Raw genomic sequence first — 105,175 nt, 5'->3', positions numbered from 1 at the left:
CCCCTCTAGCTACTGCCCCCCGCTGTTGTTCCCAGAGTGGGTGGGCCCATGGATGCTTTAGGACCGTGGGGGCCCCCCAAACAAGCGGACTCTGCCAAGACCGGCAGTCTCCGCCCCCAACCCCACTCTCACCACTCTGCACAGGCAGAAGCAATGAGCCCCCATCCTCCCTGGTGCTAGGATTGCCACTACAAGGTCCGATAAGGAGCTGGAAATGCCCCCCAGGTGTCCCTCCTGACCCTTCAAAATGTATGACTGTGCTTTCTGCTGGCCCACCGCTGCCGGCTGCCGCCACCACACTGTGTCCTCTCCAACCCTCCCACCTGTCCGGATGAGCATCCTCCCTCCATATCTTTGTTTTCTGGACTTCCATGCAGTTCAATCCCCTGGAACTCCTGATTGTCTCTAGTCCCAAGGCAGTTGCACTCCCTCCCAGTTGTGGAGGGGGATGCAGCGTTTCTGTCCACGCCTCCATCTTGGCCGGAAGTTCTAAAACATATTTCTTATCTCACACAGGCCAGAAGTTCAAGGACAGTTTAGCTTGTTGCTCTGTTCAGGGTCTCACAAGGCTGCAATCAAGGTATAAGCCAAGCCATATTTTCATGTGGAGGCTTGACTGGGGGAAAGTCTATTTCTAAGTTCTCTCAGGTTTTTGGTAGAATTCATTTCCTTGTGGTTGTAGGACTGAGGGCACTGGCTTCTTACTGGCTACCACCTGGAGGCTTTACTTGGGTCCTAGTGGCCACCCACAGTTTTCTTCCATGTGACCCTCTCTTTAGGCAGTTCACATCATGGCAGCTCACTTCTTTAAGGCCAGCAAGAGAGTATCTAGCTCCAGGCTGCTAAGATACTTATATATGAAATGTGATCATGGGAATGACATCACATCAATAGAACTGTTGTCACATTCTATTGGCTAAAGTCAAAGGTTCTACCCACACTAGAGGGGTAGGGGTTATACACAGCAACACCAGGAGGACAAAGATCATGGGTCCACTTTAGAATTCTTCCTACCACATCAAGTAAAGTTACAGATGCAATGTCCTAAGATCTAGCGTTTCTTTGTATACAGGAAGATATGTACAAGAATATTCATATCAGCATTTATTGTAATAGCAGAACTATTGTTTTATATTTTTTAAATTTCTTAAAGTACAAAAATATATAGATAGAGAGACACTAATAAAACACCACGTATGTTAGGCAACATTTTTATGACAGCAACACCTATATAGGAATTATGTTTCAGTAATGGCCTACCGTTGTTTTGAACAAATCCTCCCACAATTGAAAACAACTGGACAAAATATAAAAAATATTAAGGCAATGAACTGCTACCACAACAGTGAGATCTGTGGGTCCAAGAAGTAGAAGGAAGAGGGGCTATAAGAGATGAGCCAGACATTTACCATCACTTTTCCACCTGAAGTGATCGCTAATTCTGAAAGCAGGGGCTGAATAAAGCTTTTGGCTGTCTCATCGGGCTTAAGAGGCCTTGCTGAGGAAGAGAGGCCCTAGTAAATACACCAGACTTTTGGTTGTGTTAACCTAAAAATAAAAGGCCTTTCAAAGTGAAAGGCAACAAGCATTTACTTGAGAACAAAGGATAGCTGATTCAGACAGAAATACAAATAGTGTTCCAATTAGAGACAAAGGCCAAGGATATTTAAAGTAAGGGGAACAACTACATCAGTAGAAGAAAGTCATTTCTATTGGTTCAGGTAATGTTACAGAACCCCTGGGCTGCTCCAAACCCACGGGCTCTTTAGTTAGGGGCCCGATTGCCCGCCGCCAAAATTATAACTCTCAATACCAGAGTTTAGCAAAAAGAAAAAGAATTGTTTATTTAACAGTTATATAGATTTAGTTATTTGCGGATTTCTGTTAAGTCTTATGCTCTTTAAAATACCCACAAACACATATCCTTGCCTCCCCCCTACCAAACCGAGCCAGTTTTTAGGAAGGTCAGAAACACAGTTTCCCTACTTTCCAAACACAGTTCAGCTTTACCAGCAGCTGCCAATCATTCAATCCTGATTGGGGAGGTCCTTTCTGTGCTGTGGTGCCCTCCAGCTCTCAGTGCAGAACCACCTGGATTCTCAGCCTCCTTGTAAACTGCCTCTTCCTGCAAACCGCATGGATCTCCTCTCCTTCTCAAAGCCGCATGGCGAGAGCCTCTTAAAGCAGCCTGGAGACCCCTTCTCCAAGCCACATGGAGAAGGCCCCTTCACCAAGCCACGTGGAGGGAGCACACGAGAGTGAGAGCGAGACCCCGAGAGCGAGCGTGCGAGAGAGAGAGAGTGCGCGAGCCAGAGCGAGAGCGCGAGTGAGAGCCCGAGTCAGAGAGCGAGAGTCTGAGCTAAAATGTCCGCAGCTGCCCATATATCCCTGACTGCGTCCTCTGACGCAGTGGGCGTTGCAAACAGTTCTGACCATTCACAGACCCTTACGTAGGCTCTGTGTGCTTTCCATACCGTCCCCTGGTTCAAGACTCCTCCCATCTGCCTGAGGCTTTGGATGCATTAAAGCCATTTTGCATAAGAAAGACAGTAGCCACCAGCCTCAGTAATGTGGAAGCATTTGAAAAGCTGCTTACTTCTCCCCATCCCCCAGCAGCAAACTCTGGGGATTTTTGGACTCCCCTGTTTCTGTAACAGTAACATAATAGTGATGCTGATTCCAAACAGTTTTTAAAATTTTCAGTCCCATAACCATCAGTCATCAGTCTGTTAGAAATACTATCTGCTTTCTTGTTATCTTTGCAAACAGTACTTTGGGACACAATGTTGCTTTAGGCCCAGTCCAAAGGTTATTTTGCCCTGTTTTGATATTCCATAGGTATGAGGCATATGATGCCTGTGAGATACAGCTCCAGCTCCATTTTAAAGTGACTCTGTTTATATTATTATTATTTTTACAGTTGAAATCCTCAAAGGATACCCTAGCTAGGAGTAAGGGTGAACTGGAAATAAACTAGTTTTCACTAAGACTAAAGTCCAGCTCTGAATAATCTTGTCTCCTAGTTGGAATAAAGTGATCTGTCCCCAGCTTTACTGTGCTCAGGCATATTTTCCTCGAAGTCTCTCAGAATACCTTTCCCTTTCCGTACCCCCTGCCCCCACTCCTTGCTCAAACTCAACTCTGATTGGGAATACTGATGATGCAGAGTCGTCGTCGTCGGCAGCCGTCCGTCTCGAGAGACGATGGCGTAGCTTCTTGAGAGTCTATCTGCACCGCCGAGAATGGCTGTGCAGTCCGACTCGGGAGTGACAATCCCTGCCACACTTGTTACAGGTGAAGGCAGATGGCCGTTGTTGCTGCTGTTGACGCTGCTCCCGCCTCGATCTTTTCTGGACCACCTCCTCGTTGCGCGCAGCCTCTGCACGTGACGTACCTTGCCTGACCGCGAGCCTCCAGGCTAGGCGGTCCTCTGCTTGAACTTCCCATGTGTTGAGATTGATGGAGCATTGTGTCATGTCCTTTTTGCAGATGTCTTTGAACCGCAGTTTTGGGCGCCCTCTCATCCTCTTACCTTCTGCTAGCTCGCCGTAGAGGAGGTCTTTTGGGATACGGCCTGCATCCATTCTTTTGACATGGCCGAGCCACCTGAGGCGTCTCTCGCTAAGAACTGCATGCAAACTGCTCATATTGGCTCGCTTCAGCACCTCGGTGTTGGGGACCTTATCCTGCCAGGCGACATGCAGGACGCGTCGCAGGCACCTCATGTGGAAGCTGTTGAGTTTCCTTTCGTGCCTTGCATAGGTGGTCCACGTCTCGCTGCCATAGAGGAGAGTGCTGAGTACGCAGGCTTGGTAGATGCGCAGTCTGGTTTTCTCAGTGAGGCTGGAATTGTTCCACGCTCGCCGGTTCAGTCTGGCCATAATGCCGAAGAGGTTGCACCACTCCAAGATGAAGGGTCGCCCACGCATCAACACCAGTTGTGCCAGCAACCCAGTTAAGACCCAGCAATTCAACAAGATGGAAGATGCACTCGGCGAGGGAGTGGCGGCAGATGACATTATCGAATCCAATTGGCCACGTCTCCGCGACGCCATATAAAACTCCGCCATTATTGCTTACGGGAAGAAAGAGCGGAAGAACGCTGACTGGTACGAGGCTCACTGGGAAGAAATGGAACCCGTGATCGAGGCTAAGAGGAAGGCCCTACTGGCTTACAAGGTCACGCCCACTCCCAGTACACTTCAAGCTCTACGGGCTGCCAGGAACAAAGTCCAGAAGACCGCCCGCCACTGTGCCAACACCTATTGGCTAAACCTGTGCAGAAGCATTCAGAAAGCCGCCGATATAGGCAACGCACGAGGAATGTATGAGGGTATCAAGAAGGCAACAGGCCCAATCCCCTCCAAGATCGCCCCCCTTAAGTCCAAGACAGGTGAGGTCATCACTGACCAGGAACAGCAAATGCGGCGGTGGACCGAGCACTACCTCGAGCTGTACGCAACGAAGAACACCGTAACAGACACTGCTCTTAACGCCATCCCAGACCTACCAGTCATGGAGGAGCTAGACACCCCACCTACTGCGGCAGAGCTCAGCAAAGCCATCGACCGCCTCGCTTGCGGGAAAGCACCAGGAAGCGACGGAATCCCTCCAGAAATCCTAAAGAGCGGGAAACCAGTCCTGCTACAGCCGCTCCACCATCTACTCTGTCGCTGCTGGAAGGAGGGTTACATCCCCCAGGATATGAGAGATGCCAACATTATCACCATGTACAAGAACAAAGGAGACCGCAGCGACTGCAACAACTACCGGGGCATCTCTCTCCTCAGCGTCGTCGGCAAAGTATTCGCCCGGGTCGCTCTTGCCCGCCTGCAGACCCTTGCTTCCCGCGTCTACCCAGAGTCCCAGTGTGGCTTCAGAGCTGGCCGATCAACAGTGGACATGATCTTCTCCCTACGCCAGCTGCAGGAGAAGTGTCACGAGCAGCATAAACCACTCTACCTCGCCTTTATCGACCTCACGAAGGCGTTTGATCTGGTCAGTCGAAGCGGTCTCTTCAGCTTGCTACGGAAGATTGGCTGTCCACCACATCTGCTTGCTGTGGTCATGTCCTTTCACGACAACATGCACAGCACGGTGTCCTACAACGGCGCAACCTCTGAGGCCTTCCCAGTCAGCAGCGGAGTAAAGCAGGGCTGCGTCCTCGCGCCTACGCTGTTCGGAATCTTCTTCTCCATGCTCCTCCAATACGCCTTTAAGGACTGCAGCGAGGGTGTCTTCATTCACACCAGATCCGATGGCAAGCTCTACAACCTGGCCCGTCTACGAGCCAAGAACAAAGTCAAAGAGGTGCTCATCCGTGAGATGCTCTTCGCCGACGACGCAGCTTTGACATCACACTCCGAAGAGGGACTCCAGCAGCTAGTCACTTGCCTTTCCCACGCATGCAAGGAGTTCGGACTAGCCATCAGCCTGATGAAGACGAATGTTATGGCTCAAGGTACGGGGACTCCCCCATGCATCACCATCGACGGGTACACCCTGGAGGTTGTCAACGACTTCACTTACCTCGGGTCCACCATCTCGAGCTCTCTGTCAGTCGACTTGGAGGTCAACCGGAGAATCGCCAGGGCAGCCACAGTTATGGCCAGACTGATGCAGAGTGAGATCCAAGAAAAATGAACATTGTATAGCCTAGGATTCATGTTGTGTGAGCCTCTCTCCCACACTAATAAATGTATTAAGGTACCCCATCTCTTTCACCTTGCTTCTTAGAGGGTGTTTTAAATTGAAATGATTAATCATGTTACATGTGAAACTTTCTTTTCCTTGACCTCTGCTTGCCTGGCTTCAGTCTGTATTCATTTGAAGCCACTGCTCAAGAAGAATTCACCAAAAAGAAAAAAAATTCCATCAAATTTAGCAGTAACAATTATTTGCCCCAAATTTTCGTTTGAGGACACTGATTGAAAGCAAGTACTTGTGTTTCATCTAATTTCTTAATGATTTTTGGTGCTCATACATTATCAGGCAAAGGGGATGGGAGAAAACTAAAAAAAGGAATAACCAGAAGCATCCTCAAACATGCTGCATGTGAACCCCCCTAGATATGAGACACTAACTTTTAACACTTTTGTCATACTCCCTCTGCTTTCATTCATCCTATCCTTCACTCAATAAACATGTATTTGGTACCATGGTGTTAGAGGTAAATACGGACAGAGGTGAGTGAGGATCGATAGTACTGGAAGAGCTTCGAAGAAAGGTGTGCAGACTTAACCTTGCAATTCAACCTAAGAAGTACAGTCTCATTATCGCTCCACCACGACTCTACAACTTTTGCCATTGACCGCGAACCTTCTCAGAGAGACCTTCTACCCCACCTCCGACTCTTCAACGGCTTCAGGGTTAATCACTAGTGCTTCCAGGGAAAGACCGTTGAAAGACTACATTTCCCGGCAGCCTCTGCAACAGGGCAGCGGAGGAACGTGCGCAGGCGCATGGCCCGGCTCCCGCGCGCAGACGCACTGTGAACGCCGGTTGAGCTGGGTCTCGCTGCTGGGTGCGCGGCTGTGGAGAGCGAGGCCTGTAGAGCACCGCTTAGGTGCAAGCCGACCCTTCGAGGTTGTGTACGCGACAGGTTTGGCGGCCCAGCGAGCGAGTGAGCGGTTTATCCCAACAGTGGCGCCGGGATCGGTTGCCTTAGCCTGGTGAGTGGGGGAGCCCCCGTAGTCTCGGCCCCTCCCCCTCCCCCGGCGGATCCGGCAGTTCGGCATGACCAGGGAGAAGAGGTCCCGGGGCGAGGGCGGGCGCCGGCCGTGCTCTGATTCGGGTTCAGGGCCCGGGCGCTCGTGGCGCGTCTATGCGTCACGGGCCCGCCTGGCCTAACGGCCGCGCAACCAGCGGAGCGGAGGGTGGGGGTGGGGAGCGCTGGTGTGATCGCCCTAGGGAACGCCGGTTGAGGCGGGGCGAGGCGGCGGGTCTGGGAGCCACGCCGGAGACTGCGGGCTGCCGAGGCAGCGGGGCGGAGAGGAGGCGAACGCGGATCCTGCGTTGCGGCCCGGCGCGAGCGAGTCGGGGGCGGGGGTAGGCAGCGCGGAGTGCTGACACTGAGGCAGGAAAGAGGGGGCGGGGTGGAGGGAATGTGTAAAGATCCTAACCTAGGCGGGAAGGGACTGTCTGTGGAATTCACAAGTTACAGCCCGAGCAGGAGCCCGTGGTTTGGAGGGAGGTGGCGGTGGGGGGCGGAGAGAAGGGGGGGTGGAGTCGGACGACAGCAGTTTACCGATGTCATAACAACATGGGCCTGAGGCTGCCGACAGGGGTGTGGTAATTATAGGAATGACAGAACTTCGTTTGCATACAGTGTGTTTAAGCGGTGATTCGAGGGAAACGGCAAAGTATTAGATTAAGCTTAAAGGGGGAGGAGAAAGCTGAATTAAGGGGAGTCGTCGTGAAGGAATAGTTTCGGTTTGAATGGAAGTATTTAATGTTCCACTTTTAAGTGGAAGATTTCACAGTAATTGATTTTTAAGGTTTAAATTCAGAATAAACAAACTTTTCTAAAACGTGCTATTACTAATAATATTACTGTTTTAAAATCTTTTTTTAAATAAACAGTTCCTTCAGAATCCCTATTAGAAGTAGATGATTAAGTGATTTTTTTCCTCCCTCTTGTTGCTTCAGGTCTCAGTCTTGACATTGTTTTTTCAAGCTTAACTTGTTCTTGCATTTGTAATATTTTGAAAGTAATTAAGTTATTTCTTCTCTTTTAAAAATTGAAGAGATGAAATCTTAACTTTCCAAAGCAAAGTGGTAATGAACTCTGTTGTATTTTTGCTGTAATAATTTATTCTTGGAAGGGGCTGTTCTGTGTGTAATACCTGATTTTAAGATTGAGGATGTGAGTGAAAGTGAAGGAACTAACATTTATTGAGGTCCTTTCCAGGTATTGTGCTACATACACCTTCTGTACATTAAAATATCTGCTCTGAAGTAGATATTTTTCCTGTTCTACAGATGAAAGTTTTGAAGGTCAGAGAAGTTAAGTAACTTAGGTAAGGTCATCCAGCTCCTATTGGAACCAGCCTTAGAACCTAAAGTTACTGCTATTTTAATTATTTCTCTTTTTTCATACTTGGTTATGTTTTCTTTATTTAATCCATTCATGCAGAGAATACGTATGGAATGATTATGTGCCGCAGGCTGGGGATATTAACATGATCATGATACTGTTTCCATATGGGATTTATAATGTTAGGGGGGAAGACTAACAATTATTGAATGTATTATAAATACTATGTGACATTTAATGTCATAATTAAGCAGAAAGTGTAAAGTACTCTACCAAATAGCAAAGGAAGTTCAAATAGAATAAAAAAACATAATCCTTGAATTTACGGTCTAGTAGAGAAACAAAATATTTTTTTAAAACCTAGAATAAACTAAATGACAAATAAATGCCTCGCCTGAAGTCAGTATACTTGCATTATGTTATTTTAAGTCCTCATGAAAGTTTCTTCGCAGAACTATGATTTAATATTATGCGCCTAGATTTTTATCTAGGATTGGTACGTAACAAAAGGCAACATGGAAGAAAAAACTTCATTGCTATAGAAGACACTATTTCTAATTTGTCAATTATTATAAAGCAGAGACCTCAGAGACAGTTTTTTAAAAACCCTGGTGATAGGCTTTTTTTTTTTTAAACAATTAACTACTTTTATTAGATCATTTGTTTTTTTTTAAATCCATTCTGTTTCTCTTTACACTTTGACTTCAGGAGGCTCAGAACTCAAGCCAGTTTTTTTGTAATTTTCCTTAATCTCAACTGTGTTATAAATTATACCAGATGTCTGAAATTGTTAATGGACTCCTTTACTATTTTTTCCCCATTCCTCTTGATTTTGTTTTTATTTTTTCCCTTTCCTTTAAAGTAAGGATTATATCTTATTCTTTTACTATATAGTGTTTCAGCATAGCGTTTGTCGAATTGATGATAAAGTCTTGATGATGTCTGATCTTTGTGTTTTTACATCTGTCAGACTGTTTTTAGATGTATGAATACTTTGTAGAAAATCAGTTAAGACTTGGCCATGCAAGTAAAGACGATTGACCCTAATGATAAAGATAATTCCCTACTGCTCTCTTTGTATTAAGATCTCTGTACTTCATCAAGTATTATGAATTCAACCATAATAATGGAAGAAATAATCAACAATTTCATGAGCTGACTGTAGCTAATTTCATTTTATTCTTGCTGCAATAAGCAGGAGGTTCCCCCAGGCCAAAGAGGGGCCAGATAGGGCCCGCATTAGGAAACTTTGAGGCTCTACAATTAAAGAACAGGAATAAAGACTGATGGAACTGTACAGTTGTTTCTTTGTTTGTTTGTTTTTTAAAGATGTTCCAACTCTACAAAACAGACCTAAAAGGTAAAATGGTTCTGACCTCGTGTAGACTAATTGGGACATGTCTTAAAAGCAGGCAATAATCCAGAATGTGGATAATGGGGATAATCTCCTCCATATAGCAAGAATAATGCTGTCATTCATATACAAAGATAAGTCAGCTTACTCATCATCATTGATTTTTCAGTGTGAGGAGGGATATGTGCTGTGTTGTCCTGGGTCTGTACAACAAAGCAGCATGGGGTCAGAATGTGGATTTGTAGCTAGGGAACCAGAGGGGAGCAGAAAGTTGTAACATCTATTGATGGGTCAAACACTACATCAGGTGCTTTCACTTAATTATCCTTGCAAAACCACTTGGAGGAGGTGGTATGTGTACCCAGGGTGGTTAGCTAACTTGCCCTACACAGAGCTATTTGGACTTTGTTCACATCAGTAATTAGAGCTTGATTTTGTTTTGGTTTGCAATTCAGTGTCTCTACCAGGACAAAGTAGACTAGTTTGTTTAGCATCACGAAATGATATTGTGAAGATTTAATTTACTGAAAGCTGAAAGACTGTTTATGTTCCTTTTTTTAAAATAATTTATTTATTTGTTTATTTATTTTATTTTTAGCGAGAGGGGAAAGGAGAAAGAGAGGGAGAGAAGCATCACTGTGTGGTTGCCTCTCACTCGCCCCCAACTGGGGACCTGACATGCAACCTAGTAATGTGCCCTGACTGGGAATCGAACCAGCGACACTTGGCTCGCAGGCCGATGGTTAGTCTACTGAGCCACAGCAGCCAGGGCTTATGTTCCTTTTTTTATTGCTGTTAAAAAATACAGTTGTAGAATTAGAATAAAAACTGAAAACAACTGTCCCCTGTCCCCAGCCTGTACACTCTGGAGGCTACTATTTTCTTTCTCTTATCTGTTCTCTCTTTCATATTTATAAAAAACTTGGTTCTATTGGTATTCTTTGATATAGCAATTTTGGACATTGACAATTGACTGACTTCTCTCCACACCTCCACACTGCCTATCCCATTCTCCCAATTTAGTTATCACAGGTGTTTATTAAGTTAATATTCATTGTTTTTACAGTATTTCAACTCTGAATATTAACAGCTGAATCATGTAATATATTACGATGTCATTTATTCACTTAACCAATTTTTGTTTTTCCAAGAGTTATTACTCCCCACCATCCCCTTTCATTTCCTGAGAGAGTTGTCCTGCAATCCTCTATTCTTTTAATGCTGTCTGGACTAGTTACTTTCTAGGCATACTTCATAGTTGTTACCCTGGAATTTCTCTTTATGTCACTCTTAAAATTCTCTTTGCCGCTCTCCTATATTGGATTTTTTATTTCCCACATATTTTTAAGCTTCCTGAGAAAGAATACCTGGGAAGTAAAGTAAAAACTTTCTGAGAGCTTGCAAATTGAAAAAGAATTTGGATAGGTATAAAATTCTAGGCTTAAAAATTTATGAGTCCTAGCTCTATTGTTTTCTGCATTCTAGTGTTACAGTTGAAGTTTGAAGCCATTCTGATTCTTCTTTTTTATATGATCTTTCCTGTCATTCCTTCAGTATCTAGAAGCTTTTAGGATATGATTTTTAACCCTTGAATTCTATAATGATGTGCCTAGATGTGGATATTTTTTCATGTAAGGCTACTTCAAGGACACTTATAAGCTGGGAATTCATGCCTGTTGTTTCTGGGAAATTCCTTCAGGTATTATTTTTTGACTTTTGGTAAAAGTTTTAGAAGTAATTATGCCTCTCAGTTCTTGACTCCTTGTGAACAGACCATACAAGCTCTTTTAAGTTTTTCTCTTTCGTTTCTGAGGCCTACTTCCATTACCCTTTCCAGCAAGCACTTACTCCATTATGGTTCATACACTCCTGGATTATATGTGAATCATTGTAACATATGTAGAGGGTTATGTGTGTGTATTGAGTTTATGTACAGTCATCATATGCCACTTAATGATACCACAGTCAATCGCAGACTGCATATACTACAGTGGACCCACGAGAGATAGTAGAGCTGAAAAATCTTGTTGACTAGTGACATCATGATATCTTAGCCCGTATGTTTGTGGAGATGATGGTATAAACAGACCTACTGTACTGCCAATCATATAAAAGTATAGAACGTGCAGTTAACAGTTGTAGGTTGTACCATCTAGGGTTTTTTTTTTAAGATTTATTCATTTTTAGAGAGAGGAAGAGAGGGAGAAAAAGAAGGAGAGAAACATCGGTGTGCAAGAGATAACATCAATTGGTTGCCTCTTATAGCACCCAGCTGGGGACCTGGCCCACAACTGTGGCGTGTGCCTTGATTGGGAATTGAACCAGCGTCCTTTTGGTTTGCAGGCCAGCACTCAATCCACTGAGCCACACCAGCCAGGGCCCATGTAGGTCTGTATAAATGGAGTCCATGATGTTTGCACAAGATGAATCATTTAACATCACATTTCTCAGAATATATCCCTCTTGTTAGATGGCACATGACTGTACATTGACTCTTGGAGCACCAACCACCGTGCAGTACAAAATCCAAGTACAACTTTTGACTCCCTTGGTATCCTTTGATGATTGGTTCTAGGGCCTTCTCCCTTCCCTGTGGATACCAAAATCCACAGATGCTGAAATTCCTTATATAAAGTGGCATAGATAAATGCATACAGTTGGTCTTCTGCATCCGCACACTCCCAGCCACGAATTGGGGGAAAAAAAAAAAGTATAATGGACTTGTGCATTTCAAACCTGTGTTGTTCAAAGGTCAATTGTATTGTGTTATAGCCCTTCCCTGTTTGTTTCTTTTCTTTTTTTTTTTCTAGAATTTATTTTCAGAGAGAGGAGAAGGGAGGGAGAAAGAGAGGGAGAGAAGCATGCAAGAGAAATACTTATCAGTTGCCTCTTACACACCCCCAACTGGGGACCTGGCCCACTACCCAGGCATATGCCCTGACTGGGAATCGAACCTGCTACCTTCCAGTTCACAGGTCAGCTCTCAGTCCACTGAGCCACACCAGCCAGGGCCTTACTCTTTAACAACATTGTTTTGTAGTCCTTTCTGTTTTTGTTGCATGTACATATAGTTATATATAATGTAGAATTCCATAGTGTACATCTGCTACCTTTTACTTTTTATTTCCTAGTAATTGAAACTTGAGTTGCCTTTCTGGTAAATATTCTCTTGCTTGTCATCCTTATGGACCTTTGTGAGAAGTTCTTTGGGATATACTATAGCCAGGAGTGGGATTCCTGGTTCGTGTATTAGAATTAGCTTATGTACCTACTACCAATGCAGGAGGGTTCTTGTTTGCCCACATTTTTCCAGTACTTGGTTTTATACAACTTTGTAATTTTTGACAAATCTGAGAGGTATAAAGTGCTATCTCATTGCTTCCACTTAACGTTGTCTGATTACTAAGGAGTTTGAACGACTTTTGGATCCGTTCAGGTTTTCCCTTTTGATAATGTCTGTTTTATCCTTTGTCTATCTTTCCTTTGGGTTTCCTGTCTTTGTTTTTAGTTGGTAGAAGTTCCTTGTGGAGATTTGGTTAGAATTGACTGTTGATTTTGGGCTTGGAAAGTATTTTCTCTAGGCCTGTCACTATTTGGTTAATTTTGTCCATGTTGTCTTTTATTGAATGGATATTCTAAATTTGATGCATTTATTCTTTGATAATTTCTTCCTCATCAATATTTTGTTTTCTCCGTTGAAATATGTATATTTGGGTATTGGGATTCTTAGGTTGTTCTTTTAATTTTCTTTTTCCTTTTTAAAAAAAATATTAATTACGCTGTTTCAGTTGTCCCAGCTTCTTTACCCTTTGATCCCCTCTGCCCAGTACCCCCTTCCCTCCAGCAATCCCACTCCCCTAAGTTTATGTCAATTGGTTGTGCACGTAAGTTCTTTGGCTTCACCCTTTCCTGTATTATTCTTAACTTCCCCCTGTCTATTTTGTACCTACCAATAATGCTTCTTAATCCCTGCACCATTTCTCCCTCTTTCCCCTCCCAGCTAATAACCTTCCAAATGATCCAAATACTTATGATTCTGTTCCTATTCTGGCTGTTTGCTTAGTTTTTGTTTTTATTTTTTAGATTCTTTTGTTGATAGTTATGAGTCTGTCATTTTAATATATGTAGTTTTGATTATCTTTTTCTTAAGTCCCTTTAACATCTCATATAATAATGGCTTGGTTATGATGAATTCCTTTAGCTTTACCTTGTCTGGAAAGCACTTCATCTGCTCTTCCATTCTAAAAGATAGCTTTGCTGGGTAGGGTAATCTTGGTTGTAGGTCCTAGCTTTTCATCACTTTGAATACTTCTTGCCAGTCCCTTCTTGCCTGCAAAGTTTCTTTTGGGAAATATCAGCTGATAGTCTTAAGGGGACTTATTTGTTGGTAACACTCTTCTTTTCTCTTGCTGCTTTTAAGATTCTCTTTTTCACCTTTTGCATTTTAATTATGATGGGTCTTTGTGTGGTACTCTTTGGGTCCAACTTGTTTGGGACTCTCTGTGCTTCCTGGACTTGTATGTTTATTTCCTTCATCAAATTTGGGAAGTTTTTCTTCATTATCTTTCACATAATTTTTCAATTTCTTGCTCTTCCTCTTCCCCTTCTGGCACACCTATAATTCGGATGTTGGTATGTTTAAAGTTGTCCCAGAGGTTCCTAAGCCTCTGCTCATTTTTTTTTGAATTCTTGCTTTCTCATTCTGTACTGGTTGTTTATTTCTTCCTTATGTTCCAAATCATTGATTTGAATCCTTGTTTTCTTCCCTTCACCATTGGTTTTGTGTGGATTTTCCTTTGTTTCACTTAGCCTAACTTTCACTTCTCTTCTGCATTTGCCGTACTCAAGCATATCTGTCAAGCCTGTGAGCATCTTTATCACCAGTGTTTTGAACTCTGTGTCTGTCAGGTTGGCTATCTTCTCATCACTTAGTTCTCCCACTGGAACCTTGAGCCATTCCCTCTTTTGGGCTGTACTTCTCTGTCTCATGTTGACAGGCTCCTGTGTTTGCCTCTGTGTCTTAGGTAGAGCTGTCACATCTGTTATGTTGTAAGGGGCGGAGCCTTTGGTATTCATCAGTACAGGGCGACCTGTCACCATGTTGTGGCACTGTATGTGGGGGAGGGGTCTGTGAGGGAGGAATGCCGCTTGCTCAGCACTCACGTTTTTTCCAGGCACTTCTCCCACTTCCTCTATGGGACTGGCGCCCCTCTAGCTATTGCCTTGGCTGTGATTCCCAGAGTGTGTGGGTCTGTGGACCTTCTAGGACCGGGAGTGCCTTCTGAAGAATCAGGCTCTGCTGAAAGTCTGGCAGTTATTTCCACCCACCCAACCTCCACTGGTTTGCACAGTCAGACACAGTGAGGCTTTATTTTCTCCGGTGCTGGACTCATAAGCTGTGCAGTCTGGTCTGGTGCTGGGAACACTCCCCAGGTGTCCCTCCCTACTCTTTAAATGTGTGATTGCGCGTTCTGCTGGCCACAGCCACTGCTGCTGCCACACCACTTCCTTTCCGCCCTGGCTCTGACCCTCTTGTCTGGTTAAGTATTTCTTCTTTATATATTTGTTTATTGGACTTCCATGCAGCAGGATGTCCTGGAACTTCTTGTTGTTTCCAGTTTTGAGATAGGTGTATTCCTTTTTAGTTGTGGAGGGAGACGAAGCATGTCTACCTACACCTCCATTTTGGCTGGAAGTTCTCTTTTCCTTTCTATTTTCTATGTCTTAGTCTTTTTGTTCTGTTTTCTGAAACATTTTTTCAGTGTTATTTTTCTACCCTTCTATTGAAATTTTAGTTTCTATATTTTAAATTTCTTGGAGACCATTCTTACATTTTAAATATAATGTTTTAAGAGTAGTTTTAGGTTTACAGTAAACTTGAATGGAAGGTGCAGAGTTGTCACCTATCCTTTACCCCCAAACATATAATCTCCCACTGCCAACATTTGTATCAGATTGGTACATTTGTAATAATTCAGTCACCACTGACATATCATTGTTACCCAAAGTCAATATTTTACCTTAGGGTTTATTATTAGTATTATATTCTGATGGTTTTGATAAATGTATAATGACATATATGTCATTATAATATCTTACAGTCATTATAGTATCTCATGACCATAAAAATCCTCTGTGCTCTGCTATTTATCCCTCCCATCCCTCAAACGTCTCACAAAGACCTGATCTTTTAACTGTCTTCAAAGCTTTGCTTCTTCTCAGAGTGTCATATAATTGGAATCATACCCATGTGTTTATTCAGAAAGCCCTCAATATGACAAATATAATACACCTGTCTCAAAGAGGAAGGGAGTGAAGGGTATTATATAAATAAACAATCTCACTTATGGATACTGGTGTAGAAATTTTTAAGGAAACATTAACAAATCTAATAGTTTGCCATATTTGGTATAATCTAGCACACATTTCAGGTTTTAAAAATTTCAGTAAAGTAGGTATGAATAGGTGGCACTAAGTACAATTTTTTAAAAATAGTATTTCAAAACATACTGTGACATAACTATAGATCTCATACATTTCTGCTAGTAATGCGTGATGGTACTTACCATAAGACCCAGCAGTCTCTCTCCTAGATCTTTACCCCAAAACATGAAAAGATTTGTTCACACAAAAAACATGTGAATGTTTATAGTGACTTACTCCTAATCACCAAAAACTGCAAACAAACTAAACATCTAACAACTGTTGAATAAACTAATTGTGGAAAATAATGGAATACAATTTATCGATAAAATCAGATACTGATAGATGCAACAACATGGATGAATCTTAAACTTAGTTAATACTGAGTGAAAGAAACCATACTCAAGCTACAGACTGTATAATCCCATTTATTTGACATTCTGGGAAACTCAAAACTGCTGGGGTTGGGAGGGGTAGATTTACAAGAAAGGGACCTGACAGAACTTTTTGTAGTGAAGAAAGTGTTCTTTATCATAATTGTGGTGGTGTTTACTTAAATGGTAAATTTTACTGTATGTGAATTATACCTCAGTAAACCAGACCTTTATTTTTTTAAGTGTATTTTATTGATTATGCTATTAGAGTTGTCCCAATTTCTCCCCCTTTGGCCCCCTCTGCCAAGTACCCCCGCTTCCCTCCAGCAGTCCCCTCTTAGTTCATGTCCATAGGTCATGCATGTAAGTTCTTTGGTTTCACCCTTTCCTATACTATTCTTACCATCCCCCTGTCTTATTTTGTACCTACCAATTATGCTTCTGAATCCCTGCACCTTTTCCCCCATTCTCCCCCTTCCCCCTCCCAGCTGATAACACTCCAAATGATCCCCATACCTGTGGTTCTGTTCCTATTCTGGTTTGCTTAGTTGGATATTTTTATTTTTTAGATTCAGTTGTTGATAGTTATGAGTTTGTTGTCATTTTAAATGTTCATAGTTTTGATCTTCTTTTTCTTAAATAAATCCCTTTAACATTTCATATAATAATGGCTTGGTGATGATGAACTCCTTTAGCTTTACCTTTTCTGGCAAGCACTTCATCTGCCCTTCCATTCTAAATGATAGCTTTGCTGGGTGGAGTAATCTTGGTTGTAGGTCTTTTCTTCTCATCACTCTGAATACTTCTTGCCAGTCCCTTATTGCCTGCAAAGTTCCTTTTTGAGAAATCAGCTGATAGTCTTATGGGAACTCCTCTGTAGGAACTCTCTACCTTTGTCTTGCTCCTTTTAAGATTTTCTTTATCTTTAAGCTTTGGCATTTTAATTATGATGTGTCTTGGTGTGGTCCTCTCTGAGTTTGACTTGTTTCGGACTCTTTGCTTTCTGAATTTGTACGTCTAGTTCCTTGGCCAAATTAGGGAAGTTTTGTTTCATTATTTTTTCAAGTAAGTTTTCAATTCCTTGCTCTTTCTCTTCTTCTGGCATCCGTGTGATACTGATGTTGGCACTTTTGGAGGTGTACCATGGTTTTCTTATTCTCTTGGTTTTTAAAAATTCTTGTTTCTTCATTTTGTTCCAGTTGAATGTTTATTTCTTCCTTATGTTCCAAATTGTTGATTTGAACTGCAGCTTCCTTCCCTTCATTGTTGGTTTCCTGTGGATTTTTATTTATTTCACTTACTATAGCCTTCACTTCTCCCCTTGTTTTTGCCATACTCTGTGAGTTTTCTCAGCATCCTTATCACTGGTGTTTTGAACTCTGTATCTGATAGGTTGTCTATCTCCGCTTTGCTTAGCTCTTTTTCTGGGGTTTTGATGTGTTCTTTCGTTTGGGGCATATTTCTTTGTCTCCTCAATTTGGCAGCCTCCCTGTGTTTGTTTCTGTGTATTAATTAGAGCTGCTTTGACTCCCTGTCTTAGTGCACCTGTTAAGTTGTATGGGGTGCAGCCTTAGGTATTCACAGCATCACTGCTTTGTGGTTCTGTATGTGAGGGTGGGGTCAGAGAGGAAACCATGCCACTCATGGCAGCTGTAGGCTTGCTCGGTACTTGCCCCATTTCTTCCCTTATGGGACTGGTGCCCTCCTAGCTTTTGACCCTGTCGTGGTTCCAAGAGGGGGTGGATTTGTGGTTTTTTTTTTTTGAACCATCTGGGCCTTTTAAATGGTCTCTGAGAGACCAGCAGTGTCTTTGTTGCCCCAGCCTCCACTGGTGTTTACAGCTAGAAGTTATGAGGCTTTATTTTCCTGTCGCTGGAATCCTGGATTGTGGGGTCTGGCCTGCGGCTGGCAACCCTTGCTCCCAAGGTGTCTCTCCTGATTTTTATCTACCACACGTGAATGTGGGACCTCCTGTTTCACCGGCTGCCACCACCTTGGAACCACTGCCTCGCCACTGCCACTGCCACACCATGTCCTTTCCTCCCCGGCTCCCCAGCTCTGCCCCTCCTTACTGTCTGGATGAATATGGCTTCTTTAAAACCTTGGTTGTCAGACTTCCATACAGTTTGATTTTCTGGCAATTTGGGTGTTTTTTTATTTTGAGATTAGTTGTGATCCTTTTGGTTGTGCAAGGATGTAGTGTTGTCTACTTACACCTCCATCTTGACTAACCTTTGTTTCTTAACATTGTTCCTGAACTACTAGTTAATATTTTAAGAAAAGATGTGAAATGGGATATAAACATTAAAATGGAGAGGGCACAAGTTATAATATTTTAGAGATATTAAATATTAATATCAGCTAAGGTATTAGAAACAATTCAGTGGCTTGCTTTTAAAAAATAATGTATAGTAATGAGTGGTTTTCCTTTATACAAACAGTAGCCAATTAGAATATAATTGAAGCAAACTTCACATTATTTGTAACCAAAAAGGTAAATGGAAATATTTAATTCTTGAATTAAATATTATAAACATGTTAAGTTTCCTTTTGAATGCTCTCTGAATATCAAAAGACTTTTCTTAACGAGAGGAAAGATTATACTAAGGATTATCATACTTTTTTGGTGTAAAACTTTTTTACACTTTTAACTTCTTGAAGATCCCGAAGAACCTTTGTGTTATTGTTTTGTGTCTGTTAATATTTACTGTATTAGAAATTAAAACAAGATTTTAAAACACGGGAACACATAGTACACATTCCATTAGGCATAAGAATGATGAAGCCATCATATATGAAGCCTCTGAAAAACTTATGAGTGAAAGTGAAAAAAAGCATGTAGCATTTTAGTATTATGAAAATAGTCATGAGATTCATTTTTTCACATGTATTGTCAAATGTGGAAAAGTTTAAATCATTCCTGGGTTATTGATGATGGTCACGGGGAACTGACTACTACTCTTGTATTTACTAGTGAATTTTTGCAGTACTAGGGGGTACTTTGACAGTATCAAAATTTTAAATGCACATATTTTGACTTTGAGGTTGTGTTGTTTAGACATAATTGCAAAATGTGTCCAAATACATGAAAGAATATTGGTTTGTGATAGAAAATTGGAAATAAGCTTAATTAATGTCTAGGGTCTGGTTATTGTATAAAATTAATTACTGTATTAGTTAAAAAATGATTCAGTTCTATAGGCATGGATGTGGAAAAGTTTGTCCAAAGTTGAAGAAAAGTGCAGAACTATTTACATAGTTATCCCATCAGCGTACCTTAAAAACCAAAAGAATATGTGTATACTTCTGTAACCAATTTTTGAAAGGATATGCAGAGAGCTTGATGGAGGCTTCCTTTAGAAACCAGGGGAGGTACACTGTAATTTTTTGTTTTATACCATTTCATATTTGGATTAAAAAAAAGAGCCTTTTTATAATTTAAAGGGAAGGACTATTTTAAAGGCAAAAGTGTATGGGTGGTAAAAAGTGTTAGATTATTGGAGTCTTTTGTGACACTTTGGATACCACAATTTTAACAAAAGAAAGAAAAAGAGAACCAAGAGGTCCTGTCATTTCTCATATTTTCCTACTCCTTTTGAAGAACAGTTACCCTACTCATGATATTTACAGCTTTATCTCTTCAGTTGTATTCTTTAACGTCTGTATCTTTATATTCCTCTCTCTGTTTTGTGGGTCTTCCTCTTTCAGCCTCAGTTGCTGAAATTCTCTCTATTCTCTCTGTATGGAACATTGTCTTCTCTATGAAGCCATCCTTGATCAGGTTAGCCTGAAGAGATTTTTTTTGAACCTTTAGAGCTGTTCATACCGTTTCCATGAAAGTAAGACCTAGTGCAATTATTTTCAAGCTTAGAAATATAAGGCCTCCTGTGAAAATAAGACCTAGCAGCAGTCATTGCTACAGCTCCCCACAAATTCTTGATGGAATTCAGAGTTTGGCTGCTTATGCTGATGTTTGTGATGACATGACTACAATATATTAATAAATGTTGATTTTTTGTTCAACAATAAATGTGAATTCCTGTTCATGGAAAAATAAGACATCCCTTGAAAATAAGACCTAGCGCATCTTTAGGAGCAAAAATTAATTAAGACACTTTTATTTTCGGGGAAACACAGTAGCTATTTCTACATTACACAAGTATCAGGTGTGAGCTATAAATGGGCCAGACAGTGGAATTATGCTTTCATATGTTACTTCTCTTTCCCTCATAAGGTATTATCTCCACTATGAAAATGAGGAAACCAAGATTCGAGAGGTTGAGTACTTTCCCTACATCATTGTGCTAAGAAATAAAATTGAAAAGGGAGCTTCAAGGACAGACAACTTCTCTGAACTTCCTTGTTATGTCCCTTTAATAAAAAGAAGCAAATGAAAATTAAAAAATTTTTGTGTGAACATTTCTCTCCTCTTAGACTTTTTTGTGTATTTTTTAAATTTTGAAATAATTTCAAGCTTACAGAAGTTTTAAGAAATGTACAAAGACCTCCTGTGTGAGTGTGTATGTCATGGCACGGAGCATCCAGGTGCATGCAGGAGGCAATGGATCCATGTTTCTCTCTCTCTCTAAAAGCAATTGTGGGGGAAAAAAGGCCCTCAGGTGAAGAAAAAAATTTTTAAAAAAGGCAATGTTGGGAACACAGTACACATATACAGAGAGAATACGTAATAAAACAAATGGAGTAAGTAAAATGACTAATTGGGGAATGTGAATGAAGGGTACACAGGAGGTCTTTGTACAGACCCTTGCTTTATCTTGTGTTAAGTGTGTAACCTTGGTAAAGTCACAAACTCTGTGAGCCTCCTGAAACCATATCTGTAAAGGATGACAATAGTAACTCTTGCCCTATAGGTGTATTAAAACATTCAGGTAAATTAGATGATGTGACACAGCACATTGTAGTTCAGTTATCCCCAACCCAGGTTGTGTGAAAATCATCTTAGTAACTCTTCCCTGCTACATCCAGCTTGATAGCATAAGGAGCTTTGCAGACCAGCTTCTAGCAAAACAACTAGTAAGACTAAAAAAACAACTATTTAAAGCCTCTGGAAATGGCCCTAGGGCATACAGTAAATGAAGAGTTTCCAGTTGGAGGGAAAGTGTTCTTCCCAGGAGGAGAAGGACATCAGGATTGCTTTATTTCTTCCTTTTTTTTTTTTTTTTTTTAAGATTTTTTTTATTTTTAGGGAAAAGGGAAGAGAGGGAGAGAACCATCAGTGTGTGGTTGCCTCTTGCACGCCCCCACCTGGGGACCTGGCCTGCAACCAAGGCATGTGCCCTGACTGGGAATCAGACTGGCCACTTTTTGGTTTGCAGGCTAGTGCTCAATCCACTGAGCCACACCAGCCAGAGCTGAACATCAGAATTTCTTATCTTGCCCCAGCTTACTGCTGATGAAGCTAATAAGTTCTGGGCCAGTGAAGTGGCTAGTTGGGGGACTACCTTCTGTCCAGTTCCCATTTCTGGAACATGGGCACAAAGCCACTGAGAGTACTAGAGAACAGATTTTTCCTATCTTAAAAGGTGGTGGACTTCCTGCCAAAATGGAGGCGTAGACAGACACGCTGCGTCTCCCTCCACAACTAAGAAGGAATACAGCTACCTCAAAACTAGAAACAACCATAAGTTCCAGAAAATCAAACTACATAGAAATCCAGCAAACAAAGATATAAAGAAGAAATACTCATCCAGATAGGTAGGAGGGGTGGAGCCGGAGTGGAGAGGACTTGATGTGGTGGCGGCGGCGGTGGCGGCAGCGGCGGCAGCAGCAGCAGCGGAGGGACACCAGGGGAGCATTCCCAGCGCCTCACCAGACCTCGAAGTTCAGGGTCCCAGCACTGGGGAAAATCAAGCCTCATTGCTTCTGACTGTGCAGACCAGTGGGGCTTGGGGTGGAGGCAGAAACTGCTGGTTTCAGCAGAGTATGCTTGTTTAAAGGGCCCCCGCGGTCCTAGAATGTCTGCAGACCCACTCACTTGGGAACTATGACCAAGGCAGCATCTAGAGGGGTGCCAGTCCGGTGCAGAAGTGGGAGAGGTGCTTGGGAAAAGGGCAAGTGCTGGGCTGGCAACATTGTTCCCTCTTGGACCCCTCCTCCACATAGAGCGCCAAAACGTGGTCAAACAGGTCACCCTGTACTGATGAATCCCTAAGTCTCTGCCCCTTACAACGTAACAGGAGCTACAGCTCTACCTGGGATGCAGAAGCAAACAAACACAGGAGCCTGTCAGAATGAGGAGACAGAGAAGTGTGGCCCACAAGGGGAAATGGATCAAGATTCCAGTGGGAGGACTAAGCGACAAGGAGATAGCCAGCCTCACAGATGAGGAGACAGACAACCTAACAGACACAGAATTTCAAAACACTGGTGATAAAGATGCTCACAGGCTTGACATATGCTTGAGTATTCCAAACGCATAAGAGAAGAAGTGAAGGCTATGCTAAGTGAAATGAAGAAAAATCCACACAAAACCAATGGTGAAGGGAAGGAAACCGGGGTTCAAATCAACGATTTGGAACATAAGGAAGAAAAAAACAGTCAACCAGTGCAGAATGAGGAAGCAAGAATGGAAAAAAAGGAGGAAAACTTCCCAAATTTTGTGAAGGAGATGGACATACAGGTCCGGGAAGCACAGGGTTCCGGGCGAGTTGGACCCAGAGGGGACCACACCAGGACGCATCATGACTGAGATGCCTAAGGTGAGAGATAAAGACAGTCCTGGGGGCAGCAAAAGAGAGGCAGAGAGTTGCCTACAGGGAGGTGCCTATAGGACTATCAGCTGATTTGTCAGAGGGCACTTTGCAGGCAGGAAGGGACTGGCAAGCAGTATTCAATGTGATGAAAGGCAACCTGCAATCAGGATTACTCCATCCAGCAGAGCTATCATTTGGAATTGAAGGGCAGATGAAGTGCTTCCCAGACAAGGGGAAGCTAAAGGAGCTCATCATCACCAAGCCATTATTTTATATGAAATGTCAAAGAGACTTATTTAAGAAAAAGAAGATCAAAACTATAAACACTAAGGGACGACAAACTCATTACCTCAACAACTGAATCTCAAAAACTAAAACAAAATCCAACTAAGCAAACCAGAATAGGAACAGAATCATAGGTATAGGGATTATTTGGAGGGTTATTAGCTGGGAGTGGGGAGGTGGAGAATGGGGATATGGTGCAGGGACTAAGAAGCATAATCAGTTGGTACAAAATAGACAGGGGGATGTTAATATAGGAATAGGTGAAGCCAAAAAACCTTTATGTACGACCCATGGCCATGAACTGAGGGGTGTGGGATTGCTGGAGGGAATGGGGGTACTGAGAGGAGAGGAAAAGGGGAAAAAATTGGAACTACTGTAACAATATAATCAATAAAATATACTTAAAAAAAAAAAAGTGGTGGTTCCATGTCAGGAGAGACAGACTGAGAAAAACCTCAGACTACTGACTACCTGTCCCCACCAAATATGCAGCTCCTAAAGCAGGTATCAGTCACAGACGTCTACTAGTGTCCACACCCCCAGCTTGAGAGCTCTGATTCAGAGATTTTGCTTAGGGGTACTGTGAAGAGAAAAAACAGGTCATAAAAAAGATAGTTCTGATATCAAGGACCTGACTTTATTTGAGCTGGAGAAGTTCAATCCTAAGGGTACTCTGAAAAACAGTGAGGGTTGGTTTTAAAGGCAGTATTAGATTTGTAGATTCTAGGAGATACAGGCTAAACGGAAAGCTAGGCTACTCTGCTGGAGAAAACTGGGATAAGAGATAGCTGGAGGAATCCATCCTGGGATCAAAGCAAGTGTCAAAAATTGACCTCTGGACTTACTCCTTCAAAGGAGTATGAATTTTATTGGATTTCTCTGTAGAGCAATTTACACTTGAGACTGTCGTTGAAAACAATATAGCAGTCAGCTGGCAATGATTAGTGGAGGTTAACAGCTGAGAGTTGTCAGGGAAAGCGACAGCCCTGCCTAACTATTGTCAAGGTAAGGTGACTATGGACATATGCAGGCTATGCTTCCTGAGGATCAACATCAGAGGCATAGCACTGCAGGGAGGGGTGTGAGGGTAAGAAAATACACTTTTTAAAAATAATCCAGAAAATTACTAAACAAATAAATAAATAAGAAAAAAACCTGTGTGGGGAACACCAGTAACCAGAATGGCCATAAAGCATTATATAAAATACTGAGTTTCCAGTAAAAAGTTACAAGACATGCAAAACAAACAGACCAAAAAGCCCAGGGAAGTATGGTTAATATACTGGGAAAAAAACAGCAGAAACTGCCTGTGAGAGTGGCCACATACTGGATTGAACTGAAATAGATTTTTGAAGTAGCTATTATAAATATGTTCAAAGCATCAAAGGAAATGTTGATTACAGAAGTAAATGAAATGGAACTGCCTTATGATCCGGCGATTCCACTGCTCGGATTATACCCTAAGCATCCTGAAAGAACTTATTCACCACTATGTTCATAGCAGTGTTATATACAATAGCCAAGTGCTGGGAACAGCTGAAGTGCTTATCAGTAAATGAGTGGATCAAAACAGTGGTACATTTACACAGTGGAATACTACACAGCAGAAAGAAGGAACCTCCTGCCTTTTATGACAGCATCGATGGAACTCTTATTTTCTATGCTGTACTGTACATTGTCATGACTATTCTGTAACCAATTTGTACTTCTTAATCTACTTTTTTTTTTGCCTATCTCCCTCAACCCTCATTCTATCTGGCAACCATCAAAATGTTCTCTATATTTATGAATCTGTTACTGTTCTGCCTGTACGTTTATTTTGTTTTTTAGATTCAATTATTGATAGGTATGTATTTATTACATTTTATTCATAGTTTTGATCATCTACTTAAAGACCCTTAAATATTTCATATAATAATGGTTTGGTGATGATGAAATAGTTCAGCTTTTTCTTGTTTGGGAAACTATTTATCTGTCCTTTGATTCTAAATGATAGCTTTGCTGTATAGAGTAATCTTGGTGTATTCACTTTGAATATTTCTTGCCCATACCTTCTAGCCTGCAAAGTTTCTTTTGAGAAATCAGCTGACAGTCTTATGAGAACTCCCTTGTAGGTAACTAACTGCTTTTCTCTTGCCATTTTAAGATTCTCTCTTTTTCTTTAATCTTTGGCATTTTAATTATGATATGTCTTGGTGTAGGCTTCTTTGGGTCCAGCTTGTTTTGGGACTATCTGTACTTTGTGGACTTGTATGTCTACTTCCTTCACCAAGTTGGAGAAGTTTTCTGTCATTATTTTTTCAAGTAGGCTTCCAGTTTTTTGCTTTCTCTCCTCGCACCCCCATCATGTGAATGTTGGTAGTTGAAGTTGTCCCAGAGGCTCCTTACACTCTACGCATTTTTTGGATTATTTTTTCTTCTTCTTTTTGGATTCTTGTTGGTTATTTTTTGCTCCCTTATATTCTAAATCACTGATTGGATTCCTGGCTCCATTCCCTCTACTGTTGATCCCTGTAAATTGTTTTTTATTTTAATTAGCATATTCCTTCATTTTTGACTGGTACTTTTAATGTATTCCATGCCCCTTTTTGTGCTGTTGAAGTTCTCACTAAGTTTACTGAGCATCTGTATAACCAGTGTTCTGCACTCTGTATCTAGCAAACCACTTGTCTCCTTTTTGTTTAGTTATCCCTCTGGAGTTTTACTCCGTTTCTTCATTCGGGCCATGTGTTTTTGTCTCCTCATTTTGGCAGCCTCCCTGTGATTGTTTCCCTGTATTAGGTAGAGTTGCTGTGACTTCCTGGCTTCATAGAGTGTCCTAATGTGGTAAGTGTCCCCAAGGGTCCAGTGTTACAGCCTCCCATATTACCCAAGCTCGTACTCAAGGTGCCCCCACTGGATGTGCTGTGTATACCCACCTCCTGTTGCTGAGCCTTGATTGCTGTGGCAGGTCAATGGGAGGGATTTACCCAGGCTAATCATCCGCAAGGACTGTCAGTGACTACTGACCACCAACCTCCAGCTGGGCTGGGGCCCACTCCACAGGGCAGGACTTACTTTAGCAGGGCTCTGGCAATCTTCTGAGTTCACCTCTTGAGTATGTTGCTTGTGGAGGTGGCTGGATGATAGTGTTCCAATGTGGTCTGTAGCTGTCCATTGGGTGTGCAGGTTCTGGGGCCTCTGGGAGGTGCAGGCCAAGGTCAGCCACCCTCTGTTCTGTCCAATAAGCTACAAAGAAATCTGCTGTTGGCTGCTGCTTGTACTGGGCTTAGAGGGTGCCCAGGTGGATCCAAGCTGTGAACCAAGGCCAGCTGCCTTGCTAGTAGTGCCAGGCCTGGGGCCACTTAGCAGTAGGCATGGGGAACACTGAGGCCAGATGCTGTTTGAGAGCATTTAGGAAAATCAGAAGCATGAGCCAAGATAAGCTATTTGTATGGAAAAGCCACTGGAAATAGCCTGGGTGGGCCTGAAGGTTGGGTGGTATGGAGTCTCTGGAAATCACCAGGGTGGGGCCAACTGTGAACCAGGTTGATGGAATCTGAGATATGGTGTCCACCTGCCAGCTCTGTGATTCTGTGGGAGCACTCATAAAAGGAACAATGGCCTCTGCCAGTACTTTTGTCTGAGAGAATGCTGCTGCCCAGTTCTTGCCCTGATGTTGGACAGTTCAGTTCCTCCCGTGTTTCTCTGATGCCTTTCAATCTGCTACCCCAGTGCTGAAGCTCAGAGGGAGTAACAGAGCTCAGACTGCATGAGTCCAAGTATTCTGTGTGCACATCCTTTAAGAGGAACTGCCTGAGACTCTTAGCAGTTTCTATCTTCTGTAGCCCCAATCCTTGCTGGCTTTTACAGCCAGAAGTTAAAGAGACTTACCTTTCTGGCACTAGAACCCTGGGCTGGAGGGCCCGGTGTGGGGCTGGGATCCCTTGCTCCTAAGATATCTCCCCCCTCACCCCTCCAGCCCCCACCCCCTGATTTTTTTCCCACCACACATGACTGTGGGACCAGCCCATTCTGTGTCTCCGCCCCTCCTACCAATCTGGATGTAGTTTCTTCTTTAATTCTCTAGTTGTAGGTCTTCCCATTCAACTCAATTTCTGACAGTTTTGAATGATGGTCCTGTGGGTTAGTTGTAATTTTTATGTGATTATACAAGGAGGCAAGCCATGTTTACCTATGCCAACATATTCTGTATTTCTGAAAACTTCTCAAATTTATTGAAAAATGCTTAGCTGTACAACCAGGGAGTCCAGTGACCTTTAAGATGATTGATGCAAGAAAGTCCACAAGTGGATACGTCACTGTAAAAATGTTGAAAATCAAAGACAAGGGGGAAATCCTTGAGTGCAGCAAGAGAAAAATGATTACTTATTTAAATGGGGACACTGATAAGAATAATAGTTGATTTCTCAGTAAAAACCATGGAAGCCAGAGAAGGCAGTGGAATAATACATAGTCGTGTTCCACTTAATGACAGATAAGTTCTGAGAAGTGCATCATTAGGCAGTTTTGTTGTGTGAGCATTATAGAGTGTACTTACACGAATGTAGATGGGATAGCCAACTACACACCCTAGGCTCTAGGGTATAGCCTGTTGTTCCTAGGCTACAAGACTGTATAGCATATTACTGTACAGACAACACAAGATTAGATCACAGGAGATTTATGGCAATCGCATAAATCAGTAACAGTCAATTTTTAAGTATTGTGTATGAGAGGGGACCCAAAAAACTGGAATTTATTTATAAAAAATTGTGTATTTATTCTTATATGCTTAAACTTCACTCACCTTCCAAGTACTCTTCACTTGATGCAATATACCTATTGAGATGTTTTCTCTGCTGCTCAAAACAGCAGAGAACTATTAGATTTTGATGTCTTTTAGTGTTAATGCCAGTTTTTGTTTCACCTCTTCTACATCAGCAAAATGTTTCTCTTTGAGGACTTTTTTCATCCAGGGAAACAAAAAAAAAGTGGCTTGGGAGAAATCAGTGAAAGTTGGGGAGGGGACAACGGGGGTCATGTCCTTTTTGGACAAAAACTGCTGAACACTTAGTGCGCTCATAAGTCACATCAGGAAATGGGAAAACGTATTGAAAAAGTCCTTTAAAAAATTCACTGAAGTTGAACACAGCCTCTCACAACGCCTGCTGGTACACTGACACAGATAGGTTCCTACAACACTCACCTAGGGAGGGAAGCCTTTGCTAGAAGGGGCCCGCCCTTCAGAATATAATTTTGTTTTTTTGGGAAGTCCCTCCCTTCGTACATAATTGTGTATGCTTTTATATAACTGACAGACCAGTAGGTTTATTTACACCAACATTACCACAAACACATGAGTAATGAGTTGCTCTGTGTCATGTTAGCTATGATGTTACTAGATAGGAATTTTTCAGCTCCACTCTAATGTTATGGGACAACTTATATATGTGGTATTTTGTTGACTGGAATGTCATTATGTGGTACATGACTATTTGAAGTACTCAGAGACAGACAATGTCAATCAAAGTTATCTTTTAAAAACGAAGGAGAGGTAAAGACTTTCCCAGATTAAAAAAAAACAATGTTACCATCACACCTGCCTCACACGAATGCTAAAGGAAGTTCTTTAGGCTGAAAACAAATGTCCCTAGATGGTAATTAGAATTCATATGAACAAGAATATGAGTAAAGGTAATTACTGTATATAATTTTATTTTGTTTATTGATTTTAGAGAGAGAAACATTGATTTTTGTTGTTCTGCTTATTTATGTATTCATTGGTTGTATCTTACATGTGCCCTGACTAGGGACCCAACCTGCAACTTTGGTGTATCAGGATTATACTAACCAGCTAAGCTACCCGGCCAGGGCCTACTGTATGTACTTTCAAAAGAGAGGATAACCACATATTTCTCTGTTTAAAAAAAAAAAAAATTTACAGAGCAATTGTGTAAAGTGATAGTATGTAATGTATTCTTGGGCATATAACATATGAAAATATAATGTATTAGTAATGTATTTGCCAATAACAGCACAGAAGAGGTGAGAGCAGAGCTATGTTAAGCTAAGGAAATGACTATAGATGATAAATAATTATAATTGTTTTAGGTTTGTAACAAGTGTAATATCAATAGGATCACGACCATAAAAGGGAACAGAATTACATAGCTCATTTATATATCTCACTGGCATTGAGATAATGTCTCAATAGTATAAGTCTGAAGTTGATTCTGATAAGTTAAAGTATATATGGTAAACCCTAGAGCAGTGATTTTCAATCTTTTTCGTCTCATGACACGCATAAACTAATTACTAAACTGCGGCACATCAAAAAATATTTTTACCAATCTGACAAAAAATAGGTATAATTTTTTATTCATTCACCCTGCATGGCTATTGTGTTGGCTGTTGTCCTTTTTTAATTTGACAATCTAAGGGAAAAGAAGTCAGTGTTCCTGGCTAAATAGTTAAGTACTACATACCTAAAAATTTGCTGCCCTAGAGCAACCAGTAGGGACAAAAACAAAATATATAGTGAAAAAATCACTAAGGAAATTTAAGTGATTCATTTGAAAATATTCTTGAAATGCGAAAGAAAGCAGTGAATGAGTACTAAAGGAAAAAAGATGAGGTGCATGGAGACAAAAAATGAAAAATCTGTCAAGTCCAATTATATCAATAATAACATTAAATATGAGTTGATTACACATTCTGATTTTAAAGAGCAGAGATTGTTACAAGAAATATTTTAAGGTTAAAGATAATATATTTAAAGTATAAGGATTGAAAAATAAATATGCAAACAAGAAAGCTGGAGTGGCTATACGAATATCAGAAAAAATAGACAAACAAAAATGTTACTAGTGATAAAGAGGGACATTAGATAACAACGAAAGGGTCACCCATTAGAAAGAGAAAACAGTTATATATATATATGTACCTAATAACAGCACCAAAATGCATGAAGCCAAAACTGACAAATGAAGGGAGAAATAGAGAATTCAACACTAATGGTTGGGAAACTTCAGTACTCCATTTTCAAAAATGAACGAAACAACTAGGCATAAGGAAACAATAGTGTAAACCAACTGCACCCGACAGACATCCATAAACCACACCACCACCTGGCAACAGCTGAATATACAGGGGTGGGCAGAGTAAGTTCAGAGTTGTAATATAAATAATGCAAGGATTAATAAGTAATACAAGAGTAAACTCTTTCATGTGCCTACAACTGTAAACCAACGTTTGCCCAGCCATATATTGTTAAGTGCACATGCGCCATTTTCGAGGATAGACCAGGTAGGTGCCAGGCCACAAAGCAAACCCAAATACATATAAAAGGATTAAAATAATAAAGTATGTTCTCTGGTCACAGTGTAAAGAAATTAGAAATCAACAGAAAATTTTGGGAAATCACAAATATATGAAAATCAAAAAGGGAGATCAGAAAATACTATTGAGATAAATTAAAATAAAGTTACCACCTAAAAAAACTTACAGGATGTAGATAAAGCAATGCTTAGAGGGAAACTGCTAGCAATAAATGCCTGTATTAAGAAAGTAGAAAGGCCTTGGCCAGGTAGCTTAGTTGATTGGAACATTGTCCTGATATGCCAAGTCTGGGTTTGATCTCTCGTCAGCGCACATATAAGAAGTAACTCGTCGGCAGCCGTCCGTCTCGAGAGACGATGGTGTAGCTTCTTAAGAGTCTATCTGCACCACCGAGAATGGCTGTGCAGTCCGACTCGGGAGTGACACGGTATCTGTCTCCTCCCGTGTTGAATCGACATCTTGCATGAAGCTACAGAGCCTGGGCAGGGTGATATGGAGGGTCTGCTGTTGCCCATGCAGCAGACCCCCCCTCTCTTCGCAGCTGAAGGATCCAAGGGAAAGACGGAGTCAATACAGCTTGGGTTCAGGTGCGCCGCAGGAGTTGCCGGTGTTGACTACAACGTCGAACCGCCTTAGGGACTCCGGCTCTGGATTTTCTGTCGGGGTTTACTCCCTTAGCCTTTCCCCTGAAGAGGTATGCCGCAAGGCAGCGGAGGTTTTTTGGAGTCAGAGTTTTCCTTCTCTGATGTGCCCTGACTGGAAGATCGAACCAGCGACACTTAGCTCGCAGGCTGACGCTCAATCCACTGAGCTAAACCAGCCAGTAAAGAACTCATACAACTCACTTGAAATGGGATCTTAACATACTTAGGTGTGAATGTAATACAACCTTTAGAAGCTCCTTTTATTTTACCAATATAAACAGAAGTAAATACAAAATCCAGTTGTAGATCCATCTCATTACTAGGTATTATACAGGAAACATTTTCCATAATAGGACATAATTCAGATGAAGCCTGTACTGATTCACACGTCATCAATGGGAGTTCTGGCAATGCTGACTCAGAAATATTTTCATTTTCATTAGTGATGCCATGGTCTTGCTTAGATTGTAATTTAAGAATTTCTGAACTTTTATGTTCAACGGGTCCTTCTTCATCACTGGAAACAACAATTGGTTCAGCTGAGATCAACGATTGGTTCCCTTCACTGTGTTCACTTAAAACATCCTCTGCAAAACCAGAGGATGTTCATGTTAAATCACCACTGTCCAAACTCAGAAGCTCAGAACGGTGGGATCTCCCTACACAGAGGTGGGAAAGAAGCCTAAGAAACAAGGTCCTTTCTCTAGATTATACAAGTAAAAAAGCTGTCCGTGGGCGTCCTGTCACTCCTAAGACATCATCAGAAAGGCAACTCAGAGTTATGTTGACGAATGTCCTATGGACGGATTTAGGACGAAAATTCAGAAAGACCCTACCTAGAAACGATGCTAATTTATGTGATGCCAACAAGGTGCATTCAGACTCATTGCCTTCGACATCTGTTGACAGCCTAGAGACATGTCAAACATTAGAACCTCTTCACCAAAGCCTTAATTTATCTGAAAGGATACCCAGAGTTATATTGACGAATGTCCTGGGAACGGAGTTAGGAAGAAAATACGTAAAGACCTCTCCTGTAACTGAGGCCAGTTTGGGTGACACAGACAACTTGCAATCAGAGCAGCTTTCTTCAGCATCTGATGGCAGCCTAGAATCTTGTGAAAATCTAAATCCTCACAAGAGCTTCTTTTTATCTGAAAGGGGTTCTCAACCAAGTAAGACAGTAGATAAGAATTATTCAAAGCGGGCTGCACATGCCAAAGAAAAGAGAAGAGGTGATGAAGGCATTTCTCTTGTAGTGTCTGATACTCAGTCTAAAGACCTTAATAGTGGAAGTAGAGGTTATGATCATCTTGAGGAGGGGAGCAGAAACAAGGATGGTACATATTCTGATTCAAAAATGGAACCCACTCTAATTTCCAAGAAGAGAAAGAAAAGGCTTAGAAGTAATCTACCTGATTCTCATAATTCTACTTCTTTATATAAATCATCAGAACAGACAAAAGAACAAGAGAATGACTCAAGCATATCCTCTGAGTTTGAAAAGTCAAGTGAAGACCATTATGAAGACCCAAAACTGCATGAAGAAATTACATCTGAACCTGTAGAAAGTGATTTCACTAAACTCTCTTCACTTAATAATCAGGAGTTGGCTTTGAGTGCTGCCCCCAAAAGCACCTCTGACTGTTCAGTCACTGAGACTTCTGAGAGCTCTATTTCCACTGATACTTTGGGGAAATCTACCCAGGTTGAGAAGGTTGAGAATAAGTTGAACACAATAGAAGAGTCTGTTTTAAGAAGTAACTAGTGAGTGCATAAATAGGTAGAAGGACAAATTGCTCGCTCTCTCTCTCCCCCCCCGCCCGACTTCCTGTTTCTCTCTAATAAAAAGATCTTAAATCAGTAACCTAACCTTCCACCTTAAGTCACTAAAAAAAGGAAAGCAATGTAAATTTAAAGCAACCAGAAGGAAGGATATAATGAAGTTTATAGTAGAAATTACTGAATTAGAGAATTGAAAAGCAGTAGAGAAGATTAAGGAAACCAGAAACTGGTACAGTTATACCTGGGTACTCGTCAGCTTCAGAACTCATCAAACCCTGTACTTGTGACATTCGATGACAAAAAAATGTTTCAGCACTTGGTGCTTGCTCAGGACTCCTTGCACTTGCTAGAACTTCAGTGAGTCATGATGCCGTCCTGCAAGAGAAAATGCTTCATTTGTTCAGTACTTGTTGGTTTTGACGATTGTCTCAAGTTCTGGAACAAATTAATGAGGAGTGCTGAGGAACCACTGTACTTGGAAAAGGTCAACAAAATTGGTAAAGCTTGAGATACATTGACATAGAAAAAAAAAGACGATTCAAATTATTAGAACAAAAAAAGGGCAAACATTACTACTGACCTTACGAAAGTTAAAAGGATTTTACAGAGGACTTCTGGCCATTATGGAGGCATAGGTAGACATGCTGCGTCTCCCTCCACAACTAAGAAGGAATACGTCTACTTCAAAACTGGAGACAACCAGAAGTTCCAGAAAATTGAGCTGCATCGAAGTCCAACAAACAAAGATATAAAAAAGAAATACTCATCCAGACAGGTAGGAGAGGTGGAATTGGGGCAGAGAGGATGTGGTGTGGTGGCTGTGGCAGGCTGGCAGAAAGCACAGTAATTCATTTTAAAAAGTAGGGAGGGACACCTGAGGAGCACTCCCAGCACCGACCAGACCACGCAGCTCACAGTTCCGGCACCGGAGAAAATAAAGCCTCATTGCTTCTGTATGTGAAAACCAGTGGGGATTGGGGCAGAGAAAGAAACTGCTGGTCTCTCAGCGGAGTCCACTTGCTTAAAGGGCCCCCATGGTCTTAAAACATCCACAGACCCACCCAGTCTGGGAACCACAAGCAGAACAACAGCTAGAGAGGCGCCAGTCCCATACAGGAAGTGGGAGAGGTGCCTAGAAAAGTGCTGGACAGGCAGCAGTGTTCCCTCTCAGACCCCTCCCTCACATACAGCACCACAATGAGGTGAACCAGGTCACCCCACACAGATGAATACCCAGGGCTCTGCCCCTTACATTGTGCATGGAGGCAAACACAGGAGCCTGTCAAGATGAGGAGACAGAGAAGTATGGCCTAAAAGGGAACAAATCGAGGTTCCAGTGATAGAACTAAGCGAGGAGGAGATAGCCAGCCTAACAGACGAGGAGATAGCTAACTTAACAGATGCAGAATCCAAAATACTGGTGATAAACATGCTCACATACTTGATAGATATGCTTAAGTACGGCAAACGCACAAGGGAAGAAGTGAAGGCTATGCTTAGTGAAATGAAGGAAAATCCACAAAAAGTCTGTGGTGAAAGGAAGGAAACGGGGGTTCAAATCAATAATTTGGAACATGAGGAAGAAAAAAACAGTCAACCGCTATAGACTGAGGAAACAAGAATTGAAAAAATCAAGGAAGGGCTTCGAAACCTATGGGACAACTTTAAACGTGTGAACATTAATATCATAGGGGTGCCAGACCCAAACAAGCTAGCCCCAAAGAGGACCACACCAAGATACATCATAATGAAACTGCCATAGGTGAAAGATAAAGGAAATCTTAAAAGCAGCAAGAGAAAAGAAGAGAGTTACCTACAAAGGGGTTCCTATAAGTCTGTCAACTGATTTCTTAAAAGAAACTTTGCAGGCAAGAAGGGACTGGCAAAAAGTATTCCAAGTGATGAAAAAGCAAGACCTACAACCTAAATTACTCTTATCTAGCAAAGCTATCATTTAGAATGGAAGGGCAGATAAAGTGCTTCCCAGACAAGGGAAAGCTAAAGGAGTTCATCATCACCAAGCCCTTCTTATATGACATGTTAAACGGACTTACTTAATAAAAAGAAGTTCAAAACTATGAACATTAAAATGACAACAAACTCAGAACTATCAACAACAGAATCTAAAAAACAAAAACCAGAATAGGAACAGGATCATAGGTATGGGGTTCATTTGGAGGGTTCTCAGCTGGGCGGGGGCAGGGGAAGAAGTGGTGCAGGGATTAAAAAGCATAATTGGTAGGTACAAAATAGACGGGGGGAGGTTAAGAATAATGCAGGAGAGGGTGAAGCCAAAGAACTTATCTGCATGACTCATGGAAATGAACTAAGAGCGGGGGGCATTGCTGGAGGGAAGGGGGTTACTATGGGAAGGGAGCAAAGGGAAATGAAATTGGGACGACTGTAACAACATAATCAATAAAATGTACTAAAAATATTTTACAGGAATACTTTGAACAACTAAATACCAATGAATTACATAGTTTAGATAAAATGGTTAATTTTTAGAACATAACATTACTGAAACTGACTTAAGAAATAGGCAATCTGAATAGACCTATAACAGGTGAAGAGATTAATCATAAAATTGCCTACAAAGAGATGCCCAGGCCCATATGACTTCACTGCTGAAATCTATCAGACATTTAAAGAATAAATAGTATTCACAAACTCTCCCCCAAAATTGAAAAGGGATCACGTTCTAATTTATGAAGCTAATATTATCCTAAAATCAAAGACATCACAAGAAAACTATAGACCAATATATTTTATGACTATGAACACAAAATCCTGAACAAATACAAACTAAATTCAACAGCATATCAAGATTGATACACCATGACAAAGTGCTATTTATTCCCAGAAATGCAAGTTTGGTGTAAAGTTCACCAACTACTTAATGCAGTAAATCAGTAAAATAAAAAACAGAAGTCACATTGTCATTGCAATAGATGCAGGCATGTTAAAATCACTCAAAAACTAGGAACAGAAGGGAGCTTTCTCAACATAATAAAGGACATCTTTGAAAAATCCAAAGGTAACATACCATCATACTTATTGATGAAAGACTTGAATACCCATAAAATTAGAGTTAATCCAAGATTGTCTATTGTCTTCACTTTTATTTGACATTGTATTGGAGACTCTTAACTTGGTAATGATGCAAGAAATAGACATAGGCATTAAGATTGGAAAGAAAGAAGCAAAAGTATATCTGGCACATGACATGAGTTTGTATGTGGAGAATCCTAAGGATTCTATTAAACAAGTATTAGAACTAATAAGCAAGTTTTGCAGTGTTGTAGGATACAAAATCAATATACAAAATTCAATTGTATTTGTATAGGCTTGTTGTGAACAATTCAAAACTGAAAATCAAGAAAAAAATTTCATTTACAATAGCATCAAAAAGATTAACATACCTAGGAATAAGTTTAATAAGAAATGTGAAACTCTGAAAACTGCAAAATATTGTTGAAAGAAATTTAAAAGATCTAAGTAAATAGAAAACATCCCATATTTCTGAGTTGGTAGATTTAACTTTTAGGTGACGATACTCCGCAAATTGATCTACAGATTCAGTGCAGCCATATCAGAATCCTAGCTGACTTCCTTCTAGAAATTGACAGATTGATTCTAAAATTCATATGGAATTATAAGGTATCCAAAAGAGCCAACACATTTGGAAAAGAACAAAATAGGAGTTACACTTTATGATTTCAAAATTTATTTCAAAAATAGTAATCAAGACTGTGAAATTGGCACAAGCATACACATGCAGATCAATGGAATAGAATTGAGAGTTGAGAAATAAAACTATGGTCAACTGATTTTCAGCAAGTGTTAAGGCCATTCAATAGAGAGTAGTCTTTTCAACAAATAATGATAGAACAACTAGGTAGCCATATGCAAAAGAATGAAGTTGGGCCCTTACCTCATGTCATACAAAAATTAACTCAGTGGATGACAGACATAAATGTAAGAGCTAAAACTTTAGAACTCTTAGAAGGAAACTTAGGGTAAGGAATCCCTAATTATGACAATAAAGTATGAGCAACAAAAGAGAAAATAGGTTAATTTAGACTTCATGAAAATTTAAAACTTTTGTGCTTCAAAGGACCCCATCAAGAAAGTGAAAAAGATAACCTATAGAATGGAAGAAAATATTTAAAAATTGTATTTGATAATGGTCTTCTATCTAGAATATATAAAGATCTCTTACAGCTCAATGATAAAAAAACAGCCCAACTTAAAAATGGTCAAAGAAATTTTTTTCTGGTCCTGGCCTCACGTATCACCCACAGAGAATCTGAATAGATATTTTTTTAATGAAGACATATAGTTAGGAAATAAATATGTGAAAAGACATTTAGCACACTAGGATGACTAGAAGCGAGTGTTGGCAAGGATGTGGAGAAATTGTCAACCCTTACATACTGCTAGTGGGAATATAAAATGGTGCAACCACTTTGGAAAATATAGTTTGGCAGTTTCCCAGCAGTTCCATTCCTAGGTATATATACCTAAGAGGAATGAAAACATGTCTATGCAAAAATGTGTCCACAAATCATTATAGAAGTGTTATTTATAGTAGTAAAAAAGTAGAAAGAACCCAAGTGTCCATCACCTAATAAGCAGATAAATATAATGGGGTATATTCATACAATGGGATATTCAGCCAAGAAAAGGAATAAAATGCTGACACATGTTGCAATATGGATGAACCTGGAAAATAACATGTTAAGTGAAAGAAGCCAGGCACAGATGATCACACATAAGGTTCATATAAAATGTCCAGAATAGGAGTGATAGCTAAATGCTACAGGGTTTCTTTTTGAAGTGATGAGAATGTATTTAAAAATTGACTCTGATGATGGTTGCACATTGCTGTGAATATACTAAAAACTATTGAACCGTATATTTTAATAAATCTGTTAAGAAAAGTAATAATTTCTGGTATCCCTGTGGGGGTGGACCCGGGCATGTATACATGTAAAAGACTGAGCTATTAGAACAACAGAGCTTTTTATGGTAAGCTAAGTTCACCTGTTGCTTTTTTCTCTCATTTTGTAGAAAACATGACTACCCCTGGAAAAGAGAACTTTCGCTTGAAAAGTTACAAAAATAAGTCCCTGAATCCTGATGAGATGCGCCGGAGGAGGGAAGAAGAAGGACTGCAGTTACGTAAGCAGAAAAGAGAAGAGCAGGTAAGTCCTTTACTATTATTTCTTTTAAAGAACTTAATGCTCCATTTTAAGCCTGAAACCACCTTCTCTTATTTTAATTTTAAAAGTGTTTACACACACACATACTCCACAGGTACTATAAAATCAACATATTTTGGGAGTGAGGAAAAAGAGAAAATGAGAAGTGGAATACAGTATTCCCTCACTTATCGAGGGTATTACGTTCTAGACCGCCCCTGCGATAGGTGAAAATCTGCAAAGTAGGAACCTCACATTTATTTTAGTATTTATATATATTTTAAGGCTTTATAAACCCTTCCCACACACTTATAAACTATTCCCAGTCCCTTATTAACCTTTTCTACACTTTATTTATAAACACTACTTACGTTCTTAAATATATTCTACACTCTTAAACCTACATAACTTTAACAACATATGTATACAATACCACAAAATCCCGCCACAAAATCTGCGATAAATAATTAAATATAATATTTTTAAAAATCCTACGATAGAGTGAGGCCACGATAAGTGAACTGCGATATAGAGAGGGACTACTGTAGAAGAATAAAGAAATCTCTCTGGTTCCCATTTCCCCACTATAACCACTGTTTAATACTTTAGCCTATTTGTTTTAGTGCTTTTCTTTTTTTTTAAGTTGTAACTTCCTTAAGATTCTATAGTATTTGTTAATGAATTCTCGAGTGGCCAAGAAAACATTGCCTTTCATTGTAAACTTTAATTTGAAACTTTGTAAACAGGTACAGAAATAAAGAACAGATAATTAACTTCATAAAACCATCCTCTGCATTCATCAGTTGTCAACGATTTGCCTTCATGTCTGTCTCCACATTTCTTTAATATTTTAAACAAAACCTTAAGGAATGTGTTTCAGGAGAGCAAAATGTTATTTTCATGTTTTTTATACCTTTTGCTTGAATTCTGTCATTTCCTGTAAGAAAACTCAAGGAATTTAATTTTTTTCTAAAGTCATTTTATATAAAGCTTTTTAAAACATTACTGTGGTGGGATGTGAAATGTCATATCCTTGTTCATAATGTACATTCTTTTCAAGTGTTTCCCAGTCATAATTTGTATTTCCAATAGTCCTTTAGTTCTTCAGGGTGGAAAAGAAAATTTCAATAATTTCTTTGTCACATACCTTGTAAAATCCTCTTTGAAAGTCTTCATAAACTGCCTGTAGAGAGATGTTGAAAATATAATCAGCACTTAGAAATAGTCTGTCTTATTAGTTTGGATGACAGTTATGCAACTTCCATTCATAATTAAGTCTATATCATTTTTTGTTCCAATGCACATTAAAATGGATAGAAAATACTCTCCGAAGTCAGCACTTTCATCATCCATAAGTGTTAGCAAACTTTCCCAAAACAGGACTGAGTTTTTTCAAGTCTTCCAATGATGGTGTCTAGTAGGACATTATTTTTAAAAATTATTTTAACCTGAGATCATCCATGAGTATCTGGGGCACACCCTCACTTTAACTTCCTCTATAAATATTTAGTCCATCACTCTGGTAAAGAAATTAAAAGATACTTCTGGCCAAAATGGAGGCATAGACAGACATGCCGTGTCTCCCTCCACAACTAAGAAGGAGTACAACTACCTCAAAACTAGAAACAACCAGAAGTTCCAGAAAATCAAAGTGCATGGAAGTCCAGCAAACAAAGATATACAGAAGAAATACTCATCCACACAGGTAGGAGGGGTGGAGCCCAGGTGGAGAGGACATGGTGTGGTCGAGGCAGCAGCAGCAGCAACAGCAGCAGGCCGGCGGAAAGTGCAGTCACACGTTTTAAAAGTCAGGAGGGACACCTGGGGAGCATTCCTAGCTCCTCACTGTCCCAGCTCCAGGGAAAATCAAGTCTCATTGCATTTGACTGTGCAAACCAGTGGGGGTTGAGACAGAGGCAGAAACTGCCAGTCTTTCAGCAGAGTCTGCTTGTTTAAATGGCCCCCACAGACCTAGAACGTCCGCAGACCCACCCACTCTGGGAACTATGGCCAGGGCAGCAGCTAGAGGGGCGCCAGTCTGGTTCGGAAGTGGGAGAAGTGCCTGGAAAAGGGGTGAGTGCTGGGCAAGTGGCATTGTTCCCTCTCAGACCCCTCCCCCACACACAGCGCCACAAGGTGGTGAAACAGGCCACCTGTTATGACGAATACCTAAGGCTCCGCCCCTTACAATGTAACAGGAGTGACAGCTCTACCTGGGATGCAGAGGCAAACAAACACACTAGATTTCCGGCCAAGATGGAGGCCTAGAATGACATTCTCCATCTCCCTCCACAACTAAGAAGGAATACAACTACCACAAAAACAGAAATAACCAGAAGTTCCAGAAAATAAATGGAAGTCCAACATATGAAGTTATAAAGAAGTGGTGCTCATCTGGACAGGTAGGAGGGGCGAAGCCAGGGAGGAGAGGTCAAGCTGTGCTGTCCATGGCAGCAGCAGTGACGATGGCAGGACAGCGGTAAGCACAGACACCTGTATTTAAGGGGAGGCGAGAAGTGCCTGGGGAGCACCCCCAGCTGCACACCAGACCTGTCAGCTTGTGATTCCAAAGCCAGGGAAGGCAGACCCCCATTGCCTTGGACTGTGAGGCCCGGTGGGGGCCGGGACAGAGGAGGAGGCTCAGTCTCTCAGCGGAGAGTGAACAGCAGGACTGCATCTTGGACCCCCACCTGTGCAGAAAATGCCACAGTGTAGTGAGACGGGTTGCCCGGTTGTGACGAGTGCATGGGGGTCCACCCTCCATAGCGTAGAAGGTGTGACAGCCCTGCCCAGGAAGCAGAGGTAAACACAAAACTGTTCAAGATGGCACAGATCATGATAGAGATCCCAGTGACGCAGCTGACCAGACAGCAAATTTCTAATCTAACGAAGCAGCAGATTGGATATCTTTCTTAGGCACAGTTCAGAGCTTTGGTTATCAAAGTGCTTACAGACCTAACAGCAGATCTTAAACAAGACAGGGAAGGAATGAAGGCTAGTCCTGATGAATGAACAAAAACACATGAAACTAGTGGTGAGGGCAAGAAAACCAGAGATCAAACCAACAAATTGGAACATAGGGAAGGAACAAACAGCCAACCAGTGCAGAAAGAGGGAACGAGAAGTGAGGAAAATGAGAAGAGGCTCAGAAACTTATCGGACAGCTATAAGCAGGCCAACATCCGAATCATAGGGTTGCCAGAAGATGAAGAAGAAGAACTAGAAATTGAAAAATTATGTGAAAAAATAATGAAGCAGAACTTCCCTAACTTGGGGAAGGAAATATTCTTACAGGTCCAGAAAGCACAGAGTTCCAAAACAACTGGACCCAGGGAGAACCACACCAAGACACATTATAATCAAAATGTCAAAAATTAAGGCTAAAGAGAGAATCTTAAAAGCAGCAAGAGAGAAGAGAATTATGTACAAAGGGGTCCCAATAAGACTGTCAGCTGATTTCTCAAAAGAAACTCTGCAGGCAAGAAGGGACTTGCAAGAAATATTCAAAGTAATGAAAAGCAAAAAACCTACAGCCACGATTACTCTATCCAGCAAAGCTGTTGTTCAGAATTGAAGGGCAGAGAAAGTGCTTCCAGGACAAAGTAAGACTGAAGGAGTTCATCAGATCTAAACCACTGTTATAAGAAATGTTAAAGGGACTTGTTTAGGAGAAAGAGGATCAAAACAATGAACATTGAAATGAAAACTGTATCGCAACAACCAACAACAGAAGCTAGGGAACCGAATCAAAGACAAAAGTAAGTAGATAATGAGAGTGTGAAAAGAATTATACGTATGAGGAATATTATGGGGGGAGGTCAGCAGGGAGGGGGAAGGGGGGAAAGGGAGGGAGATGGTACAGCAATTAAGCATAGTAGAAGGGAGTGCAGTAGACAGGAAGATGTTGAGAAGAACTATATGCACAACCAATGGGCATGGACCAAGGGCATGGGACAGCTGGAGGGAGTGATGTCACTGGGTGGAGGGGAGCAAAGGGAAAAGAAATTGGGACAACTGTAACAGCATAATCAATAAAGCATATTAAAAAATAAAGAAATTTAAAAGATCCACTTAGGTGACTTTTTTTTTTTTTTTTTTTTTTTTTTTTTTGGTAAGGAGAGACTTGTGAACTTGAAAGGACCATTTGACTCCCACACTACAAAAGCTTCATTCATAAAAGGCAAATGATCCCTGTCTGGTGTGGCTCAGCGGATTGAGTGCCAGCCTGTGAACCAAAGGGTCAGCAGTTTGATTCCCAGTCGGGGCACATGCCTGAGTTGCGGGCTAGGTCCCCAGTTGGGAGTGTGTTAGAGGCAACCACACGTTGATGATTCTCTCCCTTCCTTTATTTAAATAAATAAAATCTTTTAAAAAACGGCAAGTGAGTCAGAAACCTTCATACTTGAGAAATAAGGTAATCTGTCATAAATATTTTGCAGTTATATTTAGATATTCCCAACTCACAGGGTGTGGCAAAGTAGGTTTAAAATTGTGAGTACACGAAACAGTTTATTCTTGTATTATTATTATATTATTTTGCATATGAACAACTGCAAACCTACTTTTGTCCTACTCTGTGTACTATGCTTTTTGAGTAACGCTGTATTAAATATTCCAAATAGTTGAAGTCCAAGAGTACATCACAACCTGTTTAGTTGGGCTCTAGATGTTTGAATCAAACACTATTACTTTTATTGAGGGGGGGAGGCAAAAATAGTTTGTGATATAGCAGTAGAGTTTACATTAAGCACAGCAAATTAAGTTTGAATTCTTGAACACATTCTGCTTTCTTGTCTTTGAAAGTAACCACTTACTCATAAAAGGATGGGTTTCTCTTGGTTTCTTGTGGCTTTTTTTATTCATCTTTGTCTTAAAGTGGAATCTTCTCTTTGGATTAGCTTCTATATTTGAGGTAAATTTCAGAAATTACAACAGCATTGTTACATATTTATATTCACATCTGGAAATGTGAATATGTGTGTGTATGCATATGAGAAAAAGCGTAGGTCTGAATATAACCACCAGCCTACACATCATATTTGGCATTAAGCCATTTGAAGATGCAGTAAAATCACTCTGTCATAAACAGTGTTCATTTAAAATAAATTTTTCATATTCACTTTACTGCCTGAAGGCAAAATGCTTTATATTAATATACAAGTGGCAAATATGAACCCACATTTGAATAAAAACATTTTTAGTTGAAATTCTGTCATCTTCCTCATTGTATGAGACCTAAAAGTGTGCTTAGGCTTTAATAAATGTTTCTATGGTAAGTTTCTGAAATAGTACCCTATTTAAAATCTTAATTTTGTCATTTCATGTATGCCAACTTATGTAGGGAGAACTGGTAAAACTAATCAGGCTTCTTAATATCATAACAGTACTTGTTTCATGCCTGGTTTGTAAAAGAGTAAACATAAATAAAATCTACATTCATTAAGCTACTGTTTTATCTTTCCACAGTTGCTTTCTCATCTATCTGGGAAAGTCACAGGCCTTTAGGACAGCTGAACAGCTATATTTGAGGGTAGTGCTGGAATTGATGCTGCCAATTATGTACATAAAATGTAGCTGTTTCTTTTAGGGTTATCCTTTTAGCAGACAAACACTTACTATCTGTTTACCTAGGCAGCACTGTATAAATGATCTCTGTCCATTTGACACTGACAGACCAAACTAAAATTTATTTTTGGCAAAATTTATTAGTAATACTACTCTGATTGAGCCAGCACTTACAATTTTTCATGTATAAAAAGATGAACACTATATTTACTATTAAAATATTTTGAATTAAACAGACCCTTAACTCAGACTGAGTAAGTAATAGAGTGCTGTTTGAAAGTTGTAATAATAACAGTCATGAAGGATGGAGGCTTGCTTGTTGTTTTTAGTTATTAGAACTATCTTGTGAAGTGAGCAAGTTGATAAAGTTGTGGACAGCCAACTTTTCCCATTGATTAACTTGGCTGACAAGTTTGGCAACATGTAAATAAGGTCGTTGTCGGCAGCCGTCCGTCTCGAGAGACGATGGTGTAGCTTCTTAAGAGTCTATCTGCACTGCCGAGAATGGCTGTGCAGTCCGACTCGGGAGTGACATGGTATCTGTCTCCTCCCGTGTTGAATCGACATCTTGCGATGACGCTGAAGCTACAGAGCCTGGGCAGGGTGATATGGAGGGTCTGCTGTTGCCCATGCAGCAGACCCCCCCTCTCTTCGCAGCTGAAGGATCCAAGGGAAAGACGGAGTCAATACAGCTTGGGTTCAGGTGCGCCGCAGGAGTTGCCGGTGTTGACTACAACATCGAACCGCCTTAGGGACTCCGGCTCCGGATTTTCTGTCGGGGTTTACTCCCTTAGCCTTTCCCCTGAAGAGGTATGCCGCAAGGCAGCGGAGGTTTTTTGGAGTCAGAGTTTTCCTTCTCTGATGTACCCTGACTGGAAGATCGAACCAGCGACACTTAGCTCGCAGGCCGACGCTCAATCCACTGAGCTAAACCAGCCAGGGCAAATGTAAATAAGGTATACTTACAAATAAGATATACAAGTCATGATTGTTTCGGTAGTGTTTTTCTTTTTCAAAAATATTATTCTCTGAGTAATACATGTACATAGTTGAAAAAGTTAAATAGTGCCAAACCAGCAGTAGTCTCATCCCAAGTAGACTACTTTTTCGACCCTCTTAACTGTTCATTGTGGCTTATACTGCTAAATTTCTAAGTAATATGTGTATGTTTCTGTGTGTCTTTATCAATTTAAAATATTTTTCATAGATGTTCGTTATGAGACTTAATTGATAGATATAGAACCTTTCACCCCAAAGAAGCAAAATATACATTCTTTTCAAGTGCACATGGAACATTTTCAAAAATAGACCACATGGTAGGACACAAAATAAACCTCAACAAATTCAAGATAATTGAAATTATATCAAGCATCTTCTGAGATCACAATGACTTGAAACTGGAAATCAACCTCAAGGAAAAAACTCAAAAACATTCGAACTCATGGAGAATGAATAACATGCTATTAAATAATGAATGGGTTAACAATGACATCAAGAAAGAAATCAAAAGTTTCTGGAAACAAATGATAATGAACACACAACAGGCCAAGACCTATGGGACACAGCAAAAGCAATCCTGCGAGGGAAGTTCATAGCAATACAGGCCTACCTAAAAAGGATAGAAGAATCTCTAATAAAAAATCTAACCCTACGTCTACAAGAACTAGAGGAGCAACAACAAACAGTCCAGAGAGAGTAGAAGGAAGGAAATCATCAAGATCAGAGCAGAATTAAATGACATAGAGACTAAACAAACAATTCAAAAGATCAATAAAATACTTTTTATTGATGTTCATTATAAGAGTTGAAGATTTAAGCTCTTATACCACTTTTTCCCTTACATCCATCCTCATAGTATGGTTATATTGCAATATCTAAGTATTTATTACTGAGCTGAATAGTATTTTCTTATACTTTATTTTTTCTGGAATTAATTATCTGTCTGTCTCTTTTTTTTCTTTTTTACTTGCATGGCTTTCTTTGACATCCTGGCTGCCTTCTCATTCTCTCCTACAGCTCTTTTAAATTATTTTTGTCTCATTTTCTGCTTGGTTAAATTTCTCAGGTAATTTATCAGCTATAATTCCCACCCCGACTCCCACCCCTATCCCCGGAGACCTCTACCCTACATTTTCTGTTCTGGTGCTGTAGTCAGTATTGTTTATCCTGTGGGCTTGCTGTAGGATTAGGATTTACCTTTGTTGGGAATTTCTCATCTCTTTTCTTGTGTTGATACTTGTGATATAAATAGTATTGTGCTTCTAATTTGAGATTCCACTTGTTATTAGCAGTTCTGTGTTCCATGACCTATAGTAATTAAAGATCACTAACAGCATCCTGCCATACCATATTAAAAGTACTGATTGTGGATATAAATTTTGCAGAACAACAGATGTACTAGTGATTAAGTTTGATTTGGAATAATATAAATGTTTTAAATGATTGTTAAACAAAATTAAATCAGAATGAAAGAAATTCTTAAAAACAAACAACAGGAATTAAATGGCCCTGTGTGTCATGCTTGTGGCTAAACCATACAGAGAGTAATTATTTTAGTACATTTAAAATATGGCAATGTGATTAATTAATCTATTGGAATATATCTTAAGGATAAAAAGAAGTATAAACAAATCTTCAACTGCTTTTAGTAATCATAAGATTGATAATTATATGGATACAGCAAATAAGTGTTTGCTAATTTAGGAACCTGGATTTTTTACATTAAGAAAGTAAGGAAATACAAAAGCAAATAAGTTACATAAATTTGAATTGGTAATATCATTTGGGATTCACGATTTATTTATTTTTTAAACACACACACACACACAGCTCTGCCCTGGAAAGGTCTAGAAGTAGTGGAGTACAGGTATCCCCCATATAACATGGTAGTTCTATAACACGGTTTTGCTCTAACAAGGTTAGGGAATTGGGGAAAACTCCCATATAACATGAAATTAGGGAAATCCCCGTACAATACTGAACATGATACAATTTTGGGCTGTATTAATCTAATAAACTCATCCAGCAAAGAAATAAAACCAACGACATTAAATACTTGTTGGAAAAATATATGGCCGGAGTCCATTCAAAGTGAAAATCTAATCAAGCCAGCAGAAAACAGGATGGATGCAATAGTAGAACTTGCTAAATAAGTATTTAGGGGGGGAAGGTTTTGACGATATGACTGTAGAAGATATTCTAGAATTGCTGGTAGAAGAAGAAACTGATGAAGCAGTTTTGGTGGAAATGACATCTGGAATGTGCCAAGATAACTTAAGGGCGATAGCACTGATGAAAACGAAGAAGTTAAAACAGTTTACTCTAAAAAGCATAAAGAAAGGCCTAGACTTAGCTGAACAGTTAGTCATATTTCTTAAATGAAGATCCCTGCACTGAAAGGAGCACAAATTTTAAGAGGGAACTTCAAAAGTGCTTAGCTTCCTATAACAAAATTCATAAAGATCTCTCAGCTACCAGGCTGCTGTGGCTCAATGGATTGAGCGTTCGCCTGTGAACCAAGTGTCGTTGGTTCGATTCCCAGTGAGGACACATGTCTGCGTTGCACGCCAGGTCCCCAGTTGGGGGCACGTGAGAGGCAACCCACACATTGATGTTTCTCCCTCTCTTTCTCCTTTCCCCTCTCTCTAAAAGCAAGTAAATAAAATCTTAAAAAATAAAAATCTCTCAGCTAAAGGCAATCAATCTAAAATAACAGATTTTTTGCAAAAAGTAGAGCATAGAAATCAAGATAATGCTGAAAAAAGTTCAGAGAATGAGGATATCTCATCAAAAAGGAAACATATAGTTAATGGAGCTTAGTGATGACGAAGAAAACATTACTTAATTCATATTAATATGTAATACTTTTGATGAAAATTGCTTTGATAGAGGTATTTCTCTTAATTATACAAATATAATAGGTTTTTATTTTAATTTTTGGAACCTAATCCCCCTTTTTGTACTAGTTCTTTTGTTTTGTATATCATGGATTTGCATAACACGGCATTTGTTAGGAGCCTAACAACCGTGTAACAGGATTACCTGTACCTTGAAGTGTAGTGACTGCCCTAGCACCCTGAGATTGTGGTCCTTAGAATCTTGCTCTCACAGGATGAAGTCTCCTTGGAAGAATAGCTGATTCTTGATTAAAGATAGGGAATGTTCAAGGTGAACCTGTAATTTTTCATAACAGGAAGCAAAGAATCTGAGACCATGGAAATTATGTTGAAGACTCAGGAGGTGGCTTGAATAGGCTCCCATTAGTCAAAAGTAGGATATTTTGAATATCAGGAAGGGACTTCCGCTTCTTGGCCAAAGTAGAGTAGCAGAGCCCAGATTTATCCTATCTGAAACAACCAAGAATAACAGATAAAATACATTAAACAACTGTTCAAGGTATCAGATATCAAGCAGTGAAGGAAGTAATCTCTAGGGATGGGGAATGAGGTGAGCCCTATGATAGCCTCAGCTTACTGCCAGAGTTTTCAAGTTGCAACACAGGGAGAGGGAACTGTGGTATAAGGTAAGCCTCCCTGAGTTGAGCAAACACAGCTGAGAGTTCAGGAAGACCAGGCTAATTGAGTTCATGGGATGGAATACCAGAAAGGAGAGACCTATATATAGAGAGAGAAGCCTGAGCTCTGCAAAGGCTTTCCTTGAATATTTAGCAGAGTTCTGATCAGTACATGTGTTTGAGGAAACTACCCAAGGATACAGAAAATATTATCCAAAAGGATTAGAGGGCATAGTGCCTTGCACTTACTCAGGGCTGCAAATAGTGTCTGTGCCCCCCCTACCCAGACTGGAAAGACTCATAATTCATGGGGTATTATGTAGGGTATTCAGAAGAGACTTGCCCCATTAGTGGAGATTAATTAGCCATAGGCTTATTTCTGCTCCAGACCTACCTAACATATTGTAAAAGCAAGATCCAAGAGGATCAAACTGTTTCTGTATAACTTGGCTGCATACCAGAACAGTGCCAAGAAGATATACAGGAATACAAAAAAAAAACCCCAGTATTCAACAAAATCAAGTTGACTATGTCAGGCATACAAAGATTACCAGGTATACAGGAAGCAGGACAGGACCATTAATGAGAACAGTCCATTGAAACTGACACAGACTTAGAATTAGCAGATAATGACATTAAAACATTATTGTAACTGTATTCATATATTCAGAAGTAAGTAGAGACATGGAAGATGCACAAAAGACTCATATTGAACTTGTAGAGATGAAAACTACAATGTCTGAGAAGTACATAGATAGGATCAATGTCAAATTAGAAATTGCAGAAGAAAATATTAGTTAACTTCAAGGGATAGGAATAGAAACTATACAAAATTAAAAAGAGACGTGAAAGCCCTGGCTCAGTGGCTCAGTTGGTTGGAGCGTCATCCCATACACCAAAATGTAGCGGGTTCTATCCCTGCTCAGGGTAAGCATGGAAGGAAGCCAATTGCTATTTCTCTCTCCTCCCCCTCCCTAAAAATCAATAAATATACCATTGGATAAAGATTTTTTTTTAAGGTGAAAGAATATACACATGATGCACATGCATGGAAAAGAAGACATCAGTGAGCTATAGCAGGGGTCCCCAACCCCCAGGCCACTGACTGGTACCAGTCTGTGGCTTGTTAGGAACAGGGCTGCACAGTGGGAGGCAAGCGGCAGGCAAGTGAGGGTGCTTCATCTGTATTACAGCTGCTCTCCATTGTTCTCATTAGTGCCTGAGCTCCCCTCCTGTCAGATCGTCACAGGGCATTAGATTCTCATGGGAGCACAAACCCTATTGTGAACTGCTCATGCAAGGGATCTAGGTTGTGGGCTCCTTAGGAGAATCTAATGCCTCATGATCTGAGGTGGAGCTGAGGCGGTGATGCTAGTGCTGGGGAGCCACTACAAATGCAGATTATCATTAGCAGAGAGGCTTGACTGCACAGAGACCATAATAAGTCAGTTGCTTGCAGGTGCATATCAGACCCTGTCAGTGAGTGTGTAAGTGACAATTAAGCTGCATCTGGTGACAGGCTATAAAGCCATTCTCCCCACAACACCCCCAGTCTGTGGAAAAATTGTCTTCCACGAACCAATCCCTGGTGCCAAAAAGGTTGGAGACTGCCGAGCTGTGGGACAACGTTATAAGAAGCCTCATATGTAGACAATTGGAGGTACCTGAAGGAGAGAGAGGGTGGAAGAGAAAAAAATTATTGAAAGAAATATTGGCTGAAAACTTCATAATTATTGAAAACTCTAAACCCACTGATCCTAGAAACTCAATAAGTCCTAGACACAAAAACATGATGAAAACCACACCATGATACATTATAACTAAACTACTCAAAATCAGTTGTGAAGAGAAAAGTCTTAAAAACATCCACAGAAAACAGACATGTTACATACAATGGAACAAAGATAAAGGTGACTCTTAAATTTGTCAATGGCAACATATAGTAAAAGCTAGAGACATTGGAAAGACATTTTTAAAGTACTCAGAGAAACTGTTAACTTTGAATTCTTTACCTGGCAAAAATATTTTTCAAAACAGTGAAGAAATAAAGATGTGTTTCAGGCATACAAAAACTGAAAGAATTCATCACCGCCAGACCTGCACTACAAGTGTGTCCTTTAGACAGAAGTCGTCGGCAGCCGTCCGTCTCGAGAGACGATGGTGTAGCTTCTTAAGAGTCTATCTGCACCGCCGAGAATGGCTGTGCAGTCCGACTCGGGAGTGACATGGTATCTGTCTCCTCCCGTGTTGAATCGACATCTTACGATGACGCTGGAGTGTCCTCTCCAGTGAAGCTGAAGCTACAGAGCCTGGGCAGGGTGATATGGAGGGTCTGCTGTTGCCCATGCAGCAGACCCCCCCTCTCTTCGCAGCTGAAGGGTCCAAGGGAAAGACAGAGTCGATACAGCTTGGCTTCAGGTGCGCCGCAGGAGTTGCCGGTATTGACTACAACGTCAAACCGCCTTAGGGACTCCGGCTCCGGATTTTCTGTCGGGGTTTACTCCCTTAGCCTTTCCCCTGAAGAGTTATGCCGCAAGGCAGCGGAGGTTTTTTTTTTTTTTGGAGTCAGAGTTTTCCTTCTCTGATGTACCCTGACTGGAAGATCGAACCAGCGACACTTAGCTCGCAGGCCGACGCTCAATCCACTGAGCTAAACCAGCCAGGAGACAGAAGTAAAATATTGATAATACCCTGGGTTACTTTGAAGCAAATTCCAGATACCAAATTATTTCATTTGTAAATACTTCAGTAAGTATCTCTAAAAGATAAAGACGTTTAAACTTCAATTAGAGTAGTTATTGTACTTGAAAAAGTTAACAGTTCCGTAATATCAAGTATCTAAACAATATGTATCAGTTTTTACCTGAGGCTTTAGCAGTGTTTGATGTTCATTGTCTAGGTCCATTACTTGATCGTTAAATGACCATTGCAGTGATTATTCTGTCATTCCTTCTGCTTTTTTTGGCTGGTAGGTCAGTCTGAAGAAAAGCTTTTCCTCAATAAGTTTTTGATTTTCCTGAATTACTAATCATGTAGGAAAGAGAAATACTTGATCCTCTGCCTTTGTTTTCAAAATAGAGTTGGTTCCTTGACATCCACCAGAGGGACCAATAGTGTGAGGGTGTTTTAATGTTACTAGGACCTTAAAGTTTTTAACATAATATTTCAACTTATTTCAGCTATTACTCTCTTCTGTCTTAAAAAACAAACAAACAAAAACACAAAAATTTGGCTGTACAGATTACAATAAAGTGTACAATTTGGTATTTTGATATATTTTGTGAAACCACCACTGTAATTAAGATAATGAAGCTTCATTTATCTTTCCCAAAACTTTCTGGTATAACTTTGTGTAGTACCTTTTCCCCACCTCTTTGCTATCTCCATACAACTTATAATCTGTGTTCTGTCACTACTGATTAGTTTGCATAAATGGAATCATACAATATAATTTTTTGTCTGTCTTCTTTTAGTCAGCTTAATCATTTTGAGATTTACTTATGCTGTGGTAGGTATCAGTAGTTCATTTTATTTGAGTAGTAGTCTGTTGTATGGATAAATCACAATTAGTTTACAGACATTCACCTGCTGATAGTAATTTGGATTGTTTCCTGGTTTTAGTGATTGCAAATAAAGCTGCTGTGAACATTCATAGCTAGCTCTTATGGATACATGTATTCTTCTTCTGTGGGATAATCATCTATAGGAACAGAATACAATGGGTGGGTTGTTTAATAGTTGTATAGTTAAGAAGCTGTCAGCTGTTTGCCAAAGTGGGTCGTGCTGTTTGACCTTCCCATTAGCAGTGTATGGAGTTTCAGTTCCTCCACATCTTTGTCAACATTTGGTATGATCCGTCTTTTTCATTTTACCTAGTCTAAAGGTGTGTAATAGTATGCCATTATTTTAATTTGCATTTTTCTAATGACTAAAATTGCATCTTTTCACTGGTTTATATGCCATCTATATATCTACTGAAATGAAGTCTGTTTAAATATATTTCTTGCCCCACAGTCATATATTTATGTTTTATACATATTTTCTCAGCCTTTTTCTCTCTCTTTTATTTTGGAGTTTTTCTATGGCAATGTCCATGAATCTACTAATCTTTTTCTGTGATATCTAATCTACTGTTGTTAACCCCACCCAGCATATTTTTCATCTGAAAAATTGTATTTTTTTATCTGTAGCTCTTTGATTTTTTTCCCCATATTTTCTGGTTTCTCCTACTTGTGGTTATGCTTGACTTTTTGAACTTGTGTATATATTTATAACAACTATTTTAATGTCCTTGTTCAGTTTGCCATCTTTGTTATTTCTAGGTGATTTAATTGGTGTGATTGATTTTTCTTTTCCTCATGGGTAGTCTTTTTCTACTTTTTTTGTGTGCTTGGTGGTTACTAATTGAATGCCAGGCATTGTGAATTTTACCTCCTTTGATGTTGGAGTTTTTAATATATTTTTTTAATAAGTATAATTTTGAAGGCTCTGGTAGGGACTTCCGGCCAAGATGGAGGCTTAGATGGACACGCTCGGTCTCCCTCTACAACTAGAGAGGAATACAATTACTTCAAAACAAAAGATAACTAGAAATTCCAGAAAATAAAACTACACGGAAGCCCAACGTATGAAGTTATAAACCAGCGGCGCTCTTTGGGCAGGTAGGAAGAGCGAAAGTGGGTGGTGCTGTTTGCGGTCGCACCAGGGACAGCGGCAGGGAGAACAATCCCAGCAGCAGGGAGAACAATCCCGGCTGCAGTCGAACCCCGGCAGCTTGCAACCCCAGTGCTGGGGAAAGCAGCCACCACATCGTCTTGAACAGTGAGGCCCAGAGGGCGGGAGGACGGATCCCGGTCTCCTAGCGGAATAACTGTGTGAATCCATCTTGGACCCCCTCCCCCACACAAAGCACCACAGCGCTGCGAAATAGGTTGCGGATCGCCACCGGTTGATGGGCAGTGACTACAAAGTGCCATAGCGAGGCGAGAAAGGTTGCAGATCGCCACCGGTCGCTGGGTTGTGACGACAAAGGACCACAGTGCGGCGAAAAAGGTTGCGGATTGCCGCCGGTCGCTGGGTTGTGACGAGAACACAGGCACCGCCCCCTATAGCCGGTCCAAGAAAACAAAATGCATCTGTCAAAATGAGGCAGACAGCTATAGAAATCCTGGTGGCGCAGCTCACCAGGCAACAGATGAAGAATCTGACAGATGAACAAATAAGAAACCTGTCAGAGGCTCAGTTCAGGGCCACTGTTATCAGGTGGCTTACAGAATTAACAAAAGATCTGGAAAAAGATGAGAAAGAATTGAAAAACACTCATACTGAAAGGAACAAAACCACATACGAGACAGATGGTGAGGAAATAAAATCCAGAGTTCAAATCAACAAACCAGAACACAGAGAAGGAACAAACAATCAACCAGTGCAGAGAGAAAAAATGGGAAGCAAGGAAAATGATGAGAGGATCAGAAACCTCTGGGACAGCTATAAAAGGCCCAACATAAGAATCATTAGTTTGCCAGAGGGCGAAGAAGATGAACTAGAAATTGAAAAATTAAGTGAAAATATAATAAAGCAGAACTTCCCAAACTTGGGGAAGGAAATAGACTTACAGGTCCAGGAAGCACAGAAAGTTCCAAAAAAACTGGACCCAGGGAGAACCACTCCAAGACACATTATAATCAAAATGTCAAAAGTTAAAGATAAAGAATCTTAAAAGCAGCAAGAGAGAAGAAAAGAATCATGTACAAAGGGGTCCCAATTAGACTATCAGCTGACTTCTCAAGGGAGACCCTGCAGGCAAGAAGGGACTGGCAAGAAATATTCAAAGTAATGAAAAGCAAAAACCTACAACCACGAATACTCTATCCAGCGAAAATGTCATTCAGAATAGAAGGGCAGAGAGTGTCTCCAGGACAAAACAAAACTGAAAGAGTTCATTAGATCCAAACCACTGTTACATGAGATGTTAAAGGGACTGGTTTAGAAAAAGGAGGATCAAAACTATGAAATCTAAAATGAAAACTGCATCACAAGAAACAACAACAGAAGCTAGAGAATTGAAACAAAGGCAAACTAAACAGGCAACAAGAGTGGAAAAAGAACTATAGGTATGGGGAACATATTGGGAGGAGGTCAGCAGGGAGGGGGAAGCGGGAGAGGGAGGGAGATGATATAGGAATTAAGGATCATGGTAGGAGGGAATGGAATAGACAGAGAGAGGTTGAGAAGAACTATATGCACAACTAATGGACATGGTCTAAAAGGGGGGGACAGCTGGAGGGAGGGGGGCCACCGGGTGGAGGGGAGAAGAGGGAAGGGAAATTGGGACAAATGTAACATTATAATCAGTAAAACACATTAAAAAAAATAATTTTGTCTTTTACTGTATATAATTCTGACATTGTCATTGGATGTAGTTAAGCTACTTGGAACTAGTTTGTTTTTATATCTCATTGGCTGGACCAGAACAGCTTCTAATCCTGGACTAATTTAGCGTCACTACTGAGTCAGTACCCTTCTGAGTATTCTATTCAATGTCCCAGAGAAGTTTTTTTCTGTTATAGCTGGTTTTTAGGACTTTTTTTCTATTATAGCTGGTTAAAATATAAACTGTTGCTTGATCTCTGTGACCTCTAAAATTGTTCTGTATGCTCCTTGAAAGTGGTTCCTTTCCCAGCTTTGGATCTTTTCCTCACATGCCTGCAGTGATCAATACTAAGCTAAAGACTTAAGGAGGACCTTCTGCAGACTTGGAGTTCTCTCTATGTTGATTTCTCCTCTTTAGGACTCTTGTGCAGTCTGGGTGTCTTGGCCTCCAGGCCCTGTTAGGGTTCACCCTTCCTGTGCTGCAGATCAGAAACTCTGTCCAGAAACTGAGTCAATCATAGGACTTAATGTTTCTTTTCTTTTCTGAAGCATTGCCTGTACTACCTGTTGTTCAATGACTGAAACCATTATTTTATACATTTTGTCTCCTATCTTAGTCACTTAGGAGGAGAGGGTAAATTATTGTTACTCCGTTATGGCTTGATGAATAAGTGTCCAGTCTAGGATTCTTAAGGATGTAATGGGAGCCATCTTAGTAGACTGCCTTTGGAGAGAACTATTCTCCTTTGCCTGCACAGATAAGTGGATGCTTTAAAGGTGGTCAAACAGAAGTCATTTGTCATCATTGGTTGCTGGATAGATTGGGAAGGTCAGGAAGCCTAAATATACTATCTTGGAGGGTTAGGATGGAAGTATTAAGTCATCTTGGTATCATTTTTATTCTTATTTCCCCTGGTATATTGTGAGACTGTCCTATCACCTACTTTACAACGAGGGAAGAGGAAAATGGCCAAGCATGCCCCAACTCCATTTTCCAGTCTTACCTTTTTTATGTCATGCAATGTGAGGCCTCTCGGTAAGTTTTACCTAATCAAATGATAGTTAATTGCAGTAGACTATAAAGACTGGAGAATTCTGAAATAGTTCCTCATTAGGAAAGGTTGAAGGTGGCACACACTTTGGAATTTTTAAAAGGATTTTTCAAGAAGCTCCATCCTTGCCTTGGCTGGTGTGGCTCAGTGGATTGAGCACCGGCCTGTGAACCAAAAGGTCTCAGGTTTGATTCCCAGTCAGGGCACATGCCTGGGTTGCAGGTCAGGTCCCCAGCTGGGGGCATGCGAGAGGCAACTGATCAATGTACATCAATGTTTCTCTTCCTCTCTTTCTCCCTTTCTTCTCCTCTCTCTAAAAAATAAAAAATAAAATCTTTTTAAAAAAAAACTCCATCCTTATTACCTTTTAAATGAGGTTACTAGTGTTTGGTTTTTGAACTCCCTTGTATTAGAATTACTTTAGTAATAAGTCTTTTATTTTTCAGTTATTCAAGCGAAGAAATGTTGCTACAGCAGAAGAAGAAACAGAAGAGGAAGTTATGTCAGATGGAGGCTTCCATGAGGCTCAGATCAATAACATGGAAATGGCACCAGTAAGTAAAATAATGAAAAACACTTTTTAGTGTTTCTCTGATGAAGATATGAAGTTAGATGTCTTTTGTTTCTGAAAATAGCTTATATGGCAACCAAAAGTACTTGGAATTTCTTTTTTAAAAAGAAGCCATATACTTAATCTCATGATTTACTAAATGTTCATTATATTTTAAATAATAGGCAGTTAAACAGAAATAACTAAATTATGAAGATCAATCCAACTATTACAACTTACAAAGATAATTATAATAAAATTATTCCTTAAAAGTCAAATAACAAGGAATATGTTAAAGGAAATCCCAGTATGTTATTTTAGCTACAAAGTTGGATATGTTTATATGATTTTAAAAATTGGTTCCATATCACAACTATTGGAATTTTTTATTATAACCCATTTTGTAACTGTCTTGAGGTTACAAAAATAGATAAAAATTGCTTTGTATGGATCACACCTGTCTACATTTCCAGTTTATTTTAGTGAATTTGATAATATTTTAATAGAACATATATATATATACATGGTTTTCTTTCTTTTTTTTTTTTTTAAATGATTTAATGTGTTTTATTGATTAAATTATTACATTTGTGCCAATTTCCCTTCCCTCTGCTCCCCTCCACCCGGTGGCCCCCCTCCCTCCAGTTGTCCCCCCCTTTTAGATTATGTCCATTAGTTGTGCATACAGTTCCTCCCAACCTCTCTCCGTCTATTCCATTCCCTCCTACCTTGATCCCCAATTCCTATATCATCTCCCTCCCTTTCCCCATTCCCCCTCCCTGTTGACCTCCCCCCAATATGCTTCCCGTACCCACAGTTCCTCTTTCCCTCTCGTTGCCTATTTAGTTTGCCTTTGTTTCATCTCCCTAGCTTCTATTTTTTTTTAAACCAGTCCCTTTAACATCTCATATAACAGTGGTTTGGATCTAATGAACTCTTTCAGTTTTATTTTGTCCTGGAAACACTTTCTCTGTCCTTCTATTCTGAATGACAATTTCGCTGGATAGAGTATTCGTGGTTGTAGGTTTTGGATTTTCATTACTTTGAATATTTCTTGCCAGTCTCTTCTTGCCTGTAGGGTTTCCCTTGAGAAGTCAGCTGATAGTCTAATTGGGACCCCTTTGTACATAATTCTTTCCTTCTCTCTTGCTGCTTTTAAGATTCTCTCTTTATCTTTAATTTTTGACATTTTGATTATAATGTGTCTTGGAGTGGTTCTCCCTGGGTCCAGTCTCTTGGGAACTCTCCTTGCTTCCTGGACCTGCAGGTCTATTCCCTTTCCCAAGTCTGGGAAGTTCTCCTTTATTATATTTTCACTCAATTTTTCAAGTTCTAGTTCATCTTCCTCATTCTCTGGCAAACCAATGATTCTTATGTTGGGCCTTTTATAGCTGTCCCAGAGGTTTCTGATCCTTTCGTTGTTGCTTCCCATTTCCTCTCTCTGCATTGGTTGACTGCTTGTTCCTTCTCCATATTCCAGTTTGTTGAAATGAACTCTGGATTTTATTTCCTTTCCTTCTATCTCGTATGCGGTTTTGTTCCTTTCGTTATGAAAGTTTTTCGCTTCTTTCATATCTTTTTCCTGCTCTTTTGTGAATTCTGTAAGCCACCTGATAACAATGGCCCAGAACTGAGCCTCTGACAGGTTTCTTATCTGTTCATCTGTCAGGTTCTCTATCTGCTGCCTGGTGAGTTGTGTTACCGGTATTTCTAAAGTTGCCTGCCTCATTTTGACAGATGCTTTTTGTTTTCTTGGGCTGGCTGTGGGGGCAGTGCCTGTGTACGCGTCACAAATTAGCGACCGGTGCCTGCTTGTCCGCGACCTATTTCGCAGCCCTGTGGTGCTTTCTTTGGGGGCGGGGGTCCAAGATGGATTCACACAGTTATTCAGCTAGGAGACCGGCATCCGTCCTCCCGCCCCCCTGGGCCTCACTGTTCAAGGCGATGCAGCGGCCGCTCTCCCCAGCTCCGGAGTCGCGCACCGCCAGGGGCTTGGCCACCGGGACTCCTCGCCGGGGTCGTGCACCGCCAGGGACTTGGCCACCGGGACTCCTCGCCGGAGTCGCGCACTGCCAGGGGCTTGGCCACCGGGACTGCCCACTTTAACTCTTACCTGCCCAAATGGCACCGTTGGTTTATAACTTAATATGTTGGACTTCCGTGTAGTTTTACTTTCTGGAATTTCTAGTTATCCTTTGTTTTGAAGTAGTTGTATTCCTCTATAGTTGTAGAGGGAGACCTAGCGTGTCCGTCTAAGCCTCCATCTTGGCCGGAAGTCCTATACATGGTTTTCAAAAAAAGAAAAATCTCTCTTCATTTTCTTTAGTCACTCATTGTCTTTAGTGATAACCACTGTTATTACATTATTATTCCTTAAAAAAAAAAAAAGTTTCTCTCCCCCTTCTTTTTTTTTCATGGTGGCATATTATGTACCATTGTAGATTTTTCCTTTTTTTCCACTTCATAGGTCTACAGTTCTTATAGACCAGTTTTCTTTTGGAATTAGGGAAGCAGTTTAAAATCCTTAAGTGGGTGTTAAATGAATATGAAGTATTTTGTAGACTGTATTGGAGTTCTACAGATGAAATAACCAATAGGCGAGAGAGAGAGTGAGTGATTGATTGATTGATTGATTTTAAGGAAGTGGCACATGCAGTTATTAGAGTTGATAAGTCCAAAATCTATAGGGCAGACTAGTAGGCTGGAAATTTAGGTAAGATTTATTGTAGTTTTGAGGCTGAATTCTTTCTTTAGGATACCTCAGTCTTTGCTCGACAGATTGAATGAAGCCCACCCACATTTTGGAGGGTAGTCTACTTTCCTCAAAGTGTACTGATTTAAAATGTTAGATCACATCTAAAAAAATACTTTCACAGCAACATTTAGACTAGTGTTTGTCCAGTAGTGTATCTTAATGTAAGTTGACACATAAAATTAGCCATCCTAGTCTACTGTTTGTCAATTTGACATCCACATATATAGCTCCTTAAACTATACTGAGTCTCAGATCCTCCAGTCAACTGAGCCACCAGCCAAGGCTGTAGTGAGCTTTTTAATGAAAGACAAAGAGCTTAGCTTCATCACATTATTAATCATCTCATACATTTCTACATGTAAAGGTTGCCCTCTCTTTGTGGTACTCTTCTAGATAAATATGATTAACTTAATAATCTGGCCACAATTTTTACTGTCTTTGTTTTCCTTTGACTTAAAGTTAAAATTCCTTATATTTATTTTTTGTTTCTGATCCCAGGGTGGTGTTATTACTTCAGACATGATCGAAATGATATTTTCTAATAGCCCAGAGCAGCAGCTTTCAGCAACACAGAAATTCAGAAAACTGCTTTCAAAAGGTGAGTTCTGAATATGTATAATATTTATTTATAAAGTATTACTTTTCCATAGCCCATTGTTCATAACACAAATAACTTGCTTTGGAGTTTGTCTATCAACACAATAAAAGGATGCATACATATACATAATTATGAGCCATAGCCAACTTTTGGATTTCCTTATTTGTGTGATTTGACCAGGATCAGAAAGCAGTATTATTTTTATTTCTGAGCTTTCTTATAAAAGACCTTAAAGTGATAAGAACAGTAAGCAATATTTTGTGTTTATTCATACTGAGAAATTCCACTCTTTAAAGAAAAACTTAAAAAATATCACTTGAAAGAGCAACGATTGTTGATTTTAATGTTAGTTTATCACTGAAATTAATTACAGATTGATTGGTGGGCAGGGTAACTACCTTTTGTATAATTAAGGTAGAATGGAATATAATACTTCTTGTCATGGAATATAATACTTCTTGTCATCTAGGCAAGTGAAAAGAACTCTGGAACTCAGAGTTACATTAAAATGTCAATAGTAAATACTTAGAATTGGTCCAACAGTAATAAGTTATGGTTGTTTGGAGTTATTGGTGATAAGTTAACACACTCCTTGAGGTTAACGGGAATGAAAATCTACCACCATAACAAAAAATTTGTTCTTTTATATGACAGATTGTTAAATATTTGAAGGTCATTATTATGTACACCTACCCCACCCCTCTAAAAATGTCTCTTTTTGGCATGCTGAGCCTAATGGGTTTCTCACATGATGTGGCTTTTTAAGGCCTTTCACCACTAATACTTTCCTGTATGTATTGTAGTTTGCCATCCTCCTTTCTTTGAAATGTAACTAGAACGCAGTGCTGCCAATGTGTACTACTCTTATCAGTGGTGAGAGATTGCCTTCCTGAGACTATACATTCCAATAGTAACGTATTTCAAGATAGTGTCAGTTATTTCAAGAGTCGTGGCATAGTAATGTTATGCTGTACTTGCAGCAGTCTAAACTCTCTTTAACACTTTTCTTCATGAACTGTTTTTAAATTTTGTCTGTGAAGTCATAGAATTGTTTTTTAATTTTTAACCCTTTGAGTGCCAACGTTGCTGTGAGTGACGCTGACAGATTTTCCCGAAAGTGCCAGCATTGCTCCCAGCAACTCTTTTCAATGGCTATAAATGTAAATACAATGGAATAATTCATATTTTATGTTTTGGTCTGTTTTTTCGTACCCCAGGTTATATATTGATATAACTTTTCCTCATGTTGATCCCAATTTCAAATTACGCTTGGCACTCAAAGGGTTAAAAAATTCAGTTGCTGCGTCTTGCTTTACCCCTGTTGTTTTATTGCCAGCTTTGACTTATTGTTGGTCTTCCTGTATGTTGTTCTGTAATCTAGCATATAGCATATTAACTACTTTATCTCTATTATAATATCATTTATTTGTTATGAATTTGAATGGTTGGTAAAAAGGTTGGACCAGGCAAAGAACATGTTATTAGAGCTCTTTCCAAACTGACATTGAACCATTAGTCATCTCTTTCAGTAAAGCTATTGACTTGGCTAAGAATTCCTAGTACTGTAGTCCATCTGCTGTTTTTCTTGCATTACTACATGAATGTTATCAAAAATTTTGTCAGATCTCTTGCTGAAATTATTATGCTAATTGGTTAGGATCTTAACTGTTAATTCACCCAACAAATTTTTACTGACTGCATTTATACGATGCTCTTTTGTTATAAATGAAAATGAGATAAATTTGGCAAGTCATCCTTGGTGAATTCTTGCTCTGGCTTCTACTTAACACTGTGGCTGCAAAATTAAATCCTGCATGCACATTCAGAATCTTATAATCCAGGTTCTTTCTTTTTTTTCTTCCTTCCTTCCTTCCTTTCTTCCTTTTTTTTTTTTTCAATTTTTATAAGAGTTTGAGCTAAACTATCAAACATGTGCTGGGAAGCAAGATCTCAAATGCTCCCCTAATCTAGTTTCTATAGACAGTTTATGCTAAACAAAAAAGATGAACAATAAACCCATACACAGAAAAAGGGCTATAAGGAATTACACTAAAATAATAACAGTGGTTGTCTTTGGGTGGTTTTCCTTCTACTTTCTAGTTTCCTAAAATAATAGAGGTAGTAATTTTAATTTTTATGAATTCTGCCCATCATTGCCACATTAAGGCTTACCTTATTGTGAAATCTTTCAAGCTACCATAGTGTCAAAGTGACCAAACTCAACTTTATTATTTTTTTTCTTGTTTTAGGTTTCCAGTGTGAAAGAAATGCTAAAATGGAGGGAGGGATAATATGAAGTAATTTTGAGCTATAAAGTCTTTGTATTGAAATCAAAAGATTGTTTTTCTTCTTTCCTTTTATGGGGAGACAGAACCTAATCCTCCTATTGACGAAGTCATCAGCACACCAGGAGTAGTGGCCAGGTTTGTGGAGTTCCTCAAACGAAAAGAGAATTGTACACTGCAGGTGCGAACCTTTTCATTTCTCGCCTCATAACTTAATTCTCTTGGCAAGCTACATTTCGTTACTTATTTTAATCTACATGAAGAGTTTTTTATAGTGATGTTCTCAGCAACTACGTGGCAAGTTTCTTTGATAGTTTTGTTAATATCCAGACCCTTGGTTTTACTTCTTAGAATTTTTGTCATTTTTAGTCATGTAAAAGATTATTTTATGATTGTGGATAATATTTCTTAATAGGGAATTGTTGCAGTAGAGGACCCCTTATAGATAGGACCTAAGTTTGGGCTATGTAAAATCTGATTTTGAAGGGTTTTTAGATTATACTTGTTAGCTTTCTCAAAGCTGTATAACATAGGCTAGATCAGAGATTCACTAATCCCTAAAACTGGTCTGCATTAATCCTCCCCATGCCTCAAAACAGCTAATAAGGCAATAGCCTTGCCAGGAATGTGTATGCTTTCTGCTGTGTTAATTTAGTCTATCATTACTGTATTATATAAGGGCTTCAAGAGGAAATCCTACAACTTTCGGATTAGATAATTTTCACAGTATAAAGAACCACTGTCAACTGACTCTCATCCTGGGAGTTATTTAGAAATTTTAAAATAGTATTTTGTTCCTAAATAAAGTTGGACTGACAGTAAAGTAGTAATTTTTCAGTAGCTAGACTTCTTGGAGTAACCAACTGAATAGTTTCTCTATTCTTTAAGAAATACCTGTGACACCTAAATTCTCACTTGTAGGATCTAATCTGAAGGGTTCAGGCACTTATAAAAATTGGGTAGGTACCAAGTAGATCACAGAATTGGGTTATTTTTCCAAGTAAATATTTGCCAGTAACAAGTTAATCGTAAAGATGACTTTCACTCCTTGTTTGCTTTTGCCTTACTGCAAGGCTGTAGGGATTGAGGCATTTTTGTAAATGACAACTCTGTCCCCAGGTTCCTTACTGTCCAGACTATTGCAGATCATTCATAAGACTTGGTGCTTTGTCTTGATATTTTCTCTCCTTTACTCTTTTTGTTGTGGTGATAAATGTCTTCCAGAGGAAAAACAAGAAATCCAGAAAAGGTAGAGTATTTCACTATCCCATCAGTTTTTCTTCTCCAGTTTGACAGTTACTAATTCCTAAATTCATTTGAATTAAGATTCTGTTTTATTAGCTGCCTTCTGGATTATAATTCTGGTCCCCATCTAAGTCCAGGATCACCATCACCTGAAAAATTATCAGGTTTACCTAGAAAGCAAGGAAAGAAAGATTTTTCTCAGAAAAAAGGAAATCCAGACAACCGACACTGCAGAGAACAGAGCCTGAGCCCCTAAGCAACCTGCCAAGAGAACCAGAGGAACCAGATGAAGAGCCTTACTGCAGTTTATCACTTGAAAAGCTTTGTAGGAAGAGGGAGGTAGGGAAAATGATTTTGTTCATGTGAAAATATGTTTCTCTCCTGTCTCTGACAATGAGAGTAATTCTGAGATACTGAATTTACTCCTGGATCTAGCAGTTTTTAATAGGTGATTACAGAGGTCCAGTTTCTTAATGTGCTAAAGAAAGATGGTATAACCTCCTAAGCCTAAAATGAAGTCAGAGAAATGTGTATTTCCTCATCTCTACATTCTCCAGTACTCCATAAAGAATACAGTATGTTCTCTCAGACAGTGCCCTCTCTTGGCTAATACATGTAAATTATGTATCATTTCTAATTCTGTAATCCTGGAAGTTGTATCTTTAAAACATCTGAAGATGAATGCCTTCAGAAATCTCTTTGTTTCCATTTAAATTCTCAGATTCCACCCTTGTGCAAACTGATAATTAGACTGAAAGATTGAGAAATGATTCCTCTGGAAGTGACCACCTCGTGATTTTCATCTTAGCTGTCCAAATACAGAGAAACAATCACCCTGTTTATTATATAAAGGTCCTCCCCAGTTTTTCTTCTGTGTACATTATAGCACAACATGGTGTTCTTCCTCCAGTGTGGCTAATGGCTAACCTTGATCACCCCAGAAGCAGGAGGAACAAGCATATTGAGGGAGACCTTAGAACCAGGAGGCTTCATGCTCGAATAATTAGACAAGCTCTGGGAAACTTGGAGGGTACTCCTTCCTTTGTCTTCTTGGAGAGCACTACAATGTAAGTTGTCTTGGATACTCCCACCTGCTTACTAGAAAGCTGAATAGTGTGTCTTTGGAATGAGGCTTTCCCATTTCTCTTCCAGGAAGAGAATATGGTCATAATAGCTAAACTCACTAATAGATCATGTGAATAAACTTAATTCTTTCATTCCATAGATAAAGTACTATAAATCTTAGTGAAGGGTCTCTTAGCTTCCCTTCTGGCTTTTCTTTTCCCAAAATCAGTGTGGTACCTCAAACCAGGGAGATAAAAATGCCTGCTATGGGCAGTGCTACCCAGATACATACTTGCCCTCAAATGAGATGAAAATGGGTGGAATCTAGGATTTTGGAAGCAGACAATACCACTTGTCTAAGAGCACTTCCAAGCTCAGTGACATGTAGATCTCAGACATACCTGAGCCCTTGAAATGAGATTGGTTTGCCTTACGGTATATTTCCTGTGCCCACTCTGGTTTTTTGAGTCCAGGCCCAGCATCTTTGTACTGTCCTTTGCAGTGCTAAGATATTATATTCTCAAACCTTTTTAAAAAGCTTAGAAAAATATTTAGAAATAAGTAAATTGCCTCATAGCTCTAATCAGACAGATACTCTTCAAGCCATAAATTTGGAAAAAATGATTGTTTTCCCATTCCTGCCTCTTGTCTCTTCTGAAAGCTTAATGTGATAAACTGCAGTAAGCCTTCATCCTCCTCCACCTCTTCCCATCTTTGTTGATCCCTCTACCTTTCTTGAAAGGCTGCTCAGATGACTCAGGCACTGTTCTCTGCAGTTTTATATCTGGGTTTATTTTTCTGATGTGAGCCTTTCTTTTCACTTGCTCTCCAGGTGAGCCTGGCATTTGCTAGGAACCAGAGTGGACCCAGCAAAGTGGCCAGCAACAGAGTCCTGATCCAAATGGAGAAAGGGAACCAGGCGTACTTCAACCTGGAGTGGGAAACTTGATAGGAGGTCAGAAGTATTTCAGCTTTGGATATTCATTTTCCTTATTTAAGGAACTGAGCACCAGAAGGTAGAGACTGAGAAAGGGAAGAAAGAAAATATCAAATGTTCAGTGTGCCCTTCAGATTTCAGGTGTAGCCTTATTTAGCAAGTTCTGAATAGTGAAAAACAATGGAATTACAATTTATAAGCAATTACAGCTGTATGACAGGTTGTTTTCTTGTATGATACCATTCTTGGAACACTAAGAATATAGTAGTTTAAAAATGACAAATAGGAAGTAAAGGTAATTATTTTGGCTACCATTTATTACTTCAGTACTATTTCTTAGATTTTTTTTTTTTTTTTTTTTCATTTTACTCATTTGCTTTTGAGTCACGTGGTTACTTAAATGACTTTTTCTGGCCATTTCTATCATAACTTTATGTGATTGTGCTGTCAACTCTAGGCTTTCCCATTTCACAGCTCTCTTTAATGTTTTTTGTTTTTGTTTTTTTTAATCCTCACCTGAGAATATGTTTTTTATTGATTTTAGAGAAAGAGAAAGAGAAACATTGATTGGTTGCTTCCCGTATGCACCCTAACTGGGGACTGAACCCACAACCTAGATATGTGCCCTGACCAGAAATCAAGCCCACAACCTTTTGGTGTATGGGACAATGCTCCAACCAACTGAGCCACATGGCCAGGGCCTCTTTTGTGTCAAATTCTTAATCAGGGATCCAAAGCCAAAGCATTAACCAAAAAAGAGACTGCAGTACCCAATGAATGAGAAGTTTATCACACACATAAATACATGGCTATAGAAAATTGCACAAATATAGCTTGATGAGTATTTAATAAGGTAAACGTAAAAGTAATCAGTGTGCATGTATGTTTTAATGCCTTATTTAATGCATGAATATGATTTAGTTTTCCACAGCCTTCTAATGATTAGTTATTAGTCTGTTTTTGTCCTGGTAATGGCAGAACTGATTTCTGATTTCCATTCTTACCAAGAGAGACCTTGAATCTTTTGTGTTCAGAGGTCATTTATCATCATTGTGTACTTTTTAGTAATAAACATGACTCTGGTACATTCTTCTTTTGCTGAGATATCCTAATTTCTGATTTTCTTCCATCCATGTTCAGGCTATTATTCACTTACTCCTGATTTTTCTAATCATTGTCACTAGTTTATTTTGCTTCTCCCTTTTATTCACTTCAGTAGCACCTGGAATTCTCTCTCATTTTCTGAGACCTTTGGTCATCAAATAATAGCTTGGACTCTGGCAGCAATTAGTATTCTGATTTCTTCTCTTTGAAAACTTTTAAATATATCCTTTATCTATTCAGGTTATTGTTACTATTTCTTTTTCATTAGAATCACACTGCAGTCTGTTTTCTCTGATATAGATTGGTGTGTATGCTGATCTTATTCTTTACAGATTGCTTTGCCTCAGTTTTCATTTCTTTGACTTGGTCTCTACAGAAGTGACAACTCTGTTGAACTTTGAGCTGGCCTTCTGGTAGGAAAGTTTGCTTTTGTATTCACATCATATGTGTCTGTTTTACTACTGAATTTTCCTAGTAAGCAAAAGGAGCTACATTTTAAGTGAACTGTGTTTTCTTTTTAGTGTCCACTAAATAATCTGACATATTACTTGACATTCCTGGCCCTAGGTACCAAAACTACAATTGAAAGATTTTTGTCAGTGTTATAGGTATGCTTCAGGGAGGAAACTACACAAGAGGAAGCAAGAGAGTCTGGATTTAAGTGAATTACTTTAGCAGGCTGTAATCTAGTTCTCTTTGACTGACTGGCTGTGTAACGTTATTCAAGTCACTAGATTGTTGAATCTTTTTCTGATCATTTCCTCATTTATAAACTACAAGAGCCAGACTTCTCACGGTTGCTGTGGGAAATAACTGAGTATATGAATAATGCTTTGAAAATATAAAGTACTGAATAAATGTAAAAGTTTCAATTCAGACAGATTGAAAGGGGTTAGAGCTTTGGTTTCAGTAGTGATTTAATTACAGGGGGATAGTTGGTGGACTTTAATTGAACCATGGTGCTCCTAGTCTGGTACTCACTCTTGTTAAAACAACAGTATCCATTGTGGCTACCAAATCACTTTAATCTCACTTGTGTATGTCACATTTTTAGGTTTCTTTGAATGTCTTCTGCTGTGAACTTGCTATCATTAGTATTGGTTTGTACTAACCAGATTGTCTTCCCATTTCTTCCATTGTCCCTTGCCCCTTAATGATTGATGTTTTAGTTTTTCATGTGATAACTGTCTTTTGGTGTACCCAAAAGCTTAGAAGAGTCAGCTCTGTTTTTTGGATGACTTTTTATTGACCTCTCATTCAGGGGCATACTGCTGACTCTTCTGCATATGAGCTTCATTAAAAGATAAATAAAAGATAAAATGGGAGAAGGAGACAAAACTAAGAACTAGAAGTCAGCTAAAATAGAACTGTAAGAGTTTATTTTTTGATTTTAATAGTTAATTCCTAGATTTCTGCATATTAGGTTAGAGAGGCAAGTTACTATAGAGGTGGGTAGGATTATTAATATGCTGTATTTTTTATTGGCCGTAGTTTTCTTCATACCTTTTGTTACCAGTTTATCAACCTTTAAGAATGCTCTTTTTAAGAAGTCTTACCTCTGTACCATGGTTTGGAGCCTTCTCATTTATTGGAAGCACTTATACTCTGAAGTTGCCATTTCTAGTAATTATATGCCTGTTCACTTCTTTTGTCCTAATTATCATTTAAAATATCTTTTGCCTTTTTCACTCTGCCTATATTTTATACATTTTATGCTAACATTCTCTCTCCATTTCACTTTTCCCATCCTACAGAAATTATTTAATTTTATTTTTATTATATAATATACATGGGGTTTGATGCCAAAGTTACAGATGGCTTTACATTGAGAAGCGTTTGTCCTCTCATCTTGTTCCCTGTTTACCCTGACCTCTCCATGTAGATAACAAGTATTTACAGTTCTCGTGACTCCTTCCAGAGATACTCTGTGCAACAAGTAAATTGATGCATACTATTCCTTCTTAATCGTTTTAGACAATATAGTATGATATTCTATTATGTATACTGTTTTGCGTTTTTAAAAAATTTATATCTTGGGAGATCATTCCATATCAGCATATGAAGCACTCCCTCATTCTGTTTATGGTCTCTTGTCAGCTCTGCCTTCATCTGAAATTTTAGATACCCTGAATAGCCCTCTAGGCTGCTGAGGCATTTTTTCTGGGAATTCTTTTAAAATTAATGTATTCACTGGATAGATTATATGCAGATAATCTCAGATTCTTATTTTTCATGTACAGAAAATCTTATTGTTATAAGTAAACAAGCTATTCTAATAAGATAATGAAATTATTTTATCTTTATAGTTTGAATCAGCTTGGGTATTGACAAATATTGCTTCAGGAAATTCTCTTCAGACCCGGATTGTGATTCAGGCAGGAGCTGTGCCTATCTTCATAGAGTTGCTCAGCTCAGAGTTTGAAGATGTCCAGGAGCAGGTAAAAATGAAACAAATAAAGAGAAGCAGGTGAAATAAAATAATTTTTCCCTTTGTTCTTGTGTTTAGGGCCTCAGTTGTACCACTTGTCCATGACAATTTATGGTTCATTACAGGGAGTGTTGTAGAAATCTAAACTTATAGAAACAAAACATTTTTCCTTCCAAACCTGAAACTCTTTAAGCCCTTAGATCTACTTTTTAGACCATGTAAGCAGTCACTGAGTTTTTTATTGTAGAAGTTTATAGTGTTGATTGAAGTAGCAGGTTTTTGTCACTTTTGTGCACAAAAGATGTAGAAGACATGAATTTTTAATTTATTTTTTAGTACTTCAAACTTATCATATTTGTAAATATAAATCACTGCTAAATAAGAATTATTTTCTCCAGCTTTATCAAGGTATAATTGACTTACAGTAAACTGCATAAATTTAAATCTAATAAGTTTTGACATGTATATACCCATGAAACCATCATGACAATAAAGATAAAGCTTAAAATACATTTTTAACCAGCTGAGTAAGCCATATGAATCACCTCTCTGTACCAAGGGTTATGTGGAATGTTCCTTAGGGATGGGTTCTTGAAAGGTAAAGAATATAAGAACCATTTTTTTCCTTTACTGAGCTTACTGCCATGAGTGTTTACATGTCTACTTTATAATACTATTGATCTTCTTTCCCCAATCTCACAAGTATTTCTTGACTTCTTGATGAGTGAACTAGAGTTATTAATAATGTTGATTAACTACTATGTAACTTTATAAGGAATGATTGTGATTTGTTGGCGTTTTTTGAAAGAATTTGAGAGAATTAAACTATACAATCTGTCATTAATGAATAATTCTTTCACAGGCAGTCTGGGCTCTTGGCAATATTGCTGGAGATAGTACCATGTGCAGGGACTATGTCTTAGACTGCAATATTCTTCCCCCTCTTTTGCAGTAAGTTTCTGTTTTGTTTTGTTTTAAGTAATGAAAAAATGGGAAGTTTTGTAGAAAGCAGTGAATCTTTGATAATCATTTTGGATTTTCTACTGGGATTTTTTTGTTACAGACATTTACTGACTTGTTCAGATATTTCTTCAGGCATCCTGTCTTATGCCAGTCTCAAAATTATACATTACTTGGTTAGAATAAAACTTTATTGTTCTGGAGAATATGGTTTAGTAATTATATCATCAGAGAATTAATGTTCATTATATAGTTTACTGTTGTATTATCACATTTATAGGTTGTTTTCAAAGCAAAACCGCCTCACCATGACCCGGAATGCAGTATGGGCTTTGTCTAATCTCTGTCGAGGGAAAAGTCCACCTCCAGAATTTGCAAAGGTAAGGATTATAGTTGTGGGAAATTGACAGAAAAAAAAGGAAATAAAGAGTGTAGCAACCAATATTAATATGAAAGGAAAGAGATAATAAAATTCTACCATTATAAATTTTATAAAAAATTATTTGTTTCTGGAGAAATCGGACTTTTTGTTTATTTTTGTTTTAATTTAGAATAAATTTATGCTGCCTGTAGTAAGATTTGAGTTAATCTTTAAAGCCAGAATTTCTGTATAATGCACAATTTCCTAGCTTTAACACTTGTGAAAGTTTCTTTACTCTTTGGTCTACAGTGAACATGTTTTGACAAGGAATCTCAGAATTAGTATTATATTCAATTTTGTTCTCTGAATTTTTTTTCCTTGGGCTCTCACCACCTCATCAAAGTAAACTAGAAGGCCACTGACAACATTCCCGAAAATGGAAATGCGAGGTGGCCATTTGCTACTCCATCTTTAGAAGTACTGATCACTCCAAAAGTCACCAAGTGTGTTCCTTCCTGGTTGCTTTCTGGAGTTTCTCATCTCACTTCTGGCTTTTAGTATGTTGAATTTCATAATCATATCTTCCCTTTACAGGTTTCTCCCTGTCTGAATGTGCTTTCCTGGTTGCTATTTGTCAGTGACACTGATGTACTGGCTGATGCCTGCTGGGCCCTTTCGTACCTGTCAGATGGACCTAATGATAAAATTCAAGCAGTCATTGATGCAGGGGTGTGTAGAAGACTTGTGGAGCTGCTGATGTAAGTTAACTCTAGGGAAGTGTGTCTACTCTTTTGTCCCTATATTAATTTTTTTAGTTGCTGTACTCAAATATTAATTCATTATACTGATTTATTATGCTTTGGGCTTCTGTCTTTTGTACTTGTTTATATTGATGTCCGGTCTGTTTGTTTTGTTGTGAGGCTTATAAAGAACCTCTCACTTTTACGCTGTTAGTAGTCCTTCAAGAACATTTGGAAAACTGATCTATGTAATTCCAACTCATGCTTAATGACCTGAAACCAACCACTGGATAGTGAAAGGCATATTGCTACTAAAAATAGTCATTCCTTACACTGGGGAACACAATTTTCATTGAGTTAGATCTGACACTTGTTTTTGATTAACTTTTGGCGTCTGAATAAAAAGATTACTCTAGTTTTCTCTGTCACATCAACTTTTTAAGGTACAGGATATCTTCCCTTTGTCCCCAAAATCATATAAAATGTAAATGCAAAGGAAAATAAAGAAGAAATTACCTGAATATACTGCTTATTTACACTTATTCATATAAAGGCTATATATTGTGACTGTAAGTCAAATTGTGTACAAGTCATAAAGTTCTGCTACCATACATATTAAGGTATTTTATCTTTTCAAATGACAGGCTAGGAAACGCCAAAATGAGATACTTGAAACAGTCTCCTTCAGTTGGCAAAGCTTTAACAAGTTGCTTCATGAGACCCAGTTTTATGTGTAGAGGTGGGAATATAATGTTCTTTCTGTCAACAAGTGGCTCATGTAGAATGCTTGGATCACCGGGTTTGAGGTCAGATCTTAGAGGCCAATTTGACTCCACCCAATGCTTCTCACAAGCTCTGCTGTCCCACATACACAGAAAACAGAGATATAGTACTTGGTGTAATCGCGTTGTTGACCAAGAAGGAAGCAGACCATTTTAACGTCCACACAGATGATCCAATTGTGCTTGTGATATTGCAACAGATCAATAACTTTCTATGTCTTCATATTCTTCATGAAAATAAACTGAATGGCCCATTGGGACTGCACCAAATAAATTGCCATTGTGGAGGAAGACACACTTCAAGCTCCGCTTTGAGCTAACGATGAACAGTCGCCATTTAGTTGCGTTCTAGATTGGAATTCCCAATTCCTCCATTAAACCATGTGTGTTATGGCGATACACAAAGCCACCGTCACTTCGAAAGTACTGCAGAAATGCACTTTCTCTTGATCGAAAGTAGGATGCTTTCGCTCCTTTTTCAGGCAAGTTTTTCTCATGCAATTTTGATGCTAGGAGTTTTGAAGTCTTTTTGGATAGTCCCAAATCTCGTGCCAGATCATTCAACTCATGCTGATCAAATCCCTTACACAGTGCGTCATCTTCAATTTCAAAATCTCCATTGTTGCTCTCACTTAGTTCTTCACCGTACTCCTGTTTTTCAAAAAGAGGGTAGTTCAGTGAAAACTGGCACTGGGATTTCAGCTGAATAAGGCACTGGGCGTATAACTGATGGTAGGCTAGGATGCTCTATTTTACATTTATGTTTCTTGTTATATCCTGACGTTTTCACTATACAAATTAACAGTCACTTGAATGATCTCTGGGCTCTCGCCAAACCATAGGTATACCAAATGGCAATTTATCACGTGTTCCCTTGGTCCACATCCATAAACTCTCAACATACTGCTTGCACACCTTGTGACGGGCCCAAGACTTATCTTGATCACCAAATTTCACTTTAAAATATGCAAAATAGGCTTGCCTGACAAATGTCCTGATGTTTGTCCTTTGACTGGGAATGGTGAAACTGCCACAGATATAACTAAGCAAATCAGGGTTGTTTAGGCACTTACAAAGTGAAATAGAAGAGGCAGACATGATCCAAAGGAAATGAAATAAGTATATATGTAAATAAAAAAATAAATTCTGCTAACTCCTTGTGTACGGAAGAACTCAGACTACACTTCAGAATACAGTTCACTATATAGAGCAGCACACAACCTCTCACCACACTGTCTCATGTGTAACTGAATAGCCTAGACAAGTATGAACCTGTCACTGGTCTCCAAGGTCGTCCCCCACCCTTCCCCATTCAAGGGAGGTTTGCTCTCAGCCAATAGGAGAGCACTAGTGCTTCCCTCGATCCAGGCTCCATTCAGCCTAGAGTCGTCACATTTAGATAAGCTGTAGAGAAAAACTTGACGTTATAGAAGAAAACTAACTGCAGTTTTGAAATCAGCATGCCTATTTAAGTCTAAAACAGCTGAAAATCGAACTCAACAGGAATTATGTTAAAAACTATTCCCCTGTGTTATCTTTCTGTCTGATTTAGAGTTTATTCTAGGCTGTTGTCATACTTTGAATTTTATTTTGCTATGTCTCTTTGTGATGCCTTTGATTTATGGAGTGAAAAATTTACTGATAACATAGAGATATGGTATTAATCAAATTTTTAGATAATACTAAAGAAGAAAAAAATAGAGTTAAAACATAATGTGGAAACGATACAGTTACAAGCTATGTGAAATTTAATGCAAGTAAGTACAAAGTAGATGTAAAGAGACATTGTCCCAAGCATGACATGTGGAATGGGTTGGATCAGTATAATGTACATAACACAAAACTGTGGAACTATAGCTGGTCGGTCACAGGCTGGGTGTAGATCAGCAGCATGATGCCATTGTCAATTAAATGCAGTCTGATGCTCCAGGAGTCAGAAGTACAGCATTCCAAATCTGGGAAGTAATTTTTTGTACTCTTGAGACACTAGATTACTATGTATTTTAAGTGTTTTTTTTTTTTTTCATCATCCAATATTAAGATAAAGGAACTGTCACAATTCTAAGAAGAGAGTCAGTCTTATTAAAGGGGAGAGAAAATAGGAGTTTTTAAAATTTAATTCACTTATTTTTTTAATTGTTCTATTACAGTTGGAGAAAATAGAGTTTTTAAGGAAAGTTAAAGCATTGGGTTGACCAAAAAGTCCATTTAGTTTTTCTGTAAAATAAAAGACACATTTTTTATTTTACCAGTAACTTTATTGATATGGTTTTTTTTTTGAGTCTGTCAGCTATCTCTCATGTGGTATAAAGTTGATTGTTCTGTTAATGTCTCGATTTGATTGCTATCAACTTCAGCTTGTCTACCTGACTGGAGCATAGTCCAGTGAGAAATCTCCAGCTCAAAACTTCTCAAACCACTTTTGACATGTTCGATCGGTCACAGCACCTTCTTCATATATTGCACAAATCTTTTTTTGAGTTTCAGTTGCGTTTTTACCTTTCTTGAAAAAATAAAGCATAATATGCCAAAAATTTTGCCTATTATCTTACATCTTCAGTATTAAAATGGCTACACAAAAATCCAACAGTTTTGGTAAGTTTTTTTTTTAATGTATGCTGATAAGATAGCTGTCACAAATTGTTTTGAATGAAGTTAAAGACAATTAAGTGCTACTAAAGCCATCATATGGAAAAAAACCAAATGAACTTTTTCACCAACTCAGTATATTAACTTATGTAAAATAAAGACTTAATATAATATTTGTCTTCAAATATATAAAGGGTTTTGTGGAGGGTTTTTTTTTTTTTTTTTTTTTTTAATTTGATTAATGAGTCAGGAATGGTTTAGTGAGTTCACTATTTGAAGTATGAAGCCTGGCTTTTATTTTCAGGTTATTTCAAGTTGACATATTTTCTGTTGCATAGTTCTAAAACCTATGCAATTTATAAAACTTAAAAGTGCTGTATAAATGTTAACTACTACTCTTTATTATCTCTAAAACCATAGAGACCAAGTAAAGAGGAAATAAAGACTAAAAGAATAAGAGAGGAAACTTTGAATCTCGATGATGAAATACCTGAGAAATATTATTAGGAAAGATTTTTAGTTTTTTAATCCAGAAATACTAAATAAAGGAAGAGGCAGCTCTTCTAGGGGACCCCCAACATTCCATCATCATGATAGCATTCCCTTAATAACCACCAAAAAATATCTTTCTGCTCTAAAATCCTATCACGTTAGTTTTGGATTTCAGCCCCAAGGAAAAGAGAATTAAGGATAGAATTGTTGGATGTAATAACATTTCTTTTTATGGTTCCAGGCATAATGATTACAAAGTGGTTTCTCCTGCTTTGCGGGCTGTGGGAAACATTGTCACAGGGGATGATATTCAGACACAGGTATGAATAAGTGGCAACTTCTTTTTCCCTTCAAAATAGTATATTGAACTCCATAATTAAGTTTCTGTTATACTGTTGAACTCCATATTATTGGAGAGAATTTATACTTTGTTTCATTAATGCTTACTAAAATAGGGGCAACTACTTATACTACCATTACTCTCTCTGTTTTGACCTGGTACTTGTAGCAATTTTGGGTTCCTGTATGACTTAACTTACCCTTTTGGTCAAGCAGGTTTATTCTCCACTACTACTACTTTAAGTGGTTCTTGTGAGCGTCAGAAGACTCCAGTAGCATCCTTTCTGTGTCTCTGTCATCTTTACTTCATTATCTTGATAGCTTCCTCTTTTTGTACATGGTAAGTTAGTCTCCTGTGTGAGGAGGATCCTTCCCTTCCAGTTTTTAATGTCACTCCATTCAACTTTTATATCAAGATACATCACTCACTGTAGATTGTCCTAACCATTTTTCTTCTTGAATTGTCTTTAAATTTTCTTCTAGGTTTTGTGGTGTTGAAGTATTGGGTCTCCTGCCTCATTGACTATTTCTCTTTAGTGAACTCCTTTTTCTGTTTCTTCCTTTAGATAATCCTTCAGCCTCATTCACTGATGTTACCTATCAGTTCAACCATCACCTTTGTGTGCACAACTTGAGAATTAGGCTTAGCCTTACCTTAGCTTTTTTATTTTTTTTTGGCTAGTTTTTTTTTTAATGTTTTATTGATATGCTGTTACAGTTGTCCCAATTTATTTTCCCTTTGTTCCCCTTTACCCAGTGACGCCCCTCCCTCCAGTCCCCCCCTTAGTCCATGCCCATTGGTTGTGCATATAGTTCTTTTCAACATCTTCCTGTCTACTCTACTCCCTCCTGCTATGCTTCTTAATTCCTGTACCATCTCCCTCCCTTTCCCCCTCCCCCCTCCCTGCTGACCTCCCCCCCAATATGTTCCCCATACCTATAATTCTTTTTCCCCTCTCCTTGCCTACTTAGTTTGCCTTTGTTTCGATTCCCTAGCTTCTGTTGTTGGTTATTGTGATATAGTTTTCATTTTAACATTCAGTTTTTTTTAAGTATATTTTATTGATTATGTTGTTACAGTAGTTCCAATTTTTTCCCCCTTTGCTCCCCTCTGCTCAGTACCCTCCTTCCCTCCAGCAGTCCCACCCCCCCTTAGTTCATGTCCATGGGTTGTGCATGTAAGTTCTTTGGCTTCACCCTTTCCTATATTATTATAAACATCCCCCTGTCTGTTTTGTACCAACCGATTATGCTTCTTAGTCCCTGCATCATATCCCCATTTCTCTCCTCCCTGCTCCCAGCTGTCAACCCTCCATATGATCCCCATATCTATGATTCTGTTCCTATTCTGCCTAGCTTAGTTGGATTTTGTTTTTATTTTTTAGATTCACTTGTTCATATTTGTGAGTTTGTTGTCATTTTAGTGTCCATAGTTTTGATCTTCTTTTTCTTAAGTAAGTCCCTTTGATATTTCATATAATGATAATGGCTTGGTGATGATGAACTCCTTTAGCTTCACCTTGTCTGGGAAGCACTTCGTCTGCCCTTCCATCCCAAATGATAGCTGTGCTGGATAGAGCAATCTTGGTTGAAGGTTGCTTTTCATCACATTGAACACTGCTTGCCAGTCCCTTCCGGCCTGCAAAGTGTCTTCTGAGAAATCAGCTGGTAGTCCTATAGTCACCCCTCTGTAGACAACTCTCCGCCTCTTTCTTGCTGCCCCCAGGACTGTCTCTTTATCTTCACCTTTGGCATCTCAATCATGATGCATCTTGGTGTGGTCCCCTCTGGGTCCAACTCGCCCGGGACCCTCTGTGCTTTTCGGACCTGTATGTCCATCTCCTTCGCAAAATTTGGGAAGTTTTCCTCATTTTTTTCAATCCTTGTTTCCTCATTCTATACTGGTTGACTGTTTTTTTCTTCCTTATGTTCCAAATCATTGATTTGAACCCCGGTTTCCTTCCCTTCACCATTGATTTTGTGTGGATTTTCCTTTGTTTCACTTAGCATAGTCTTCACTTCTTCTCTTATGCATGTGCCATACTCAAGCATATCTGTCAAGCCTGTGAGCATCTTTATCACCAGTGTTTTGAATTCTGCATCTGTTAGGTTGTCTATCTCCTTATCTGTGAGGTTGGCTATCTCCTCATCGCTTAGTTCTCCCACTGGAAACTTGATCCGTTTCCCCTTTTGGGCCATACTTCTCTGTCTCCTCATTCTGACAGATTCCTGTGTTTGTTTGCCTCTGAGTCCCAGGTAGAGCTGTTGCTCCTGTTACGTTGTAAGGGGCGGAGCCTTAGGGATTCATCAGTATAGGGCGACCTGTTTCACCACATTGTGACGCTGTGTGTGTGGGAGGGGTCCAAGAGAGAACAATGCTGCCTGCTCAGCACTCGCCCCTTTTCCAGGCACCTCTCCCACTTTCGCACCGCACTGGCGCCCCTCTAGCTGCTGCCCTGGCTGTTGTTCCCAGAGTGGGTAGGTCTGCAGATGTTCTAGGACTGTGGGGGCCCTTTAAACAAGCAGACTCTGCTGAGAGACTGGCAGTTTCTGCCTCCACCCCAGCCACCACTTTCTGCACAGTCAGAAGCAATGAGGCTTGATTTTCTCCAGTGGTGAAACTCTGAGCTGCAAGTACTGGTGAGGCGCTGGGAACACTCCCCAGGTGTCCCTCCTAACTTTTTTAAAATATGCTTTATTGATTATGCTGTTACAGTTGCCCCAATTTCTTTTCCCTTTGTTCCCCTTTACCCTGTGACACCCCTCCCTCCAATTGCCCCCCTCCTTAGTCCATGCCCATTGGTTGTGCATATAGTTCTTCTCAACATCTTCCTATCTGCTCCACTCCCTCCTACTATGCTTCTTAATTCCTGTACCATCTCCCTCCCTTTTCCACTTCCTCCTCCCTGCTGACCTCCCCCCATAATGTTCCCCATACCTGTAATTCTTTTCACGCTCTTGTTGCCTACTTAGTTTGCCTTTGCTTCGGTTTCCTAGCTTCTGTTGTTGGTTGTTGTGATACAGTTTTCATTTCAGTGTTCATAGTTTTGATCCTCTTTCTCCTAAACGAGTCCCTTTAACATTTCACATAATAGTGGTTTGGATCTGATCAACTCCTTCAGTTTTACTTTGTCTTGGAAGCACTTTCTCTGCCCTTCCATCCTGAATGACAGCTTCACTGGATAGAGTAATCGTGGTTGTAGGTTTTTGCTTTTCATTACTTTAAATATTTCTTGCCAGTCCCTTCTTGCCTGCAGAGTTTCTTTTGAGAAATCAGCTGATAGACTTATTAGGACCCCTTTGTACGTAATTCTCTTCTTCTCCCTTGCAGCTTTTAAGATTCTTTCTTTATCCTTAATTTTTGACATTTTGATTATAATGTGTCTTGGTGTGGTTCCCCCTGGGTCCAATTTTTTTGGAACTCTCTGTGCTTCCTGGACCTGTAAGTCTTATTTCCTTCCCCAAATTAGGGAAGTTCTGCTTCATTATTTTTTCACATGATTTTCCAATTTCTAGTTCTTCTTCACCTTCTGGCAACCCTATGATTCGGATGTTGGCCCGCTTATAGCTGTCCCATATACTGATGGGTTCCTGGAACACTCACCTAGCAGGGAAACCCTGTATTAGAAGGGGCCCACTGTCCAGAAGTTAATTCCATTTTTTGTTTTTGTTTTTTGTAGTCCCCCTCATATAATCTTTTTATGCCCTTCATTGTCCTTGGATGAAGTTTAAAATCATTTAATATTTGGTCTCTATATAATGGAATGCTATGCAACAGAAGGAAGAAACTCTTACACACTGATATGGAAAGCTCTCCAGGTTATATTGTTTAAAAAGAAAAAACAAGGGGGCCGTGGAGCAATGACAGTGCTCCCGGGCTGGGGGCAAGGCTTGTTAGCCAAGCTGCTGGCTCTGGACACAGCTCAGACCTCCTGCCCTGGCCCCAGGGACCCAGTGGCCTCCAGGAGTTGGGGAAGCAAATCCTGAAGGAACTAGATCAGTATTATGAGAAGTTTAAATGTGAGCCAGACAGCACCCAGAAGAGAAGAGTGTTGCGCTACACTCAAGAGAGCCCTGATTAGGAGCCAGGAGCTGGGTGACAAGATCCAGATTGTTTGTCATATGGTGGAGCTGGAAGAGAATTGGGCCAGGCAGGTGGGCAGTCACGTGGAACTCTTCGAGGCACACCAAAAGGTCAGTGACACCACTGGCCACAGTGGCAAAACCGGCCAGGCTAAGTCCAAATACAAGACAGTTACACAGGTAGAAAAGCCCAATACAGTAACAAGAGGTCCTGGTGACAGTGCAACAGTGATAATTGAGACTCAGGAGAATGTAGCTAATAATGAGGACCACGATGACATCACCTTAGAAACATGTAAGGAGAAGAAAGCAAAGATCTCCAGAAAGAAGAAACGCTCCAAGGCTAAAGCATACCTTCCCGTGGACTGAACAAGCCCACCTACTGTCTGTGCAGTCAGGTCCCCTATGGAGAAATGATCCGCTGTGACGATGATGAGTGCCCTATCTAGTGGTTCTACTTCTGTGTAGGACTGAATCATAGACCAGAAGGCAAGTGGTCCTGTCCCAGATGCCAAGGGAGAACAAAAACACCATGAACAAAGCCCTGGAGAAGTCAGAAAACAAATAATTGGTGGACCTTGTTGAATAATGAAGAGAACTAAACCAATGTAGTTATTACATCGCCATCTTTGGTAAGGCACAAGGACTGTATAATGTATATTTTTAAAGAATGTTAGAAAAGGAGCCATTCCTTTGTGGGGATGGCAGCGATCTCTTTGCCTTTTGTTTTCACTGGTACGCTTGTGTAACAAGAAAGTGGTCTGTGGATCAGCATTTTAGAAACTACAAATATAGGTTTCAATTAAACACTTAAAAAAGAAGAACAAGGGTCAGAATAGTGTGTAAAAAGGGGCAAGGAGGAAAGGAGAAAAAACCAATATACTTTATGTTTGCATAAAATTTCTCTGAAAAAAAATTTTCTCTGGAAGGATACATAGGAGACTAATAATATCTGTTGCTTCTGTGGAGAACTGGGAGTCTGGGGGTACAGGAATGTAAAGGAGGCTTTTAAGTATATTGTCCTTTATACTTTATTTTTAAACCATTTCAGCGTATTTACTATTCAAAAACATGTTCTTGTGTTCCCCTTCCTACACCATACTCTTACGTTCTTGCTGTTTTTTCCCCTGAATTACTGTGACCACACTCAGCTGAGTCTTAACATATGCTTTCTTCCCTCTGCAGGGAACAAAGCTCTACCCGCCTCCCCTGTTCCTGCTCTGACTACTACCTTACCTGTATTTACACTTTGCCACTGGCTTCTCATTCTTCAGGTCTTGGTATGACAAAACACTGATTTCTCTGAGAAGTCTTATTTGCTTACTCTTAACTTAGGTGCTCCTTTTGTTTCATCCATCATAGCACTCATCACCCTACACTGTATTAATTAATTACTGGATTGTAAGCTTCTAGGGGGGAACTGTGTCAGTCTTGGTCATTTTTATGCCTCTGTAACCTAATAGTTCCTGACACAATGCATGGAGATTCAAAAATACTTAATGAATGAAGTTCTGAATCTACATCTAGTTCTGACTTCTCTTAAGTTTAGTCCCAAGTCTCCAGTAGCCTGTTAGATATTTCTTCTTTAGTGTCTCACATTTGTCTCTCCCGGTTTTTCTTCTTTCTCCACAAAGCATGTTCCAACTCTTGATTTTTCCCATTGCAATTAATGATACAACTCTTTATTCACAATTGAAACTTTGTAGTCATATTAGAAGTCTCCATATCTCTCACATTTTGTATAGTAAATCACCAGGTCTTGTAGGTTCTTATTGTTACCAGATCCCACATCTTATTTTGTCAGGTGGGTTGTTACTGTACCCACCTGATTTATCTTCCTACTTTCCTGACCATTTATCCCTCTCAATTTATTCTCCCTAATAACAGCTTAACCTTTCCTAAAATAAACCTCATTCGCGTGATTTGGTTTTCTCTTAGAAACTCTCATTCTTTTTTTCTTTTTTTAGCTGACCATTAATTTAGGGGATACAGAACCCTTCCTTACTAGCCTCTTTGGTCTTTCTTTTATTTTGGTACTTTGTAGCAGCCTGTCTCAGCATTTTCTCATTTTCAACCTTTCTATCTGCAGTGTCTGTTCTCTTTTCTTTTGAAATCTTATCTTTTAAAAGTGCCCTCCCCTAATCCCTATGAAGTTTTCCTGGCTACTTCTCCCCAAGTATTATCTTTAACTTCTGATGTGTTTAGTTTCCAGACTATGTGTTTTGGCATTTTAAAAATTACTTTGTGACATCTTTTATACTGTTACTTATAAAGGTTGTATCTGTTTAACTAAAATTTTATTTTTTGAGCTCTGTTAATTTAATAGGCAAAAAAGGCTTCCTTTTAATTTGCATTTCTTTCATTACTTGTGAGATAATTTTTTATTAAAATTTTAGTTGCTCTTACCAATTTACATTTTAAAGATAACAACCCTCTTATCTGTTGTATTTCCCTCCTATTTTTTCATTGTTTTTATGCTTGAAAAGTCCTTCACTGTCCCAAAACCAACTATTTACTGATACTTTATTCTGTCTTATGTTTTCCCTTTTATATTTTTAAACCAGCTGCAAATTTATTTTGGTAAATGGGCTAAGAATTGATTTTTTAAAAATGTTTTCAACTAATTAACCCCTTGATTCTAGTACCGTCTAATGAATAAGACCACCAGTTATTGTAGGAGGAAAGATTAATTTCCTTATATACTTAATTCTTTTTAAATAACTGCATTTGCTTTTGAACTAGATACCTATTCCATTGTTCAATGATTGATTCTTGAACCTGCCACCTGTTTACTATTTTAGTGATGACAAATTTATGATTTTAGTTTTTGGTAGAGTAGATCTCCTTCATGTGTAAGGTGTTCGATAGCTGGGACAGTCTTATCTTTGTATCTTATAAAACACCTGGTATACTTCATTAAGTCTGTTTTGGTTCATTGGCTGCCAGGGAGAGGGTTATCAGAGGACTTAAAAAACCTAGACCACTTCTCAGTTTCTGCCCACTTGACATTACCCATTCAAAGACATTTTAATATGCTGTGGGAATAGGAAGATGAATAACTAAGACATTGTGCCTTACTAAGCATGATTTTAGTAGCTGAGAATCTGTACAATGAAACTGCTTTGGTAATCTTAGAAACTAATTATGTCTAGCAGTGAATACTTCTTTACATATGTCAAGTTATTTGTTTCTAAAATTTCAAGGGGAGACATTATTTGTTTGCTTTTATTTTTTCTAACCTAAAGTTTTTTAGTTAAAGATTTCCTTATATTTATTTGGATCAGTACAATAAGTAAAATTTTCAAACTTTTTCTTTTAGGTAATTTTGAATTGCTCAGCTCTGCAGAGTTTATTGCATTTGCTGAGCAGCCCAAAGGAATCTATCAAAAAGGAAGCATGTTGGACAATATCTAATATCACAGCGGGAAATAGGGCCCAGATCCAGGTAATTTTATAGCACCTGTCTTTTTTGTATATTTTTATTGATAAGTAAGTTTTTTTTTTCTGTCAGCCTTTAAAATATATTTTTTTCATTATTGCTTTGGATACCCCTAACTTCCAAGGTTGTTGTCTTACTTGGTCAGTCTACTGCTTTTAAAAAAAAATCCTACTTTAAAGAAGTTACAAGTTTTGAACTTACACTTAGGCGTTGATATTTCCCTTTGTCTTTACTATTTGATGACTTGCCAAGATAGTGAAGTAGTGTCTTGTATCCTTGCACTGTTTTGTTGGACTTGATGCTAAACAGATTAGCTTTACTCTTGCCAGTAAAATATTTAGCTTCTAGTGGACTTGTGTATTGGATTGCTTCAATCTTTCATGAACCTTTGGGGACCTATTTTCCTCTTAGCTGGTTATCTGCCCTTTTCTTTTACCCTTGTATCAGTGGAAGAGTAACCCAAGTGGAAGACTGGCAGAGGGCCAAATGGCTCAGCATAGGCCAATGAGAAAGGCTGGAACAACAAGTTGGAAAACAGTTTATGAGACTGAGCTGAGTGGCATCATAGAGGTCATCTGATCTAACATTCTCATTTATAGGTGAAACTGAGGCTCAGAAAAATAAAATGATTTGCTTAAGAGCAGCTCTAGTAAATGACAGGACCAAGGCTAAACTTTGCTTTCCTCATTGGTAAAATAGAAAAAGGTCTTGACAAGAAAAGCATGGGTCGTCGTCCCCTGACAGAGTGCCGTCAGGGACGGACATTGGCAGCATACAAGGTGATTTCGCTGCAGGCGATTGCCTGCTACCACCAGTCTCTTAGGTAGAACTTCTCAGTTTCTTGAGAAAGGAAATGATGTGAACCTGAACCCATTTTAGGTTCTTAAGCTAAGGAGAAACATGAAGGAAGTAATTTGAGGAAGACTGCTTTAGTGTTAGTGTATGAGAGAGGTGGAGTCAAAGTACTCTGTCCAACTAAAGGCTACTCTGGTCAGCTGGATGGCAGTTGGTGGCTTGGAATAGGATGGTGGCAGTGCTAAAGGAAAGGAAAAGATGGACTCAGGCATTTTAAATTGAAAATGCAAAAGACATGGTGACTGATTGAATTTAGAATAAATAAATAAATACAAAGAGAGCCTTTGTGAACTAGAGAGATTTGAAAGGAAACCTGATACAGAGGGCAGATGAGGTGTTTGAGGCAATTAGCAGACCTACAGTATGCTGTTGGCCATCCTGGGCTGGGGCTCCAGAGAGAGGAGTACCAGAGAGCTACAACATACGTGTCAGGCTGAATGCTATAATAGAAATGAGAATAGCACAGGAACAGAGAATTGAACTTTTATAATTTATTGGGGTGGAACAAGAGAGGACATTAAAGAGAACATTCAGAGGGAGAACTAGGTAATTATAAGGTCATTGACTCCAGGGAGGGTGTCACTGATACCAAGTGTGGCCAAAAGGTTTAGGGATAAAGAGGACTTCTTTTAATTTATTTTTAACAGGGGCGGGAATGTAATTAGTGAAACCAGCTGAAAAGTTATAGTATCATGGACACTTTAATAAATATTTTTTGTCAGTTATAGGTGCACCAATATTTTGTATTAGTCTCAAGTGTACAGCATAGTGGTTAGACATTATAAATCTTATGATTTCCCTTTCCATTTAATTTTTTTCTTAATTTCAGACTGTGATAGATGCCAACATTTTCCCAGCCCTTATTAGTATATTACAAACTGCTGAGTTTCGGACAAGGAAAGAAGCAGCTTGGGCTATTACAAATGCAACTTCTGGAGGATCAGCTGAACAGATCAAGTAAGTACTAGCCAGGGAGCATCTCATAAAATAAAGGAAAAGTTATTTTTGTCTCGCAATTAAGAATCCTCAAGTCTAGCCTCTTGGAAGATTGTTCTTGGTTTTATAATTGACTCAGATATAGATTTAATTCCTTATACCTTTTCCATTCCTTCCTGCTGAAAAAAAAATTCTGGGATGTGAGAAGTAAGGCATAGCTGAGGTTTGAAGCAGTAGAAATAATTATAGTGGTGGCTTCAGCGTACTCTGGAGCTGCTTGGTCAGAAATATCTTGAGTAGTCTGGAAGGTTACTTGTAGAATCCTTGGAGTTCAACTTCAATAGCTAACTCTTGCTATTTTTAGTTTAAATGTCTTCATTGACCAGACTTGAAAGAAAGGTATATCTTAGGGTAAAGTGCCAAATTCAGTAGAGGCACATGTCTCCTGAAGTACTGTAGTATTCAGTGAAGAGAGAGAGAGATCTGTATTAGCTCGAGACTTAAATGGCTCTATGCTCTTTTTTTCTCACTAACAGCTGTTATGTTAATTATTTTTATAGTCTGAGAGGCATTCACAGCTAAACGAGAGGTCTCAGTAGTAGAATTAACAACCACTAACCTTGAATGACTTCATGGATGCCCTCCACCCTATCACACATTGGAGGAGCCCTCATACGTAAACTAAATAAGAAAGGAAGGGCTCTAACCTTATAATCAAGGGCTAGAAAAGGCATAAATGTGAATAGAGATCATTAAAAATTAAGTTAAATCTTATCATTTGCAACAGCATGGATAGACCTAGAGGGTATTATGCTAAGTGAAACAAGTGAGATAGGGAAAGACAAATACTATATGATTTCACTTATATGTGGAATCTAAAGAACAATATAAATGAACAAACAAAGCAGAAACAGACTCATAGATACTGAGGTCATACCGATGATTGCCGTAGGGGAGGGGGTTTAGAGGGCTGGGTGAAAAAGGTGAAGGGATTGAGACGTACAAATTGGTAGTTACAAAAAAGTCGTGGCATGTAAAGGAATATAAGAAATATAGTCAATAATATTGGAATAACTATGTAGTGGCAGTGGATACTAGAAATATCCAGGTGAATACTAGAAATATTGGAGGGGACACTTTGTAAATTATATAATTGTCTTAACCACTATGCTCTACACCTGAAATTAATATAAAATAATATTGAATTTAAATTGTGATTGAAAAAATAAATAAGGATAGGAATCAGTTTCTCAAAGGGATATTGTAAATGATAAATCAGGGACATTAACTATTTCGGATAGAAATAAAACAGTAGTGATGAAGAAAAAAATAGAACCTAGACTCTTAACTTACTTTTCTTTATGGGGAATTCAGATGATGGGAAGATGGTTTCAAATGAGTCTGAAAGCATCAGCCCCTTCCTCATATGAAGTGTTGGGGAAACACTGCCTCTCATATTGTTGCTTTGTGGGTTAAACATAGGTACTGAACCAATGCCAATTTTTAAAGCTCTATTGAGCATTTCAAAATGAAAAGGTAAAGTAATCCTAACATTTCAGAAATTGATCAAGTAAGGAAGATAGAGGTAAGCAGGTTAAACACATGCAATAGCTTTTCCGTAAAGTTCATCATGGACAGGTTATTTATTCCTGGAAGGTTTGCCACGTGATCTTTTTCAACTACCAAGATTCTGGTGCTGGTGTATAGCATGTCCTTGCATAATGTTTCGTTGTAGTATAGAAACTTGTTTATATCAATGAGCCTATGGTAAACAGGTTTTATTATGTCAGTTTGCTTAAAGTTGCAGAACCTATTGAGAACGTTAAGTGAGGACCTAATATATGTGCTATGATTGTAAGTATGCCACCACCAGATGGCAGTAATGTTCAGTACTGTAGAAGTTATATGAACAGTTGATAGTTGTTTTAGGTTCAAGTTCAGCTTTATAATTATTAGTCGTCTCTACATTATGTATGAAATCTATTTTCTTAATTGAAATGGTTAAACTGTATGCATACATTTTTTTTTAACTTCTAAAATACTGTGGTAGCTTGCAACAGAAAGTATTCAAGGGTATTTTGCTCTTAGAGAAGAGAATGGCTGTTACCCCTTTTTCGAATCTGGCATAGCTGTTCACAATAATTTATTAAGTTATCAATATCCTAGCAGTTTCTTAACTAGATAAAGACTTTTCTTAAAAGATTATTACAAAAATACTACAGTTCAGATTATAGGAAATAAACTGACTATTTCTGATAAAGATATCTATGTGGCTTCTGCTCATTCTTATTGGGAAGACAAGATTTAGATGCAAGAATTAGTTAGAATAACTTAGAAAAGATCCATAATTCTAGGTTATATACAATCAAATGTACACATACTATTCTTAAGAATGAGGGGTAAAGAATGTTGCCTGGAATTAGAAAATGTTTCATGAAAAAGGTGAAACTTGTCATTTGGGTGGAGATTTGGCAATTCTTTTAGAGGAGAGAATATCATGAGGAGAAGTATGAGGGAATATGCACAGTAAATGTTACTGGAAGAGGCAGATCAGTCTTCCTATAGGTTTAGAAGGTCTTAGTCTTGAAAGATAGTGAAATGACAAAGATGGTCTTTTGAGGAGAGAAAAGAGAGCAATTAAGAGGTCATTGCAGTACAGTATTCCCTCACTTATCATGGGTATTATGTTCCAGACCTCCCCGTGAAGTAGGAACCTTACATTTATTCTACACTCTTAAACCTGTGTAACTTTAACAACATACGTATACAGTATCGCAAAATCCCACGATATAGTGAAAAGTCCACGATAAATAATTAAATATAATATTTTTAAAAATCCCGCGATACAGTGAGGCCGTGATAAGTGAACCGCGATAATGTGAGGGACTATTGTACATCTCCCTCACCTGCACAATTTCCTCTGTTAGCATCTCACATAGTGTGGTTACATTTTTTAGAGCTAATGAACCAATATTGATACATTATTAACTAAAGTTCATAGTTTATATTAGGGATCATTCTTTGTGTTGTACAGCTCCACAGGTTTTGATGAATGCATGGTGTCATGTTTCCACCACTGGAGTGTCATACAGACTAGTCCCACTGCCCTGACAGTGCCCTCTGCTTCACCTAATCATTGCTCCCTCGCTCCACTCTGCAAATTTGTGGCAACCACTATGCTTTCTGTTTCCTTTACAAAATTCTGCCTTTTCCAGAATGTCATATATTTGGAATAAAATAGTATGGAATTTTTTTAGACTGGCTTCTTTTACTTAGTAATATGCACTTAAAATAACTTAATGTTTTTTCATGGCTTGATTGCTCAATAATTCCAATGTCTGAATGGACTGCCTGCCATTCATTTATTTATTCGTCTATTGAAGAACATCTTGGTTGCTTCCAGTTTGGGGCAATTATGAATAAAGCTACTCCAGATATTGGTGTGTAGGTTTTTGTGTGGATGTAAGTTTTATCTCAGTTGGATAAATAACGAGGAGTATGAGTGCTTTGTAAAAAACTGCCAAGCTGTCTTCCAAAGTAGTTTATCCTAATTTGCATTGCCACCAACAAAAATTCAGTTTCTATTGCTCCACATCTTTGCCAGGATTCATTTTTATCAGTGTTTTGGGTTTTAGCCATTTTAATAGGTATTTAGCATCATTGTTTAATTTGCAGTCCCTTAATGACATTTAATACGATGTTGAGCATCTGTTCATATACTTAACTTTCCATTAGTATATTTTTGGTGAGGTGTATGTTCAGATCATTTGTTCATTTTAACATTGATTTGATTTCTTAGCTTTAATTTTTAAGAGTTCTATATACAAAATAGACTGGCCTGATGTGCTCGCTTTCGCACCAAGTGTGTCATGTTTCAGAGGAGTGGTTACCTATAGAAACAAGGATTAAATTATTCTATTGTATGAGTTGCTCATATTCAGAAAAAGAGTATTCCAGTTTCTTGGAGTCCAATAATTGTGGAAGGAAAAAGCAGTGGAACTGACAGCTAGAGAATGGGTTTAGTGTCATTATTTGTAGCTTTCTTTTTTCTTTTTTTTATGATGAGGTAGCTTGTATGGCTGAATGGGTTTTTAGCTCTCTTGTCAGGTTGATGATGACCTTTCCACCAGCCTGATAAGTTTTATTCAATTAAAACCTTTGTTTGACTAAATTATTCTTTTTATTTATTTAGGTATCTCGTAGAACTGGGTTGTATCAAGCCACTCTGTGATCTTCTCACAGTCATGGACTCTAAGATTGTACAGGTTGCCCTAAATGGCTTGGAAAATATCCTGAGGCTTGGAGAACAAGAAGCCAAAAGAAACGGCAGTGGCATTAATCCTTACTGTGCTTTGATTGAAGAAGCTTATGGTAAGATAGAGTATTAACTGGGTGTCCTGAAATTATTATTTTCTTTTTCTCTTTGCTTTTCTGGACCATCCACATCTGTTATTAGAAAACACATACCAAAAAAAACAAAAACAAAAAACTGTCCTCTTATGAATAATAATAATTAGTATGCAGAATTGGAAAAGAATATATATTGTAAGTATGAAGAGAAACGAATACCCTTCAATTTAGCCAGTTTTACACTGACCCCTTAGGATCTTCCCAGTTGCCTGATTGCTTTTTTTTGTGAGTACTCTTGCATTCTTACTAGTCCATTTGAGCCTCAAGAACATCCGTATCTACTGTAGATAGATGATGCCTGACTCCTTTTCTTCTAAGATTGAGAGCTCTGATTTTGCATTGCACCCTGCTCCTGTGTTCCTAAAGAGTTCCTGACTTTAAAAGGTTTCTAATGAATAGGCCCTGGCTAGGTAGCTCACTCGGTTATTGTTGTCCTGATAAGCCAAGGTTGCAGGCTCACTCCCTGGTCAGGGCACAAACAAGAATCAACCACTGTATGCTTAAAGATTTCTAAGAATTTCATCTTAAAAACTCACTTGGTTTCCTCATTCTTCTAATGTCAGTCTTAACTGCGTTCTTAATAATCAGTTACCAGTGTGCTTTAACCTTTTAAGTTTTTTTAGTGATTTTAATGCATAGCCAGGGTTAAAAACTGCTGTTCTGGGGTTGGTTTGTTCCTGAGATTGGAATTAGGGGTCATAGGGGTACATTCATTATTCAAATTGATTAGCTAATGAAGTTGTTTTTCAAAATGATTTTTAACTTAAAAAAATGATTATAAAAGCCATATCTGCTTAGTGTAAATGACTTTGAAATATATAAAAAAGAAAAATGTTCTTTATTTAGAGATCTTTCTCCACAGAGATAACTATTGTTACTTTTTTGGTATATATATTTTTTAATATGGATGTTTATGAGGGGGAGGCAAAAAATAAAAACAGAATTATCTTCTGGACGGCAGGCCCCTTTGTAGTACAGGCTTCCCTTGCTAGTGAATGTTCTAGGAACCCATCAGTGTCAGTGTATCAGCTGGTGTTGTGAGAGGCTGCATTTTGGCTTCAGTGAATTTTTTTGAAGTCTTTCAACACGTTCACCCATTTCATGATGGGCAATTAATGAGTGCACCTGCCCACACTGCACTGCTATTCAGTTTTTAACCAAAAAACAATGTGAGCCCTGTTCCCCACCCTCCTTTTTCACCCAGTCTCGCCCTGAGGGACTCTTGTTGTTTGTTTTCCTGGATGAAAAAAGTCCTCAAAGGGAAACATTTTGCTGATGTGGCAGATGTGAAACAAAAAACAGCAGAAGCACTAAAATGCATCAGAATTGACGAGTTCAGAAACTGTTCTGAGCAGTGGAAAAAAATGTCTCAATAGGTGTATTGCATCAAATGGAGAGTATTTTGAAGGTGATTGAAGTTTAAACATGTAAAAATAAATACACATTTTAAATAAATTCCAGGGTTTTTTGGGTACCCCCTTGTAGATGAATATATATTTTTTCCTTTGAGCAATATTAATATTTTCTGGTATTGCTGTAGTTGTTAGACTGCTATGCCTGCAAATAAAAGAAAGCCTAGTTCAGATGGGCTTGAGCTTAATAAAGGGAATGTGTTGGCTAATTGTTCTAGTCAAATTTGTAAGTTTAAGCAGTAGAAACTCATTCTGACTGACTTAAAGGATATTACACATTTGTTGAAATGATTTTGAATAGCTCAGAGCCTAGATAGATAGAACTAGAACCACTAATTAGGCCATAGGTGCAATCCAGCAGGAACTGTCCTGGCCCTATGCACTGGATGATATGGTGACTGTGTGCAAATTGCTGCTTCTGGGGACTGGCTGTTGCTTGCATGTGTAAGATGTCAGTTTGTAATACTAGCATTCAGATGTAATTCTAAGTAATACTTTCTATGCTATTACAAAATACATACAAGATGTAAGTAGAGAAGAGTCTTCCTTTACTTCAAGGAAGGAGACTTATGGCAAAACATTGATTCATTGGAATTTCCTACAGATACATAATAGATTTTCCATTTTTCTTTATTCTAGGTCTGGATAAAATTGAGTTCTTACAGAGTCATGAAAACCAGGAGATCTACCAGAAGGCCTTCGATCTTATTGAGCATTACTTTGGTACCGAGGATGAGGACAGCAGCATTGCACCCCAGGTTGACCTTAGCCAGCAGCAGTATATCTTCCAGCAGTGTGAGGCTCCTATGGAAGGTTTCCAGCTTTGAAGCAATACACTGGTTTTATGTTCCTGTGTCACACCAGGCTACCCAGTCAAGTCCTCTTGTGGAGCCCATAGTCCTCATGGAGCTAACTTCTCAAATGTTTTCCATAATACTGTTTGCGCTCATTTGCTTGTCTTGCGCACCCGCTCTCTTACACACATCTGGAAAACCTCTGGCTCTCTGTGGTGGAATACCCTTCTAAGAAAAGGGTAACCAGAAATGGCCCACTCTCTTAAGGAAATCCCTAGGCTTTGGAGATCCGTACTTATATGCTATAAGAGTCATGGGAATATACACATGTTCGCGTGGCTCTCTCTTTTGTGTGGGGGTAAAAAAAGAGGGCTCTTCCTCATTCCCTTTTAAGTGGGAAGAAATACTGACATTAAAAAGATGAGACTAAAACTTTATCTTGAATTTCACACAACTACTTAAACAAGGGAGATGTTTAGACCTATTACGTATACATCAGAGTACTTTTCATGCGTTCTTCCACAGTGAACCCTTGGATAACGTGGTGGCTTTTTCTAGCCAAATTTGCATTCATACTTACTGAGATTGAATGGTTTTCTTTCCTCTTTTGGCACCATTCTTCACAGATATTAAAATTAAACCATCTGCTTTCTCACCTTCAGCCTTCAGTGAATGTGCTTTCTAGTTGTCAGGAGTGCTGAAGCATTAACACTTGATTCTCAGATGTGATACTGGTTTGAAGATTTCCTTAGAGCAGAAAGAAGAGGGGGCAACATATTAATTTGTATGGCTATTGCTTCTCTTTGGTCTAATGTGTCTTAGGATTTGGAAGTGGTTCAGTTCTAACGCTGGTTGAAGATGAATTCAGAATCCTTAGTAATCTAAAACATATTATGTAAGTCAATAAAAAAGTGAAAAATAAACAAGAAGCCCCTCCAGTTTTCCCAGACTTAACCAGTGTGGCTAGAGGCTGTGTTTCTGCATTTAAACAAATGTTTCAGGCTTTGTGGTCCTGATAAGGCCCTAATTAAATTGGAGTTCACCCTTCATACTTTGCCCCTCTGTGACTGGCAGATAACACATACTTTTAAAGGTTACTTAGGGATTTTTTTTTTAATTGGATGTAGCATGGTTCTAATGTATTCATGTTGCATATTTGATCCCTTTAATGTAGCATCCTTACTTAAACAAATAACCATCTTCTCACCATGACCTGTTTAACGCAAATAAGGGCAAGTGATCTCTTTCTTACAACTTTATTGTTCCCTAATCATGTCATTTCATCTCCTACTACTTAGTGTTGCCCTCCCCACTGTCATGAAATAAAAATAGTTTCTGCCTTTGGCTCACTTAGTGATGCCTGTAGTATGTACCTGCAGATGGCACTTCCAGTACTGTCTTCAGTGATCTACATTTGTGCTTGGACTGGAATAAAAAATAAGCATAATTGCCAAGAGAACTGCAACTGAACACACGATTTATTGGTGCTAGTTGGCCATCTTGACTCTACGTTGGGACACACTATCGGAGAAGATTTATATTTTGTCGATGTGCTACTCAAAGTGAATTCTGAAGGAAAGTTGCTCACTTCTCTTTTAGAGAATGCCCTTATAGTCCTCTTTAATCTTGTCCTCTTCTAGAACTCATTATTACCCCAAAGTGTAGCTATTTGGGAATTCCCCCGACAAGCTGTTCTTATCTCTGGTAAAACCTGCTGAATGTTAGGAATATTCAGAGCTTTCATACCTCATCACGTTGTCATTAAAGAAGTCAACTTCCATGACCTGATTTAAACTTTTTAAAAATCCACTTCATTTAAAATAGAAAGATAAAAAGATGAAGGACATTTCAGCCAAGCCTGTGACTCAGTCTTCACATCTAACCTGTAGTTGTGTCTGCTCTGGATGGATACCGTCTGACGTCTCATTGGTGGAGCAGCCACTGCAAACTAGTCAACTCTCATTTATAACTGTTACTTTTTCTAGTGCTGCTTTGTGCTGAAAGAACATTTTAGTTTACTGCACTTGACCTGTAAAAGACTTTGATTCTTTGTAATTTTAGGGACAAGTTAGATTGTTAATTTAAAGAAAAACTTTCAATGTTGCCTTTACATCACATTGAAATATAACTTCTTTCAGAAGGGTAATAGAAGCACTGATTCATAGTAAAAATCTTGTTTTTAGCTTTTACTTTTTTTGTGGCTTTTTAAAAATTGTAAATTACTGGTAACACGTCATTTCTCTAGAATGTTTTAAATTATGTACCTTTTGGATAATTTAAAAATTTTCAGTTCATGTTGATAAACCAATTTGAGTGGAAAAAATATAAAGCACACAAAGTTGTTTCTCCACATTAGAATAGGATATGTTGGAAATTTTTGCTAGCAATTGCAGGTGTCTTAATGAATGAATTAAAACAAAGTCCAGTCAACTAATGTGGTCTATTTTCTGTTTGAAACAGGAATTTATCTTGCTCCTGTCTTAGAAGTTCATGAGCTGTGAGCTAAAGTTTTTTTAGAATAAATTGGTTGGTGTTTTTTAAATAGAAAAATTGAAATGACTAAATGTTAAATTCTAGCATAACTGTGGAACTGAGAATGCAGCCTTTTTTGGTAATAGAAATGACATTTCAGGAGGTAACTAAGTCTTGTTTTTAGGTTTCTACCTGGCAGATTCTGTTAATTTCAATTTATTGAATATACCCTATCACTAAGATGCTACTCATTACAAAAACATGTTAATTTCAACACAAGAAAACTGCAGTTTTATATACTGATGAGGGGGTAAGTGGCTTGATCTCTCCCCACCCCTTTTTTTCTCAAAACTTTCATAGTATATTCTTTGTAATGAGAACTTCAGTGGGAAAAGAGCATTGAGAAGATTTGGGAGTGATGGCACCTTGTATCTGAAAGACTAGTAGGTGGATATGATTAGATTGGAAAATACTGGGAAAGGTAAAAATGATAGATGGGAAGAATGGTGAGATTTAGGAGACAGTTTTCGACACACAAATTCATATTCTTGTCACTGAGTAGTTAGGACCCTTTAAAACTACCTTTGTCAGCTGTACTGCTTTGGAAAACTAGATTGCCCTAGGGTTGTTTCCTCTGTCTGCCAGATAAAACTGAATGGGCTCTGGAATATTTTCATCATCATTGTCAGATACAAACATTGACAGTTATCCCATAATAAATCTGAGTTATTCCAGAGTGTTGCTAATTTTGCCTTAAAAAATATGTAGTATATTTTATAAATGAAACTTTGTCATCTTAATCCTCTGTTGTAGTGATACATGGCTACCCTCAAGGCAACTTTGAATTTACTTCCCTAGTGTTAAACATTTTAGTTATTTAATTTCACAGTTTGGGGTTGCATTTATGAAAGGGTTTACCTCGGGTTGAAGACTTTTCTTTCTTAGTGATCAGTTTTGTGAACATTTTTATATTAATAGATAAGTCATAGCTGTTTTAGGGCTTGGGGCTTTTCATACAGGATGAGGCAAAGGAGATTTACAGTTGTGAGTACACGGAACAGTTTATTATATTATTACCGTGTATTTTCCATATGAACAGCTGTAAGCCTTTTGCCCCACCCTGTATATGTATTAGAAAATTGTAATGTCTAAGGGTGATGTTCAGTAAAGAAAAGTAGTCCACTTTTAGAAAGGGGTATTGTTTGTTTTTCATATTTATAAGCTATATGCTACCTCCTACATTCCAAAATGTGCTCATTTACAGAGTTAGGTGCACCTACACATGACAGTCTCAGATCTGAATTTTGTTGCCATCGGAAATTAATAAAGCCATTTTATTCTCATGAGGTGAGCAGAGTAAATACCCAGGCAGGAAATACTTCGGGCTGCCTTTTCCTATCAAAAGTTATATGTAATATATATATATATAATGTATGATAAAGTGAAACAAAAAATGCTAACTTTAAAAACATCAAATTGCTACTGGATATAATTATCTGGACGTTTCAGGGAGGAAAAAAGCATCAAGGGTAGCTAAAGTTCCATCCTGTTTCCAACTAAGGGGAGACAAGTTTCAGTGTGTTTTCCTATAGGTCAAATAAAGGTAACTCTTTGAGCTTTGGTTGTGTTCCAAGTGTTTGGCAAGGGCTTTCACTTGTTCTCACTCAGTCCTCTTTAACTGCTCTTTGAGATGGATAATTGCCGCTGTTATAGATGACAAAATCAAGACTTGTCAGAATTTACTTTGCCTGAGGTCACATCCATTGGCTACTGTCTCTCCAAAGGTGGGGACGGGTCCTGCCAGTTTTGTGTCCAGGAAAGTCGCAGTCACGGTGGAGGTGTTCTGTGCCAGGAGCTCCCAGAGCTGGCATCATGCAGCCTCAGCTAGGGCAGTTTTGTTCTTGAACTATTCTTTCTGAATCTTCCCCATCAGCAACACCCTCAAAGTAAATAAATCAGGTATAAGTTGCTTTCAGGTTACATATTCTGGTGTGTAGACCCTCTCAGCCCAAACATCTTTCCCCTTCTATGGTGCTAAAATTGTATATGATCCAACAAATAACAGAAACTCTTAAAAATACGCAAATTATCAATTTTGAGTTGAGTAGAATAATGGCTAAACTCAACCATGTTTCCGTTCAAATAACTCAGATGTGGGAGGTATTGACATTGAACGAAAGGTTTTGGGTTGAAGAATTTTGCCTTAGAAAGCAGTGCTATCCACGGGTGTGAATTTAACAGCTTATTTCCTAAAGCAGTATTGTCCCAAGGAGTGTCAAAAAGATCACCTTTTAATGTATGTTGTTAAGTATGTTCTGCATACCTCATCATTTTGACCACTGTCCTTTTTCAGTGTCCTTACACTGGTTTGGAATGGCTCTAATGATTCTTTGTACTTGAATGCAGTGTGTCAGGCCACGGGTGAGGAGTGCCTTGCACCTAGTAGGTCTTCAATAAATACTAAATGACTGAAGGAATATGCATCTATGTAATATCAGTAAAAGGTGTTTGTTTACCAAGAAATGTTCAAAGGAATTCCTTTATGCTGCTGCTTAAGTCAGAATTAATAACGCTAAAAGCTATTGTCTTAAAATGTGTTTAGATGAAGTAACCTTTAAGGAGACATAATTCCTGAAGTTGACAAAAGCAAACATTGTCTTAGCAGAGGTATTTTTACATTAAACAAACAAAAAACCCATGCATTCTGAGAGAAGTTAATAGGTATAATTTACAGGGTAGTTAAACTAAAAACAGCTCACCAGTCTCTTCCAGCATATTCTACAGTTAAAAACTTTTTGGCCAATTATATCCAACTGATGAAGCTGGCGGTTGCCTTAGGCTATTAAACAATGATTTAAATTTTTACATATTATATGTATTGCATGAAAACATTTTCTCTCCATTTCTCCAATTTAAGTGGCAGATCAGTAGAAAGAGAAAGATGGTGTATTCATTCCATTATTGCTTCACTACCATTTTTGAGAGGTTCCACTGACTAGGGGTTTTTTTTCCCCTGAAAACAAAATCTTAAAACGTAGCCTTAATTCCTGCAGACCGCACTGTACAAAATTACTGGGTTTACAAGTTTATTGTAGCCAGCTTAGATGAGTATTGTCCCTATTTCATTTGACATTTTGAAAAATTCTCATTTAGAAAAAGACCGTAATTTCTGTGATTTTGAATATTTTTGCAAAGAATGAAATTACTCATTAAATTCCTTTTTGTAACCTGCTTACCCCGAGGAAGCCAATGGAGTCCAGCGGGTGTCCACAACGTGGATCACTTCCTTACTGAAACCACTTGGGCCCAGCACTACTTAGTTATGGGGAAGGAGAAAATAGAAACCTAGAAGACCACAGGGGTGGGGCAGGGGTGAGCAGTACCAGGTTTGAGAGAGAGCTTGTCAGGCTAGAGTGTAAAATGCCATGTAAAAGCATAGAACTTTACAAGATGAAGTTGTGATTACGAGAAGAGTCCTCCTGAGAAGTCAGCACTGGCTATACTGGTGTGCTGGCGGCAGTCCCTGTTTTTAGATCAATTAATACCTGTTAGTTATTTAATGCCTTTCACTTTAACAAAGTCTTGGTTTAGGTAAGTTATTTGGCCATCTCATATTTAGCCCAACTAGATTTTCATATGTTTGGATTGCTGGTGATCTTAAGCAACTGGGTATATCACAGTTGTATTAAATTTGATTTTTGAGGCCTGAATTTGGTCATCGGAGTTACCATGAAGCAAGTCAGTCAAGAAGGCCCTTAACGTAAAAATCACTCCCAGGCCATGGGTAGGTCTGATAGACATATCAAAACATTTTTAATTAAAAATAAAATGACCTATTTGTGATGATTTTTCTGTTTAGAATATTTGCAAATTTTACAAGGGGCCGGAGAATAAACCTTTCTACCACATATGAGACATTCAGTTTTAAAACTTACAGGACATGTAAAGAAAGTGAGTTGATTTCTATAGGAAGGGAAATTTCCAAATCACCAACTTGATTGTCATTAAAGGCAGCAAAAGTAGTTAAAAATAGGACCATGTAAGGAATTTTGCTTAAGCAGAGAGCCCCAAATGCAAATCTGTAACTATAGTTCCTGTCAGTTCTACCCGTACCAGCATTCCTTCTTACACACCACGGTGCTGATGCACCCCTGCCCCCAAGGAAATAAACTACAAGATTCTCAGTCCTAATTCACAAGGACTACAATATTAGGACTACATACTAGTATCAGAACATGACTAAGGAATAATGGTTGAATTATGTCATAGCTTTAATTCTCTTTCCATGAGTTCCTGGTGCTATTTGCAAACAATTCCAGACATCAAGAAAATGGATTTTAATACTGTAAATATTTTTCAGTCAAATTCTGGGAAAATATTTTTCTGGATATTCATATTGACACATGCTTGCCTGCCCCCTTTGCATGCTTGTGATAGTTCTAAAGGGCTAACTTTACTCCAGCACCAACACCTCACCCTGGTCCTCATGTCCTGTGTTTGTTTACCTTGTCTAATTCTCATTTACTCCTAGTGCATAGAACAGTTATTGGAAAAATACCAATTTACTTAAATTCTTTGAAACAAAGCCTACACTATTTTCTGAAGTGCTTTTTAATTTACTAATGAATTATAATGGAAATGATTTAAGTATATGCAGAATTTAGTGTTTCTAAGCTCCCCAGTAAAAATTACACTAATCCAGGCTAATGGGAGGAGGAAAGGATAGGAAGGAGGCAGTGTTTAATAAGAATTAAACTTTAAGATATATTAACGTGGAACAGTTTTGTCTTTTTAAAAAGTTGCAGAGGAGCAGTCCATGGTGGCTTAGAAGTCATAATGCACATCAATTGAAGCTCCAACCCATTTTAAAGATGCTCTTCCCATTCCCAGCACCGCCTCATTGTGTTTATCCCATTAACTTGCTTAAAGTAATGAGATTTACTATAGTTCATTATAGGTGGTCCTAATTGTGCTGTTGTGCCTTATCAGGGGCAAGACTTTCAAGTATTCTTCATGTGATAGGAAACCCAATGTTTCTAAATGTTTCAGTTCTTGACTGACAGAAAACACAAGGGATATTTGCCTTTTGACTTCAACTTGGCTACCAGGAAAACTAAAACAACACTGACTCAGTCACTCTTTGTTTGTTTTTTTAATGTATTCTGGGGGCAACAGATTTAGCAACAGGGTTAAAAGGCATCATTGAATTTATAAAATCACTAGATGACAAAAGGCGGGGATTAATTTTTCAGTGTCTCACATTAGGGGAAAAAAAAGGCTTCTTTGGAGGAAGGTGAGCCAGGTACATCTCACCTGTCCAAAACCCTTTTGTCCATTATATACTTAGTTTGGGCTGAGGGGAATATTTTAGAGCCCCCCCCCCCCACCTCTGGGCCCTTTCTGTCCAAGCTGTTAGGATAGAAAAGAGAAACCAGTATTAAAGTGAGGCCCACAGACCACCCCACACTTCACCAACCCAACCACTAAGTTCAGCCAAACCGTTAAGTCTCAGGAGGCAGCGATGCAGACAGGATTAAGTGAGGCCTATGTGTACAGACAATCACTCAGGTAATGAGATCATAGGCTTACGCCCTATGAAAACAGAACACACATTAATTTATGCAACATAACCCACAAAGCAGTCTCTAAATCTGCAAGACTGTCTTATTGGGAAGATATTCAGTTGCAAGGCATTTGACATTCTTGCCTCTAAATTAAGCATCTTTGATGATACCACAGACCTAGTTTAACTTTCAAATGAAAACAAACTTTAAATGAAAATAAACTTTAAAAACAGCTGCACTAATAGTCTACCACTGAACATTGTGATTTTCCTTGAATTGCGATTTTTTTCCCCCAAGATTACCCTCCTTGTCCAGTTTTAATTTACCCTGTTCATTTGCATAAACACGAGAGCAGCAAATGATCACATATGACCATTAAGTCTGCTTTGCTGGAACCTTTACACAAGGAACCTTTAGGGGTGACCTTCAGTCTGCCCTTGCTGAGCCACATACTTGCCATTCAGCTTTGCTCAGGCACTCTTGATTGCAGGATTGGAGACACTAAGAATTTTTCGGCCAACCTATTTTTGGTTAAAGAGAAAAACAACTGAAAAACTTGAATTGTTTACGTAATACCTTCCTGGCCAGAGAAGGAAAACTCTGACTCCAAAAAACCTCCGCTGCCTTGCGGCATACCTCTTCAGGGGAAAGGCTAAGGGAGTAAACCCCGACAGAAAATCCGGAGCCGGAGTCCCTAAGGCGGTTTGACGTTGTAGTCAACACCGGCAACTCCTGCGGCGCACCTGAAGCCAAGCTGTATTGACTCCGTCTTTCCCTTGGACCCTTCAGCTGCGAAGAGAGGGGGGGTCTGCTGCATGGGCAACAGCAGACCCTCCATATCACCCTGCCCAGGCTCTGTAGCTTTGGCTTCACTGGAGAGGACACTCCAGTGTCATCGCAAGATGTCGATTCAACACGGGAGGAGACAGATACCGTGTCACTCCCGAGTCGGACTGCACAGCCATTCTCGGCGGTGCAGATAGACTCTTAAGAAGCTACACCATCGTCTCTCGAGACGGACGGCTGCCAACAACCTTCCTGGCCATTACTCATTTCTTAGAACTAGAGAGTAAGGTCTCTAAAGCCTAACTGCGAGTAACCTTACACGTTTCTAAACCCATTCCACCTACTCCTTTGTCCTTTTCTGCCTTAAGCACCTATGCAAATCTGATCTTTTCTTAATTTTTTTGGAAGCTTAAACCATAAGGAAGTGCTAAAACAACATTTGCTTATTTTCTCCCAGGGCTACCATATCACACTCTCTGCCCTTTAAAGGCCCCTAACACGTGTTCTTTATCCTCCCCTAAACTTTTAAAAGCAGGAGCTTACACATAGTCACCAGCATCTATATGGGTCGGTGACCTCAGCTACATTTCCGAAATGCGCAATCCTGGGCATTTACGAGTCTAGGCAGCTCCTGTCCCAAATGTGGGCTTAACCTTGTGGCTAAGGGAAATGGAAAATGCAGTCCTTTCTTGTTACACGGTTTGCAAAAAGAAAAATCTTTTTGACATACAGTCACTGTTTTCCTCCTAGCTGGGCAGATCTGGGATAGTCTTTCTGACCTCTTCACGCAGCTAAGAAAGCAGGGCTCCTTTCCATGTGGAAGGCGGCGGGGCGTTGGGAGCGCGTAGTGAGGGGGCGGGAGGAAGACCGGAAGGAAACCTTTACTTCTCCGTTTGTGCATGCGCACGAAGTCCCCTCCCATTGGTCAAGTTGACTCGGAAGAGGGTGGGCTCTCTCTGCGCATGCGCTCGGTATCCTGTCCGCTGTTTTAGATTGACGCGGTGGTGCGTCGCTGTATCTGCAGGTTGCAGCCATCAGGTCTATGCCTCAAGTAGCGGTGCCTACGTAGGTTTTCTTTTAGGTTATGAAATTTTCTTTTTAAAGCAGTGCTGCATTTATGCTCAGTGTTCTCAAAGATGTCGGAGTTGGGGGGAGGGGCTTTGAGATATAGTTTCTGTGGAGCTTACCCCCGCTCCGGCGCTGTAACGGCTGTTTACGTTCGCAAAATACCCAGCATTAATACTTTACTAGCCCACCGCGCATGGGGACTTTTGAGTAATATTTCTCAAGTATTTGTTTCCAGGGGGAAGCGAGGAAAAACTGGTGGTCCAAGCCATGCTACCGAATCAGTGCATATCGTAGTTTAAAGACGATCCAGAAATTATAACCATTTGGGATCGTTTGTTTTTGAGTCTGATGCTTTAATCTTCATTTTGCTGGGCAGAAAGCCAAAGTACCAGCTGCCTGGATCGTCCGGAGGCCTACCCTACCTACTGACTAGGACCTTCGCCATGGCAACAAAGGAGTCAGACATCAAAGTACAGCCGGCCCTCACCTCAGCCAATCCCAGTAAATATGTGTCTGAAAAACCGAACTATGCTCTCAGATGTACTCTTGTGGGACATATGGAAGCAGTATCATCGGTTAAGTTTAGTCCCAGTGGAGAATGGCTAGCAAGTTCTTCTGCTGATAAAGTAATTATAATTTGGGGAGCCTATGATGGAAAATATGAGAAAACACTTTATGGTCACAATCTGGAAATATCAGATGTTGATTGGTCATCAGATTCCAGTCGTCTTGTTTCTGCCTCAGATGATAAAACTCTCAAGATTTGGGATGTGAGATCTGGAAAGTGCTTGAAAACGCTGAAGGGGCACAGTAATTATGTGTTTTGCTGTAATTTCAATCCACCATCCAACCTCATAATTTCAGGATCTTTTGATGAGAGTGTGAAAATATGGGAGGTGAAAACGGGAAAGTGTCTCAAGACTTTGTCTGCTCATTCTGACCCAGTTTCTGCTGTTCATTTTAATTGCAACGGGTCCTTGATAGTGTCAGGTAGCTATGATGGTGTCTGTAGAATCTGGGATACTGCATCAGGTCAGTGTTTAAAAACACTGGTTGATGATGATAATCCTCCTGTCTCTTTTGTAAAATTTTCTCCAAATGGTAAATATATTCTCATTGCAACTTTGGACAATACTCTTAAACTATGGGATTACAGTAGAGGTAGATGCCTGAAGACATACACTGGTCATAAGAATGAGAAATACTGCATATTTGCCAATTTTTCAGTTACTGGTGGAAAGTGGATTGTGTGTGGTTCAGAGGATAACCTGGTTTATATTTGGAATCTTCAGACTAAAGAGATTGTACAGAAATTACAGGGTCATACAGATATCGTGATCTCAACAGCTTGTCATCCTACAGAAAACATCATTGCATCAGCAGCATTAGGAAATGACAAAACAATTAAACTGTGGATGAGTAACCACTAAAAATCTTTAGAAATCAAGTAGTAGAACCAAGTTGTAAAAAATTTTTTGGTTTTTTTTTTCTCATGGTTTTGTATTTCTTTTTAACATTATCTTTGATTATGTAAGATTTTAATACCTATAACCTTAATTTACAAAATGAGACAAAAGCAAGTCTAGACTCTAGACCTTCTGACTTTTAATCTTGAAGTCTTGTTATTGATCTCTTGTGTCTGTCTCTGAACACATTTCCATCCTATTCCTCTCAATGACTATTCTAGAGGATTGGTGTGTTGATATTTGAGAACTATTTAAGATTCACAAGACAGAATGACATTAAATGAGGGGAGCAAAGGAGTTTGGTTTGGGAGATCAGATGAGGAAGAGCATAAGCCTGTGATGGTGCTGGATTGAAGATGTATGTCAAATGCCACTCATACACTTTAAGTGATAGCCTGCATGACAGGACATGAAATGGTCCATGGAATCAAGTCTGCAAATTGGGAAAAATAGGCGATAGTTAGGTTTGTTCTGAAAGTCTAAAACATTATAAATGGCATTTTACTAAAGGACCCCTCGATGCCTTGTCAGGTTGTGCCCTCTCATGATTTTCAAGCAAACTAGATGTCTGAGTGGGAGGCTGCTCTCTTGCATTATGTGTCTGACCCACCAACTCCTACCCATGCTTCAAACTTAGTTCAGAAATCACCACTTTGTGAAGCCATCACTGCCCGCCTGACTCCAAACAACTGACAGCTGAGTTAGGTTTTCTTGCTATTTCTAGTTTCTGTTAGTAAAGTTTAAAATACATCATTTACCAATTGTATTGTAATAGTTTCATGGGCCATGTTTCCAGTATAAGTATGTTATTAATCTTTGCATTCTCACTTTTTGTATATGCAGTGGACTCAAGTAATGCTTGCTAAATGACAGTGAATTATATACCACCACCACCAATTCATTCCTTGCCTGCTCCACTAAATTTTTGGAATCAATTCCCCATACTATTGTTTTTGTTGATTAAAATTAAAAGTACCTCAGTAGAGCCTCACATATTAACTTTATTCCAAAAGAGCTTATAGAAAACATAAAGAGGAAAATGGTTTCTGCCCACTACCTAGAGATATGATAAACATGAAAAAAATTAAAAATTAAGCAAAAGATAGTACAATTTAATTGAAAGTATCAAGAGCAAAACCTGTTTTCTTTTGTATTCTGCAGTATCTTATGCTAGTGCTCATTAAATCTGATTTTCTTGACAAGTTCTGAGGCACATAAATTAGTTATTAGTAGGGTATGACTAAAGTTAGTATGTGAGGGTACTAGGAGAAGGGGGATTGTATAGGGACAGGTCTATCTAATTCTGGCCAAGAAATTTGTATGTAAAAGGTGGTCACTGTAAGTTACTAAATAGAATGACACAAAATGAGAAATGATTGTGTAAATTCTTGCTGCACTGTAACATCTGTGAGCTTTGGTTTAATGAAAAATTTTATTACAAGAAATCTCTTAAGATACAACACTTTAAAATGCTACTTTAGAAGTTAATAATGGTATTGTTCTATGAAGAAAGATTACTTATTTTTAAAAGAAGTACATTAAAATTTACCCATATTTATAACATTGGTTGAGGTACTATGTAACATAAATGTTCCAAAATAATCAAGAAAAACTAATCTGCTAAAATGTGTAAGAAATGATGCTTTTTCATAATTTTCAAGTGATAAAAATAAAAATTTTGTATCTAAAAAGAAGTTATGGTCAAATTACTCCAAAATATATAAATAGACATCATTAACATCAGATAGATTATGAAGCTATAGGTATGCTGATATATTACATTGTTTAAGTATATTTTATTATGTTGTTACAGTAGTCTCAATTTCTTTTCCCTTTGCTCCCCTCTGCCCAGTACCCCCCTTCCCTCCAGCAATCCCACCCCCATTACTTCATGGGTTGTGCATATGAGTTCTTTGGCTTCACCCTTTGCTATATTATTCTTAACTTCCTCCTGTCTATTTTGTACCAACCAATTATGCTTCTTAATCCCTGCACCATTTCCCCATTGCTCCTCCTTCCCCCTCCTAGCTGATAACCCTCCATGGTATATTACATTTTACCGAGTATTTTATTAAACCAATTTCCCAAACAGTTGCATGTACAGTAGTAGTCCCTCTCTATATCACAGTTCACTTATCACAGCCTCACTCTATTGTGAGATTTTTAAAAATATACTTAATTATTTATCGCGGATTTTCCACTATATCGCGGGATTTTGTAGTACTGTATATGTTGTTCAAGTCACGTAGGTTTGAGAGAGTAGAATATGTTTAAGAACATAAGTAGTGTTTATATAAAGTGGGAAAGGTTAATAAGAGAGTGGGAAAGGTTAATAAGGGACTGGGAACGGTTTATAAGTGTGTGGGAAGGGTTTATAAAGCCTTAAAATATATATAAATACTAAAATGAGTATAAGGTTCCTACTTCACGCATTTTTACCTATCGCGGGAGGGTCTAGAACATAATACCCGTGATAAGTGAGGGAATACTGTACTTCTTCTTAATCTGTTAAAACCCTCTTAGAGAGCCAGCAGGTTGATAAGGCTACAAGGACTTGTCATCCATTATTACTTGTGAGGAAATAAATGAAATACTTAAAATAGAAACCAGCATGCATACTTAAATATGAGACAGCTTGTCACCCCAAAGTGAGATACATACCAGGTGCAAATGCTTATCTTGCAACACTAAGGAGAAAATGCATTTGACTGTTTCATAATTGAATTCAGTGTAAAGGCAGCAAGACAAGGACCAGTAGGGAACTCAAAGCCATGGAGCAGAATAGGTGACCCTGCTGGCCCTAAAGCAACACCATGAGGCTGGGATTTCAGAAACTCATGGCTAGATCACTCTCATCACCTTGCTAGGACACCTCTGTCTGCCAGCACACCTCACAATGGCAAAGTGTGGTCTGACTGCTTTCCAGGGCTCTGAGAAGAACCATGGCACTTGGAGAAGTTAGCTCTCTAAGATGCACTTGGGCAGTGTACTCAGCTGGCCTTCCTTATCTCTCCAGAAATG

At 39.1% G+C, this 105,175-nt stretch overlaps 2 protein-coding genes, 1 long non-coding RNA gene and 1 pseudogene across 3 annotated transcripts; 3 read left to right on the top strand and 1 right to left on the bottom strand.

Moving 5' to 3' along the window:
• Positions 1-6,490: 6,490 nt before the first annotated feature.
• Positions 6,491-93,228, top strand: KPNA1 (karyopherin subunit alpha 1). The gene is made up of 14 exons (XM_090277361.1): positions 6,491-6,671; positions 38,007-38,140; positions 56,086-56,193; positions 59,443-59,542; positions 61,914-62,008; positions 68,485-68,616; positions 69,469-69,557; positions 69,847-69,946; positions 70,522-70,685; positions 74,772-74,850; positions 82,272-82,397; positions 84,076-84,203; positions 88,375-88,553; positions 90,644-93,228. Exons 2-14 carry the CDS (start codon positions 38,012-38,014, stop codon positions 90,829-90,831), a joined length of 1,617 nt encoding a protein of 538 aa, XP_090133487.1. The 5' UTR covers positions 6,491-6,671; positions 38,007-38,011; the 3' UTR covers positions 90,832-93,228.
• LOC150021646 (inhibitor of growth protein 1 pseudogene) lies at positions 78,731-79,520 on the top strand (annotated as a pseudogene).
• On the bottom strand, positions 90,617-95,805 carry LOC150021644 (uncharacterized). Its single transcript, XR_016511181.1, has 2 exons — positions 95,014-95,805; positions 90,617-91,545 (listed from the first exon to the last, which is right to left on the bottom strand). It is a non-coding gene; the product is annotated as an uncharacterized LOC150021644 (long non-coding RNA).
• Positions 95,806-100,602: 4,797 nt separating this feature from the next.
• On the top strand, positions 100,603-102,159 carry WDR5B (WD repeat domain 5B). Its single transcript, XM_090277348.1, has 2 exons — positions 100,603-100,685; positions 101,065-102,159. The coding sequence occupies exons 1-2, from the start codon at positions 100,663-100,665 to the stop codon at positions 102,116-102,118; spliced, it is 1,077 nt and encodes a 358-aa protein (XP_090133474.1). The 5' UTR covers positions 100,603-100,662; the 3' UTR covers positions 102,119-102,159.
• The last annotated feature ends 3,016 nt before the right edge of the window (positions 102,160-105,175 follow it).

Source organism: Furipterus horrens, unplaced genomic scaffold (assembly GCF_987537825.1).
Source record: "Furipterus horrens unplaced genomic scaffold, mFurHor1.1.pri manual_scaffold_1, whole genome shotgun sequence".
Taxonomy (NCBI): domain Eukaryota; kingdom Metazoa; phylum Chordata; class Mammalia; order Chiroptera; family Furipteridae; genus Furipterus; species Furipterus horrens.
The sequence above is the reverse complement of the archived record's forward strand: the minus strand, read 5'-3'. Positions and strand labels throughout refer to the sequence as shown.

Excerpts from the sequence above, each read along its gene's own strand:
- KPNA1 (XM_090277361.1), top strand. The coding sequence starts at position 38,012 with ATGACTACCCCTGGAAAAGAGAACTTTCGCTTGAAAAGTTACAAAAAT. Across the intron at positions 59,543-61,913 it reads CAGAAAACTGCTTTCAAAAG|AACCTAATCCTCCTATTGAC; the intron begins GTGAGTTCTGAA and ends ATGGGGAGACAG. Across the intron at positions 69,558-69,846 it reads ATTCTTCCCCCTCTTTTGCA|GTTGTTTTCAAAGCAAAACC; the intron begins GTAAGTTTCTGT and ends TCACATTTATAG.
- WDR5B (XM_090277348.1), top strand. The coding sequence starts at position 100,663 with ATGCCTCAAGTAGCGGTGCCTAC. Across the intron at positions 100,686-101,064 it reads CCTCAAGTAGCGGTGCCTAC|AAAGCCAAAGTACCAGCTGC; the intron begins GTAGGTTTTCTT and ends TTTGCTGGGCAG.